General features: G+C 41.1%; 1 protein-coding gene and 2 pseudogenes across 8 annotated transcripts; 2 read left to right on the top strand and 1 right to left on the bottom strand.

Annotated features, from left to right (window-relative positions):
• Positions 1–52,960: 52,960 nt before the first annotated feature.
• Positions 52,961–104,839, top strand: CD47 (CD47 molecule). Of its 6 annotated transcripts, none has more exons than XM_082394767.1 (11): positions 52,961–53,145; positions 65,525–65,872; positions 76,061–76,150; positions 90,880–90,987; positions 92,173–92,265; positions 93,736–93,828; positions 95,184–95,276; positions 100,590–100,621; positions 101,994–102,018; positions 102,644–102,676; positions 104,592–104,839. In XM_082394767.1, the coding sequence occupies exons 1-11, from the start codon at positions 53,100–53,102 to the stop codon at positions 104,594–104,596; spliced, it is 966 nt and encodes a 321-aa protein (XP_082250893.1). In that variant the 5' UTR covers positions 52,961–53,099; the 3' UTR covers positions 104,597–104,839. The 6 variants fall into 6 exon arrangements, with proteins under 6 accessions (XP_082250893.1, XP_082250892.1, XP_082250894.1 ...); XM_082394766.1 differs by lacking the exon at positions 102,644–102,676 and adding an exon at positions 102,439–102,479; XM_082394768.1 differs by lacking the exon at positions 102,644–102,676.
• Positions 71,517–76,054, bottom strand: LOC309630043 (mitochondrial intermembrane space import and assembly protein 40 pseudogene; annotated as a pseudogene). Its single transcript has one exon. The product of its transcript is annotated as a mitochondrial intermembrane space import and assembly protein 40 pseudogene (transcript).
• On the top strand, positions 92,967–93,512 carry LOC309630046 (10 kDa heat shock protein, mitochondrial pseudogene; annotated as a pseudogene). Its single transcript has one exon. The product of its transcript is annotated as a 10 kDa heat shock protein, mitochondrial pseudogene (transcript).
• Positions 104,840–144,179: the final 39,340 nt, after the last annotated feature.

Below are 144,179 nucleotides of genomic sequence, written 5' to 3'. Positions count from 1 at the left end.
CAAATATTAAAAATACACATGCACTGCACTGAAAGTTCCTAGGTATCGTATTGGAGTTCGAGGCTTAAAGCAGTTGTCAAGGTACTCTATAATGAAAGATGGTCATGGTTGGAATGTGCTTCTTTATCTCACTAACTCTATAACCCAATTTTTATCAAGAACCTCAGGGCTGAAGACCTCAAACTGCATTTTGAAGCTTATTAATATTCACCACCACACCTTCAATGGGTGCAGGGCATGTATTATTATTTTCATGTTTCCGACGGAAACATGGCAGGGAACAGAAGCATAGCCACGTGTGTCTGGGTTAAGGATTCAGAGACTGTTTTCTTTTAGCACCATCATCCACGTCCAATTCGGCTCTGCCCTCCCCTGTAAGAAACAACACTGCGATAAACCAAGGGGGATGCTGTCATTGCAGCCTGATGCCCCCGGTGTCACAGTCTGACCAAAATAATAAGATCAAAGCCCCAAGGCTACGATGGAAGTAAGAGGCTATGATGAAGCGAGATCAGCAAAGAACCCTGGGTACGCAATTGTCCTTAGAAAAGAAGTAAAAACATAGATGTGTATTATGATACAGTGGCAAGTAAAACCTATACCTCACAGTGAAAACGGCCAGCTTAGCCATCCAAGCAGTGGCCACACAAGAGCTGGGATTTTCGATTCGATTCTGCAGTGATGTTTCAGCCTGATCTCGAGCATGCGTGTGTCAATTTCACTGCTTCCTATACTTCACTATTTCTCATTCTGCAAATCTCTCTGTTTTTTTTTAAGCAGGCCAAAGACACCTGGCATTAGCAATGACCACCGAAAAACACATAAGGAATGTCATGCAGGGCAGGGCAGTGGTCCATTTGATCAAGAATTCTGCCACCATTATCTGAGACATTTAAGGGAAGACATGACTTCTTAAAAACTGGTGTTGCACATCTGAAAACTTATCCTACAAATACAAGAATCACACAAGATTATTCATTGCACTGACATTTGTAAAAACAAGAACTTGGGAACTAACTAGGTGGTCGTTAATGAGATCGATTGAATAAATTAGGGCACTTCCATACAATCGACTATTACTCAGCTCTAAAAAAAGGACGAAGAAGGTCTTTATGCACAAATAAGGAAAGATCTCAAGGACATATTTTCAAATAAACAAAGCAATATGCAAAGAAGCAAGTATGTATAGGATGCTGCTATTTGTTTAACAATTATGGGGGTAAATATATTTGATCATTTAATATATATTTATTGAACACCTTCGATGTCCCAGGAACTCTTCTAGACTCTGAGGATATGACTGCAAACAAAACAGACTAAACTCCTTGCTTTCAAGGAATTTATTCTTATCTGCCTGTATATGCACTTTAAAAAGTATTTTAAAAGATACAGGAAATCCATAAGAGTGATTACTTGTTGGGAGAGGCAGAGACTGGGGAGATGTAGAACAGGGGCAAGAGAGCAAGTTTTCACGGTATGGCCTTTTATATTTACTAAATATTTAAATCAAATAAAATACACATGAAAAAATAAACAAGAAAATCTTAAACATCTTTCTTTATTAATCTGATATGGATTTGCACTCAGTAATTTATCCAAACCTGTCTTGAACCTCTTTATCAATTTAGCCTACCTATTACACCCTGTTAGCAGGGATTCTTCCATATATTTCCTTGTTGAATTAAATAAAATAGGATTCCTTTGGTTTATCCTATAAGCATTTCTTTCTTGGTTGAAAAACAAACACCTTTCATCTAATATGCTGAGATTAAATGAACACATTTATGTTTTTTGTCCTCAGACCATTCATTAATCTATAAGCCTTAATGAAATCTCCCCATTCTCTTTGCTTTTTCTCACCGAAGAGTTCTCATTCTTGCTAATAAAACCCTTATTTCCATTCTGTTAATTACATAAATCAGCTTCTCTGCTTGTAATTGAAGTGACTGGGACTTCATCTCTTCCCCCTACTGGAACCATCAGCCACCAGTCTCAACCCTCCCCTGACTACCTTTTACCTTCATTTTCATCCATGAGCTCTTTTCCCTGAGAAAACATCCAAAAATGATCATTATGGAACACAGACATTTTAAAAAACATCCTAGCACTAAATTCATCTCTTCCTGTCCCCCGTCATTCCTCTAACTCCCAGGTTTCTTATTCCCTTTACACCCTCGTCCATGGGGGACTTGTGCTGTCTACCCATTGTTGAGTTTCATGTCGTACCATTGTGTTTCTGCCCCTCTTCTTTCACCCATGCCTCTAATTGCCAAACTAAAAGACCTTTCCCCACTCTGATCATCCTCCGCCCTTCTGCAGTGTTTGAAACAGTTTGAAATCATTTATACCTGTCATAGGTCACAGGCTCTTATCATTGAGAGGGTCCTTGACTGCTAGCTGAAGTCCAGCATCCCTGGTCTCTTAGAGAGGTGCCTCTGGAGAGTCCTGTGAGCCCCACTATCTCCAGTTTAGAGATATTCATGCATCCACTATAGCAGATGCTGTCAGGCTCTGTCCGTGTCCCCCTGGGATCCCTTTCTAGGGTGACCAACTAATTGCTTGACTTGCCTGGAACTGAGCAAGTTCTCAAGATGTGGGACTTCCCATTTTAAATACAGTCCCTGGCAAACTGGGATGAACGGCTTACCCTCCCTTTTCTAATTTACATACCCTGCTTCTGTGAGCGTCTTCACTCCTGGCACCTGTGTCTCCTTGCTGAAGAGCTGCCCTCAGGCTGTTAACCTCCCCTAACCTCCTCCACACCCCGCCAAAGAGCCAGAAGTGACTGAGAGTTTATCTGTCCCTGGGCCAGCTCTTAACCAATGACTGAAGGTTAAAGGGGTTTAGATACACCAGTGTTTTTGACCCTGAGGGGGACAATACTGAGTTAGGACTTTCACTGTCTCCTGTGCTCCTGACAAGAGTAGGTCAAACTTACCCTCCATGGGACTCTGTTTGATGCCACATCCTTGCTTGGTTGTCTTCCCTTTGCTGTCCCACTTCCCCATTCACTTCTAGTATTCCTGGGAGTACCTCCTAATAAATCACTTCCTTATCTCAGAGTCTGCTTCTGAGGAATCCAAGTATTTTGGTTATCTCTTGCTGTGTAGTAAAACCATCCCAAAATGTAGTGGTTAAAACAACTGCTTTATTCTCTCTCACAATTCAGTGGGTGGGCTGCCTCTGGGGGGTGGTTCTTCTATCGCAGGTGATGACAGCTGGGGCTGCAGTCATCTGGGCTGGAATGTCCAAGATGCCCCATGCCATGGATCCTCGTGTATCTGATGCCCCTTGACAGTTCTGCTTGTCACACCTGGGGTCTCTCATGTGGTTGTGGTCAGATGACAGCTGGGGCTAGAGTCACCTGAAGAACCAACCAGAATGCTGTATAGCTGGTCTTCATTCCCTCTCCATGTAGTTCCAAGGCTGCTTCTCTTATATTCATTTCCTAAGGCTGCTGTGAAAAAAAGGTACCACAAACTGGTGGCTTAAAACAACAGATATGTATTGTCTCACAGTTCTGGTGGCTAAAAGTCCAAAATCAAGGTGTCAGCAGGGCCATGCTCCTTCTGCAGGCTCTAGGGAAGAATCCTTCTTCACCTCTTTCTAGCTTCTGGCAGTTGCTGTCAGTCCTTGAGGTTCCTCGACTTGCAGCTGCATCACTAAAATCTCTGCCTCTGTCATCACATGGCCTTTTCCCCTTGTGTATCTGTGTATTTACATGGCCTTCTTATGAGCATACCAGCCATTGGCTTTAGGTTCCATCTAATCCATATGACCTCATTTTAACTTGATTCCATTTGCAGAGACCCTATTTCCAAATAAGGTCTCACTCACAGGTTCTGGCTTGGCACATGGTCTGTCCACCTGGTGTCTCCATCAGAGTAGCCAGAGTTCTTATAGGCAGCTCAAGGTTCCCAGAAACACAGAAGTAGAAGCTAGCAGGGCTTCTTGAGACTTACCAATTACTCACAATGTGCCTGGCACTGTTTTAAACGCTGAGGTTACAGTGAAGAACAAGGCAGGCAAGGTGCTTGCAGTCATACTATCTCCACTGTAGTGGAGAGAACATCATTGACCATTTCCCTTGCCTAGAACTCTTTGAGTTACCATGTTGTGATAATGTGGGAAGAATAATAAACTACATCTGACACCTGGACTTTAGCTGTGCTTTGAGTTCCAGACAGAATAAAAGATAAAGTAGCCCATCCTTGGGCTCAATCACATAACGTCCCTAGGCCTCCATTTCCTTGTCTACGTAGTGGAAGTTTTGAAGCAGACAATCTAACAGTATCCAGCTGAGGTCTCCACCATTGACACAACTGCTTTCTTTTGTTCAAACAACGTTCCAACTTCTATCTCCTTCATAGGCTTTAGAAGTACCTAATGCTTTGGGAGACAAGTAAGGAGGGAATGAGAACTTATAATGAGGAAGAAAGAAAATGATCTTCCTGGACTGTTGAAAAGTGCCTCTCCCACTTCACAAGACAGCCCGTCTTCTTGTCCTCTTTCCTTTAAATTGTCACACTTCCCTAACTTATTAATACACATCTGCTCAAATTGTAGTTTCCATCTCAACTGACCCATTTGGCAGGAGTGACAGCCTGCAAATCGTGATCTGAGCCAACATCATCTGATTTTTTTACCATTGCTATCTCGAGCATACACCTGTCACAGAGAACGCCAGGTGTTAGGCAACAGATGTTCCTGGGATTCACAAAGAAAAACAGGTAACTGCTCCTCTGTGTTTCTTAGCATAAAAACACAATAATAGCCATTAATATATTTAATAGAAGGGACCAGAGGATCAGCCCATTGGTGGAATATATGTCTCTTGTTCCAAGCAAGTCAGTAGAGCTAAGAATATAGGGCTTTTTCTTTTTTTTTGAGAATAAGTGTTAACAGTGTTCTGAGTAAAATGTGACTCTATGCCACTGTTGTTTCAAAGTGCGGTACAGGGACCACATGCATCAAAATTACCTGGGCTGCATATTAAAGTGCAGATTTCTGGGCCAGTCTCAGAGACTCAGAGTTAGAAGACCTGGCACCTAATCATTTCCCCAAAGCCCACTGAAAATATTGAATCCTATTAGTATCTCATCCTTTCAGGAAATTCTCAACACTCCCTGTTCTTTCTTCTAGACTGTTTGGGTTCTAGGTCAGACCTTCACAAATTTCCCTCCTGCCAGGCCCCTGGAATGAGCCCAACCATCAGTATCCCCACTGCCATCCTCTCTTCCTTCCATCCCCAGCCTTGCACTCCCCACTTCTGCTGAAGCTGTAGGGACACAAAATCCAAGGGTGGAGCAAAAAATAGAGCCTAAGAATCACCCCAACCAAGGACCAGAAACAGGCTCTGACTTGAAGGCAGGGTAGCTGGGAAACCCAAACGGTTGAAGATGCAGGGAAGTATAGTGAGTGTGGTGGAAAAGGAGGCAGCCAAGCCAGTACCCCAAAGCAACACCCTGTGGCTGCCACACACTCCAGCGAGGCCAAGTTTCAAGACCCAAGGATGGAAAAGATTAGATCATACCCTTTTGTCATATGTCACTGAGAAAATTAAAAGGAGTATACAATTCAGAGTGTGGTAAGAGGCTTACAATAGAAGAGAGTTTTGAGTTCAAAAAATTTTAACTACCTTAAAATTTAATATACTCCCTATCACTCAACAGAGATTTAGTTCTTGCCATTTAATCTGTTGCATTTAAAATTAATTCTGTTGTGTTTTAAAAGTCAACTTGGATTCATTCAATGAATATTTATCAATGCCTGCAGGGGATACAATGTTCAGCAAAAACTGACTTGGTCCCTGCCCTTAGAGCCTTTATATTCCCACAGGGAAGAGAGTCGTTGAGTAAATAATCACATAAACAAAAGCATTATTGCAAACGGAGCTAAGTATTATGACAGTGAGGTTCAGGGTGTTATAAAGATATATTACAGGAGTACCTGTCCTAGTCTGGGAAGGTCGGGGGTGGTGCGGCAAGAAGGTGTCCCTGCAGAAGTGACATGTGATCTAAGAACTGAAGAATGAGCAAGTTAACCAGACTTGGTGCGGAGAGCATTTCAGACAGAGGAAACAGCATGTTTCCTCTGCAGTGGGTTGAAGATGCCCACATGAAAGCAAGCAAGTGGTCCTGAGTACAGAGAACAGAGAGAAGGGGATTCGCATGAGGCTGGAGCTACAGGCAGGGGTCAGACTTTGCAGGGCCTTGCTGGTCCTGCTAAGTAGACAGTTCTTTATCTAAGAACAACGAGAACCATGTGAAGCAGGGGATGATATGGTCAGTTTGCATTTTAAAAAGGCCTCTTATACTGCAGTGTCAAGAACAGATGAAGAGGGCCAAGGCTGGAAGTGAGAACACCACTCAGGGGTCTATGGCACCAGGTCAGATGAATGATAACCGTGGCTTGGGCAAAGCGGGTGGCAGTGGAGATGGGGAGAAGAAGACTGCTTTGAGACACATTTCAGAGGTATCAGTGACAGGACTTAATAATGGATTGGATACAGGATTAAAGGAGAGGAGAGGGATGAGTCAGGAATTATGCCTAGGTGCCTGGCTCGTACCACTAAATGGAGGACTCTTTCCTTCACTGATGGAGGGAACACTTATGAGGACTGGGTTTGGATGGGAGAATAATTATGTTAACTTTTGGGTATGCTTAGCTTGAAGTGTTGCTGAGACATCCAAATGGAGATCTGGAGGAGGGACCTGAAGCTCAGGAGTCGTCATGCTTTGATGGCAATTGCACTCGTAAGTGTGGATGAGATCACTTAGAGATCCCATATAACCCATGCAATACAGAGTGGTGATTGGGGGCGGGGTCCTGGAGTAAAACTGCCTGGATTTGCAGCCCAGCTCAGTTTCCTCCTAACTGTGTACCCACGAGGAAAAGACTCGAATACTCTAAACCAAATTTTCCTATCTATAAAACAGAGACAATACCAAATTTTCCTATCTATAAAACAGAGACAATAATATTTCCTATGTTATAACACTGTTGGGAATATGAAATGGCATGAGGAATTTAAAACTCTTAGCATGGTTCTCAGAATCTAGTAACTATTTTATAAACCAGTGTAGACTTTCCTTCTTCCACCCAGGGCTAAGCCTCGTGGAAATCCAATGTTTAATGACTGGATAAAGAAGGCTGAAGAACAACCGCGTTACAGTCTGAATCTGTGCTGTCCAAATCCACCCACCAGAGAAACTAGGTCAGCAGCTGTATCTGGAGTCTGCTGGGGTGGGTTATCCCTTTTCAAGCAGATAGAAAGAGAGGCAAGAGTCCTTGAAGGGAACCCAAAATCAAAGTCCTGGTTCAAGGAATAAAAGGAGATAGAGAGTAGGGGACAATAAAGCAGAGTCAGGAACAGGCTGGAAATAGCCCTGGAACAGGTCAGAAATGAAGGAGCGAGAGACTGGGAAATGCCTGCTAACTATGGGATGCCCAGAGCATCTTACTGAAGATAGAGGGACAAGATGGGAGAAGCCACAGGATTTCATACCATTCTTAGATAGATAGATGCCTGCTACTCAGAACCACTTACCCTAAAAATATTTAAAATTGTTCTATACAGAAACAATGAAATAATAGAATTTGGTAGCCCTTCTAGTTTAAGAGTGTCCTGTGTTATATAAGTTAAGCCATGACACATTATGAAATTTTGATACTTATATATTATGTTAATATGTTACTTTAAAAAACATTCTCTACAATTTTCAATTACTGTTATTGTTTTGGGATATATCGGACAGGAGGTATTTACTTTATCCAAAACGCAGTTCACAGTCACATTCAAAATGTTCTAAAAATGTTTATCAAGATGATGATAATAATGATGATAATAGTGATATCCTCCATGTCATTATTAATGTTGCCCAGAGACAATAGGATCTGGTCAAATGTGATACCTGTGCTATAAAATATATATATATATATATATATGAAGTTTGTGTGTGTGTGTGTGTGTGTGTGTGTGTGTGTGTGTGTGTGTAGAGAGAGAGAGGATCATGCAATGGCAAAAAACTTAATTAAAAGCAAATTTGTATTGAAACCAAATATATAGCAATCCAATTTGCATTATTAAAGTATTGATATTGGCTCCTGCTCCTAGAAGTCTATTCTCATTATTATGATAGCTTCTGTTTCTCCCATTAGATTGATGAATTGCTGAAGGAAGCAAAAAGTGAATTTGTTTCAGTAAGTGAAAATCATTTCAGTGAGCATGAATTTCTTTTGGTCCAGCCCCAATATTAAAATAGTCACAGGGTGAATATCAAATGGTGTCTAGCCCAGGCTATTTTCAGTCAAAGGCAAACATGCAATGAGGTTCAAAGGAAGGAACATTATTACCTGAAATTTAACAGAGATCTTGGGAAATATTTAAATAGACTAAATCTACCTTTATTTATTTATTTATTTTTTCCTGAGTAGAAATGTTGTTCTGAAAGTTCTTCAGGCTGACATGGTCTGTTTACTTATCGATTGCATGTTCCTCACTGTGCCAACAGCATTCTAGTTCCCTGGATCGTTTTTGAACATAGCTTTTTAGTTTTTTATATTAGGGCACTGTAATGTATTAAAGGCAGGCAGAAAGTGAAAAGTAGCTATCTCTCCACACACACCCATAGGCATACACATTCCTCCACGATATCCTCCCCACCCATCTCCTTGCTGCCCTGCCTCTCTTCAGGGATCCTCCCGTTCTATTGGAGTTTGGGGGCAGGGTAAAAATCACTCATCCAATCCTCACCTTCCAATTCCACTCAGTTAAGAGCTTGGCAAAAGGAGCAACTGGAGAACAAAGCACAGCATCAGCTTTACCAGCAGGAAAGCCGGATAGGATAACACTGCGACATCCAAGCACAGGATCAGTTTTCTGATAGGGCCAGAAAACCCAAGGCGCTTTGTTAACCTGCGCGGAAGTTCAGCCCGGACCTACTAGTTCTCTGCTCAGTATCTATACCTGGGGATCCACTGGACCATGACTTATTACCCACCTGCAAGTGGAGAAGCAAGAACAAGTCACTTAGCTGGACCCATCAGTGACAAGCTAACCTCTTGGAGACGTGAGATAGGCACGTGCAGCTCCTAGGAGCACTTGGGTCTAAGAAAGCAGGAGAAAAAGAACAGTGACCTATCAACACTTAACTTTGCCCAGTAAGGAAATGTGGCGAGTAGGTGGGGCGCTTTCCCTAGTCTCACCAATCAGAAGACCACCTTCCTCCAAGAGAAGAACTGAGGAAGGTGGGAAGGGCAGGGCTATAGAACGTTTCCCACCAGGGTCATTGACCATTCCGGAAGCATGTAAAGAAACTGTTATTTTTCATTATTTCTCCAATGGAAATAATACACCAAAATACTTTTTCCTTTCATATCAAGCACTGGTTATTGATGACCCAGAAATCCCAGGATGGAAAAGAGTTTATTGAGGTCAAGTTTAATTATTCATGTTCACCATTTTGGTGATTATTAACCCTCTTTTCAACTGGCAGCAAAGGATTTCTGGAGATCAGCTAATTCAGTGTCTCTGAAGAAGCTGGTACAGTTTGTTGTAAATGTGTTTTGCTTCACAGACAATAGTGCTGTGATGAAATGGTTTGTCCATGAGTCTGTGAATAAATGAATAAATCACACACCTGTTAAATTGTGTGCTGCACATAATGAAGGGGTTGTGATGTGAGGTTTTTTTTAAAACAAAATGTTGCTTCTCTCCATTTGCTGCTCCTAAACAATTTCTCAGTGTAATGTCTTGTGTATCTCCCCTTTTAGTGAAGCTCAAAGTGCTTCATGGTGTTCATATTTATGAATTCCAATTCTATTTATTCTCCCCATCAACTTTCAGAGTTGCAAATATAAACACTGCAATTTGGCATATGAGCAAATTAAAATATATCAACATTCTGATCCTGTACTAGGTCATACTGTCAGTCAAACAGGGAGAAGTAGAAGTGGTAGATCCTGAACCGGTGCCAGGGCATGCCACTCATCTGGGTGCCCTGTGGAAGGTGTACAGGACCCTGGAGGGATTCCCCTAAGCCTTGGAGCCTCAGGCACCAATTCAGGAACATCTACAATGGATGAGATCTCCATGCCAAGAACATGGCCATTTTGTCCACTGGCCCAGGCTAAAGGAAGAAGGAAACCATGAAGATGCTGTGTTTAAAAACTTGTGCATGGATAGCTTCTGAATCTTCAGTTGTATCTTGTAGCTTTAAAACAATTTCGTCTTCAAGAGTAGGGAAATGTACTCCCTATGAAGGAGGATATTACAACTTTATCTAAGCTAAGCAATAATTGCAACACTGATTCAGTCCTACTTTGTACATGTTATCTCCCAAGATAGGCAGGGAAAAGAATAAAGGCTTTGGAGCCAGACAAGCTGGCTTTGAATTCATGCCCCACGTTCTAGTTATTGACCGAGCTACTTACCTTACCTGATTTGTTTATTCATCTTAACATAGGCATTTTTTAGATTCCAAATGGAATAGATTCTAAAAAATACAACAAACTAGTGAATAAAACAATAAAAAGAGGCCGACTCACAGATATAGAGAACAAACTAGTGGTTACCAGTGGGGAGAGGGAACAGGAGAGGGGCAACATAGGAGTAGGAGATTAAGAGGTACAAACTATTAGGTATAAAATAAGCTATAAGAATATATTGTACAACATGAGGAATATAGCCAGTATCTTATAACTATAAATGCAATATAACTTTAAAATATTGTGAATCACTATATTGTACTCCTGTAACATATAATATTGTACATCAACTCTACTTCAATAAAAAATTTTTTTAAATAGGCATAAAATGATTATAGAGTACTGCTGTTGGGGGAATTAAATGAGATTGTGTGTGCGTGTATATAAACAAAACATGTAACACTCAGATTGAAATAGACATGTAGAAGTTAGATGCTTTTACTGCGCTTTGGCTGCTTTATATATTAACTTCTTTATTGGTCCACTTGGTCCACATATACTTATCTATCACAGCATCAGAGAGGCTCTTTAGCTTGAAATATCATAAATACAAAGGGAAGTGAAAGAGACAGAGAGAGAGAAAGGAAAAAGAAAAAGAAAGAATTGAAAATGACCAAAATGCCATATTACTGAGAGCTACATGCAGTTGACTTAGCCATAGTTGTACTAAAAAAGTGTATGTTCCATATAGTGGAGTTCTGATATAACTCACAATTCCTCCTCACTGAGAACTGAAGAAGACTCCCACAGGAAAGACAAATAGAGTAGTCTCTGGTCTAGGATAAACTTTCCTTTCCTCCTTTTTCAGCCAAGCCTTCCCCGCCTGCTTTGAGAGGCTGCGGTCTAGCTGGCCCCTGTTCTCAATATTTTCTCATTCACTTGCTCCACGTTTGCTTTACTTTGAGAAGAGCTCTTATCACTGTATTGCTAAGGAAGGTCTCATACTCTCCAGAGACTGAATCAAAATGCTAGCCACTATGTACTTGGGGTATCATTGGAATACTCCTCTTTTTATTTTTGTTTCCCTCAAAGCTTTTTTCTCTTTTTTTATCCGGCCAGAGGAGCCCCCTGCCCTTTTCCGCAGGTGATACGTTTCACGAGCTCCCAGTGGATGCCTGAAACCACAGATAGTACCAAACTCTGTGTATATTAAGTTTTTTTCCTATACATACATAACTATGATAAAGTTTAATTTATAAATTAGGCACAATAAGAGATTAACAACTACTCATAATAAAATAGAATAATTTTAATGATATACTGTAATAAAAGTTATGTAAATATGGTGTCTCTCTCTCTCTCAAAATATCTTATTTTACAGATTTAATACCTTTTCCATCTTAACTAAGCACTTATCACTTAATGTGGTGAATGTGAATTTCTTTTTCCCTCTTCCAGTTTTACAAAGAGAAGATTCATTCTTACCATAGATCTTAGCAACCACAGCACACGATTTTTTTTTTTTTTCTTACTAAGTTGAGGACTTTCACCTTTACATTAAATTTGGATAGCACTTTACGGCTTCTCTTTGGCATATCAGAATTGCCAGCATCACTACTTTGGTGCTTTGGGGCCATTATTAAGTAAAATAAGGGTAACTTGACAACAAGCAACGTGATACCGCAATAGTTATCTGATAACCTAGGTGACTACCTGGCGGAATACACTGGACAAAGTGATGATTCACGTCCCAGGAGGGATGGAGAGAGATTTCGTCATGCTACTCAGAACAGCGTGCAACTTAAAACGTATGAAATGTTTATTTCTGGAATTTTCCATTTAATCTTTTCTGACCAAGGTTGACTGTGGATAATTGAAATTTCGGAAAGCAAAACAGCAGATAAGGAGGGCCTACTGTATTCTAGGTCATACTGGGGAGATTTTACTTTCGTTTTTCTTCTCATTCTCTGCTCCTGTTGGTGGAGGGAGTAATTTTCATGTTGGTTTCATCCTGAACAATGAATTTCCTCATTGAGTAAAACGTGGATGCCATGACTTTTTCTTTATAATTTCTGTATATGAACAGTACCTCTGGCTGTAACAGATCAAGACTGCACCCCTTAACTAACCATTTACATCCAATGCTGAGTGGGCTTCTAAAGCACATAAAGTGATATTGAAATCTGTGTCTGTTATCTTCAAGTGCCATTTTCCGAGGTTTGTCAGCAGGGCCTTCTAGCCTCATAAAATAACTAAGTAGGAAGAATAAACAAAAACCATCTGGCCTCCAAAATGCTGCTCTCCTCTCCCTTCACTTTTCTATAGCTTCTGAAATTCTCAACACTTCATTCATTCTTCAGTCCACAAGTATTTATTGAGGTCCTCCAAGTATTTCTTCACAGAACTAGGTGGTGGGAACTCATAGAGCAGTATATGTATATGAATATATATGAGGCTGCAACGCACACAGAACTCACAGTGGGTCCAGAAGGGGGCCAGTTAAACGGTGATCACAGTAATTGGTGCTCAGTGCCATGGCAGGAAAAGTACACTTTGCTCGGGAGCCTTTCTAGAACATTTTAACCTGTGGGGATGGAGGGAGACAGGAGGTACTTCCTGGAGGAAATGAGATTTTAACAACCCTATGATGCCAGTCTTTTGAACTAAAGCATTTGTTTTTACCCTTGTTAAAATGCAAACTACGTACTCGGAAGAAAAATACTTTTACATCATAAGAACTATGGGTATTAGTACCAATTAATGTTCACAAACTGAGGCCCTGAAGAAATAAATATTTGACCTGTTAAATTTTGGATGGTGGCAAAAGAGAAATTAAGTCCAGGGCACTGTTAAAAAGAGCAGGGAGCCGCTTCTGTGGTGGATTTTGTGTCTGCAGGAATTCGAAGTGCTTGGGAGGGGATGAGGATAGAGCTTGGGCTCAAGACACTGAAACTAGGTGCAGCTACAGCAATAATTCCTCCTGCATTTAGCTTTGCCTAAAGCCCACTCCACTCTTGAGCTAGTCCTTACAAGTCCCCCTCATCAAGGAAAATGCCTCAACTTGGCTTCTAGATAGTGAAAGTGAAGTGTGAGAGGAAAAATATCTTTATAAAATCTAACAATATGTCTAAGGTAGTTGTGATCCAAGACAAGTTTGGCTGGAAAAATCCATCTTGTTTTCCTATAGGTTATCTCTATGACCCCCTCCCTCTATGTAAATTGTTTATAACTGTGTGATTCTATAACTTAACATAAAAATTGGTCGTTCATTATTTGATTACATTACATGAACATGAGCTGGCATCTCCACTTCCTCATTCCTATAGCATTTCAGAAATGCCAGTGAGTCTCCTCTTTATTATTTAGAGAAACTTTCAGTTAAACACAACTGCAACATAATTTATATTGGTGCTCTGGGATGTAATAAAAATCCTTCACCCTAATCTCAATCTGTGTCCTTTTTTAGTCCAATTCAAAACATTTATCAAATTATTTGCCTTCTTCCATTAAGTAAATAATAGGAACTGTTTCCTTGTGAAAATGAAGAGAGTTCGCAAGTTATCCGCAAATAGGAATTTTGTCTCTATTCCCCTTCCTGCTGTAGGGGATGAAAAGTCTGCAAACCAGGAACCCTACCTCTCCTGCTGATAGTGGTGTGTGTGTGTGTGTGTGTGTGTGTGTGTGTGTGTGTGTGTGTGTATTAAGCAACTTATCTAATTTGTTTATTCATCCAAAAACTGGGCATAAAATTATTATAGAGTTGTGCTGTTAGGAGAATTAAGTGAGACTGCATGTGTGTGCACGTGTGTGTGTAAATAAAACATGTACCACCCTCAGATTGAAATAGGCATGTAGAAGCTAGATATTTTTACTGGGTTTTAGCCACTTTATGTACTACTTTATTGGTCTACCTGGTCCACATATATTGATCTGTAACAGCATCAACAATGTTCTTTAACTTGAAATATCATAAAGACAAAAGAAGGTAAAAGAGACAGAGAGAGAGAAGAAAGAGAAAGAAAAAGAAAACAAAAAAGAGAATTGAAGATGACTGAACACATGCTCATATGTTTGAAATAAAGAGGGATTGAGCTTGGAGTTCCCACTTTTTGCTGTGGGACAAAGATCTGCCCCTGGTGTCCCAACATGGAAGTGCAGAAATGAGGCATGTTTCATGGAAATGATAACAAAGATCTGAATAACATTTCACAGTTTCACTTTCACTTTATTCCAACAACAAAACTGTGAAGAAAGTAGATTAGTTACAGTCACTCTTCTGCTTGCCTACTTTCAACCTATGGATGTGCACAGATAAAAACAAAACTCTCCCATGAGAACACACTGCATAGTACCAGCAGATGATGTTGGAATGTGGGCTGTTGCCTTTTGGACTCTAAAACTGCATTACTTGCCATCAGTGCATCTTGCTGTGTTTGTCTTTAAGACATTTTCCCTGAACATTATTAACCACATCAGTCCAGTAAGTCCAAGAGCACTGAGAGTGTTAAAAGTCTTTGTAAGATATACAATCACCATGGAAACAGAAGAGATTTAAAAATTTTTAAAGTAGTGAGAAAAGTAGGAATGTTTCATGTGAATATAGAATGAATTATTCAAGAGTAGAAATGATTCTGAAGGACAAAGAGCAAATCATGTAACATATAAAGATGCTGTGCTTGTTCCAATGGACAATATCATCAAGAGAAGGGAAGAGGGACACAGTGGAACTCTATTTGAGTGCGTGGCTACACACCGGGTGAGTAGGGGCCTTGGGTTAATTCTAGGCATTGGAGAAGTTTAAGGACTAGCTGATGGGGCCCTACTCCTGAAACTCTTGTCTCTAGCCAAAGAGAAAGTCTCTTCCAATCTGCCTTACATCCACCCAAGGGGGGAGGTGGTGAGATGGGCACTAGCTGCTAAGGGACAGCTCAGGACCCTGGTAGATTCCCAAGGAAAGCAGTTATCTGCCTGCATAGACTTCCAGTAGACACAAACAAGGATGATGTGGAGAAAATATATCATTCAATCATTCAAAAAATATTTACTCAGTGTCTTCTGTGTGCCAAGCTCTATTGTCTCAGCTAGACATTCACGGCATAGCACATGTATGAATAAGACCGCTAGCCTTAGTTAAAAGCTTACAAAACTGATTCATGCTCCTATTTCTGGAAATGCACTTGGGACTGCAAGTTTAGTCACTTTGGACTTTCCAACAAATGGATTCACTTGCAACTTGATTGTTGGTAGAGTTTCTGTATTCGTAGCTGGTCTACTGATGAGGAAAGTGGGCTTTAGAGAGGTTAAGAGACTTGCCTCAAGTAGTCAGAGGTGGAATGAAAATTCAAATCCTGGAGTTGGCTTCAAACCAGTTCTCTCTTCTACTGCGTCATGATTCTTTAAAATAGCGTTCAGTGTATTATCCAAAACTGGACCAAAAATGAATCCCCAAAATTTCCTTCCTCCAGTTCTTGGAAGTATATGACATGCATGACGTACAATGCCTTAGATTTTCTTTCTTACATATAATAAGAGCTTCTTTCTAATAACCAACAAATTATGTTACTAAGGATTACTAAGATATGGTATTGTGATCTAAAATAACACAGTATTAGAGTTTACCAAGGACTTAATTCTATATTCTACCAAGAAGATTGAATAGCACCAAAGGATTGTCAACTTTGGCATGTGACCTCCTTAAAGGCATGGAGATAGTTTGGAACTTCTGTAATTTTGAGTAAATATGCTCTACATTTTTAGTGCTGTTATCATGAGTGGGCGGGAGACTTCAAATTCTGTTGAAGTTATTGTTACCTTTAATTACAATTCATTGTTACTTTAATTTTAGAATTTTGTTTTAGTTTGCAGTGAGTTGTTGGGTTAATCCTACAGTGAATAGTGATGTATCCATAATATTTGGGATCAAAATTACCTAATGACTTGATTTTAAGACATAGGTTCTTTGAAGAGCAAAATAAGCATTTATTTTGCTAACGCACATATATGTAGAATCCACCCTCATCCAACAAATGTACTTGTACATGGACTTCATTTGGAAAATGGAAATGAGTAGAATAGTAAACAGTATTTTCCACCTGTGCTCAAGAATGTCTGAGAGTCACTTTAACCTGTAGAATTCAATTATTACTATCCTCTAGGTGTGTCATTCACAACTGGTTAGCTGTTTATGAGCTGCTCCCAATCCCTTGTCTCTTTCCACCTCCCACTATCGGGGCTGGAAAACCAAACATGTGCTTTCCCCATTTTTCTTGAAGCTAGAGACAGTCAGTGATCCTGTCTGGCCCATGAGATGTAAATGGAAGTCTTCTAGGGGAGGTTTCATAGAGAGCTCGTTCTTTCCAGGGCAACCCTACTTCCAAATTCTTCTGGCATTGAAAGCAACATCTGGAACAAAAACAACCATTCTGTAACTATGAGGAAAGTAGCAACAGAAACACAGGGATGCATTGTTAAAACCCTGAACTCATGCTGGCAGTTGCCTATGTACAAATTTCTTCCTATGGTAGAAAAAGAAAAGCCCTATTCGATAAGGTCAATGAGTGTTGAGTTTTTTGTTTGGATCCAAAAGCATCTCTATTAATACTTAATACTTATGTATGGGAAAGTAGGAATTTAGGTGCCGACTTTTGTGTATAATTCTTATTTATAACATTGCTTCTGGGGAGACAAAGTATTCTGGGTTCAGACTTTTTAAAAAGTGTTAAACGTGTTTTTAAACGAACACAACATTGTAAATTAATTATACTTTAATAAAAATGTTTTTTAAGAAGTATTTGAAACTTAAGTCCCTAACTAATAAACAGGTTCAAGTGTTCATTTTCGTTACATCTCCCTCAACTCTTTGCTCTCCCTAGCGCTCACACACACACATTTGTGCACACACACCTGCTCAAAGACCCATATTTGCCCCTATTACCTAGTGCTGGGTTGATAAATTGGTTTCATCTCAGATGCCAACATTGATAAACTGGTAGTGGCTGTCTGGATCACTATGTTGAGAAGAATTTTGAGGCAGACAACACAACTCATGAAGAAGAGTGTTGTGATCAATAGGCCAAGGACCCATGAATGTGAAAAATGGAGTGGCAGCACCTGTGTTTTTGTAACAGTTGACCTGACCCAGTGTATCAAATTTTAATTGCTCAACCTAGTGTAATCCCTTTTCTTCTCTTAACCCTGTAGGCAGGAATTTAGTATTTTCAAACTGAGACATTTACGTGGGCCATAGTTTACTAACTAGAAAGTCAAAGTATCCTAAATAAAACAATATCCAGCTAGCGTACTTAAAGTGTAATTGTAGAGAAAATGTCATATCTTAACTAACATTCAATATTTGCTGTACTGACCATGGGGGTGCCCCGCTTGCCTCTCCCCTTGAGAAAGAACTTGTCGCTCAGCTATAAGAAGAGCAGTTAGCTGATAACATCCAGCTGCAGTGCCTGCAGAATCCGCCTCAACCTTCAAGCCAAGGACACATGCTTCCTGGGCAGACCCAGACATTGATGAGCAAGGTGAGGGGTCAGAGCCTGGCCATTTCTATCCAACGTGGGGCTCCACTACGGGTAATCTTTGCTCAGGGATGCCCCTCATATTGGTTAAGACTTCATCAGATCTGTAACATGGTCGGAGGCACTCCCAGCTTGAGTCTGCTTCCTTCCACCTCTTCTCTCACAAGGAGGGATGCAAGATAAGCATCCCTGTCCCATCCCGCTCCCTCCTTCTTTATCTTTCACACGTGGTACTTCCTCCTCCTCCTCCCGCACTCCATCAGAGTGTCAGCTTCCTGCAGGACCCAAACTTATACACATACCTAGTATGGATATGGCTACTTACATTTACAAGGCTTTTACATTAAGTGTACAACATTCCAAAAGAGGCAAAGTGCTGTATTGGCTTTGGCATCGGAGAGTATGGATTAAAATCGCAGACACTTACCATCGAATGGCATTAAACTAGTGTCCTTATCTTTAAAATGAGGTTGCTAGTGGTGATAACTGATGGGACTGTGTGAGGATTGAATGAAATAATATCCATGAAATTGACTTCTAAACTATTAAGCACTGCATAAATTTTAGTTATCACTATTATTATTATTCCAAGTAATCTTAAATAGCAACTACCGGCTGATCAATTAACATTCCTTTACAAATATTGATTGTGCCTTTACCAGGACACTAGTGCTGATCTAGGAAATGCGGTGGACAAAGTCCACCTGCTCTGGTGAAGCTTACATTTTCTACGCTAACCAAGTAAATATGAGTTTCATTTTGAAAAAACTAATAAGTTAGCATTAGCTCACTAACAGGGGAGGCCATATCTCTGGCTTGGTTCAAGTGTAATCCCAGTTCGGTCTAGTCCCAGGATTTGTCTTTGTTGATCTTTCCTGCTGAACTGCCTTTTCTTTCTTTTAGTTTCACCATCCTTGATGCTGTGACTCCTGCAGGGGGCTAACAGACTAGAGCGATAGCTTTTTACTATGCTGTGGGTCAGCTGGCCCGCTCCTTGCCTTATACACTTGCTGTTTTTCTCTTTGCCTTTCTCTCCTTGATGACCCTACCCCCCTTTTCCTGAACATTTGCCACAGCTCACCTCTCTGCCCCCTATTTCTCTGTCTTCACTTTCACATTTCCTTTTTTGCTGTCACCCTCAGTGGGAGCCGCTCTCTCTGTGTCTTCAGATGGCTTTGGTGTTTTGGCAGGAAAGAACAAACTTCCTGGCAGAAATAACAGGAAGACACACTTCTCAGGAAATAATATAATACCTCTGCTTCTAACACATCTTGGTGCCTTGTAGCCACAGGAATCAACATGTGTCTCTGAGAGGTTTCATCATTTCAGATTAACTCAGGCCTCAACAAGGCAGAAAGAGATGTAGCCGTGCATTACAAGCCGTGGTCAGGGTCAGCTGGTGACCATCCACCAAGGGGTTGGATGTACAATGTCAAATGTCTGCATCCAAAATATGAATATTTTACCACATTCTGCACCCATAATTTTTAAATGGGATTTTTAAGTTTTTACCCTAATGTCTAGAAGCCAATAGATCAGTGGCTACCAATTTTTTTGGCCATACTCTACTGTTAGAAATAAATATGTATATGTATAAACACACACACGCACACATATATATACATATGTGTATTTGTACACACACCTATTTATGTATCTGAAACAAAAGTTTCACAAAATAATACTCATCCTTATCACATACGGAGCTCAAATTGTTCTTTTTCATTTTAATCTAGTCTATCATAATAACTTTTTTAAAATATTGATCTTGACCTTGGGATTTTTAACCTTTTTTTTTGGTGCCATTTCTACTCCGTGTGGTGAAGCTCATGGATCCCTTCTTGGGCTAATGTTTTTTAATGCATGAAACAAAACTCATAGGATTACAAAGGAAATCAATTATACTGAAATACAGTCTTATGCTTGTGCCTCTGGGGGGAGGGGGGACTGTGTCTATGGACCCAGGTTAAGAACCCCTGCATGACCAAATTGATCTCACAACCGTCTACAAGGCACAACTTGCGGTACGGAAACTAGGGCTGTAGATAAAGCCTCAGAACACTTTGTAGTAATTAAATATTTCAGATGCTTATTATCCTGTCATGGTTTTATAGCTCTCTTTTCCGTCCCTTTCCCCATGCTTCCCCTTCCAGTGACAGCCCCCTCCCCCGCGCATGCGCGCGCACACACACACACAAAGACACACACATACACACAAAGACACACACACACACAAACACACACACAAAGACACACACACACGCACACACACACGCAGATCTTAGGTCACGTATCTGAAGTGAGACCAGCCCCCAGGCTACTATGTCTGGCTCCCCCCTTATCTCCCCATTCCCACTCCCTGACTTCTCCTCCATCCCAGCCCCTCTGGCTCCCATCTCAGAACTATTTCAATGGCTCATTATCTCTGCAGGCCAGTGCCCACAGTTGTGGTTTTCTTGGTTTCCTTCATGGCACTGTGATCTGATAGGTGCATTCTAACCAGAGTAATGGTGGAGGCCAGAGCCCTGGACATTTATTTCTCAGGCTTCAGAGAACCCTCTGCGGCAGGTGTTTCCATTTGATAGGTTGCTCTGCCACCACCCACCCCACCGCAAGGCAGCCTCTCGCCTGTCACTCCCAGGCTGCAGCTGAAGCTCTAACTTGGCTCCCCATGGCCATGCAGGGCACATGGTGTCCCTAACCCCAAGCGGCTCAGCGAGGTCCTCTGGGAGGAACCGTAGTTACGGCCACACTGAATTGCTCAAGTGCTTTCTTGAATGGTTTGCTGCTGTGGCTTCCCACAAAAGTGTGCCCACTCCCCTGAGGAAAGAAGGAAACAGGAAAAAGGAGAGCCTGTGTTCACTTCCTCTTTGGCCTGAGAACAAGGCAGACTGCTCTAGAATCATTCTATCAGCAGAATTTCCTGGTCCAAAATATGAATGTTTCACCAGACCCAACACTCCGAATTTTAAAAATAGACTTTCTGGGTTTTACCCTAATGTCTGTAGCCTATAGACCAAGGACTACAAAATGGTTTTTTAGCCATGTTCTATGATGAGAAATGCAAACATGCAGAATAGGGCCTTGGAAGCATTCAATCCAATGACTTCATGCAGACAGGAGGGCACTGAAGCCCTGAGAGAGGATGGGACTTGCCCAAGGTCACACAGCAGGAAGGAGCAGATTGGGAACTTGAATTCTGCCCTATTCTCCAGGGGTCTTTCTACCAGGTTTCCACGGTATATCCTGCTAAGGAGCATTCTACTGTAAAATTTATACCATGAAAATTAATTTTTAAATTCATGCCTTACTACCTTTCCCTCAAATAGGCATTTAGATGTTGCAAGATCACAAGGGCCTCATAAAATTACCCAGAAGAATTCTAAAAAAGGCAACTGAAGACAGAAGTCTTTGTTTCAAAATCTCTGTTTTTCATGAACACGTTTTTTTTCCTCAGATAAAATTAAATTTCTCTTTTTTCCTTCCTCGTGTTTTTCTAATTGTGCTTAGGCTTTCCTTTTAAAAATTCTCTGAAATAGTTCTTTCTTTCTATATGTTAGTCACCTTACAATGCACCCTTTTTTAGCAAACAAAATTCTAAAACTTTTTTTAACTCTTAGTCCTTTTCCCTTATCCTAATTCGTTTTTCCTACCCTGTTCAATCAATTATATAATTATTTTCTCAGCTTCCAAATAGTTTGCTATTGTATGTGTTGTAGTTCTCTTCTGGATGAGAAAACTCTTATTTCACACAATAGTGTTATTGCTTTTATTATTCTTCCTGTCACTGAGGGGGGAAAAGATCAAGACCAAACAATAAGACTTTTATTTCCAGCCACTGGAGAGCTGTCTTGAAAGTTATTACAGGCCTCTCCTATTGTGTGCTTCCATCTTGGACATGCTATCCGAGATGCGTAGAATGGCAGCAGTCTTGGTCTCCTAGACCATGAAGTCTAATCCCTTCATTTCACAAAAGAAGAAACTGAGGCAACCAGGTCTTCCCAGGACCACACAGCTAGCTAGTGGCAGATACTGAACCCAACCTCAGGCCTCTGATTCTCAACACACTGTCTTTTCCACTGTCCAATATGTCTCAGGAATTCCTCCTGATCGCCTCAAGTTCATCCCAAACCAGGATTGTGATCCATTTGTGTTTCTCTCAGCAATATGGAGGAAAGAGGATGTCATGACTCCTGGCTTAACAATAAATTTAAATACTAATTTGCATAATTTGGTTGATTAGTTTCAAACTGCTCCAACTCCAACCTTCAATCTATCTTCAGAAGTTCCATCTATCAGAATCTAGAAGCTGTCATCAGGATCCTGCACATGACCTTGTGTTGTCCAGAGGATGGGCTCTGGCATCAAACCCAAGCAGGTTATTAACCTTCCTCTGCCTCAGTTTCCCCATTTGTTAGATAAGGATGCTGATAGCACCTGCTCATGCTGCTGTTTTTGAGGATTAAATGAGATAATGCATGGAAAGGGCTTAATATTCATAACAACTCAATAAATATTAACAGCTATTATTCTAGCTACCAATGAGGAAACTATTTGACAGTGTTTTAATAAAAATGTATAAACAAATGTAAAAGAAAAATTGAGTGCATCTGTAACAGTTGGGGTGCAGTAGAGATCATTGTGGGAATTGGGAAGTCACAGCACCAGATTCAGCTCTGCCTCTAACTAACTGTGTGGCCAGGGAAAAGCAGGTTCATCTCTCTGAATTTTTTAATCAACAATTCTAATTCTAATTCTAATTCTAATCTCTAAATGGGAGAAAAGGACTCCCTGAGAAGTATAATTTAATGGACTCAAAATCTGTCAGAGCAACACCATCTCAAGCCAGAAGAAGGTGAACCTCTGCCAACCAACATTGTCCTCTCCGCAGCAAGGAAGCTGGTTCCTTGGTCCACCTACATGACAGAAGCAATTGCTGGGGCATTGCTCTGAAGCACCCTGTCCCCAAAGCAACCCAGAAATAATTCCATCCTTGCCTTTGCGTAAGCCACCTGCCTGAGCTCAAGCCAGAGAAGAGAGCAGATGAACAATGAATGTCACAGCAATTAGTTTTGGCAATTAGGCAGGCAATTAGTTCTGCCGCATGGAGAATGGGAAGAGAAAGTAAATCAGTGCTGAGAGGTGACAGGGAAATATGATTAGGACATCAGGTTCCAGTGACACCCAGGTGGAAAGGCGTGCAGCAGGGGCCCAACCTCCCCTTTCCCATCGCTGCCATGACAAAGGAGGGTGCTTTCCAGAGGCCTTGGAAACAGCTCTGTGTGGAAGGGGCTTCCAGCCCACAGTTCTCTTCTGTTTCTCAGGGTCACCTCACACCTCCCAGTGTTCACTCCACACCACCAGTGTTCACTCCAAGCTAAAGCTCTTGCTGGTTTCTCACCAGGAATTCTGCCCACAATGTTAAATAAATGGAGCAGCAGATTCCTGGGGGTTGTCTTCTCTTAGTTGAAAATATGTTTGATTTTTGGTTTGTTATTTTTTTGTTTCATGTTTGCTTATTTGTTTTAATAGCTTTGATAGTTCTTCTCTAGAACTAATTCCACGTTTTGCTTGGAGTGGGTCAGCGGGAGATATTGCATAATTGTATCATATGATGAAGGGAAAAAAAACAGCTTTAAAACCAAAGACCTGGGCTTGGATTCCACCTCTGCTTCTTGCCAGACTCTGAACTTTAGTTTCCTCAACTACAAAAGGGGCATAATAATTAGGTTGCCAGTAAAACGTATGACATTTTGGTAGCAGTTCTCCAAGGACAAGTTAATTTCACATTTTGGGGGAAGGGGCATACTTATATTAAAAATTACTTGCTTTTATCTGAAATTTGAATTTAACTGGGCATTCTCTAGCTTATTTACTAAATCTAATAACCCTAGGTAATAATACCTAACTCAGAGAGTTACTGTGAAGATTAAGTCAACACTGTATTAAAACCCTTCCCAGTGAGCCTAGTAGGGAAGTTGAGGAAGCACTGAGTTACTTCCTTTTCCCTGCTCTCTGCCACTGTCATCTGAAAGGCTGGACTCGTTCTACTGAACCCATGAGAACAGAGCCATACCAGCAGCCACAGGGTTTGACACAAGGCGAGAAAAAAGCCTTAGTAGTGCGTTGCCTCTGGCACGGGCTTGAAGCTCAGGCTGGAATATGCCTTGAAGAGGAGGATGGAGCTGCAGAGCAGCGGCTGAAGTTGACCCTCAGGTAGGGCCCTTCCTACCCTGAGATTCTGAGCTGGTATTTCCAAGCTGCTTTTCCCATTAATAAGAACCGAAATCAGCTTAGGAGGAGACATAGTGGAATCAGAAGCGTGGTGACCCAAACACAACAGCACTTTGTAAACCGGTACTTAGGAAAAGTCAGGGATGGACTCTGGTGGCAGACTTCACACTTGGCGGTCCTCAGGTAACGTTCTGAGGACCCAGATAATCAAAGGCACCTTAAGGGTTTGTGAAGCATGAAGCTTATACAATTACAAGAGCCCTCTTTAAGGAAAAAAAAATGCAGATTTACAAATACAAAATTAGGCATGGAAGTGAATATTTACTTTGAATGAGAAAATAGATCATGAAAAATTTCAGGAGCACTGGAGAATTAAGTCCCTTTCTTCTGAGATCTCTTCAGGTAATTTACCAGAAATGCTGACATAGAAATTCTTCTGTCAGGCGGCTCTTCTCTCCACCTGGAACGCTCTTCAGAGCTCAGCAACTCAGGTTCTCACTGGGCCCAGGCAAGTGAGGGGAACTGCAGCTTACACTTTACTAGGTTCATGGTGTATCTTCTCCTGCACCCAACTGAATACTTTTATAACTGTACTTATTACACAAGCGATATTGTAAGAGTGCCAATGGAGAACTAAAAAAAACTAGGGGGAACTTTCATAATCCCACCATCTTAACCAACCGTCTTTTTCCTCTGTCCATATTCCTTTTTCAGTCCATGCTCATATATGCACAACGTGTGTATTTGAAATCATGGTACAGATACAATTTCATATTCTTTTTCCCTTAACATGCCATCATTTCCCTATGGTGCTCCATTGTCTTAATCAACGTGATACTTCCCGGATGTGGAATTATCCACTGTCCGCCATTGTTAGAAATTCATATTATACAAACAAGAATAATGAAGATGGGAATGGAATTTTACCCTATGAACAGGTCTAAACTCCAAAAAAAATATTTTAAAGGAAGACCCTTGCAACATTGTAATTCACAGAGGCATAAATAATCTGTCATTTTAAAGAGAAAAATCAGTCAAACCAATTATTAGGTGTGGGCAGATAAAGAAACTATCAGCATGTTGGATTTCCACTTTTCAACTAATTTCTTCAAGTAAGCAATTGAAAAGCCAGTGCAAATGACCCTTCTCGATGTGTTATTGAATAGAATAAACAGAGATTGCCAGGTGATTGGGTGCTACAGGGGACATTTTTTTCGTAAGGGGTATTTCCTAATGGAAAATGTTTCTACCAAAGTCACACCATGCCAATTCTAGGGAAATAATTTAATTATGCCATTTAGAATAGAAATTATTCCACGAAACACTGTGAGGACCCTCTCTCTGAGAAACTCTGAACAAAACATTTCCATAGGCTCAGTAGTTTTGCCTTCCTGGGTGGAAATTAGGAGCTGAACACAATGATTCATAACTTCATAGAACAGTTGCTGTGGGTGGACTAATGTCACTCACATCCCCCTTTACGCCCATGGCTACACCTTCTAACCTTTTACTTCTCAACTTCTCAGTGGGGTGCAGCAACCAAACCACCCTGTAGGGGTTTGACTTTTTAAAATTCCAATATAAAAAACTTGGGTAATAAAGACGTGGCAGAAGAATCAAAAGCTCCTATTCTAAATTCTCTGAGTGTCCCAACAGGTGGCAAGATCAGGTTTTGAAATTGTTGTTTCTGTGGTTTGGAACTGTCTCCACAGCCCATCCGATTCATAAGTAAAGTGATTACATCTCATCACAAGTCACTTACAGCATTATACCAAAGATGGGTCTAAGCTACTAAAATTATGCCTAAGTCATTTTTAGAATGAACCTTCACATTAACTGGCATGATTCACTTTATTTGGGGGCTCCTAATGTATCCAAGTTTGTTACGAAGGTCCCATATGAGAATTTAAATCTGTTATCTCTCATGTTCTCATGTGAAGGGCAGGATAGGGGTCTGAGAGCGTCTGAGGACATCTGAGCAGAGGCCAGGTCTCCATTTCAGCTGAAGGTGTCTTGGATGTTATAACAGTGTTGAGGCTTAGACCCTTCCCAAGCCTCAACCTATAACATCCCTTCAGACTTTATGGCTTTAGTGTCTTGTGATGAAAGGCGAGATTTGGGGGGTAACTACAAAGAAGTGATTTCACAGAGTCTCCTAGTGTATTAATCTCCCTTCTGCATCAGTGACTCACCTGGTGTCACAGGGATGGCGATGATCAAAGGGTTTCTGCCTGGCAAAGACAAAAATGTGTACATTTATTATTTGTTTTAATTTTATAAAAGCCAATGTCTATGTGAACCAAAAACAGGGACTGACATTCTGACCAGCCAATTTTCTCCCTGACGCTTTCGTAAAATGAAATTTTCTTTGCTTCCTATTTTTATGCGGTCTTCTAGTGTTGCTGGCACGGGTAACAATCACACTTGGCGCTTCTGTCGGGCTTTTCATCCAAAGATTTCAAAGTGCTCCACAACAGGATTTCATCCTCACTGCAGGGCAGGGAGGAAGGTCAGCTCCATTTTGCGTAGTGAGCAGATGGGATGCTGAGAGGTGACGTGACTTATATGCCTGCCCCTGCAAAGTTGCAGGGGCAGAACAAAGTTAGAGCCAGGCTTCCCAATGCCTAACTCCATCTGCTGTTCACTTGTCCAAACTGATGTAGCCTCTTTTTCGAAGGGTTGAACATTAGATCCAGCAAGACACATTATGAACAGCTTGTTAAGTGTTTTCCTGTAAAGCCACCATGCCAAGGTGACCGATGTCAAGGAGAAACTAGAAGCCCAAATCCAAAGAGGTTGGATTTGTTTTGAGAACTAGGTTTCAGACTTTAAGAACTTGGACAAATAAGCCTAAAAAGTGAGTGCAAATCTCCTGAGTGAAAAATGGCTACCAGATTTCAATACTTGAAAATATCAAAGTATTGGCAAGAAAGTCAAGCAACAAGAATCTTATACTCTGCAGTTGGGAATGTAATTAGTACAACCACACAGGAAAACAATTTAGCAATAGCTTATAAAATTGAATATGAACATACACTTCAACCCAGCCATTCGATTACTGTGTATATACCTGTATGTATAGGTATACGTATAATATATATAATTCATGAAATGAAATATTATCCAGGGATGAAGATGAATGAATCATATACTTGCATAAAAGATGGATAAATCTTATATATAGTACTTAATGGGGAAAAAAACAAGACTGAGAAGATAAGTTAAAAGATGAATCTATTTTTGTAAAGCTCAAAAATATGAAAACTAAACATATGGTTAGAGGTACAAACATATACAGGATCAAATGGTTTTTTAAAAAAAAAAAAACAAGGGGATGATAAAGGCAAAAGCAGGTGGTAGCTACATCTTGGGAAAGACAGTAATCTGAGATTGGGGAGCGTATTAGTCAGGGTTCTCCAGAGAAACAGAACCAATCATATACGTATAGGAAGAGATTTATTATAAGGAATTGGCTCAGGATATTATGGAAGCTGAGAAGTCCTGTGATCTGCCATCTGCCATCTGCCAGCTGGAGACCCAGGAAAGTCAGTGGTGTAGTTCCAGCCCAAAGGCCTGAGAACCAGGGGAGCCGATGCGGTAAATCCCAGTCCAAGGGGAGGAGAAGACCAATGTCCCAGCTCCACGGGCGGGCAGGAAGCAAAGGGGACAAATGTTTCCTTCCTCCATTTTTTTGTTTTATTCACGCCCTAAACAGATTGGATAATTCCCACCCACACAGAAGAAGGCAAGCTACTAAGTCCACCAATTCAAATGCTATCTCATCTAGAAACACCTTCACAGACATACTCGGGTATAATGCTTAACCTGGGGCACCCCATGGCACAGTCAAGTTGACACACAAAATTAGCCATCACAGGGAGGAACACTGAGTAGTTAGTATGTTTTAGTTCTTAGGTTGGGTGGTTAATTCATGTGATTTTGTTTTACCATTTTTCTTCAAAACTACATATATATTACACATATTCTTTTCAAATATTACAAAATAATTGAAGTCTGATGTGCTAAGAGTTAAAAAGAATAGACTTTTAAAGGAAAGCGTAAACCTCTCCCAAGTGTTGTATGTGTGCGCGTGCATGTGTGCAGAGTTTGATACACTGTCATTAACATCTAAGGTTTTAAGGGTATTTTTTAAAATAAATTTATTTATTTATTTTTGGCTGCATTGGGTCTTAATTGCTGCGCCCGGGCTTTCTCTAGTTGCGGCGAGTGGGGGCCTACTCTTTGTTGCGGTGCGCGGGCTTCTCATTGCGGTGGTGTCTCTTGTTGCGGAGCACGGGCTCTAGGCACGCGGGCTTCAGTAGTTGTGACACACAGGCTTAGTTGCTCCGCGGCACGTGGGATCTTCCCGGACCAGGGCTCAAACCCCTATCCCTTGCATTGGCAGGAGGATTCTTAACCACTGTGCCACCAGGGAAGTCCAGGTTTTAAGGGTATTTTAAAAATGTCTATCTAACGTTTAATCAAGAAAAGTATTTGAAACAAGTATGACATAAAAAGAGTTATTATAGTTAGACTGTAAAGAGTTCATATAAACTGAGAAGCAAAATGTGAAATACAAAATCTGAGAAAGTATATGAACAAACAATTTACAGAAAAGTTCAAATGAGAAAGATATGAAAGAGGTTTAAGCTTTATTAACAAACAAAGAAATGTAGATTGTTTAGGGTAACTGTTTTTAACCTGTAACATTGATGAAGATTGAAAACATCCTCAGTGCTGGCAGGAGTTGAGTGGAGCAGGTGTAAACACTGCTGATGTACAACCTTTTCTGGAAGCATTTTGGAGATAGGATTCAGTAACATTAACTAAGCCCATAACTTTTCACCCAGTTTGGTCCTGGAAACCTTTGCAAAAGAAATCCTTAGAAACCCAAAGATGTTCAATGCAACATTATCTTTAACAGAAAAAAAATTAGCCTAAATGCTGAACAATAGGAGAATGGTTAAATAAAGTATAGCACATCCTCAGTGGAAATTATACAACCATTAGCAATGACCTTTTCAAAAAGTATTTACTTATATGGTAGAATGCTCATGCTAAGTGAAAATCAGGATACAGAATTATTTGTACTGCACAATTTAGATTTGTAAAATATATGTATACACACACACACACACACACACACACACACACACAGAAAAATGCATGGAACGTGCCAAAAGGTTTAAGTAGTGATCTCTGCATTAGGGACTTGTGTGGTTTTTAGTTTCTCTTTTATTTCCTTCCATGGTTTCTAAATTTTCTAGTTTAATAATAAAATATAATATTTTTGAGATAATAGAAAGTATCTGCAATAGAGAAGCAGGCATTTCCTGTAGCATAACGGTGTTGGGTCATAAAGTGTCTATTGTGGTGTGACCAACTCACATGTTTCAGCAAAGAAAATATCACATCCTGGGAACCCTCTCAGCCCAGGCAAAAGCAGGACAGTTGGTCATCCTATTTTTGGCCTGAAAAAAATCACTGGAGTGGAAAGATTTCCCAACTGTGAACTGCAAAAGTAGTCTTGATAATTCCTTAAGTCTCCCTATAGATAGAAGTGGCTATTTTGACCTTGCATTATTTATGAAGATTTTTAAATAAGTCACATCTTAAAGAGCTTGTTGAAAGCAGAGCAGATTGCATAAATGCTAAATAGGCTGGTTAAGCTACATTATACAAGCTCTGAATGCGTACCCAAATAGGTCAGGTTAACTACCTCTTGTCTCTGGGAAGAGAAGCCTATTTATCTCTCTTTTCATTTTTTTGTGCTGTGCATATTCTTTCCTTTTGCAAGAGTCGGAGTGGCAGGTGTATCATGTCACCAGAGGAAAACTGAGCTCCAGGGAGTCAGCTCAGAGGGTGAAGTGTACTCCCAGTTAGTGCTAAAGCCCTCTGGAAGAACAAGGATTCTGGTTAGACTGCCTTTACCTGCCTTTCTTACATGATCAGGACAAATCCCCTCCCTTGCTAAATCTACAGGAAGTTTTTCTACATCTTTGCTTAGGAAGCATCTCGAAAATATGATAGAACTAGGATACTGTGTGTGCCAACAGCCATCTCTTGTTACAGAGGAGAGCCACTTGTGGCAGATCAGGGGGTGGCAGGGCTGTCAGGTGCCTGTGTGTGAGTCATGCCTTTGTACCTTTGGGTAATCAGTTAGCCACTCTCCGTGCCTCAGTGTTCTCACATATAAAATAGGGACGCTAATAGCACCTACCTCATAGTGTTTGAGGATTACATACATTCATAGCTAATAAGAGCTTGGAGCAGTGCCTGGAGATGGGCGAGCATGGGGTTTATTAGAGAATGCTCCTAAAATCCTCAACTGGTGTAACTAAAGGAAGGAAGCAGGATTGAGCAGAGTGAGACATTGAACTGTGATGAAATCTTGACAGAGCCTCAGTGGGGACCCTCCACATCTGTCCTGAGTTGGGGTGAGAGGGCATTTGCCTTGAGATCCCTGCAATCAATCAAATGAGGACCACCCCAAGAAGAGGGCATGACCCTGGTGTGGCAGCCTTGTGTCACCTCTCCGGTCTCCTCCCACAGACCCAGGGCTGGGATCTGAAATCCATCCTTGCTTTTGTGCTGTCAGGGATACTAAAGCAGGTCTCTTCCTGATCTGATGGCTGATTTTGTCTGGAGAAATCCCAATGGCTTTGCTGAAGCTTTCTTAAATTTCACAGGGTCTAGGATGCTTCCACCCAGCTTTCTGTCCCTCTCTCCTGTACTCAGGATCTGATTCCTTAAAATTTGTGGTGAATTCTGTGATATGCAACTCCAATCCCCCTTTAGGAACAAATTTTAAAGTAGCTTTAAAAAAAAATATTCTTTAATTTTATTTTTTAAATACATAAAACTATGTGATTTGAAAGCTAACACTTAAAATACTAAACAAACAAACACAAACAAGAAGCATACTTAGATAATTCAGATGTCCACCCCAAAAATGCAGAAAACAGGGTAGAGGAATTGTTCTAGACTAAAAGAGACTAAAGAAACATGGTGACCAGTTGGTTCAGGGGAAAGAAATCTAGCTATAACTAGATACAAAAAAAACAATGTGGCAAAATGCTAGCAACTATTGATCTAGGTAAAGAACATTGTATTAGCCTTTGAGTCTTTCTGTGGACTTTGATAGTTTTCAAAACTATAAATTCAGGGGAAAAGTAAGAAATCTCTCCGTGCTAAAGTGTCTGGCACTTGGGTTCGTATTTGTTGGGCTGGCCAAAAATTTCGTTTGGGTTTTTCTGTAACATCTAACTTTTTGGCCAACCCAATATCTGCAAAGATGTTAAAACAGAAGATGAACAACATGGCCTGAAGGGGAAGAAAAAAGTCAAACACTAAAAACACACCCTAATTTCTTATAAGTCAAGCAGGAATTAGTAGAGGGAGGTCTCTGGGGTTTAATATAAACACCCTTTAATTCTCAATGAAATGTTAGAGGAATAAAATGCATGACATGTGAGCACTTAGAAAGGACACGACCATTAGGAGACGACATATGTTATGAAGAATAAGTCATGCAAAATACACCTTTCCCAGTGGGGAATATCAAAGATACAATTTAATTGCAACAAAGTATTTGAAAAAGTCGATCATATTGGTATCATGATTAACATGGAAAAATATAAACTGGGTTATCAGCTGAGCTTTCCTTCCCATTCTTCATTCCTTCATCCCTTCACTCATTCATTCAGTATTAACCGTGTGTTCAGCACTGTGGTAGACAACCACCCTATTAGAATGAATGAACACATTACTGTCAACTCAGGCTTAAAGAAATTTCTAAATATGTTTCTAAAGTGTAGCCTAGGACCCAAAGCATCAGAATCACATGTGGTGCTTGTTAGAAATGCACATGTGAAGTCCCATCCCACACTTACTGAATCAAAATTTCCAGAAATGAGGCTTGGTAATCTGCATGTTTAACAAATGTCCCAGATAATTCTTTTGTACATTAAAATTTGAGAGCCACTCTAAAGTTCTCTGCCCTCTTTCCTGAAACCCTAAACATATTAATCAGTAAGTTAGATGAATTCCAACATAAATTTTGTCTATCAAATTAATAGATGACTGAAAGTGGGAGGAAAAACGGATAAACCATATTAAAGAATCAAACTTGAAAAAGACCTTGACAAAGGAGAAAGGTGGAATGGAATTAACGATATACAATTTAATAGGGTTAAATGTTAAGTTCTGCATCTAAGTTCAAAGAATCAACTACTTAAATACAAGGTAGAAAAGCTCTGCATTGACAGCAGTTCACTTGAAAAAGATTTAAAGTTCAATGAGAGTCAAAAATATGGTATTATTTTTAAAAAATGAATACAAATTTTAGGATACATTAATAGAAACTGAAATTAAGGAAGGGGGGGGAGGGTTGCACCCATCATATTTTGCACTGGCAGAGCACATCAATTTCAAAATATTTAAATACCTATTTTTTAAAAAGTCATTGTCAAACTAGAGTTTGTCCAAGGGAAGGTGACTAGGTAGTAAAGTGTCTTAAACCCACATCATATGAAGACTCAATTAAGAAATAGAATATGTTTCACATAGAAAAGGGAAAATTTACTTCTTCATGATAGTTGACTTTGTAGGGTTGAAAGGTTATCAGTTGAGGAAAGAATTGATTTTTTTTTGTATGGTTCTACAGGAAAAACCTGAGAACATTGGGGCAAACTTATAGGAAAGTTATTTCTGGTATAATGTAAGAAAGAATTATCTAAGAGTTGTAGGGCTCTATATATGGTATTAGCTGTTCCCTATAGAGATAGTGAGTTCCAGAAGTAGGTTAAAATGTCTGTCAGAGACATTGTGGAGAGGATTCCAATTAATCACTAAATCAACAAAGGGAGGCCTTGCTCGGACCAATAGTGATGGTGGGCTGGGAACTGAGTATGGTCAACTCAATGCTCTGTAACTGAGATACAAAAAAAAAAAAAAAAGTAACAAAAAGAAAAATAAATAAGAAAGAATACCTGCATTACCTAGGTGGTTCTTTCAAACAAAGTTTTTGTTCTTTAAATTTCTATATAATTTTATTCAGATTTCTGGTGTCAATGAAAGGGCTTTAGATCTTTATCTTGTTATATCAGCTGTTCCTCCTTCTAAAGGAATCCATTTCTGACATCTTTTAGAGGGGCTGTTTTGGAGAAGGCAAGAGTGAGGGTGCCCATGACACACTTCCACAGTCTACTGCAGAGGAAACCTGACCCAGGTGAATCCTGCAACTGATGTGATTTTAATCCTTAAGCTGTGGTACTCCTCTGACACAACAACAGCCAACCTCCCCAGAAGTGGGAACTGAACTCAAGGGCAAGCAACATGTAGGTTGGCTGGTGCTCTATGAGGCAGCTTGGCACAAAATCTATGTCAAAATAGGGATAATGGTGATTAAATGAAGGAACTACATTCCCTCTTTGGAGAGTTTTACGTGTAATACGCAAATTGTTTGAGCATTTGAAAGATGGAGCAGAACAAAAGATACCCAGAAAGAGAGTAGGCTGGAAAGGATATGAAAGACTACTGGATATACTAAAATTATTAGAAGGCAAATGCAATAAGAAAGAAGAAAGCAAAAGATACATAAAGGAATGGAGAGGGTGGTTGGCTGGTGGCAGTAAGAGCTGTCGAAGCAGTCATATAGACCCTAGACAGAGTTATCTTAAGTGCAGAGGATGAAGCATTCACCTGCTGAGGTGATGTCAATATAGTTCATTTGCTAGAGCCATCCTGGATTTTTTTTTTTTTTTTTAGCTCGCTCTGTTGTTTGAACAACATTCCAATCTCCAACATTTTGTTGTGCAGCTCTTGCTATTGTCCTTGTTTCTATGTGAATCCTATACAATACTTCTCTGACCTTTCCACTTAACTAAAGAAAAGAAAATCCTGTGTACTACTAGCAGTCTGGGACACAGCCCAAGCAGCTTATCACAAGTTCAACATTTCTTTGCAGTCTCTTGTTATTTTTATCTTTAAAATTTCATGAGAAATTTGCATTCTCCTCAAGAGATCTGTACTGGTTTTTATACAAAAATAATGTTTAATCCATTAATTTAAATTAACAACTTAAGGAGATGTGCCACATTTTTTTTCAGTTGCTTCCCATAAACTCCTGGCCAGTGACTCATGTAGTCCTTGGAGGTGTGGTGACCTCAGTTTGAGAAACATGGTTGTATGATAAACTAACATTACTTGTGGTTATCTGAGTGACTGTTCCCTGAAGATTCTAACAGATGCTTTTAGGGAGTTTTTTTCTTTTTTTTTTAGAGTTGACAGTGAAAGGTTACAATTTACTAATTGAGATGTCTTGCTAAGGACATTAGTTTGCATCTGGGTTTGGTTTGGTTTGGTTTTTGTTTTATTTATTTATTTATTTTATTGAAGTATAGTTGATTTACAAGGTTTCAGGTGTACAGCAAAGTGATTCAGTTATATATGTGTGTGTGTGTGTGTGTGTGTGTGTATGTGTGTGTATATATATATACACACACATACACACACACACACACACACACACACATATATATATTCTTTTTCAGATTTTTTCCATTATAGGTTATTAGAAGATATTGAATATAGTTCCCTGTGCTATAAAGTAGGTCCTTGTTGGTTATCTATTTTATATATAGTTGTGTGTATCTGTTAGTCAAATGCTTTTAGAGAGATATTAATGTGTGAATGTGTGTGTGTGTGTGTAACCCAAAACCCCAGAACCTCTTCTGAATCACAAAAGCCAGGACAGGCAGCATTGCAGATGTTTTAAATACTTGTTAATTTATAATAAAATTAACCACAGCCTATAGAAAAATGGAATTTTAAAGTTTAAACCCAAAAATGTTTATTTGTAGACATTTTTATATCTTCCTATATATTAAAAGTAACTATATTTTGTTGTCTTTCTTTAGTCAGTGTTGTTTCCCCCACATTACTGTAGCCCTGAAGAAAGTCCATCTTCTTTCACATAACCCTTACTGAAGAAATAATAGGAAGAAAAAAGGAGAGAAAGCTGTGGAATGAGAAACACAAAGAGAATCAAAGATAAGATTAGACCTAAAACTTGGTCAAGGTGTAGAGTTGCATGCAGAGTAATTTTTCTATTACATTTTCTTTAAAAATTAATTATGTTAAAAATTAAGTGTTTTATATGCTAAAATATCATTGGCAGTTATTACATGTTATTTATTAAAACCCTAATAAGAATTACATTTTTAAATTAAATATTGACTCCCAATAAACTAAACTTAATAAGTAAGCCTAATATTAATGGTGAAGGATTACAGGAGAGAAAGACAATCGTTAAAAGTTTCATACATAAATAATGCGTTCAAAGATTATGAATTTCCAAGCCACTTTTTTTTTTCCCCATTGCTAGTGTTTACATTCTCTAGAAACCGGTTTGTTCTTCCCAGGCACTATTATGTCCAGTGACATTTACTGAGAACCCACTAGGGACTGTACACACCAGTTTAGTTCAAAAGCCCTTACTGGACAGTAATATCTGCCCGACACAGTGAGGCAAGAACACTAAGACTGGCCCTGCCTCCAGAAGCTCACAGCCCGGAGAGAGGGAGGGATGTGTAAACACATCATTACAGTGAAGCGTGATGCGTGCAAGAGGGGAATGCGTACAGGGCATCAAGGCAGGAGGCTCAGAAGAATCTCCGCAGATATGAGGGTCCCTGGGTAGGATTTTGACAGAATACTAGGCAGGACTTTGACAGCTGAATATCAGAGAGGAGGATTCCGAGCAGAAGTACGCAGTGTGTGCAGAGGTGTAAAGCAGCATGGGGTGTTAGAGGGACAGCGATTATTTCAGTGTAACTGGGAGAGGTTAAAGGAAATGAATCGCAGCTTGAGTAAGAAAGGAAATGGGGTCAAGGCTAGATTTGTCATTTCTTCTCTCTGTGTGACCTTAGGCAAATTACCTGACCTCTATGAGCTTGTTTCCTCATTTACAAAATTTATTCTTAGAGTCATTGTGAAAATCAAATGAGATATAAGGCAATTTAAGATTACGGGCAAGGACTGGTCCTGAGCACTCCAAGAAGACGAGTTGCTCATGGCGTTTGTGGAGTTTGATACAATTAAACACAAGAAGGGGGATGCCAGGCCCATGACCATACAGGACCACCTCAAACTCCCTGCCATGCCAATGTCTGTAAACTGGCGGCAGCACAAAGACAGAACTCTGGTGTGCGTGTGTGTGTGTGTGTGTGTGTGTGTGTGCACGCATGTGTGTTGAGACAGAGAGAGAGAGAGAGAGAGAGACAGAGACAGAGATAGATAGAGATCGACCCTGGGAAGTAGGAATTCATTCCACCTGTGTCTTCTACTTTCTGACACCTACCAGATGATTATACTTCATCCACTTTCATAATAAAATAAGTGTGTTAGTACTGCCCCTTTTCTTCTCATCCTAACACCTGGCCTGGACAACTATGGAGCTTGTAGGAATTGTACATGTTCCTCCCCCACTCCTTCAGAAATCCACTAGAGTATGGCAAAAGGACACCCATATGTGTGATGCCCATTAGAGTGAAATACAATACACTTCTTTAAAAGCCACTTGATTGAGGTTTTTTTTTTTAATTATTATTATAATAATCTTTTTTAAAAATTTATTTATTTTTGGCTGTGCTGGTCTTCTCTGCTGAGAACTGGCGTTCTCTAGTTGTGGTGAGCAGGGGCTACTCTTCGTTGCGGTGCAAGGGCTTCTTATTGCAGTAGCTTCTCTTGTTGCAGAGCTCGGGCTCTAGGCGTGAGGGCTTCAGTAGTTGTGGCACGCAGGCTCAGTAGTTGTGGCATACGGACTTAGTTGCTCCACAGCACTTGGGATCTTCCCGGACCAGGGCTCCAACCTGTGTCCCCTGCATTGGCAGGCGGATTCTTAACCACTGCGCCACCAGGGAAGTCCTTGATTGAGGTTTGGTTGACATACAAAAAGCTGTAGGTAGTTTGTGTATACCACTTTATGAATTGGAGATACGTATATATCCATGAAACCATCACCACAATCTATGCCATAGATATATTCATCACCTCGAAAAGTTTCCTCCTGCCCTCTCGCTTATTATTTTTAATTTTTTGTAATAACATGTAGCAGCTACCGTGTTAGCAAATTTTTAAGTACATAATACAGTATTGTAAACTGTAAGCATTTTGTTGTACAGTGGATCTCTAGGACTTGTTTATCTTGTATAACTGAAACTTTGTACCCTTAGACGACACCTCCACATTTCTGCCTTCCCTCAGCACCAGCAACCACCATTTCACTCTCTGCTTCTATTCAGTTTGACCATTTTAGATTCCTCATATAAATGGTATCATGTATTATTTGTCCTTCTGTGTCTGGCTTATTTCACTTAGCATAATGTCCTCCTTGTTCATCCATATTGTCACAAATGGCAGGATTCTCTTCTTTTTAAAGGCTGAAAAATATTCCATTGTGTGTATATACCACATTTTCTTTATCTTTTTATCTGTTGATAGACATTTAGGTTGTACCCATCCCTTGGCTATTGTGAATAATGCTGCAATGACATGGGAGTGCAGGATTTCTTTGAGATCCTGATCTTAATTCCTTTGAGAATATACCCAGAAGGGGGATTGCTGGATCATATAATATTTTATTTTTAATTTTTTGAGGAAACTCCAAACCTTAATTTCCATAGTGGTTGCACAAATTTACATTCCCACCAACAGTGTACAGGGTTCTTTTTCTCCACAATATGCTCAATAAAAGTCCTCACATCAAAGCCCAACCAGACATCTTTCTAGTTTTTGATAGGATAGGTGCTGGGAATTCATTTATCTGAAAATCAATTTCCTTAAACATTGCCCCCAAGCTTGTATGCCCTCCTCTGCTCCCAATGCTGGTCAATAATAGCATCATTATACACCTAGAGCTCATGCTAGAAGCTTGCAGGTCATTCTTCATCCTTCCTGTCCTTTACCACCCACATTCAGTCAATCACCAAGTCCCAGTAAATCTAACTGCAAATCATCAAGCTTGTGTTCTTCCTTCCACTTCTGCTGTGGTTTCCTCAGGTCAGGTCCTTATTATTTCTATGTTCTCATGAGACTTAATTGCAAAAGCCTTCTCACTGGACTTCCTACATCCAGAAGGGCCATCCCACATGGTGGCAGAGATGTAACATTACACATTTCTGCTTAAAATCCTTTCAGGGCACATTATTGTCTACAAAAGGAAGTCAAAAGAGGGTGGCCATGATCCTCCCTGCTCTGACCCTGCCTCCCTCTTTAAGTTATCTCCCACCATACAACCCTTTGCATTTTGTGCTCTGATTATACCAGGCTCCTGGTAAAACTCTTCCAAGACTTCATACCTTCACACCTGCAATTTCCTCTCCTTTGCTACTCAGAGTGTGGTCCATGGGCCAGCAGCATCAGCCTCACCCAGGAGCTTATTCCTGAATCAGAATCCACATTTTAGCAAAATCTCCAGGCGATTCTTATTCACATTTTAGAGTACTGCCTGGAATGCTTTTTCCACCTACTTTGCCCATCTCACTGGTTCTCACCTTAGAAACCCAATGCCCCTTTTTTATATATTTTTTACAAGTGACCTGCTTTTTACTATCTTGCAACAAATGTCATGGGTAACATATCTACACTTATAATTTTAAAAGATCCAAAATAATACTTTAACTGTAATAGGAAAAAAATGCAAGTAGTACAGAATAAAATACGTGTTTCCGTATGTAAATGCTTGGGCACAACTACACTCAAAGACATAACAAATGTTTGCCTAGAACCACTGGGGATTGAGAGATACAAATGAACCAATTCAGGTGTATTGTATTGGCAAAACAAATACCATGATCAATGAGACAGTCAGTGATGTGACTTTTCAGGATGGTGATTGACTCTTGGCAAAATTCCAAAAAGAACAGAACACAATCTTTGACTCATAGAGAGTCGGATTCCTGGAAATGCAATTTTTATTAAAACCGTGCAAAGTGTACTTTGTGTTTATATATGATGCAAGTTGGATTTTAGGCTCAGATAATTATAACCAAATTTTCACCCAGATAAATGTCTGGCAGGACACACTCAAACATCATGTTGGATGCAGGATTGTTCTTTGCAATATAGGACTGAGACATGCATAGCAGGACATCTAGCATCTCTGGTCTTCATCCACTAAATGCCTCCCATCAGTGACCACTAGAAACACCCCCTAAGATTCTCAAACTCCTGGAAGGAGCAATACCTGGCCTGCTGAGAACTGTTGGTCAGCTTAATCCAGTCTAGACCTTCCTTCAAGCCTCGATCAGCCTCACCACCGTCCCCCTCTCCAACCCTGGTGCTCCCTGGCTCTTTCCTTCCATGGTCCCTAGCTCTCCTGAAGGTAGTTCTGGTTCAAGCCCTTGTAGTGCAGGAGGGCAGGTGTGTAGGGCAGGAATGTCTATCAGTCACCTTCGTACCTGCCCAAGGAATCACACAATCTGAAACTGAATAAATGACTTTAAAACAAACAAACAATCAAAAAATAAATAAATAAAAAGAACAACTCTAAGAGCATGTAGATTGGAGATTAGACAACTGAGTGTTTTCTAATTTATCGACTTTACCCTGACATGATAAAAATAATACACTTCTCAAACAGATGATTTGAAATTAATATCATGGGGGGTTTTTTCCCCACTAATGTATGGAGTATAGTACTTGGGCCCTAAGGAAATTTACCACCAAAAAATATACTCCTTTAGTTCAAACAGTAAATAGAATAGGTCTTGAATGTATTTGTACTTTTAGGGTGGGTTGTGGAGATGGTGGTAAAAAATTAAAACGAAAATACTTCTGACAGTTGTAATATTTAAGAATGACAACAACAACCTATACATCTGCCCGGCTCTCTGTCCCAGAGTATGCCACAGCTCCTGGCATGTCTAGGCAGGTAATAAGTGTTTGTCGAACGAATTAATGCACACATACATAAATGAAATGGTCTATATTTCCATTTGTTCTGAGCTTCGGAATTTTTATGAAAATTAGTAAGCTTTAGGGAAGTAAAATATGTTAAGGAAAACAACCAAGAAGGGTTTTCCTTCCCATGCTGGAGTGAATGCAGTCTTTGAGACACCGAGGACGAGCGGTCAGGGAATGCCGTGACCTCCGGAACCTAGCACAAAGGTGGCCTTTTTTGTTTTCCTCCTTCTCTTCACCGGTTTCGTGAGCTGGTGCCAGCTGAGTCTAGATGGCGCACGCTTTACACTTGAATGAAACACTCCCTGCCCTCCGTTCTAGGAGCTCCACTCTGCTGCCTCCATCTGCTGCTCTGATAAATGCTCGTATTTTAAATCTATTACTATCAGCTCACTCCCAAAGTGGTTTGCCAGCTCCCCACACAGTAAACAACCCCACTGGCACTGAGCCACTTCTGGGGTGGAAAGAATTTGGGCAGACAGAAGACATATCTCCCAGGGAGGAGAGATGAGAAAGAAGAGGAAGGAAATTGCCTGCAGAAGCTGATAGCAAAGACCATGTCTGTGTCCCATGGGTCCCCCCCGGGCCGTCAGGATCAGCGCCCAACTCTGGGGTATCTATGCAGAGGGTGAGTGGGTCTGAAGCGTGGCCGTTTTGAGTGGAGCGGAGGTGAAGTCGAAGAAGATGTTTTGCTTTTTCTCTGAAAACAAACTGAACATGCTTAGCCTGGTGGGCCGACAACCCTCCAGTATGAATAACCTCCAGGAAACTAAGATACACAGGAATTTGCCCGGGCACGTACACCATTCCTGCCACTCTTCCAAGTCCCCCCCGGTAGTTTCAGCTGGCATTTGCCTCCCTTTCAGCGCTTCTCCCTTCCAGCAACTGATCTCTAGCTTGCATAATCACCAATTGCATTTGGGAAAGATGGAGTAATGCAGCGTGGAAGGTCTCCCTGAAGAACACAATTACCGCAGAAGCCACTAAGGTAGATGTTCATTCTCTCACAGTTGTGGAATGATAGAGTATTAGGGCTGGATGGAGAGTTAGGGAACATATGATCCAATTCCTTTATCCTAAATGCATCTTACATTTTCATTTCCCAAACTGACTCCTGATACCCTCCCCTCAATCCCACACTGAACCTCCTCACTAGGTTTTCTCCATTTATTTCCGTAGTGGTGACCCCATTTCTCCAGTTGCTCAAGCCAAAAACCTTGGAGTCACCCTTGGCTTCTCTCCTCGGTTTCCTTGGTTTCTCTCACACCCCACATCTGGTCTGACAGCAAGCCCTGCTGGCTCTACCTTCAAAATGTAGCCAGTATCTGATCCAACTTCACTGCTACAACCCTGGCCCAAACCACCTTCATCTCTCCGGTGGGTTACTGCAGCAACTCAAGGATCAGCCCAGGCCAAATCTGGCCTGCCCCCTGTTCTTGTTAATAAAGTTTTGCTGAAACACGGCCACACTCATTAGTCTATCTTGTGCTATGACAGCATCGTCAAGGAGTTGCAACAGAGACCTCGTGACCTACTGAGGACATTTGCCATCTCTGGCCGACCCCAGCAGTAGCCTATTAATTGAAGGTTGTATAATGACACTGCCCCCCAAAACTCTCTCACTCAAAGTTAAGTCTTATAAGGTGCTGTGTGAACTGGACTCCCCATGGTCTTCTGACCTTATCCCCAACTATTCTCCCCTGTGCTCACTCTCGTCTGACCACACTGTCCACTGCCCTGCCCACAGATCCGCCTACCTCCCGCACCCCTGCTCTTCCTCAAACAAGCCAGCCAGACTCCTGATGCAGGACCTTGCATTTACTCTCCCCTCTGCTGGAAATGATCTCCTCGTGGACATCTGTGTGGCTTCCTTACTCCTTACTCACTTTTTACTCAAATGTCAGCTTCTAGTGAGCCTTCTCTGACCACCTTATTTAAAATGGCACTCCCTCCCCAGCCCCTCTCATTGCTTTCCTCTTCTCCAGAGCCTCTATCACATTTAAGTTACCACGCTTCCCTTACATACTGTGTCTGCTGTCGCTGCCCACCCCCTGCAACCCACACTAAAAGGCAAGCTCCTTGAGGGTTGGGTTCTGTCTGTTCTGTTGTTCTGATACACCCACAGTGCCTAGATATGTACTAGGTGTTCAATAAACATCTTTAAATAACTAACTAAATCCTTGGAAATAGTGATGCCGAAGCAAATGTGAAATTTAGCAGTGTCTCATCAAGGGTTTCTACAAACACTCCTGCCTAGGAAAAGAATTTCTAGGAGCTCCTGGCAGAAATGACCTGTGGACTCAAGGAGCCACCTTATTTCCCACTTTCCTATTTCCATCTTACGCCTTACCATGTAACTAGTGTCCTTGTGCTATTCCTTGAGCCTATGGCTATAGTTTCTGTAGTATTTCCGATCTCACTCTTTCTTTTCCACCTATCGTTATTAAAACATATCTCTCTGGCTTCTATTACCAAAAGACTCTGGCCCGTTCTCTTCTAAGCTGATAAACTCATTAAAACCCAAATATTAATGAATAATAATGTCTCTACCACCTAGAAAATAATTTGCATTTAAACAACTTTCAGTGCCTGAATCCAAAGAGGCCAGTGATGTGGGAATTCCCAACAGGCAAAGGGCCTGGGCCAGCGGGGGTAGTCACCGAGAGGACCCTAGAGCAAAATCAAATCCCAGCCCATGGGCAGCTGTCCACTTTGCCTCTACAGGGTGAATCCAGCCATGTATATCCCCATCAGAGTGTGTGTGTGCACAGATATGCAGGGCATCAATTAGAGGCACTGAGAATATCTTAACTTGCATGGAAATGAGCCTGTCACTTGTGATATATACACACACTTACATATATTACCATTGATTCCTTCCCTTAGTGCTTTGATACCTTTTCATCTAGCTTCTAGTTCCACTGGCACAAAGCCACTTCTTGGGGAGGGAAAGGAAGCTGGATAGGCATAGACTTAGCCCCCCAAAGAGAGGAGACAGGAAAAGGGGAGGTGACTATTGGAGCACAAATCACAAGCATGTTCAATTGGCCTTCTGGGACCATATTTACCATGCTCCAAAACACAGTGAGGGTTCTGAGAGTGGAAAGGAGGAAGAGCTTGAGAAATGCAACCTTTTCACCAAAAAAAGGTAAAAAATAAAATTCCTAGTTCACAAGATTTTGTGCTGTGCAAGGAAACCAGTGGACTTTCTTAGGCAATCCAGTACTGCTGACAAAATTAAGAGAATCATCTGAACAACTGAAGGAGAGGAATACATCCATTAGCAAATCTGACTGATTCGTCCATCAGGAGCCCTTCTCACATCTCCAGAGGAAGGAGCACTCATGCATTCCCCCTGACAAGAATGCCATGTACCTCCCAGCGATAGAGCAGGTTAAGACGAGCCCTTTACCTTAGTTTACCAGAGCCAGCTCCAGGTGGTCTAGCCCCTGTGACTGTTTAAAATGAACACATCATTTTCTTTTAAATTATGATAGAGTACGACTCGTTTCTCCCCTACTTTATGTGCTGCCTCGTGGGTGCCTCTGAATTTGTCATCTGGTGAAATGGGTACTGATCTGCCCTTTCTCCAGGGGATCCCCCAGTTTCATTTAGTTCATTCTCTAGACAAAGAAGCACAATTCCATAACCATATGGAAGATTTCTACATTTTATCAAAATGGCATCTTGTAAGTGGAAACTCAAGAGATTAGCACAGATTTCAGGTCCTAAGTACTCTGATGGACACACAAGAAAGGCCGTTTGTAAACTACTATAAAACCAGTTCTTAAACTACTGCTAAACTCACTAAAAATAGAACTGAAGAGATCCTCAAGCCTCTTTAAAGCACACATCTGTTTCTCTCAGAACGAGGCGGGATATTTGCTCCTTCACCATGAGACGTCAGAGAAGCCCTGCTCCCATGTGAGATGCTTCTCTTGTGGCCGTCATGATTCTGTCTCCAGGTCACCGCCACAGCAGCCCGGGTAGAACCTGTGACCTACAGCAAATACAAAATGCCCAGAGGGCCAGGAGATAACCGGGGTTCCAAGGAATTCTCCACTGTACTACATGTGGGTCTTTCCCAGCAAATCAAAGGGGACAGAGGAGCTGATGATATTTTTACCAAGATGGATGACCTCCTAGGCAGGCCACCTGACTTCTGAGATCAAACCCTAAGCTGGTGGCTCTCAAACTTTGGTATACACCAGAATCACCTGGAAGACTCCCTAAAACACAGATTGCTAGTCCCCACTCCGGGGTTTCTGGGGTAAGGTCCAAGTTCCCAGGTGCTGTGGATGTTAGTGATCCAGATACCATGCTTAGAGAACCATCCCTCTAAGCACAGTGTGGCAATAACTTTTTCTTTTCCTCCTACTATTGGGGTTCATGGGACCTATGGTTGGGAGAAACTGAGTAGAAGTTGCAGCTGCAGCAGCAGTGGCAGTTGGCATGTGGGAGACTTCAAGTCCAGGCTGCCATTCAGGACAGACAGATAAGTGAGGTTAAAGGCACATGGAATCAGGCAACCCTTCTCATGATTCCAAATATGTACATGTGTCTTGTCTGGCAGTTTGATCCTAGTTTATCCACTTCACTTTTAAAGCCCATCTGATGATAGTTTGAGTCTCTGGCCCACACCCATAGCAATTAGACCAGTAAGTATTAGAGAAAAGTAAGTTGACAGATGTACCCAGGGAACTCATGTAGCATCAATAAGCAAACCTCACGAGGCACAGTGTCTTGAGTAATTTTGTGCTGTGGCCATAGTAGGGGACGGGGGGAGGAGCACACGTAGGGAGCCCTGGTTTTGGCGGAGAACAAAGGTTCCTCAGCAGACATTCCCAGCTGCTGCAGGTGGGGAATTCTTCTGAAACTGGAGACGAGACTGTCAGCCTGAAATGTACACAGTTTCTCTGCAGCTAATTTCAAAGAACACCAATGTGCTCTAGCCTTCATTCTTTCTTTTCTAGAAAACGTGCCCACCTAAGGATACAAAAGGCTGTCTTTAAAATCCATTTCTTTCTACACCTTGGCCCCAAAGAGGAATGTTGCCAGTGGAGCTGGAGCTAAGAGGAACAGTGAGCTTGCAGAGTGGTTTTGGTTAACGCCTGTATTCAAGGGTGTTTTTGTATGTAAGGAAGGAAATGGGGAGCTGCATTAGCTGCTGGAAATATCTCTGAAGGGCTGGACTGTGGTCATTAAATACTTCAGATGCTATCCCTTCAGGAGAGATGACACACTTATTTCTATTCTTGTTGCATTTCCCTTGTAGATCAGCTGGGGCTCCGCTTTGCTCCATCTTCACTCCGGGACCCAGGCTGAGGGAGCAACCACTCTCTGGAGCACTGCTAATTGCCATGGGGGAGGGAAAGAGACAGTAGCAAACCCCATGCCCAGAACTAACACACTTTACTGGCTACAATGAGTTGAATAGTCTCCCCTCCAAATTCATGTCCGCTCCTGGTACCTCAGAATGTGACCTTATTTGGAAATAAGGCCTTTGCTGATGTATTTATTGATGGTTAAGGATCTGGAGATGATATCATACCAAATTTAGGTTGGACACCTAACCTAATGATTGGTGTCCTCGTAAGAAGAGAGGACATATGGACAGAGCAGAAGGTCATGTGGGGATGGAGGCAGAGCGTGAAGTGTTGCAGCTCACATCAAGGAATTCCAAGGATTGTCAGCATCTACCAGAAGCTAGGAAGAGGCAAGAAACGATTCTTCTCTAGAGCCATCAGAGGGAGCAGGGCTCTGTTGACACCTTGACTTCAGACTTCTAGAATAAACTTTTCTTGTTTTAAGCCCCCCTCATTTACGGTAATTTGTCAGGGCAGCCCTAGGAAACTAATACACTGGGCAAAGTCAGTCTTACACAGTTTCAAGGGGTTAGGGAGGGATAGTCCTGCTGTGCTGGATATTCTCCCTCAGGTCAACTCTCCACCCTTCCATACTCTCCTGAGCCTGGAAAGCTGAACTTCAAGAACTGCCTAAGCAGAGCTTTTCCCCCCTGGCTTCTAGCTGAGAATTGGCCACAGCAGGAATTCAGAAGGTGGGAGGGAGTGAAGGCTGACTACTTACTTTGACACCTTCCTCTCCAGCAGGCTGGTGGTGGCTGTGTTCCTCTATCAAAGGCCACAGCTCTTGCCTGGAAGCCCTCCTTCAGTTTCTCCTTTCTCTTTCTGGTGATCACTTCCTCCTCTTGCACCTCCAGACCTAGGCACCCGGGAGCAATAGCTATTGTTAGCTAACAGCTCTTGCCTTTCTTTGTCTGTTTCCTTTAACCCCACCCACATCCTTGTAAACAGTCCCTTAATCCAGGGGTCCCCAACCTTTTTGGCACCAGGGATCAGTTTTGTGGAAGACAATTTTTCCACGGATGGGGTTGGGGGGGACGGTTCAGGCCATAATGCGAGAGATGGGGGGCGATGGGGAGAGGCAGATGAAGCTTCACTCGCTCGCCCACCGCTCACCTCCTGCTGTGCTGCCCCGTTCCTAACCAGCCGGACCAATACTAGTCCACAGCTAGGGAGTTGGGGACCACCACCTTAATCCATCTCTTCTAAATCACTTCATTTGAGTGTGCCACCTGTTTTCTGCTGATGCCTAGTGGATACACTTATCTGGGACCTAGGAAGAGAACTGGAAATTTGGTGGACACAGTGGTGACTACCGCACTAAGCTGAGAAACAGCGCTAGTGAAACAATAGTGGGAACTGCAGCGAGAGCAACAGATCATGCAATTGCTTTGCTCGCACTATTCCTTCCCTCTGGCAGAGGAAGGAGTGTGAGCTCTGAAGCAAGATGCGAACTGCAGCTCCACTATCTCTTACCTGTGATATAAGCCTCTCTGAACCTCAGTTTCTACACATGCACAATGGGTATAATGAGGCTTCCCTTACTGGGCTGTGATGAGGATTGAGGGACATAAATATAAAAGAATCTAACTGTGATAGGCAGAATAATGCCTCCCAAAGATTTCCAAGCCCCTAATCGCTGGGAGTCTGAGAATACGTTACTTTACATGGCAAAGGAGACTTTGTGGATGTGATTGAGGTTACAGACCTTAAAATAGGGAGATTATCCTGGATTACCTGAGGGGCCCAATCTAATCACTTGAGCACTTAAAAGTAGAAGAGGAAGGCAGAGGAGTCAGTCATAGAAATGTGGCAGAATAAGGGGAGACAGAAGAAATATGACAACAAAAGAAGGATTTTGTGTACCATTGCTAGTTCTGACATGTTCTGAGACTACATGCAACTATACACAATGACCCAAAAGAGACCTCTAAGTGATCAGGAGCACCCCTAGATGGCAGCCAGCAAAGAAATGTGGACCTCAGCCCTATAGCTACTGAATTCTGCCAATCACCAGAGTGATCCTGGAAACGAATTCTCCCCTAGAACCTCCAGAAGGGAAAGGAGCCCAGTCGACACCTTGATTTTGGCCTTGTGAGACCAGAAGCAGAGAAACCAGCTGAGCCCACTGGACTTCTGACCTACAGAACTGTGAGATAATAAATGGGTGTTATTTTAAGTCCCTAAATTCGTGCTAATTAGTTCTGGCAGCCATAGAAAATGACACACTAGCATGGTGAGGTCTCGGTACATAGTGTGACCTGCTATATGTATGTTACCTGCCCTCAGAGAGGAGAGTTAGGCAAGATACAAGGGGCCTTTCCAGGACCCCAAATGTTATGTGCTCTTAAAGAAATAAGCCTTCTGCCATTTTACAACCTAAAGTAGAAGCTGCCTTTCTCTAGTGCTTTCCCGCGGTCTTGAGTACGGGCCCCCCACAGGGGTAGCTGCCAGCCGCAGCAGCAGGAGGGGCAGGACACGCTGTGCTTCTGCCTGACCCAGGCAACACAAGCCAGTGCGCATCTGACATCCACAAGGAAATTCACACCAGATCAGGTGGTCACCTCTCTGGTAGGATATCTCTTACCAGAAACCTTCAGTCCTACTTACCATCCTCCTACTGGGAGGCAGTTTCTATTTTGAGTATTTGCCCTTAATTGAAGCATGGGCGAGGAAGAAGATCATTTCCTGCTGCTGGGGCCTTCCTTACATTTCCCTAAGCCAAATGCATCTCCCCAGTCACACGTCGATATCTTCCAGCTGCCTAACCAACCAAACCCAGTCCTTGCCTGGAGAACACAGACCCTCATTGCCACACGGCTTTATTTAATGACTGGGACTCCTATGCTTTAGTAACTGGGTCAAGTTGAAATAACATCCTAGGACACTGGGCCCTGAGCCAGGCGACAGACACGTGGGTCCCTCAGCATTCAATCACGAACACAGTGTGCAGAAGGGCAAGAGGATTAAGGCCTACCCACTGGGCACAGACATGTGCCTCTAGCTTAAATCAAAACTGTAGATAGTTCACCAACCCACAGTAATTTTGCAGGGCTCCAGATCAGTAATTGGTGATCTTTCTGAAATACTCTTCACTGCCCATCTAGGAGCCCCATCTCACTGTAAGAAGATTGTAATCAAAAGAGCTGATATTGATTGTGGGATTACTGTGCACCAGGCACAGCTCTACGTAACTGTAAAAGTGTTAACACTAAATTCTCAAGGCAATTTGAAGAGTTAATTTCTATTATTTTTATCATTTTATCATCTAGTTTTTACAGTGAGGAAAGGAAACTAGGGCTCAGAAAGGTTACATAACATGTCCAAGGTTAACTGGTAGTATGTGGCTGTAACTCCAACCTAGGCTAAAGCGTTTCTGTATACGACATAGCACACTGATTTCTCTTGATTGATTTAACACACACACAGCCTTAGATCTCAACCAGGCACTGTGCCAGACCCTGGAGATACAAATATACTCAGAACCATTTCACTTTTTTTCTAGCTAACATGATAGAAGAGGAGACAGGTATGTAGAAAGAAATACATATTGACACATTTTATTAGCAGCATGAACAAAGTATAATATAACGGAAGAGGTCATTAGACCTGAAAAGTGGTGGAGAGTTACGTGAAAAAGGAAAAGTAGGGTTGAGAAAGGCTTCTTGGAGGAGGTAAAATTTGATCTTGGCCTTGAAGGATGAGCTGGAATTCTCTGGGTTGGAGAGAGAAGAAGAAAATGTGGGGCAGGACATGTGAAGCAGAGGGAACAGCATGATTGAAGCACAGAAGTCTAAAAGTAGAAAAGTCCCAGCATGGAAAAGTCCATTGTTACGAGTGTAAAGTGCCTGACCAGGGCACGGAAGTTAGCTAGTATCCCACTGGCCAGGAGTGTTAAAAATACAAGAATCTTCATTACAAAAAACAAACCCCCCCAAAAAAATCATATTCAGAGACGATAAGAAGAGAGATAATATTCATCATGTACTGCAACAAGCTTGATGATTGATAAACCAAAAACTTGGAACTTAGTGGTGATAAAAACCTCTGGTATACCAGATAAGCACCAGGGTTAGCTCAATAGTTCAGTTCACAGAAATTCAGAATGGAACATCCCCTTATGATGGGTAATTTGCCAGACAATCATAGAAGATGGAGTTCCTGGCCTTGAGAGGTTATTTATAATTCTTTCATTCACCCTTTTAACAACCACTTGTTGATTACCTATTATATGCCAGGCAATGGGACTAGCAATGAACAGGACTCACGTGGTCTCTCCCCTCATTGGGCTTACAGTCTAGGAAGGAGTCACTATTGAACTTGAAGACAGCAACACAAACAGGTACTTTCAATATAATAAGGTAACTCATATGCACCAAACATGACTAAAAATACAGAGAAGGGGGACTTAACTTACACTGGGGTTATCCTGGGCTTTGGTCTACTGTGGGATCCTTGGACGTGGGTCCACTTATGTAGAAAGGTTCATCTGGCTCTGCACAAAGCACAGGCTAGGCAGGTACAGTTCTGAGCTAACTCTCAGGAGTATCGGGGACAATGCATGGCACTGTATGGCACACCAACATGGGGCAGAAAAAAAGGTCTAGTTGAGTGAAAAATTACAGTAAGGATACAACTGTATCAATATAAAGTTTTAGACAATATCATATCAATATGAGCTATGTGGTAGCATGTAGGTTTGGGGAGGAAGATAAAAGTATATGTACTGTTAAGATAGAAAGTGAAAGAAAGGGGAGTTGACCATGAATTCAGAAGGGAAGCTTGTGAACGTTTTCATTGGCCTTGGAGTCAGACCAACCACCATCCCCTCCCTGAGCTTGTGAGCAAGCTTCACTTTCCTCATCTGTAAGGGTGTTAATAATGGTAAAGGGTAGCAATTATTTGGGGGTTGTTGGTTTATTCATCTACAAAGGGGAAACTATAACATCTTTGACATTACAGAGTGAAAAGAAAAAGTAGGAAAAAGAGGGCAAGGGAGTTAGACGCAAATGAGAGGTAAGTATCACACAGAACCACAGGCAATGTGCTCATCGTCCCTCTTTCCCTTTGTCATCGCTAAAGTGAAGATCATAATACCCATTCTAAGGCTGTTATGAAGATTAATTTAGGTAATATACCTAATGTGTATTACCTCTGTTCAAAACATTCTATGCACTACTCCCTTGTCTTCCATCCAAGAAAACCCGTCACATAAAGATAAGATGAGCTCAAAATCCAAATAAAAATGCTTGCAAATGTTACAAGGAAAACACAAATGTGAGGTGGTTAGATACTAGGGAAAGGAGCCCAAGGTTATCCCAGAGAGAAGATCATCAAACCTACATAGGTTGCTTTGGATTGTCTCTCCTGGAACAGGCCTCCTCCTGCCCCACCAGCAAAACCTATCCCTGCTAGATTCATAAGAGCAGAGGTGGTCACCCAGGTGGCCTCTCCTTTACCTGACTTAAGCCTATTCCATTTGCTGCGCAAAGCTACAGTAAGCACATAGCCTCAGCAGCTCCCAGGATAAAATAGAGCATCACTGATCTCTACCTCTGAAAGCTGGGGACAGTCCTTCCCAGTCACTCTTCAGCTTTAGGGGGGTTGGTTGATCTCAGGGACAGCAGACAACTTTATTTAGCCAACCAGCTGCTCTGTGATACACAATGTCCCGAATGCTCAAAGTCTGATGGATGATTCTTTTGTATCCACATAAGCAGCAGTGGGAGGAGAATCCATCAGTCTCTTTGGTAGCCTCAGGGTGTCAAGGCTGCCATTCAAATCATTACTACCATAATTATTAACCATTGTTTTAATAAGATATCTGCAAGGCAATTCTTTTTCTTTTTCTTTCTTTCTCTTTCTCTCTTTCTTTCTCTCTCTCTTTCTCTCTTTTTTTTCTTTAATCATTAAAAAACTATCAAATTTCACTGGAGCAACACTTGCCTCAAGTCACATCAACAAGTTTTATAAAACCCCTTCTGTCTGCCCAGTTCAACAGGAAGTCATGGAGAAGGGAATACTTAAAATACCCTCTTTGATTTTAAAGAATTGATAACGCTGTGGGGAAGAGGTCTACACAAAAAATAATCATAGGGAAGAGTTACACAGTATATTATACAGTACACTGCTACAGAGGGTCAGAGTGGTAATTTTATTTCCTGGATGTTATTACTATGGGGATGCAATGGAGGAAGTGCCATGGGTAGAGGATTTGGAGGAGTGGAATATTGCGGTGGGAAATTGCTTTGTTTTCCGGCGTAAGAGAAAAGCAACCAAGGGAGCGGACAGGATACGCATGCCATCAGAGTAGTCACCAGAGCGTGACTTTTTGACAAGAGTTTTCATCGTTTAGGGTAAATGTTAAAGGTAGTTCTAAAAGGGCTTTTGCTTTAGTATGAATGATGTGGCCTGTGTGATTCGGTGCGCTATTCAAAGGCCTTGTCCATATTGTGGCTTGGAGCCACACTTTGAACCCATTTTTCAAGCAAGCTAAACCCAAACTGCGCAGAGTGCACAGGGCGAGATCACTAACCAGGCCCAGTGACTCTGCAGGAAGGGACATCTTGGTTACTTCTGCTAACGTTTGCGACCATGCCTGATCGCCCCTAGGGTTCCAGAATTAACCACATCTCAAAGTGTTTACCACCGCGAGTGGAACTTGTTTGAGTAATCCCGTTCAAAGGTTGAAAACACTATAGAACAAGGCGAGAAAAAGCTGAGAACCGAGAGCCGCTAAGAAAACAAAAGCAGATGGGGACAGGTGGACCGAGGAGGGCGCCGGAGCCCACGACGGGCGAGCGGAACTTCCCTGCGGACAGGCGCCCGCCACCTGCCCGCCCTCGGCGCGGTGCCCCCGGCTCGCTGCCCGCGGGGGGAAGCGTAGGGACGCCCCCACGCGGTGTGAGCTCCTGCGGCAGGCGGCGGAGCTTCGGGGGAAACGGGCAGAAGTGAGAGGCGTGGAGGCGTCAAGGTCCAAGCGCGCAGGAGGACTTCGGACCCCGGGAGAGGCGAGTGATCATGGGCTCGAGAGGGGCCGGCGCGGTCCGGCTGAGCAGCGCCTGGGGGCGGTAGTTCCTGAAGCGTGAGGATGGGAGTGAAAGCAGGAGAGGACGAGTGGAGGGAGGACAGTGGGGCCCACGGCGGTGCGGGAGGCGAAAAGGGAACAGCAGACAGGCACAGGGGCAATGAGGCCCCGGTGAGCGTGGGAATACGCGCTCAGCCTCCAGTGGGGGGAGGGGACACTGACGGGGGTGCTGGGGACTGGGGCGGCAGGGCGTGACCCGGAAGCCCGGCGCGCGCCACCGCCCGGGAGCTGGCGGGAGTGGGAACTCGAAGCCGCGAGTCGGGAAGGCGCCGCGTCAACAGCACTCGCGGCGGGGAGGGGGCGAGGCCGAGCGCGCGTGCGCGGCCCGCGCGGGAGGGGGAGCGGGTGTGGGGCGGCGGGAGCGCGCCTGCGCGCGGCCAAGCCGCCTGGGCACCCGGTCCTGACTGTGACGGGAGGCGGCGGTCGGTCCTCCCTGTAACGGCGGCGGCGCCTGCTCCAGACACCTGCGGCGGCGGCGACCCCGCGTCGGGGGCGGAGATGTGGCCCCTGGTGGTGTTGCTGCTGCTGGGCTCGGCGCGCTGCGGTGAGTGGTCACTCGCTCTTGGCTCTGCGGCTAGTGTCTCGCCGCCCCCGCGGGTGTGTGGGCTGCGCCCCCTCTGGCCCGGCGGCTGCCTGGAGAGGGTGGCCAGGGCGCGGGGCACGCGGGCCCTGCACGAGCGGGGTGCGGACGTAGGAGGGCCCCGCGGGTAATCTGCGCCCACTTCTTTGCTTCCTTTCCCTCCTCTTCCTCTTCCCCTGGGTGAGAGCGGGGCTCATCTTCCCCTGTTTTCCACCTCCAGATGCACACACTGAGGAAGACTCCAAACCGTGCACCTCGCTCAAAAATTAGCTGTAGAGAGAAAGGGCGCGATCAGAGGCGAGGGGTTGGCAGCTGTTAGGGTCCCCCCTCTTTCGCACCCTCTGTCTCCTCAGTGCTTTAAACGCATTTGGGGTTGAAGGAGGGAGAGTGGGAGGGCCCGAGCCTCATGCGATGCAAGTGCGCATTTTGGCGAAGTCTGAAAGAAGGGGTTTCTCCTGTTTGCCCTCCCACCTGAACATAGGAGTTAAGGGGACGTAAAGGACACAGTTAAGTTTCATTTCCAACCCAGCGTTTAATCAGAAGATTCTTCTGGCTCCTTTTTTTTTTTTTTTTTTTTTTAATACCCTAGATATAAGCTTCCTGGATGGAAACTCTTTCTCGCTACTCCCACGCCCCATCATCCACTTTAATACAGTCCGAATTGCACGTTCAAGTTTTCCTACTTTTTTTAGGGGAACCGTTTTAAAAGTAATCCAGATTTCGCTTGAAGTATGAAGACAGTAACCTCTAGTCAAAGCATATTTGCGGCAGAGTGGGATTTGGTGTCTTTCGACGCCAAAGGCGTTTTGGCCCCCCAAGCTTTTGGAATCCATTTCGCTTTTTTAAAACGTGTGCTTCGTCTGTAACAACTGAGGAAGGAATGGGAATTTTCGTGGCTCTACAGTGCCTGTCACACTTCACGTCTATAGAGCCTCTTGTGAACTTTTTGTAAAATTCAGAATTGAGTTGGAGTAACAGTAACAAGCAGTTGTTACATTTTATTCTAGAATGCTAAGTTAATTAGATTTTAAACGGGTTATTAGGCTCACTGTGCCATTCATAAAGGCTTGTGACTTCAAGCTATTTCCAAAATGCCCTTAAGTCCCGGCTTAGCTCTTTCCTCACTCTGAAGCCGCCTGGGATGTTGGAGCTGCTAATAATCAATCTCTGTTATCTGAAGGGTTGATATTAGGTAAGGTAGTGTTTTCTGTTATCCTTAACGGCTTATTGCCCATTACTATCATTATAGCTCAAATAATACTGCTTTCAGAAACCTGTTGTATGATCAGAAAGCCTTATATTGAACCCGATTATGAATTTGTAATAAAATATTACTAATTCAGACCGTTGGTCTCAAAGCTAGTTTGAAGCGTAAAAAGTGTAAATCATGTACTGTTTTAAAAACGGGGTCCTATTTTCAAGTAGATTAGAAAGAAGCGCTAGAATCGTACTTTTGGGGATAGAAATGGTTAGGCCTCTTTTAGTAATAGGTATGATCACATATAATTAGCACTCATTTACGTACAACAGTAGTGTGCTCAAGTCCCTACAGAGTCTTGGAATTCAGAATTTATGGTATTTCATTGTACTTAGTTAATAATAACCTGAAAAAAACCAGAGGCATTATGCATTTAAGTGTTGAATGTAAAACAGGAAGGGATAGTGTTTGTCATAGATATAATGGATTTTTGTGCATGTGTGTTTAATATGTAGTTTTAAAAGAACATGTATGAAGAGATGTTAACAGTCTCAGAACACAAGTAGTTATAAACCAAAGTATTTGGGAGACTGAATTTAGATTCTATAATGAGTAAGGAAGTCATGGATTTGTATGTTTATTTGTACTCAGGTTTGATTTGCTTTCAGCTTCATTTATAAATGATCGTTAATCAAAGGGTCCTTCCTGGTAACCACTACAGTTTCTTTCCATTGATCTTTGTAGTAAAGGAAGTTGTCTAAAATGCCCATTCCTTCTAATTACAGGCAAAATACAACATCCTTTATTGGTTTACAAGATGTAGAATGAGTTACTATTCTCCTTTCCTCCCCCCTCCCCCATATGTCCAATTATACATTGTTTAAAAGCGCATCAGCAGTTTCAGTGGTATTCACTAACTGGTAAATAAAACACTACTCAAATAAGGACAGAGATATGAACTGTCTTATCAGTGGTTGAATGATTTTTCTTTGTTCAAAGTGAGTTTTTAAAATCAAAGGTACACATGATTTAAAAAACATTTTTATTGTGTAAGTCTATTAGTCATTTGGCTTGCTCATACAAAAATGTTTTCTTTTCTCCTAAAGAATATATTACTTTTAACCACAATTTGCCATTTTAAGGAAGTAAATGCCTATTTAAAAGTACTTATTTCCGGGGCTGCCCAGGAGTCTAGAGACAGTATGCTAAAGCATTACACTAAATGCCTACCATTAGGACATTTGCTCATGCTGTCATCTGTATTTCGGCAGAAGTTTTATCTTTGCCACTGAATTGTTAATGGAGATTTGAAAGGCCAGGTTCTAAAGATGAAAAATAGGTGGTTTTCCCAAAATTGATAAACATTCTAAATCCAAAATGCATTATTAAAACTAAGTTTGCATTCCTTGATGTTAATTCAACTCTAGCTACTATAGGCATTGTTTTTTAATACATTTATGCTCTTTTTGTGACGTAATTTTCATATAACCATTTTACCCATCTTTTAGGTTTTTGCTGTCATACCTTCTTATACAAGAGAAAAATTTCTATATTTTTATATCTTGTGCCTCAGCCTAATACAATGCACTCTTGGGTTGTGATAAAGCAACTTTCACTTTGTGTACTAGTGCTGATATTTCTTCTATGATAAAAGAACAAGAATGATAGTGTAGCATCAATTTTGCTAAACTCATTGTAGTAATAAAGTAAAAAAAATGTAGAGCACCCAGGAAATTTGATTCTGATATACCTAGACTAAGACAATAGAACCTGAATTTTCCCTCTTTGTGGTTACATGGAGTTGCAACAGGAATTAGAAGTTACACCCTGCTCTGAATATTTTATTCCATCTCCATGGAGCAGTTGTATAAGACTCAGAATCTGGTCAATCCCAGGGTTTAAGATTTAGATTAGGAGAATAAGTGCATATTTGAAAACATGTCACACTTATAGGTTAAAAAGCAAGGCAAGGGATTTGGCAAGTGCAGGGTCTATCAAAATTGCTTTTCCTGTTTCAAGCAAGTATGAGCCCATGTTATGCTCTAAGCATTTTGCAAGGCCCTCTTGGACATACAGACAAATTTCGGACTGTATGCCTCTTAATAACTTAAAGTGTAGTTTATGAAGAGAAGGGATTTTTTGTTTTTATACTGCAGTAGTACTTAATATATTTTAAGTGCTTGATAAGGCTGTAATTCTGGATGTTACTGACTTTAAACTGCCCTGGGCCTTATAATTCTAGGTTGACCATTTCTGTTCTCATGAGGCCACTTTAAAACCCAGTGGGAGATTAGTTTGAGTCAGAACTAAACAGGTGTGGACATCTCCATTTTACCCCAGACTTTAGTTTCTGTTGAGGAGAGATCTGACTAAATCCTCCTTTTGACCCTAATTCTAACCCAATTCAGTTTGAGACTCCAGTTCTTCATACCAGAGACCAAGCCTGATGGCAAATGTTAGTAGGATTCATTTCTCGCAGGTGTCTTTACTCAACGAGCTTTGCCTCATTCACCTTAGTGACTGCTGGGGCTTCTTACCCCAATCCTGAACATCCATTCCAAGCAAATAATTAACTTCCTGCTCTACTGCAAAAAATAGTGATGTGTGGTGTGGACTCTCTCAACTTCCCGCCCACCATTACTAAACTTGTTTATAATATCTTAGGCAATGTTCATCTCATTCTCCTCCTTCACTCAGTGTCAGAAGTGTTCCTATTCACTTTCCAAGGAAAGGATCCCCTGTCTACAGCTCTTTCACTTCCACCATCTTGGAGACCTGCCTAATCACCTTAATCCTTAAGCCTTGTACCTTAGATCTTTCCTTCTTCATTGATTCCTTCATCTTAGCTAGCAGACATGCTCAAGTTTCACCCCATATTAAAAACAAACAAGAAGAACAACCAAAAAAACCTTGGCCTTGTCCCGGCCTCCACGCTCTTTCCATCACTGCCTTCTTTCTCTGCTTTCTTATACTGCCGAGTCCCTAGTCTGCTGACATTGCTGCAGGTAAAGAAGCTAATGGTGAAATTTTAAATCTCTAGAGGCTGTTTTTACTCATCCTGCTTGACATCTGTTTTGTCCATATTAAGACCTTTCCTTGGTGTCTGCAGTGGCATTCTTTGCTGCCTCACCTACTTCTATCACTTCTTTTTCTCACATCCTTGGTTTGTTCCTCTTTAACTATTTGCTCCACAAATATTGATATTCCCCAACACTTTATTCTCTGGTACCTGCTCTGTTTGCTTTGCAAGGACTCTCTGGGTGATCTTGTTTATGCTCACAGTTTCAATTACCGCCTATATTCTTGGTAATTCCCAAGTCTTTGTAGCTCAGACTTTTCTTCTTAAATCCAGATTGATATATCCTGGGATCTACTGGACATCTCCATTTCATTGCACCACAGGTACTTTTAATACTCAGCTTATTAAATATTGAAAGAATATTCACCCCTATATCTCTTAAATCTCTTTTCTCTATAGTTAATCCACAGTCTAACTAGTTATGCATATTATTGCTATTTTAGCTAACAACTTTATTTTTATTTTATTTTATTTTTTAATTTTTTTAACAACTATATTGGAGTATAATTGCTTTACAGTGGTGTGTTAGTTTCCACTGTATAACAAAGTGAATCAACTATACATATACATATATCCGCATATCCCCTCCCTCTTGCGTCTCCCTCCCACCCTCCCTATCACACCCCTCTAGGTGGTCACAAAGCACCGAGCTGATCTCCTTGTGCTATGCGGCTGCTTCCTACTAGCTAGCTATTTTACGTTTGGTAGTGTATATATGTCCATGCCACTCTCTCACTTCGTCTCAGCTTACCCTTCCCCCTCCCCGTGTCCTCAAGTCCATTCTCTACGTCTGCGTCTTTATTCCTGTCCTGCCCCTAGGTTCTTCAGAACCATTTTTTTTTTTTTTAGAGTCCCTATATATGTGTTAGCATACAGTATTTTTTTTTCCCTTTCTGACTTACTTCACTCTGTATGACAGACTCTAGGTCCATCCACCTCACTACAAATAACTCCATTTCGTTTCTTTTTATGGCTGAGTAATATTCCATTGTATATATGTGCCACATCTTCTTTATCCATTCATCTGTCAGTGGACACTTAGGTTGCTTCCATGTCCTGGCTATTGTAAATACAGATGCAATGAACATTTTGGTACATGACTCTTTTTGAATTATGGTTTTCTCAGGGTATATGCCCAGTAGTGGGATTGCTGGGTCATATGCTAGTTTTTTTAGTTTTTTAAGGAACCTCCACACTGTTCTCCATAGTGGCTGTATCAATTTACATTCCCACCAACAGTGCAAGAGGGTTCCCTTTTCTCCACACCCTCTCCAGCATTTATTGTTTGTAGATTTTTTGATGATGGCCATTCTGACTGGTGTGAGGTAATACCTCATTGTAGTTTTGATTTGCATTTCTCTAATGATTAGTGATGTTGAGCATCCATTCATGTGTTTGTTGGCAATCTGTATATCTTCTTTGGAGAAATGTCTATTTAGGTCTTCTGCCCATTTTTGGATTGGGTTGTTTGTTTTTTAGTTAACAACTTTACAGTTCTTCTTTCTTCTTCTCCTTTACCTCCCACATCTGACTTACGTCGATTTTACTTTTTTGTTTTTTTACTGTAATTTTTGGCCTTCTCTTCAGTTGTCATTTGCCTGGATTACTGCAGTGATCTCTTAATGTATCTCCTTTCCCATCTCCTTTCCTGCCCACAATTCACCCTTCATACTGCTGTATTATTTTTTTTAATGTAAGTAAGTCTGAGTGGTTTGCTACTGCTTATGTTTTCAACTCCAAACTCCTCAGAATGACATTCAAAGAAGCCTTTACAATACTTCTTAACCATCTTTTCCAGCCCCCTTTCCTAGAGCTCACCTGAATAATCATCAGCCTTCGTTTATTCTCTTTCTTCATTCCTCTGTACTCATTATGTACTCTGCCTAGAAAGCTCTTCCTTTTCTATGACATTCCTACTTATCCTTCCAGACCCAGTTTAAACACCACCTGGTAGGAAGAGCATTCTTAGACACGACAAGTAATTTTAAAGGAACTGTTCCATCCAATCTGCAACTGACTTGATTTAGATTTTTCATTAAAATATGTAGCTTCACGATACTGTAATCAGGTCTATAGAAGTAAGAAACAGTGGAGGATTCTTTTGAAATATGGAAGAAGAGTGACTCTTCCCTGATACGATGTTTAGATTTTCCTTTCTTGGGATTCATACTTTAAATTTTTACATTCAGAAGAAATGTATTAAGTCCTACTTGCTGGACCCTGGGTTACATCCATAGGATACCAAATGAAGACATTGTCCTTGCATTACTATCTTTTGATCCTAAAGGAGAGATCAGTAAAGTAAAACAGTAGTTACAAGATTTGATAGTAAATGCAGTGACAGCACTTGAAGAAGGGGCAGTGGGAGCAATAAGGAGGGATGAATACAGTTGAGTAGTAGCAACGAAGGGGACAGGATTGAACGTCTCAACTGCGCTTTCAGGAAGAGCCAAAGTTAGTGAACTATAGCTGCCATTTATTGAACATTTGCTATGTATATGAAAGGCACTGAAAGAAGAACTCCATGTTCTTTATCTGATTAAATCTTAACAAAATCTCTATGAGGTGTACACTATCACCATGCACATTTTATAGATGAGGAAACTGAGATACAGAAATTAAGTAACTTGCCTAAGGTTATACACTTAGGAAGTGCTAAATCTCCATCCAAGGTCTGATTCCAAAGTTTGTGCTCTTACCTGAACACCCAGTGAAAGGTACAGGCCTCCTTAGGCTGGGGAACAGCTTGTGTGTGGGGGGAAAGGCATGGAGAAGAGAGTTCATTTGCATATCCATGGAATTGCAAGAAGGTCATTATGATTGGAGCTTAGTTTGGAAATGAAGGAGTACAGGAAGTGGAGCTGGACAGGATCTTGAAGGACCTAGTTTGTATTCCATGCTAATACCCTTAGAATTTAGCCTGAAAGTCAGGGGGCGGCGGGTGCTGTTAAAGTGTATTAGGCAAAAGAGTGTATATTTGCATTTGGAACAGTTATTTTGGGAACTGTGGAAAATACATGGCTGGGATGGGGAAACATTGAGGCTGAAGGCAGGGAGCTAGTTAAGAGGGTATGGCAATAGTTCAAGGCAGAAATGATGAATGTCTAATTAATTCATACAACAGACATTGGATTTAGGAACTGTTAAATAGGCTGAGCCTAACAAGAACTCTCCATGGCTTAGGAGAGAGCAGAATCCAGCGTGATTCGTAGGTCCAGGTCTGGTTGACTGGTAGATAATAGAAAATACTTTAGGGAAGTGAGGATTTGGAATGAAGGTAGGCAGAGGGTAAGTAGATTTTTGGACATGTTGACTCTGAAGTAACTGTAGTGCATCCAAGTGGAAACACATAGCAACCAGTTGGCTTTCCAAGGTCTGCAGTTAAGGAGAAAGGTGAGGCCTAGTTAAATAAAATGTGTGGGTAGTTAAAACCTGGAGTAAGGGAGAATACTGGGACGGGGAGGGGTGGGGAGGCAGTGTTGGATAGGAAGTCCTTAGGAACCTAATATTTATTGTGAGTCAAGGAATAGATTTCAATAAAGAAAAAATGCTGCAACGAGATGGAGAAGGCTCTAGGAGGAAATCCAGAGACATAGAAGCCAAGAGACAAGAGCAAGAAAGGAGCTAGCTGCCCACTGGCTCAAGAACTGTAGAGAAGTCAAGATAAAGAGTGAACCATGTGCATTCCGTTTTCACAGGGGATGATTGGTGACTTTGGCAAGAGCTGTTGTAGTGAAAAAAGGCAAGGTGCAGGCCAGGTGGCAGAGATTTAAAAAGTGAGTAAGAGGTGAAGAAATGCATGTAGATTATCTTTCTAGGATGCTAGGAAACAGAGACAAGTACAAGGGATTTTTTTTTTCAGTTGGCTAATATTCAAGCATTTAAAAAAGTTTTTTTAAACCTATTGTAAATGAACTTGAGGGATGTCGGAGGATGATAGTCAACGAGGGAAAGTCCTCGAGGAGATTGATGAGTGTGGGGCAGAAATGTAAACTAGCTCTCATGTGACAGGGTTCATTTCTGAAGAGGAGGAAGTGAGGGGAAGAGAGGTGTGGATAGTTGGGGTAGCAAGAAAATTTATAGGTGGAAGTATTGGAAGCTTCTGGTTTCTTATCTGGAGGACTCAACTTGAAATAGGAAGAGAGGGCTCCTTCGGAGAGTATAAGAAAAGCTCTTGCAAAAGGAGAGTGATTTCAGAGTTGTTACAGTGGAGAGAACTTTTATGTGGAACATGTGAAATGATAAAAGATTGAAGGCCTAAATGGTCAGGGTCCATGGCAATCTTCTGTTGTTCTCTTAGTAGCAACAAACATTTTCTTTTTTTTTTTAATAAATTTATTTATTTTATTTTATTTTTGGCTGCGTTGGGTCTTCGCTGCTGTGCGCGGGCTTTCTCTAGTTGTGGTGAGCAGGGGCTACTTTTTGTTGCAGTGCGCGGGCTTCTCATTGTGGTGGCTTCTCTTGTTGCGGAGCACGGGTTCTAGGCACGTGGGCTTCAGTAGTTGTGGCACGCGGGCTCAGTAGTTGTGGCTCAAGGGCCCTAGAGCGCAGGCTCAGTAGTTGTGGCGCATGGGCTTAGTTGCTCCGTGGCATGTGGGATCCTCCCCGACCAGGGCTCGAACTCGTGTCGCCTGCATTGGCAGGCAGATTGTTAACCACTGTGCCACCAGGGAAGACCCAACAAACATTTTCTTTGAAATCCGTAAGACTGATTACTTTCCTGCCCATCTATAGCACTTCATACAGGTAGGACAGCCCTTATGACCTTGGGTTATAAAAAGTATGTATCAGTCCCCCAAGTGAGAATTCTAAGCTTCTTAAAGATAATTCCTACATTTTTTTCCATTATTGTATCCCCACATCCTGTCACAGTGTTTCAGATCAGGTAATTCTCAATAAACATTTGTTGCATGTTAGCATTTCTGACCTAGGCCTGTGTACTGTGAGTATCATGTATTAAGCCTTTTCTGCAAGTGTATAGCAGCTGTTTTGAGGACTGTGGTATGAGATGGTTTGAGTTGGTGGTCTGTAGTCACAGAGGTTGTAAGGTCCAGTATTTGTGGCATTTGATATGTTAGTTTTCTCATTTCATTTGTTAATTTATCTGTAACTGGCATGGCTGATGGTTATACTTATCAATTTCTCTCTGATTTAGACTGCTGTAGCATTTCTTGATTATTCAGAACTTACTTATTCATGATAATTATCTATATGATCCTTTATTTGCTCTGTATATTTTAGATCATTTCTTCACTTTGCTGTTTCATCAGAAGGCAGTAGGCAAAATAGAGAAAAACCAAATCAGATAATTTTACTACTTAATAGCTTTTTAACAAATGTTTATAGAGGATGAAGTTGTAGTTAACAGCTGATGGAGCAACATTTTTGGACTATCTTTATTTATTAATTATTAGTGCAAGGAGTATTCAAATTATAGTTTATCCAGGTCAATTTCACTTTGAAGTTTATTGACAGCGTTTATTCTACTTAAATTGCTTCAGCTATAAAAATGTTTGCATTAATATTACAACAAATAACACAGTATAATCAGTGCTTTCTGTATTCTTTAGAAAATTCATTTTCTAAACATAAGTTATGAAATCGTGGAGTGCTTGCTGACTGCTTCTTACTTAGAAGCGGTCTTACCACTTCTACAAAAGATCGCTGGGATAACTTAGCTCTTCACTTGTATCTCTTTAATTAAAGGATAATTTTTAGAAGGTAAAATCTTGACTCAAACAAACATAAAATGAACATGTGTCAGAGTTTTTATTTCACATTAATAAGCAAACCAGCAAGATGGTATAACCATCTTGGTTTTAAAAGAGAATTGGAAGAATAGACACATGTACATATGGGAAATCAGGAATGGTGAAATGAATTTGTGAGTAAATGCAAAATTGGTCAGTGTCCTCAGCGCAGTAAAATGTAATTTTTTTTTTTTTGGCCACGCTGCAAGGCATGCAGGATCTTAGTTCCCCAACCAGGGATCAAACCCGTGCCCCCTGCAGTGGAAGCACTGAGCCTTAAGCACTAGACCGCCAGGGAAGTCCCTAAAATGTAATTGTTTAAATTCCTCTCTTCCACCAGGTGGAAATCAATGGCAGAACAAAACTTATTTGTATCTCTATGGATATGAATCATTCGCATTACCATCAGTTTTCTACAACTTACAAAATTGTAAAAGCAGCCCAGTCTTAGCAAAAGGCACAGGCCCTATAGAATCAGATACTCAAAAAGGATCTGTCAGACAATGCCCAGCACTCCGTTGAAAGGACTCCCAGTAATCTTTTTGTCCATTTCAAAATCGTTGACCATATTTTCTGACACTTTCCTTCCTTTCTAATTCCAACATCATAGCCACTTTCTTCTCTCCTTGTACACTATAGTCTCCCCCTAATGCTTATTTCTCAGGGGAAATAATTTACAACTCCAAGGTTTTGAAGAATGCAGTTGGAAGTCCAGGTTTTGCCTGGGGCTTCCTGATATTTGGGTGGCTGGAAATATAAAGAACTAGGGAGAGGTGAGCTATGGATGCCCACAGGATTGATTCAGACTGCAGATTCCCAGCAATGTAACAATTTAGACCTGCCAGTCAGAGAAGGTCTGGAGCATTACATTAAAATGCTGTATAGTGCTTAGTTTTTATAGTATCACCCTACATATTTATAGCACAGTATTGTTTAGAGAGTACTTGCCAATATATTTTCTCCTGTCATGCTGACCACAATTCTGTGAAGCAGCCCGGTGTTCGTTTTTGATCCTCTTACTAACAGAGAGTAAACCAAGGCATAGAGAAGTTAAGTGACTTGCTTAAGGGCGCATACTGAAAAATGACAGAGATGGGATTTGTTCTCAGGCTTCTTGAACATTGTTCAGTTCATATTCCACTCTGCATCCTAGCATTCAATTCAGTGGGCATTTATTGAAGAGTAATTATGTTCCTAGAGTAATAACATCCTATGCCCCGATGAAGGAAAAAAATCTTAAAGATGAATGATTAAACTTGAGGTTTTATTTATATTTGTTAGTGCTTTTTTTGAGAGAAACACCAAGGAACTACTTAGATGAAAGAGTTGATAAATGGCTGAAGAATATGGAAGACAACTACAATTTCTCCACATTTTTGCACATTTTAGATGAAAGATGATGCATTTCTCAATCCCTCTTTTATAAGGCAACAACCAGTAGTTTATCCTGTTGAAAAGAGTTGATGGAATATATGCTACTTATTAGCAGTATCTGCTCTTGGTTTCAACTTGCGTCTTAGCTTTATTTTGGGTGGTTTATGATTTCTAGAAGGAAGAGATACCTGTGATATACCTTTGGAAGTTGTTCCTTAGTTTCAATGAAATGTGGGAGTGGGAAAATACCATTCAATTGTGTATAATCTTTTATAATACTCGCATACAAAATGTCTGTTGCTGTCTGTATTTTGCAATGGGAAAATAACCATAGAGAATTTTTTTTCTCCTTAGCATTCTAAGACTTTCCATCCTAGTGGAAAGATGTGATGTGATTCATGTGATTTACTTTTTATATTTAAGTACAGTAGAGCCTGACACCTTTTTCGGAAATGCAACATAGGGATAGAGATAAACTTCATATCAGTTTAGCAAGTTCTATCTGGAGGAGTGTATAGAAGTTAAGACTGAATATAATATTTGGTTTTATTTTCTGTTTAAAATGTTCTCATAGTAAGGATAGTATTTTTCTACATATATCAGAAGACAGTAATGATTACGTCAAAGCTTCCAAAGCCAGATACTACACCTGCATGTTCTAACACAGTTGCTGAATTTATTCCCAAGATGTGTGAGAATGTATATTTTGTTTTACTGGGAATGAATAAGGAAGAGGTGTACAGTGTTGTCTATCAGCTGTGCATGTTAATATTAAAATAATTTGTTTCTTTTTTTAACCTTGCCCATCTTCTCTATAGCTGCTTGCTTGCTTAAGTGAACAATAGAAGCATTTCTCTTTATCTTAAGGATTTGTAACATATGTAAAATCTCATAGTATAGAATTCTGTAATGAAATGAAACAATTTTATTTCTCTTTTCCAGGTTCAGCTCAGCTAATATTTAATACAACCAGATCTGTAGAATACACCGTTTGCAATCAAACTGTTGTCATCCCATGTTTTGTTAATAACATGGAGGCGAAGAGCATTGCTGAATTGTATGTCAAGTGGAAATTTAAAGGAAAAGACATTCTCATCTTTGATGGAGGTCAGCAAAAGTCCAAGCCCAGCGATAACTTTACTAGTGCAAAAATCTCACCATCAGAATTACTAAATGGCATTGCCTCTTTGACGATGGATAAACGTGATGCCGTCTTAGGAAACTACACTTGTGAAGTAACAGAATTAAGCAGAGAAGGCGAAACCATCGTAGAACTAAAATATCGTGTTGGTAAGACTTCTATAAAGTTTCCCTTTTATTTCTCCTGAAGCAACATGATCGTGTTAGAAAGGGGGGTAAAATGGGGCCACCGACTTGTTTGAATCAAAAAGCATACTATTAATAATAAATGTTGATGGAATGTTTAGCAGCTTTAAGATCATGAGTTTTATCTTATATGCTCTTCTGCTTTTCACAGTAAATCTCCTTTGTTGTTTGTTAATTTGTACATTGTGTGGTTCTCAAACTTTTTGTCTGAGGAGTGTTATATTGCGGTGAGCAGTCCGGGGGTCATCTACTCTGCATTTCTGTTTGCTGCCATCAAAAGTACTTTCTTTCATGTGATTAATTTTCAAGGCTTTTTCCAATTATTTTGCCTTTTTTTTAACCTTACACTTTGATCAAGGGTTGACAAGTCCCAGCCATGCTTCCTCTGGAAAGAACAGATTAGGAGGAGGATCAGAATATTTAAAATCAGATTATCATAGATGATTCCTTGAGGTTTCCTGTGCTTAGCCTTGCTTTGTTATTTTTTTCCCTTGGCCAAGATGTGGGAGAGCTAGGGATCCAATTTAATTTATTTATTCATAATTATTTAAATTATAGCACCATGATTCTGCCCTTTCTTCGCAATCTTGAGTTGGTGAGTTGCATAAAGCAGTAAAGTTACCTGAAGTAAATTTAAAGTCTCCTTTCTTTCTATTCTTTGCTGTGCCAGCTGAGTTCTTCAACCACATAGAAGTACATTTCAACCTCCTATTTTGAAAGCTCTATTTAGAATCACTAGACATATTACCGATCTCAGGATGAGACCATACTTTAAGAACCTCTGCTTTCAGTGGGATCAGATCAGTTCAGTTGGATCCGCTATTTGCCTCTGTTCTTCTCGCATTTACTGTTACTAAATGTCTGTTACCACATTGGGAATGGGGTGCTTAGGTTGATAGAATATTTTGACATTGCTTAGGATTAGGAATCAACAGATCTGAGTTATATCCCCTATTCTGCAACGTAACTGTTCACCTTTATGGTATGGAGAAGTTACTTTGCCAAGTCAAGTTACCTCATCTCTAAAATAGGGATGAAAATAGATACTTGCTTTTATGTATTCTACAGTCTAATGAGCACCAAATGAGATCCCTTGTGTACAAGTGCTTTGTGAACCAAAGTGCTTTGCAGATGTAAATTGTGTTCTTGGGGTGTTTGTTTTATGAAGGAAGGTATCAGGTTGCTGAAGCTGGCCTGGGGTGTTGTGAGAGGGAGGGCAGGAGATGGCTTAGAGTAGGCTAGCAGAATCTGGAAGGCTTTTCTGCTCAGAAATCTCTCTTACACTGTAACTTTTATTAATTTGGTATTAATTTGGGCTGAAGAGCTTTTTTTCTTTATTTTAAAGTATACCTTTCATCAGGGGTCTAATCTGGAATTGGATAACCTAATATCTAGTTGAAATTTCTGAAGGAATGTACAGCTTCATTGGAATGAAGAAACAAGGCATAGGGACCAGTAATTTTTGAGCGTAGTGTAGGTCACTGGGCAGTAAATTCAAGATATGAGACTTGAAAGGCCAGAAGATGGAATGAAGATGGCTGAGAAAGGAATACCAACATCTGAGATGAAGAGAAAGTTTATAATTTTGTGTGTGATTGTTTCATCTTTCTTTGTTTTCAGAGTACCCTATAAAAATATGGACTGTGTTTACTCTGGGACCATTCAAATGAGGAGGTACTGTTTCACTGTAGAGAATGTAGAAAATTCTACCAGAGTTCTCAGACATTTGGCTTTGCATTCATTTTTATTTGTTGAAATACTTATAGATTCACAGGAAGTTGCAAAGATAGAACAGAGGGGTGCTGGGGGTCCTGGGTACTCTTCACTCAGTTACCCCAATGGTTGGTTACCTCTTATATAGCGATACTAAAATATCAAAACTTGGAAGTTGACAATGGTACAATGTATGTGTATTCTTTGTCATTTTATGATATGTATATTTATGTAACTACCACCACAATCAGCATATAAAACTATTTCATTTGCACAAAGCTGTCCCTCATGCTAACCTGCCAAGCACTAATTTGTTCTCCATGTCTATACTTTGGTCATTTCAACAGTGTAATGTAACTGGAATCATATAGTATGTAGTCTTTTGAGATTGGCTTTTTACACTCAGCACAGTACCCCTGAGATCTGTCCAAGTTGTTGCCTGTATCAATAGTTTGTTCTCTTTCTCTCTCTTTTTTGGCTGAGTAGTATCCCATGGTATGGGTATATCGCAGCTTGTTTAACTGTTCACCTATTGTAGGACATTTTGGGTGTTTCCAGTTTTTGGCTGTTACAAATGGAGTTGCTGTGAACTACCATATAGAGGTTTTTAGGTGCACAAAATCTTCATTCCTCTGAATAAATGCCCAGAAGTACGATTACTCAGCTGTATGCAAGTGTATGCTTAGTTGTTTGTTTTAACATCTTTATCGGAGTATAATTGCTTTACAATGGTGTGTTAGTTTCTGCTGTATAACAAAGTGAAGGAAACTGCCAAACTGTTTTCCAGAGTGGTTGTACCATTTTACATTCCCATCAGCAACATATGAGTGATCTAGTTTCTTCACATCCTTGCCAGCATCTACTGTTGTCATGTCATTATTTTGTACCCATTTTTTACTGGGAAAAAACAAAAAACAAAAAACCTTCTCTCTGCACAAAAAGTTAATTGGAGCAGGACTCTTATAGTGGAATACAAATGTATTGTGATAATGAGACTTACCCATCATGTGGACTTTGGGGATTTAGGCAATAGAAACCATTTTTACAATGTGGTACTTTTTCACAAATATAGGCATAAGTGAGGAATAGAAATTGCGTAATAGAGAATTCCACTTAGTAGAATGTGCATTAAGGGTGGCCATTCTTTGTGCCCTTTTTTTGGAGCACAGTATTTTAGAAATACTACCTATGAGATATGTATACCTCTCTATGAGATTTTATATACCTCTGGTGCCTACGTATAGTATAGTACCATGGACGGAGCACAGGACTTGAATTCAGAAAGCTTTTTCTATACATTACCATTTTCTAGTTTAAGAAAATTTGGATAAAAAGCTCAACCTGTCTGGCCCTCTGTTTTTTATCTGTAAGATGGGAATACCATTTCCATCACAGTCTTGTTCAAAATATCTTGCTTACTTAACAGAGATTTATTGAGCACCTACTATGTGTCAGGCACTGTGCTAGCCACTATGGATTCATTGATGATGAAGACATAATCCCTGCTTTCAAGGAAGTGATAGTACAAAAGAACAGTAAAATAATCTTACATTTATTAGGGCACAGATAGTTTATGTATATGTGCCAGATAGTTTATGTGTATTGTGTCCTAAACTCAAGAACTCTAGGAGATAGGTAAAGGTCTTACCATTTAACAGATGAGGAAGCATGAGAGATTTAGGGTAGTTGTTCAAGACCAGAGTCATAGCCATGATTTTAACCTAGATCTGTCTGTCTTTAAAACCAGTATGTTTACCACCACTGTATACAGTTTCTGTGGAAACACCTTGTAAACAACCAGATTACTAAATGTAAATAATAATAGTTATAAAATGTGTTATTAATATTTATATTTATAGTATTAATGATACAAAAACTTGGAGGCTTAAAATTTTACTTTTTTCTGAGTAAGCTATTAGGGTTTTGTTTTAAAAGGTCTGTTCAAGTTTAGCAAAGTTGCCATTTCTATTATCATCATCATGAGACGTTATGTTCATAATGTTGACATGAAGGCATTTTGAGATCCTCTTGTTAGTTTTCAAGTGCATGTACAAACAACCACAAATGTAGCAGCTTTAAACAGCACCCATTTATTAGCTCACCACTTTGTAGATCACAGTTCTGGTCATGGTATGACTGGGTTCTCCAATCTTACGAGGCTAAAATCAAGGTGTTAGCAGGCTGTGTTCTCATCAGGAGCTCAGGGTCTTGTTCCAAGCACACATGGTTTTGGCAGAATTCAATTCCTTGTGATTGTAGGACTGAGGTCCCTGTTTCTCTGCTGGATGTCTGTTGGGGGCTTCTCTTAGCTCCTAGAGGTTGCTCCCATTCCTTGCCACACAGCCTCTTCCATATTTAAAGCCAGCTAAGGAGAATCCTCTTGTTGAATCCCTCTCACATGTTGAATTTCTTTCGCTAGAACAATCCCAAACCCTTTTAAGTTCTTATTTGGTCTGCCCCCTCTCCCTCAAGAATAATCACTCTTTCAAAGTCAACTGATTGGGGGCCTTAATTATATTTAGCAAAATCTCTTTGCCATATGAAATAATATAATCATAGGAATGAAATCCATCATATTCACAGTCCCATCCCTCCCTCCAGGGGAGGGAATTTAAAAAGGCTGCTTGCAGGGGGCAGGGTGTTTGGGGGCTACCTTAGAATTCTGACTTTGATTAAATAACGGGACTATATCCTAGCCAAGTCAATACATTAAAAAAAAACAAAAACAAAAACCATCACAGTCCTGAAGCATCAAGTAAAAATTTGGCTTGAATTTTAGTGTCAGAAATTTTATTGTGATCCTTCTCTGTGGAAACGTGTTCTCTGTGCATGGAGGTGTACCTTGTATATATTTGAAGGAGAGGCACACTTAATTGATTAGAGTGATTTCTTGGCTCTTTCAGGTCATCCCATTTTGTACACAATGATAAGAGAAATGAGGTCCTGGGTTTTTATAATGTTTAAACTTGGAAGCAGAATTTAAGCACTTATCCATAGACCACATCCTCTTAGTATCATTTCGTTGCCTTTCCACTAGTAAGTTTATTTTCCTGCGAGCCGCTCTACCTGACCAGGAATTGGAGAATAATGGGCATAGTTGTCAGACGTAGCTTGGGTAGAATAAGAGTTTGAATGACTTTGGATCATCTTTCTTTTTTTTTTTTTGGATCATCTTTCTTAATCCTGGGGTGGAAAAATATCTAATATTGTTCTTAGTCCATTTTAAGCTTAATTTGTTTTCTTAGTGCCATAGAAACTCAGAACTGAAAGGGACCTTAGAGAAGTATCTTGTCTCCCTCTCCCCTTGGGAAACAAAGAGTTAGTCGTCTGACAGTACTAATTACTCTTAACAAATCAGTAGCTTAATGGGCATATACATAGTTTTATATAAAACATTGGGTTTTTCCCTAGCATCTCATTTGATACTCAAAGATCCAATTCAGTGATCCTCAGACTTTTCCCACCTTAACAAATTAGAGAGCGGTAACATGTTCATGTCAGTGAGAGAAGACAAATTACAGCAGGGAGATGCAGCAGTGATTTTAAATTGAGAGGCTCGTGGGCCACCCCACCCCTGCCACACACACACACACACACACACATAAACACACACACACACACACACACACACACACACACAGTTATTGGGGTAGAAGCTGAAAGGGGAGAGTATGTGACGTTTGGATAAACTCCAGGTAATTCTGATAAGCTCCAGTTAAGAATCACTTAGACAACAATATTTTTTGTTCTATAATCCCACCCTCTGTCTTTGAAATAGCTTTTATTATTATTTCTGCATAGAGGTATAGAGTCGGCTATTAGTCATCTAGTCTATCTGCCCATGTAATTCCTGAATTACTTCTATCACACCCCAGGTAGTTGGTCATTCAAAAAATTTTTCTTTCAGGTAAAAATCATGCTTTCCTTTTAATTGACACCGTTTCCTCTCTCGGGTGCTACTCTGGTAATGATTAGGTCCCCGCCTCTCAAGAACATTGCATCTGAACAGGCTGAAACAGAGCCAGTGTGAACACAGACCCCAAACCAGGGCTTTCGGAATAACAAGAACAGAAAAAAACAGCCTTTCTCTTCACTTACAAAGGGAGTCAGTCACTCAGAGGGTACAAAGCTCTGTTTTCCAAATGTAGAAAACCTGGAGCTCAATGCAAACTGGAAACCAAAATATATCAGAAATGAAGCATAGTGCTTCGTCAAATACTCAAGGTCTGATCATCCCGCCTCTTCTACAAGGAATGGCCCCGCTCCAGCATTTTTAAAGGAAGATGTCTTGTTTCTATTTCGCTTTCCAACTAGGTATAAAATCTACTAAAAGGGATACAAGGAATCAGAATAAATCAGCTCATTCACAAGAGACACTCCCAGATAATGATTTTGGGTTGCTGAGATTATTCAGCACGTTATTTCAAAGTGGCAAAATTCAGGACAATCTGAGAAGAGAATTCAAAAGTGGGAGCTACATTCGCTGATAGGTTATGTGAGACACACATACATACAACCCATTTTTCAGTGTCTATGTCAAGGGGCCAAGACCCCTGATCAGCACGGTAAGTTATTTTGTACAGTACAGTGCACAGAAAACAGAGGGAGAGACACTTTCTTGGAGAGGTTCATCCTCTCTGAAGGAGGCTGGAGCCCAGCGCGCCCCGGGCCTTCATTAGCTGGACCCCCTCCTCTTTTTTGGTTGTGGTGGCCTCAGAGGCAGCCGTTTCCTCTAATCGATCCGCTGGCTTCTCCTCCTCCTCCTCCTCCTGGGGATAGAGGTCCGGGTACTTCTGCATGCACTCCTGCATGGCCTGGAACTGGTCTACACAGTCCGACCCCTTGACATCCTCTGTGCTGCAGTGGAAGCAGGAAAAGGCCGCCTTGAACAGTTCCCCACACGCGCCGCTGGCCACGCCCCCAAGGCAAGGGCGGTTCCAGCTGATGTCTCCGTGGGGCAGGATCAGTCCGTGCTCCTCGTACCGATCACTGGGGTCGTCGGCCACCAGCGCCGCGTTGCTTGGAGTTTCATGGTCTTCTTTGGTCACAAATATGATTCGATCCTTCCCTTCCTGCCGGCAGTGGGCCACGGTGCAGCCCGGCGCTCGGACCTCCATCGATTGTGGCACTGGGGGGCGGCCTCTCGCTGCGACCTCTCCACTGCGGGGCGGGCGGCTTGGAGGCTCGCGCGGACCCGCCCCCTCCCATTCAAGTGTTTACGTAAGCGCATGACAGAATGAGACTGTTACTGCCCAGAGGATTTTAGTCTATTATCAGGCAGTTCCAGTTCTTCCTGAAGTCAAGCTAAAACTTGCAACCCTGCAATTTCTCACTCACTAGGAGGTATGGTATTTCTCTTCCAAGTTTATTCTTCTCTAAGGTAAAACTCCCCAGCTCCTTCAGCCATTGCTCATGGTTTCAGCACCCCTATTCTAGTCACTTTCCTTTGGGACGATTCCCTGTTATGTCTTTAAATTTGATGAGTAAAACCGAACTCAGGACTGCATTTGTGGGCCGTGTCCTCCCTTCCTGCTACTGCCTGACGGCTGCATTAACTTTCTGGTAGGTCCTGCTTCTCTATAATCCATTCCCTTCGAGGCTGCCAAAGAAGATTTTAAATAAATCAGGTCACTTTTCTTCCCTACTTGAAGGTTTCCGATCGCTTTTCATTGCTTATAGAATAAAATCCAAACTTTCTTAACAAGCTGAGCAGACTTTTCCCACCTTAACAAATTAGAGAGAGGTAACAGGTAATTAGAGAGTTCTTAATCCCAGCAATCTCTTTCCGTCTCATCTTGTATCATTAAATTCTAGTTACACTGGCCATCATTCAGTTGCTCCAACTTGCTGTTCCTTTGGCATATCTTCTCCACTGTCCTCACATGGCAGGCTCTTTCCAGTCCAAGGCTCAGAGCCAGTTCCTCTCCCCATGAGGCCTTACTACCCACAAGAGTCTGTTCTTCAGCCCCTCCCCCTCCTCAAGCCCATAGCCCCACCTGGCTTATTCACTGCTAGATCTCAGGTACCTAGAAGAGTACCCTACCCATGGTGGGCTTTTAATAAATGTTTGTGTAATAAGTGAAAAATGAGTGGTCAGACCAGGTCAAACACACTTCTTATTTTCACTGGTAGATTTCTATTAATGTATGCTAAGACGGTTGAAGATTGTTCTGTTGTGTAAGGAGGGAGGCCAGTGAAGAAAGAACATTTCATTGTCAGCCCGTCCTGAACACGAGATCAGATTCTGGCTGTATCTTGAAGGTAGCAACCACAGGATTTAGTGTCAGGCCAGAAGTGAGGTGTGAGAGAAGTCAAGGAGTCAAGGATGACTCCAAGGTTTTTAGCTTGAGCAACTGGAGAAATGGGGTCACCACTACTGAAATGGGGAAAACTGAGAGGGTAGGTTTGCTGAAGGAGTGGGGGGAGGAGTGTCAGCAGTCAGTTTGGGACATGAAGATTTAAGATACTTAAGACCCTTAATTCTCTAGGCCTCAGTTTCCTCAATGATAAGGAGGCATGTAATAGTTGTGAGGATTTGAGGAGTTAACGTACACAACTCAAAAAAAGTCATAAAGCAAGTAGAGAAAAATAGGTTAAGAATAGTCATTAGATCATTGAGCTTTTACCAAATCCTTTGGGCATTAGATATGAAAAACTAAAGATGATTCATGAAGGTTTTTCCTGGTAGGATTTTAGACTGAATTGAAATGGGTTTTCTTTGGTATAGGAAGATGCTCAGTAATTCAGTTGGAAATTAAGGTATTAATTCAGAGTATCTGAAAACATCTGGCTCTTAGTAGAGATCTGCAACCATGAGAGCATCCACACCCCCACCCCAAAAAACTGTCTTTCATTCACTCACTATTTTTTTTTTTAATTAACTTATTTATTTATTTTATTTTTGGCTGTGTTGGGTCTTCGTTTCTGTGCGAGGGCTTCCTCCAGTTGCGGCAAGCGGGGGCCACTCTTCATCGCGGTGCGCGGGCCTCTCACTATCGGGCCTCTCTTGTTGCGGAGCACAGGCTCCAGACGCGCAGGCTCAGTAGTTGTGGCTCACGGGCTTAGTTGCTCCGCGGCATGTGGGATCCTCCCAGACCAGGGCTCGAACCCGTGTCCCCTGCATTGGCAGGCAGATTCTTAACCACTGTGCCACCAGGGAAGCCCACTCACTATTTTTTGACTATTGGAACCTTCAGCAACAAACCAATTGAGTCTCTACTATGTGTAGCGCAAAATGCTAGATGATGGAAAGTTAATATCTGTGAGATAGAATTCATAATGTTATATTCTGTGGATTGTTGTGAGCATTTACCAGAGCTTAACATTATAAGCTAACACAAGAAATGCATGGATAGTATTACTGTGTGAAAGCCCACAAGTTTTCTTGCATGCTGATACAGAGGCAGAGCAGTGGAAGATTTGAAAATGCGCACAGCACATTCCCTCTTTACAGGCAAACTTTGAAATGCTTTCAGTGCATTTACTTGGCTTTGTTGTTAGAGAGGAAATTTCACAGGTAAAATTATCATCTTAAGAGTTGATAAGATGCAATTAAACTTAATTTTTCAAAAGTTCTCAACAAATCTTTTTGAAGACTTAAAATCACAATTTCCTTTATATAGAACATATCATTTCATATTATCATTCTCTAGGTAACTTGTAAACCGCTTAATACCTAAAGCCCCTCATGTTACTTTAAATGTAAACAATCATTTGAAGCCGAATTATTCATAAATACGTCTTCTATTCCAGAGTAAGTCTGAGAAAAGCTAGGGCTCACATCTGTCTTGGTTTTAGTCAGAGTAAGGTGAAGGTACTCAGTTGTACAACTACCTCACTTTGATACCCTGAATAAGTCTTTACAGAAAGACTTCATTGTTGGTTTAAGGTAAATTCTTGGCATGTTACACCTACAGGTGTTCACTGTAGGAGCACATAATAATAATTGTAGTTAATGTTTACTGAGCACTTGGTAAGTGCCAAGATTTGTTTTAGGCCCTTTTCATGTATGAACTTCGTTAACAATCACAACAGTCCAGTTGTCCCAGTGTAACAATGAGGACACTGAAGAACAGAGAGGTGTTAAGACTTTGTCCAAGATCACAGAGATTGTAAGTTAGGGTTGTATTTCAAAGCCAGGCGCTGTAGCTGCAGAACCTTGTTCTCAGCTCCTGTACCATATTACCTTCTTCCAGAAGTCATAGGTTAGGGAAAATGTGGTGAAAAGCACTTAAAGAACTAGTTTCTTGTTTCATAAGTAAAATTTGCTGTATAAGCTAAATTATATGTATAATTTGTTACTTATTTTAAGGCCAAAGTTTTAATTAATTGTTTTTATTTTCCATCTCCACAATAAAATATATTGTTCACTATTCATGGCCAGGAGTTACAGTGATTATAGTAAATGTTAATTGTGATTTTTGTTTTCTCTTTTCCCAGTTTCATGGTTTTCTCCAAATGAAAATATCCTCACTGTTATTTTCCCAATTTTGGCTATACTTCTATTCTGGGGACAGTTTGGTGTTGTGAGTAAGTACTTATTTCTATTTTTCATTTATGTTTTAGTGGTTAAATTGTTATTTCTGGCAGGCAATGCTGGTGAAATATTTTATTTAACCAAATTATATTAACAAGCATGATAACGTGGTAAATAAGAATATACAGTCAATATTAATATTCTCCTTGAAGTCTATATTGTCCTTCATACTTTGCTTCATTTCACTTTTTTTTTTTTTTAAGGAACTCCTTTTTTTAATTTACTTATTTATTTATTTATTTATTTATTTTTGGCTGTGTTGGGTCTTAGTTTCTGTGCGAGGGCTTTCTCTAGTTGCGGCAAGTGGGGGCCACTCTTCATCGCGGTGCACGGGCCTCTCACTATCGCGGCCTTTCTTGTTGCGGAGCACAGGCTCCAGACGTGCAGGCTCAGTAATTGTGGCTCACGGGCCTAGTTGCTCCGCGGCATGTGGGATCTTCCCAGACCAGGGCTCGAACCCATGTCCCCTGCATTGGCAGGCAGATTCTCAACCACTGTGCCACCAGGGAAGCCCTCATTTCACTTTTAATTCCTAAGAAGGTTTTTTTTTCCCTTAACTTCTTAAGAATGAACATTGGGAATCCTGATAATAACAATACCTTTGACTCAACTGGTTTTAATGTTTACATAGCATTTACACGTACAGTATTTTCTTTGGTAAAGAGATGGTTACAGCCTACGCTGGTGTTGACAAGATAGGATGACGTAGAAGGAGTGATCAAGATGGCGGAGTAGGAAGCCCCTGAGCTTACCTGCTCCCACAGTACACCAAAGTTACAACTACTTACAGAGAAACTGTCTCTGAGAATGACCTAAAGACTAACAGAGAAGGTACTCTACAATTAAAGATATAAAGAAGAAACCACAACAAGATGAGTAGGAGGGGAAGAGGTGTGGTCTTGTCAGGACCCACACTTAAGGGTCCTTAAGTAGGAGGAAAATCAACAATGGAGATCCTCCCCAAGGACTGAGGGGTCAAGCCCCACATCCAGCTCCCCATCCTGGGGGTCCTAAACCATGAATACAAGTGCCCAAAACGTCTGACTTTGAATACCTGTGGGACTTATGTTTGGGAGAGCCAGAGGGCTGTAGGGTACCAAGACTTTGCTCTTAAAGGGTGTGCACAGAAACTTACTTGCTCCAAGTCCCAGCACAGAGGCAGCAGTTTGACAGGTGTCTGAGTCAGACCCACTTGCTTATCTTGGAGAGCCTCACTGAGAGACAGGAGGCAGCTGGGATTCCCCCCAGAAGTGAGATGCTAGTGGCAGCCATTTTTGTGATCTCGTTCTACCACTCTGACACCTGCACTGGTGGGCACCATATTGGAATCCTCCCTCTAGCATATTAGCTCTGGGGGCTGGCACAGCCTACCAGCAATCATGTGACTTGTAGCAGTTGCATGCTGACAGGTTGCACAGCCAACAGTGCTGGGGAGCCTATCCTGCCCACCAGTGTGCCCACAGGAGTTGACCTCACACACAATAAAAGGGCACAAACAGCCCTTTTATCCACATAGAGGATACCCCTGGAGCGTCTGGCTCTGGTAGCCATAGGGAAGCTTGCTGCTGGGCCCCATAGGACATCTACATAAGGCCACTTTTCTAAGATTGGGAGATGTAATGGACCTACCTAATACATAGAAATAAACAGAGAATTAGGCAGTATGAGGAGACAGAGGAATATGTTTCAAATGAAAGAACAAGAGAAACTCTCAGAAAAAGAGCTAAATGAAACAGAGATAAGCAATCTACCTGATAAAGAGTTTAAGGTAATGATCATAAAGATGCTTACTGAACTCTGGAGAAGAGTGGATGAACACAGTGAGAACTTCAACAAAGAGTTAGAAAATAGAAAAAAGAATCCGTCAGAACTGAAGAATACAATAACTGAAGTGAAAAATACATTAGAGAGGATCAACAGTAGATTAGATGATACAGAAGGACAGATCAGTGATCTGGAATACAGAGTACTAGAAATCACTCAAACTGAACAGAAAAAAAGAAAAAAAGAATTTTTAAAATGAGGATAGTTTGAGGGACTTTTGAGACAACATCATGCATACTAACGTTCACATTATAGGGGTCCCAGAAGGAGGAGAGAGAGAGAAAGGGGCAGAAAATGTATTTGAAGAAATAATGGCTAAAACTTCCATGATCTGGGGGATGAAAGAGATATTCAGGTCCAGGAAGCATAAAGAGTCCCAAGAAAGATGAACCCAAAGAGATCCACACCAAGACATATCATGATTAAAATGACAAAAGTTAAAGATAAGAGATAGTTTTAAAGGCAGCAAAAGAAAAGCAACACTAGTCACAATCGTGGGAATTCCCATAATGTTATCAGCCAATTTTTCAGCAGGAATTTTACAGGCCAGAAGGGAATGACATGCTGTATTTAAAATGCTGAAAGGAAAAATCTTACCACCAAAAATATTCTACCTGGCAAGGTTGTCATTCAGAAATGAAGGAGAGAGAAAGAATTTCCCAGACAAGCAAAAACTAAGAGTTCATCACCACCTTACAAGCTGGTTCATAAACCAGCCTTACAATAAATGTTAAAGGGTCTTCTTTAAGTGGAGAAGACAAGGTCATAACTAGAGATAAGAAAGTATATGAAAGGAAAACTCTCACTGCTAAGGCAAATATATAGTAAAGGCAGTGGATTGTCACTTAAAAAGTGAATGTTAAATGATAAAAGTTGTAAAATCAAGTATAACTACAGTAAGTGTTATTTGCGTATACAAAATAGAAAGATGTAAATATGACATCAAAAACATAAAACATGGTTGGGGGGAGTAAAAATGTAGTTTTCAGAATGTGTTTGAACTTGTGACTATCAGCTTAAAGCAATCTGCTGTGTATATAGGTTCATGTATATAAACCTCATGGTAACCACAAACCAAAAACCTATAATAGCTACAGAAAAAGTAAAGGGGAAGGAACTGAAACACAAAGCTAAAGAAAATCATCAAACCACGAGGGAAGAAACTAAAAGACGAAAGGAACAGACAAGAACTACAAAAACAACCAGAAAACAATTAACAAAATGACAATAAATGTGCATACCTATCAATAACCACTTTCAATGTAAATGGACTAAATGCTCCAATCAAAAGACACAGGGTGGCTGAATGGACACAAGAACAAGACGCATCTACATGCTGCCTACAAAAGATTCACTTCAAACCTAAAGACATACATGCACTGAAAGTGAAAGGATGGAAAAGTATGTTCCTTACAAATGGAAACAAAAAGAAAGCTGAGGTAGCAGTTCTCATATCAAGGAAAATAGACTTTAAAACAAAGACTTTAAGAGAAGACAAAAAAAAAAAAAAAAAGGTGTTACGTAAGGATAAAGGGACCAATCCAAGAAGAGAATATAACATTCATAAGTATTTATGCACTCAACAAAGGAGCACCTAAATATATAAAGCAAGTAGTATAGGGAAATTGACAGTAATACAATAGCTGGGGACTTTGATACTCCACTTACATCAGTGGATAGATCATCTACACAGAAAATTAATAAGAAAATATTGGCCTTAAATGACACATCGGACTTGATGGAATTAATAGACATATATAGAACATTCCATTCAAAACCAACATAATACATACTCTTTTCAAGTGCACGTGAAATACTCTCCAAGATAGATCACATGCTAAGCCACAAAACCAGTCTTCAGTAAATTTAAAAAGATTGAAATCATATCAAGCATCTTTTCCTATCACAAAAGTATTAAACTAGAAATCAGTTACAAGAAGAAAAATGGAAAAAACCCAAACAAGTGGAGGCTAAACAACATGCTACTAAACAACCATTGGGTCACTGAAGAAATCAAAGAGGAAATTAAAAAATACCTGGGACAAATGAAAATGGAAACACAATGATCCAAAATCTTTGCATTGCAGCAAAAGCAGTTCTAAGAGGGAAGTTTATGGTGATATAGGCCTACATCAAGAAATAAGAAAAATCTCAAATAAACAATATAACCTTATACCTAAAGGAACTAGAAAAGAGGAACCATCAAAGCCCAAAAGTAGTAGAAAGAAGGAAATAGTAAAGATCAGAGCAAAAATAAATGAAAAAAAGGACTTAAAAAAAAACAGTAAAAAAAGATCAGTGAAACTAAGAGCTGGCTTTTTGAAAAGATAAAATTTATGAACCTTTAAGCCAGACTCTTCAAGAAAAAAAGAAAAAGGGCCCAAATAAATAGAATAAGAAATGAAAGAGAAGTTACAATTGACACCACAAAAATACAAAGGATCATAAGAGATTATTACTAACAGTTATACACCAGCAAATTAGACAACCTTAGAAGTGATACATAAATTCTTAAAAACACTCAATCTTCCAAGACTGAATCAGGAAGAGAGAGAAAATCTGAGCAGTCCAATTACTGGAAGTGAAGTTGAATTAGTAATCAAAAAACTCTGAACAGACAAAAGTCTGGGAGCAGATAGTTTCACAGGTAAATCTACTAAACATTTAAAGAAGAGTTATTACCTATCCTTCTCAAGCTATTCCAAAAAAATAGAAGGAGGAATACCCTCAAATTTGTTCTGTGAGGCCAGATTCACCCTGATACTAAAACCAGTCAAAGACACTAGAAAAAAAAAAAAAAAATACAGGACAATATCCCTGATGAACATAGATGTAAAAATCCTTGACAAAATACCAGCAAAATGAATTCAGCAGTACATGAAAAGGATCATAGGCCACAATCACCTGGGATTTATCCCAGGAACGCAAGGATGGTTCAATATCCACAAATTAATTTAACATGATACACCACATTAGCAAGACAAAAGAAAAATATCATTTGATTATCTCAATTGATGCAGAAAGAGCAGTTGACAAAATCCAACATCCATTTATGATAAACACTCAACAAAGTGGGTGTACCCAAGATAATAAAGGCCACATATAACAAACCCAGAGCTAACATCATAGTCAATGGAGAAAAACTGAAGGCTTTTCCTCTAAGGTCAGAAACAAGACAGGATGCCCACTCTCACCACTTTTATTCAACATTGTATAGGAAGTCCTAGCCACAGCAATCAGACAAGAAAAGAGATAAAAGGCATCCAAATTGGAAAGGAAAAAGTAAAACTGTCATATTTACATATAACATGATGCTAAATATAGAAAAGCCTAAAGACTCCATGGAAAAAATGTTAGAACTGGTAAATGAATTCAGTAAGTGGTAGCATACAAAATCAATATACAGAAATCTGTTGTATATCTATATATTAAGAATGAACTATCAGAAAGAGAAATTAAGAAAGCAATCCCATTTACAATTGCATCAAAAAAGAATAAATTTAACCAAGGAGGTGAAAGACCTATACTCTGAAAACTATAAGGCACTGATGAAAGAAATTGAAGACAACACAGACAAATGGAAAGATATTCTGTGCTCATAGATTGAAAGAATTAATATCGTTAAAATGTCCATACTACCCAAAGCAATCTACAGATTTAATGAATCCCTATCAAAATACCAATGGCATTTTTTAAAGAACTGGAACACATAATCCTAAAATTTTCATGGAAACACAAAAGACCCTGTATAAGCAATCTTAAGAAAGAAGAACAAAGCTGCAGGTTATCACTCTCTTTGATTTCAAACTCTACCACAAAGCTTTAGTAATCAAAACTGTATGTTACTGGCACAAAAACAGACACACAGATCAATGGAACAGAATAGAGAGCCCAGAAAGAAACCCACACACTTATGGTCAACTAATTTACAATAAAGGAGTCAAGACTATACAGTGGGGGAAAGACAGTCTCTCTTCAATAAATGGTGTTGGTAAAACTGGACAGGTATATGGAAGAGAATGAAACTGGACTACTTTCAGTAGTCTAAACTTTTAAACTTTATTTATTTATTTGTTTGTTTGTTTATTGGCTGTGTTGGGTCTTCGTTGCTGCGTGCAGGCTTTCTCTAGTTGCGGTGAGTGGGGGCTACTCTTTGTTGCAGTGCACAGGCTTCTCATTGCGGTGGCTTCTCTTGTTGTGGAGCACAGGCTCTAGGTGCACAGGCTTCAGTAGTTGTGGCACATGGGCTCAATAGTTGTGGCTCACGGGCTCTAAAGCACAGGCTCAGTAGTTGTGGCGCACAGGCTTAGTTGCTCCTCGGCACGTGGGATCTTCCCGGACCAGGGCTCAAACCCGTGTCCCCTGCATTGGCAGGCAGATTCTTAACCACAGTGCCAGGGAAGTCCCAAAACTTTTAAACTTTTAAAATGTAAGATTTATTTCTCATCTCCCTATAGCACACTGAAATAGTCATTGAAGGCCAGTAAACATTTATATAAGGCAAGGAGTAATTAATGGCTGATTTCATTTATTTATTTTATTCACTAGTGCAACCTTTATAAAATGAAAGCTAGTGAAATATTGTAATGGATTGACCTATTATATATTTCATGAATTTTACTCAGAAGTTTAAGTCATGTGTATCTAAAGTGATACATAAAAATGGAAGGGAGATGACTGATTATGTATTCTAAGGACTCTTTTCAATGTATGGCACTCTGGAAATGCTTTGTGATTTCAAATCTGTTCTCAGCTTTTGTCTAAAAGGGCAGAAAAGAGGAAGAAAGGGCTAAGGGAGACAACTGTCAAGATATTTCACAACTCTTACTTTCAAAACAGTGTCTAAAATTCTTGTGGAAATTTTCTTAGAATTTCAGTAAGTCTTTTATATCAAGAAAAAGACTGGTATAGCACCAAGACCTCATCTACTGATGTTAAGGAAAGCCTTTAACCCTATTGGCAGACTCAGGCCTTAAGGCCTATGTCGTATGATTTAAATAGGCAATAGCCTTTTTCTAAGATCATGAAATCATTTCACTGAAGTGTGATTTGTTGCATTTGGATTGATTGAACTGTGCTGATCATGACATTACCATTAGTAACATATTATTTTTAGTGGACTGACCCAAGAGTGTATTTACTATCAGCCATATTCTTACAAAATAAGCTTTACCATTGTTTTTCTGACTTAAAAAAGTAATACATATCACTTTAGGATACCTATACAACATAGGAAGTCTAGAGAAAAAACAAAAATCATCTAGAGTCTCACAGCCTGGAAATAAACTATTGAGGTATTCTAGTGAATTTCCTGCTCCCCTTTCTGTCTTTTTTCTTGAAAAAGGAAAAACTATAAATGAACTCATCTAGCTTACATACTTGTAAATGCTGATTTGCCTCCCGTATTTTCAGAAATCTTTTTGTAGTTGTCTGTGCTCTACTTTTATGGATGTACTATAATTTACTTAACTCTCATCTTGATGGATATTAAGGATATTTCCAAGTTTTCTTGATACTATGAAAGTATCTAGTATTACATACCTTTAGTACATACTAAAGGTATGTAACACTAGAAATGGCAGAGAAGGTATTTTAAGGCTCATGATACACATTGCCAACATGTTTTCCAGCACCATTGTATCAGTTACTACTGCAGGTGAGAATACCTGTCTTTCACCTCACAAGCTTGACATCATTATAATTCTAAAATCTTTGGTAATTCGATGGTTAAAAAAAATCATCTTAATTTTCATTTTTGTGTTAGTAAGGGTAAATGTTCTCTTTTATATTTATTCTATTGGTCATATTTTTTGGGGGGGCCGTGCCTTGTGGGATCTTAGTTCCCTGACCTGGGATCAAACCCATGCCCCCTGCAGTGGAAGCACGGAGTCCTAAATGCTGGACCAGCAGGGAATTCCCTTCTATTGATCATATTTTAAGGAATGTGATCATAAACCTAAAAAAATATTTTAGTGGCAATTTTTTTTTTGTAAATAATTTTTTTAACCTCTTTATTGGAGTATAATTGCTTTACAATGGTGTGAGAGTTTCTGCTGTATAACAAAGTGAATCAGCTATACCTAAACATATATCCCCTTATCCCCTCCCTCTTGCGTCTCCCTCCCATCCTCCCTATCCCACACCTCTAGGTGGTCACAAAGCACGGAGCTGATCTCCCTGTGCTATGTGGCTGCTTCCCACTAGCCATCTATTTTACATTTGGTAGTGTATATATGTCCACATAGTGGCAATTTTTTAATTAGGCTCATCTTAGAACAAGTAAATGTAGTGTGTGTGTGTGTGTGTGTGTAGGAGGTACCTATATACTTGAGTAAATGTGTGTGTGTGTGTGTGTGTGTGTGTGTGTGTGTGTAGGAGGTACCTATATACTTGATTCACCCAGCCTGCGCTCACATTTAAAGGTGTTTTTGATAATAGTACCTAAATATTTGTAGAGCTCTTGCTTTGTGTGATAGGCACTATGCAAAGTACTCTACATCTGAAATCACATTTACTTCTTTCAGGAACTCTATGGGGATAGATACTGTTGTTATCATTCCCATTTTATAGACAAGAAGCAGAGGCACAGATTGGTGAGGCAATTTGCCCACCATCCCCCAACTGTTTCTTGGTAGTACTGGGATTTGAAACAGTGCTATTTACCACTACATTATAGTGCCTCCCTGTCTTGAAATTATTTCGAATGTGTTTTTTTTTTTCTTTTCCCAAGAAGGGTGAACCTATATCTGGATATACACACTGAGTAAAAGAAACTGTTATTTATAGAGTAGAATGTGGACCCACTTTATTTATTCAATAAATGTCTTTTGACAGGGTACCTACTGATTACTAGGCCCTGGGTGGCATGCTAGAGATGTAGAAGTGAAATGTAAATTGCCCCTGGCTTTGTAGCACTGCTCTGTGCCTTCTGTCACATCTTCAGGAGAGACATGAATCTAAATCTACTTCTCCCTTGGTACTCTTTGTAGGAGGCCTCCTGTTTATGGCCTGGGGATTCCACCAACAGGAAAGCCCCCTTTTTCCCCGCTTGCTGCTTGGTTTTGCATTTTTTAGAGTGCAGAATATTACACGCTCTAAAGTATTAATAGTAACTCAGACCCATGACTTTCTAAATTTCTAGTTCCTTTTAACTTTTTCTGTACTTGACCACAGGGGGTTTCCTCTCTGGTTTTTCTAGCTCTGAGCGTCATTCTTTTTGGTGATCCAAGATAAAACCTAAACCTTCTGTCAGCTAAACATCCAGTAAAGACAGCAGATTATGCTTTCACTTTTAGGAGAAAGAGTTTCTTTATACCAGAACTGTATCTTGAACTGTATCTCAGGATGCCATCGATCCTACTGAGAAAGAAGCCTTGAGAAGACTTCTAAACTCTGGAAGCCAAGCCAAGGGCTCCCAAATGTGGTGAGCCTTAGACCACATTTTGAAGACAAAGGTCTCTCACAGGAAAATGTTCCTAAATACCTTTGCCTTTAGCTTTAACTTACAAGCTTTTAAGCAGAATCTTATGCTTAGCAAACAGCTCAGAGAATCCTAGAATCAAACACTGAGCCTTAACCAAAATAACAATTTTCTTAATAGTATTGCATTTCAAGTATTTTGTTTTTGTTCTGTAAACTGTACCAACTCAGTTTTCCACTGCACTGACAATTATGTTCCTGGCTGATTTTCAGGGTTATCCTTCCTTACTCTTTGACAATATAACAGGTATTTTCTATCATTTAGATGTTTGATGAATGATTTCAATTGCTGCCCATCAAGACCTGTAGTTTTTATAGGATTAAGTTTCAACTCCATATCAAGAACTGGATAACATCGGGGAAGGGGAAGGGTAAGCTGGGACAAAGTGAGAGAGTGGCATGGACATATATACACTACCAAATATAAGATTGATAGCTAGTGGGAAGCAGCTGCATAGCACAGGGAGATCAGCTCGGTGCTTTGAGACCACCTAGAGGGGCGGAATAGGGAGGATGGGAGGGAGACGCAAGAGGGAGGGGATATGGGGATATATGTATACATATAGCTGATTCACTTTGTTATACAGCAGAAACTAACACAACATTGTAAAGCAATTATACTCCAATAAAGATGTTAAAAAAAAAAACTGGATAACATGTTGAAATTCTTTGAGATAGGAGTATCTATTCTTATTTTTTCTTCTTTAGAACTGTTATATTATTCAGCGAATCCCCGCTTTACACAGAACTGCGGGACTATAAACATGACCGTATAAGCTGAAACTCTGCAAAGCAATCTAATAATAAATGCCAAAATTTACTATAGTTCCGTGACCTTTAAATTTTTTGTCAAAACATTAAAACCTCTCTTACTGTCAGTAATAAATGTATTAGGAAATGAAAAAAATAGTAAAACTATTATTTAGTACCTGATAAATTAAAACATAAAAAACATTGAGAATTGAAGAATTTTATCAAGAGTAGTTTGAAAAATGCTTGCCTCTTCTTCTCATATAACTGAATACAGAGCAAGCATCTTGTCTATGCCCTGGTGAATTGTCATACTCCTTTCTAAGATCGAATCAGCTTCCATCACTTTTAATGTCATGAACTATCCATCTCAAAGAATTCCTTTCATGTGAAGTTTTTCTGTCAGAGTCACGTCCTCTGGGACATCTTCATTCTTTGTCACAGCCGCCTCATTGTCCTCATGTATGCCAATAAGTTCACTTTTACTAAGTTCTTCTGGCTGCATGTCTAGACTCTCTTTGAATGGCAGTAGTGTTGACATTCCACAGTCAGCTATTCTGTAACTCCAGTTACCTTCTATTCGAATTTCGCTTCCAGCATTATCACATCTCGTTTCTTTGCTCCCTCACCTTTATTGCCCAGTGTCCTCTTTTGATTATCCATTGTAAAATGTTGCAGTGGCTTATAACTGGGAGACAGGAGGTAACACAACATATGCTTTGCTGTCTGTGCGTGAATTGAATGACAGACGTGCAGTGACCAGTCACCAGCAGTCTTCGAAAAGGGTAACATGATTGGTCACTGATCCTGATGCACATCTGTTACTTATGTAGTGATTTGTGAATTGAAGAGATATCAGAGAAGTTTACACTTTACGCAGTTACTCAGTTAATATATTGTGGTAGCTGAAATTTGAACTCTGGTTTGGGGGGACTTGTGTTATTTAACTAAATGATGGTAACTGAAATTCATGCATGTCGGAACCGAGCAAGGAGAGGACAGCTGTAATTTATTTCAAATTTGTGCATTCTAGGCATCTTTCATTTCGTTTGCTAACTTTCTAGTCCCCACTCAAGATTATTCCTTCCACAAGGATTTTGGTTACTGCTCAGGGGTCTCTATAGCAATCGGTTAGGGGTCTCTATAGAAATCATTGTTGGAAAATTCAAGGAAAAAAATTCTCCATCACAACAGCCTGAGATCCTACTAAGTCCTTGAGTGCAATCTTGAGGACTAGCTTAATATTGAAAGTGATTAGGCCACGAAAGCACATTTAAAAGAAGTAATGGAACATGATTTCTTTGTAGAATAGAAAAATCATTCTGACCGAAGTAAAGACATATATTAACTGCACCAGGAAATTTCTATCCACAAAGGTAAAATATCATCATGATAGATATTATTACAAAGAATTCTATTAAATAATCTTGGACTCCCATTGCTTTCCCTTGGTCCTGTCCACATAATTATCAAATTCTGTTATTAAATCGTGTTTTTATACACTGATTTTATTGTGGAAGGAACTGAACAAAACTATAGCTTAGCAATATACTCTTTTGTAGAAATACAGTTGCTATTTCTTTGACCCTTTCCAAATTCAAACGTCCCAACTTCCTGCATATATTCTGAAGGTGTGGCACCATCCACAAGACCAGGAATGTTTGGAACCAAGGAAAGGAAGGTAGTGTGTTAGACATCCTCTTCTTTTATCTTTTATATTCAAAGTACTTCAAAGCCCAGGCTTCATAAAGCTTGGGCTCTTTTATTTCTGGGTCCTGTAGACTGGGAATGTGATTTCTAGTCAGTCTTCATTTTGGCAAAATTGTTTCATCGAAACAAGTTGGATAGTGTATGGAGTTCATTATAAAATTATTTTACTCGCCTTCTGGCAAGTTATCAGTTTATTATTGGCATTAATATTCATTTTTATCCAGCACCAGTTTCACAAAGCCTTCATTTCATTGTTTTTTTAATGTGTGTTAAATATTTTTAAAATAGTAATTTTAATTTAATTTAATAAAAAATTTGAAATTGTAATTTTATTTTAAAACTTATGAGTTGTGCTTTATCCTGCATTGGAGGCAATATTGATGTGCAGCTCAACAGAAGCCAAAAACATTCTAAAATTACTTTCCGAGAGTTATCAGAAAATAGCCTGTAATAATAAAATCAAACGTGTCTCCCTTTATGATTTTTTCCTTACTTGATGTGCATTTTACCTCACTGTTTAACCTTCCTGTTTGCCACTAACTCACTAGTCACTTACTAAGGGATCATTTAAATGTCATGCATTATAACAGACATTGAGTTCATGGATTTTAGGGTTTTGTTAGGTGGACTTCAGCCTGTGTGGATCTATGTGGGCTTATTGAATACCATCTTTGGGTGTCATGAAAACTAAGATGATAGTTTTATTTGATCTCCAAGTTGAGCCTGGTAATTTCACTAGACTTCTTCTACCACAGCCTGCATTCTGTCTCCTATGTGCTTTATGTCAGTGACAAGGAGACAAGAAAGCCTTAATGGAGTATCTATTCATAGTATTAGCCACATTTCTTCGGGTGGCTAGAGGGACATGTCATTTCTCTGTTTGCATGAATTTGAAAGATTAAATACATAATAGGGCTTTCTTAGGCTAGGATAGACCCACACCTTTTATTTAACTGGAGGAGAAGATCTGGGAGTAACACTTCCCATGACACATTCCCCACCAACACACACACTCATTCACATATTAGAATGTCAGGAGCACTGAGGCAGAAGTACTTGTCTTTGTTCACTGTCAGCACTTAGAATAGTGATTGTCACATAGTAGGTGCTCGATCAACTGTTATTGAATAAAGTAACCTCTACTCCTACCTCAATTTGGTTGATATGACTTGGGCTAATAAACGGGCCCAGTACATGATAGGCACACAGTAAATATTTATAGAGCAAATGAATGAACAACCTATCTCATCTCTGAGAAGTAGCTGGCTAGATTTCATTACTTTATAGACGGTATAAAAGGGAAACTTTTAGAATTCCTAATTTGTTGAAAAAACTTGACATTATCTCCCCATATATTTGGTATTCCCGTGTCAGGCAGCACTAAGTTTATAAGTATCTGTTAAAACTGTAAGTACCAACCACACCCAATGTTGGTAAGAATGTGGAGCAACAGGAACTCTCATACACTGCTGGTGGGAATGCAAAATGGTACAGCCACTTTGGAATACAGTTTGGTGGTTTCATGTAAAACTAAATGTACTCTTCCCGTATGATCCAGTAATCGTGCTCCTTGGTATTTACCCAAAGGGAGTTGAAAACTTAAGCCCACACAGAAACCTACACATGGATGTTTATAGCTGCTTTCTTCATCATTGCCAAAACTTGGAAGCAACCAAGATATTCTTCAGTAGGATAATGGATACACTGTGTGGTACATCCCGACAATGGAATATTATTCATCACTGAAAACAAATGAGCTGTCAATCATGAAAAGACATGGAGGAACCTTAAATACATATTCCTAAGTAAAAGAAGCCAATCTGAAAAGGCTACATACTATATGATTCCATCTATAAAACATTATGGAAAAGGCAAAACTATGCAGACAATTAAAAGGTCAGTGGTTGCTAGGAGTGGGTGGTGGGGAGGAGAGATGCACAGGCAGAGCACAAAGGGTTTTTAGGCAGTGAAGATACTCTGTATAATATATAGTATTGCATATATGGCATTATAAATTTGTCCAAACCCATAGAATGTACAGCACCAAGAGTGAACGCTAATGTAAACTACGGACTTTGGGTGATTATGATGGGTCAATGCAGGTTCATCCTTAGTAAAAAAAAAAAACGTATCATTCTTGTGAGTGATGTTGATAATTAGGAAGGCTATGCATATGTGGGGGAAGGGAGTATATGGTAATTCTCTGTACCTCCCTCTCAATTTTGTTGTAAACCTGAAACTGCGCTTAAAAAAAAGTCTTTAAAAAATGTAAATACTGTATTTCCCCTATTTTATTTTGTGCATTGATTTCAGTACTTTTAGCTAAGGTCTGTCGTTGAAAGCATGAGGATTTTTGCCAGAAAATCATACCAGGAAGTTTGATAAGAGCCTGCAGTTAAGAACACATTAAATTATTTTAACAGAAGAAAGTTCCGTTTTTGTCGCTATTACTAATTAGCCAGTGATTTCTCATCAGCAGTGTGTATATTAGTTGTAAGCCTGAGGCAGTTCTGCTTCTCAGAGGACTTTTGACAATATCAGGAGATATTTTTGATTGACGCAGCTTGGAGGCTGTTACTGGCATGTAGTGTGCAGAGGCCAGGGATGGTACTAAACATTCTGTAATGCACAGAACAGTCCCTAACAACAACAACTTATCTGACCCAAAATATTAATAACGTCACGATTAAGAAAGCCTGATATATATAACTTCATTCTAGGGGAATAAAGTGTCACCTATAAATTCATCATCCATGTTTATACTGCCATGACACCGTTTAGCCACTGACATATTGTGAAAAAGATTTGACATGGCTTGACATGATGTGAAGGACTTGTTCCTCAAAGGTTATTCAATTGTAGTAAGTTATCAGTTTAATCTTTGCACCTTGTAAGTTACAGAAATGGCTTTACTTCTTGTGATTGAGTTCATGTAATTCTTTGTGTGTTTTTTTTTAAGCGCTTAAATATAAATCCAGTTATACGAAGGAGAAAACCATTTTTCTGTTAGTTACTGGACTAGTGCTCACTATCGTTGTGATTGTTGGAGCCATTCTTTTCATCCCAGGTAAGATATAAAGTTATTATGAGGGAAAGCAGGATTGATAAGGTTGAGGGCATTTCTGGGGAGGTGCATATTAGTTTCCTAGGACTGCTGTAACAAATTATCACAAACTGGGTATTTTAAAACAATAGAAACTCTCTCACAGTTCTGGAGGCCATAAATCTGAAATAAAGATGTTATCGGGGCCATACACCCTCGGACACTCTAGGGGAGAATCCATTCCTTGCCTCTTCTACCTTCTGGTGTATCTGGCAGTCTGTGCAGCTCCTTGGCTTGTGGCAGCATAACTCCGATTTGCTCCGTGGTCACATTGTCTCCTCCTCCCCTCCATGTCTCCACTTAATTTCCCTCTGTCTCTCTGTTACAAAAATACCTGTCATTGGATTCAGGACCCACCTGGATAATCCGGGGTAAGCTCCTTCTTTCAGATCCTTAGCTTAATCATATCTTTTACTATATAAGTTAATATTCACAGATTCGGGGGATTTGGAGGTGAACATATCTTTAGGGCCACCATTCAACGCACTCCAGAGGCACACTTCATTGGCCAAGACCTGGAAGTGGGAACAAATGTGAGAGGCAAATCTATCTGAAATTGCAGTTGCCTGTGAAGGATGGCAGTGTGAGTGGGAAATAAGGGTCTGCAGCACATGGAAAGAACAGCAGAGACAGGCTGGGACTCACAAGTGTAAACTGTAGAAAGCCTTTGTTGTTTTTTGAGCAGAATACGGTATAGCTGTAATGTTTAGGAACATAAATTTGGCAGCTCTGTTTGCAACTGGAGTTAGTAAAGACATGGGGAGGAAGGAGATGAATCAGAAGACAACTTGAAAGAACAACTGCTTTGACTTTGGGACAGGTTGAATATAGCAAATGAAGGGAATGGTAAGAGATTCCAGAGTTTCTCACTGGAATTATGTAAGGTAGGTAAGAAGGGGGTAGAGCCAATTCAAGGTTTGACGTGTTGAGACTTAGATGTTGACATTTAAATGTCTTAAGTTTGGTCTTGAATAATCAAAAAAAAGTCATTTATTTTATGTGAAGTTTTTGGGGAAATATATACTTTTAAACCTTTTGTAGTTTATAAGAGTAGTATTGAAATTAATACATTTAATAAATTAAATACTTTAACATCCCATAAGAATAGGATGTAGGAAAATATTAATTCATATTTTTAATTTTTAACAGGTGAATATTCAACAAAGAGTGCTTGTGGACTTGGTTTAATTGTAATTCCTACGGCAATATTAATATTACTTCACTACTATGTGTTTATGATAAGTGAGTATTTGTTATAGCATGATTTTACCCACCTTTTTCATTTAAAAAGCAGCATTTTTGGTTAAAATATTCTTGTATGATTTTTTTTAACAACTCAATAGAAGTTGGTTTATTAAAAGACTTCCCAGGCTATTCTTAGTGATATTTTCCCATATGGATTAATTTTAAGGTTAACTTCGGTTTTCAAGGCATTCAGTTATCTTGTAAAAAATGATTTTCATATACACTTGATATCAGTGGTTTTTAAAATTATGCTACGTAATTTCTTAATGATTATCTTCATATTTTTATTTCAGTTTTTTGAAGCTATAAGTAGGTATTAAACATGCCCTTTCTCTTCTTTTGCTAAGCCTCTCTGTTTAAAATTCTACAAAACAGGATTATAAATAACAAATAATAGCTTTATTTTTTTGTTGTTGTTACTGGCAAATCTTTACATTGTAGTTTTTAAAAATGATGTAAATATCCAACTATAATTGATGTCATTTTCACTGCATTTTGGGAGTAAATCATTAACGTATTTTTGATATCATTAGAGTCTATTTTTTTCCATTTACATGTTTAACTCTCAGCCTTAGAGCCTATCTCTGGCTTGCTGTACCCTGGAGGGGTATTGATTTGTTATAAATCACAGATCTAGGCACATGGATGGAGGTTCGGATGTTTACAGTGGCGTGTTTGTGTAATGGTTCTCTCCACCAGAGCAATTCTGTGTGCATGTGGCAAACCCAGGCATAATAGCCATTCACGTGGTAAAATGCACAAGGGTGGTAAAAGCAGCACTGTTTTAAGATTCGGGGTAAAAACTGCCAGTCCCAACCCGAGTCATGGCAAGACAGGCATTTAGAAAGTTTCTTCCCCTCTTTGACCGAGTATTAGTTGAAAGAAGTGCAACCGAAACTGTAACCAAAGGAGGCATTATGCTTCCAGAAAAATCACAAGGAAAAGTATTGCAAGCAACGGTAGTAGCTGTTGGATCAGGCTCTAAAGGAAAGGGTGGAGAGATTCAACCAGTTAGTGTGAAAGTTGGAGATAAAGTTCTTCTCCCAGAATATGGAGGCACCAAAGTAGTTCTAGATGACAAGGATTATTTCTTATTTAGAGATGGTGACATTCTTGGAAAATATGTCGACTAAAATGAGTCACTATTGAAATGGCATCACGTGAAGCTGCCCGTTGCCCCAATGGCATCACATGAAGCTGCCACTGAAGTTCTGAAATCTTTCATTCTGTAAATAATTTGCCATTCCACCTCAGCTCACTGTGAAAATTAAAGATTGCTGAATGTGTGTATCTGGAGCTGACCACTTGTATGGAAAGGCAAGGTTTAGATCACTGGAAACGAATCTACCATCTGACAAGGAGCTCCAGAGGCAGTTTTTGGTCATAGGATATTATTCTTGATTGCACAAAATACAAGTAGGAGTGATTGCTTTTTAAACACTCTCAACCCACCTCTCCTCTCTGCAGCTATGGGGATGTCCTTCTTCACCATTGCCATATTGATCCTTCAAGTACTGGGCCATGTGCTCTCTGTGGTTGGATTCAGCCTCTGTGTCTCAGGTAAAAGTCTCATCCTTCTCTAGTCTCACTTTGTCTTACCAGGGATTTCTCTTAGAGTTCTTCTTTCTGTTTCTTTTTCTTTCTTCCTTTTTTTTTTTTAATATATAGACTTTATTTTTTAGAGCAGTTTTAGGCTCCCAGCAAAATTGAGTGGAAAGTACAGAGAATTCCCGTATACCCCACATAACAGCATCCTCCGCTATCCCCCAGCAGAGTGGTAAATGTGTTATAGTTGTTGAACCAGCATTGACACATTACCACCCAGAATCCATAGTTTACGTAAGGGTTCATTCTTAGTGTTGTACATGCTATGATTTTGATAAATGTATAATGACATGGATCATAGTCATAGATACAATATCATACAATAAAGTTTCACTGCCCTAAAAATCCTCTGTGCTCTGCCTATTCCTCCTCCCTCCCCCTAAACCCCTAGCAACCACTGATCTTTTTACTGTCTTCATAGTTTTGCGTTTTCCAGAATGTCTTATAGTTGGAATCATGCAGTATTTTGCCTTTTCAGATTGGCTTCTTTTACTTAGTAACCGTGTCTTTTTGTGGCTTGATAGCTCTTTTCCTTTTAGCACTGAATGACATTCCATTGTATGTATGTATGTACCACAGTTTGTTTATCCATTCACCTATTGAGGGACAGCTTGGTTGCTTCCGGTTTGGGGCAATTAAGAATAAGTTGCTCTAGACATCCATGTGCATTTTTTTGTGTGGACGTAAGTTTCAGCTCCATTTGGGTCAATACCAAGGAGTGCGTTTGCTGGGTTGTACGTTAAGAATATATTTAGTTTTTTAACAAATTGCCGGAGTGTCTTCCAAGGTGGCTGTACCATTTTGCATTACCACCAGCAGTGGATGAAAATTCCTGTCGCTCCACATCCTTGCCAGCCATTTGGTGCTGTGAGCTTTTCTTTTAGTACTCTCATTTTCACCCCACTGAGAATAGTGCTTTCCACATTGCCATAAGAATATTGGCTGTATATGGCTTGTGGGCTGATTGTTCCAGCAGTCAAACTGCTATGCCTATATCTGTGGGAGAGCTTTTAAAATAACCAGGCTCCATCCAGTTGGTTGGAGCCTTAGCTTTACACACTATTTTCCATTAGTCTTGATGTGATAAGGTACATATTATACAGACAAAGGCTTTTTTCTTTTAGTAATTGGGAGTCATTTCACTGACTGACTTAATAGTGATGAACATATATAGCTAATTTTTGTTTCTTGATAATTAGAAAAAGAATCTCCTTAAAACTCAATATTATTACTGTTATTGCTAGTTCTTTTTTAAAAGTTCAATTATTTCATGTGAATTTCTAATATAGAATTTCATTTGTTTTTTACAGAGTGTACCCCAGTACATGGTCCTCTTCTGATTTCAGGTTTGGGTATTATAGCTCTAGCAGAATTACTTGGATTAGTTTATATGAAATGTGTTGGTAAGTCAACCTTATTTTTGTTAGCCTACGCCAGGAAAATGCTTTTGGTTAATTCTTACTGTTTAGGACCAAAGAAATGCATTGGTAACTCCAAAAATGAGAAAATACAGTGAATGCTGCTGTATTTTTTAAATAAATTTGGAATTATTTGGGGTGCAATAAAAGGGGGTAGAAATCATATGAACTAATGAAAAGTTTAGATTATTAACTAGTTTAAAAGAAAACAGCTGTATGTTTTAGAATGTATAAACTTTTTTCTACTAAACAAAAGGAGAGATTTTTGAGGATTCTTTTTTTTAAATTAATTTATTAATTGTTTGTTTTGTTTTGGTATTTTTTTGGCTGTGTTGGGTCTTCGTTGCCGTGCGCGGGCTTTCTCTAGCTGCGGTGAGCAGGGGCTACTCTTCATTGCGGTGCTCGGGCTTCTCATTGTCGTGGCTTCTCTTGTTGCCGAACACGGGCTTTAGGTGCGCGGGCTTCAGTAGTTGTGGCTTGCGGGCTCTAGAGCGCAGGCTCTGTAGTTGTAGCGCATGGGCTTAGTTGCTACACGGCATGTGGGATCTTCCCGGGCCAGGGCTCGAGCCCGTGTCCCCTGCGTTGGCAGACGGATTCTTAGCCACTGCGCCACCAGGGAAGCCCTGAGGGTTCATTTTAATTAATAAAAAAGGATTTTTAATTCACCCATTGTTTCTATGATAGAGTCCTTTCACAGAGACCTATTTGTCAGTTGCTCTTCTTGCAGACTATTTACAGACCTTGACTCCCCTAGTAGACAGAATTGAAATTCAAAATCTGTCACTTTTGTTAATTAAAGAGCAGTGTCCTCTGACACTTGACTTTAAAATATTTTTAGTTAAAACCAGTATAATCAGAACATTGAGTTTTAAATTTTAAGCTTTTACTACTCTTAAAATCAGTTGTGAGTAAGTGTGGACTTAGCTTATTGTTTCTAAACTTTGTATTTAGTCTTCCAATTTTCAAATAACAGATCTCTGTGTAAATTCTTATTTTTAATATGTTTATGGAGGTAGATGCCTTTAATATTAAATACCTAAAACTAGTGTGATGTCTTACTTAAGCTAAAGATATTCCCTACAATCTGGTTATATTAGTCTCCCTTAAGTAAAAGATTTCTGTCTTTTATTTATGAAGTAAAGCAAACTCTTAACCATTTGTCAAAATAATCAAAAGTTACAAATTAATGGAGTAAAAAAGTCAGTCTTTCTGCTTTGCTTTAGGTAAACTTCATATGTTTCTAAAAATTAACATAAACTTTGAATTGTTACAGTCAGATAATTCCCCACTTGACTTGTATAGTACTTTCAAAGAAATCTTACCTTTATTTATGAACTTCAGCTTTCGCTGACTAATCATTGAGTTCAATTCTTTTATATATTTTTGCCCCCCTTTAATTAATGCTTATTAGATAAACAAGTAAAATACTTAACTAAAATTTACTTATCTTTAGTTTATGTGTTCATAAGCCAGAGTTGTCTCCTCAATGAAATTTTCTTAGTTCAAGCCGTAAAGCGCTATTAAGACTTCTAAAGCAGAATGGCATTCATTTGTAGCCATTGTGAGCATCGCATTATGAATGCTGATGCAGATTCTATTTCTGTTGAGTCTTCTAGTCACCATTTGTCTGGGTCTTGAAGATGACACTGCTGCTGCTGTAGCTCCCTAGGAATACTTGAGAACAGTACGTGACCTGCAGTATCCCTACGGCGTGATGCTGTATTAGGTGTCTTTGACTGATGGTCAGCTCTTTGTTCTTTTTTTTTCCCCTCATTATCTGGATCACGCTCCCTTTTATTCCCATGCTCCCACATGCCTTCCGTGTCTCACGAAGACCAGCAGGTCTGGAGATGCTGATTCAGTGGAAATAAGCATTGTCTAGCTGTTACCCCCTTGACCTCGCTCTCCCCCCTTCTCCACTGCTACATCCCTAAGAAGCCTGTGAAACCAGTATAATTACAAACATATTACTCTCACATCAGATTCAAAGTGAAACTGAAATCCTGGAAAGTTCCCCAGATTATTTTTTCTTTATGATAGTTTGACATATAAATATACCATGTGTAAGTTAAGAATTTAGTCCAGTTTTATTTACATTTTGAGACTATTCTAAATTAACTTTTCAAATCAACTTGTCTGATACCAGAGTTCAGAGAAATACCTTCGGTCAGTTGAAGGGCAAGAAGAGAAAAGGTACAGGAAAGTAGCTCTTTAGATAACGTGGTAGACTAGAAAAGTTGATGTGTTTTTCATATATAATCTGAATGTGTAAATCTGAGTATATATAACATTAAGGTTGCAAATTTGAGCATTTGTATCAGGAAGTAAAAATTGTAAATGCTTCCAGTGTAACTTTTACTTGTTGCAGAGGCTCTATTTTGGAAAAGTCTAAAGAATGTGTCTTGATTTCAAAGTAATAAAATCCTCAGATAGTTTTTTTTTTTTTTTTAAATCCAAGCTATCTTGGAGTAAGTTATGTCTCTATGAGAGATTTAACTTTTATCGTTTTCATTATTTCCCAGTTTAAATTTGTAGCCTTAATTATTACTTTAAATAGTAGGATTTTAAGTTTAATTTTCTCTGTTGCTCTTTTTTTAACTGTGTTAGGGTTTTTTGTTTGTTTATTTACTAAAACATTTAAATTTCATAAAATGAAATCAAGGGCTGAGAACAATAAGAATGTGAGACAATATAGAAGATTACAAAGAACTAGCTAAACTCATTGAAGTTGGGTGTGTTACCTATGTAGGATGCTTATGTCCATTCTTCATAAGGGTCAGTACTTTTTAATTTTCCTAAGCTGTTGCTATTTAGTTCAGTATAAGGGAATATAGTCATGTTTTGATATGAATCAACATACTAGCAGTCAGAAACCATATTTACCAGATCTCAGATATTTTAGAATGACATGAAATAGATATGTAAAACTCAGTGATATTTTCTTCCCCATTGTTGAGGAGAGGTGAATCTGGAATCAATAGAAAAAGTTGTCCCTGAAAATTCAAAACCTGGAAATATATTTATAGCATGGGTCAAGTGTTCCTGGGAGAGGAGAACAAATCCAGATGAAGCATTGCAAGTGAGCTCATATGGAATGCTTAAGGCTTGTGATTTAAAAATATATATATACATGGCTGTCAATGCCTTAGGCCCATGGTAACAGCAGATAAATCGCAGTCATTCTTTAGTCACGTAGGTCATATGCCTATTGAAGAGGATTAACGCAAGCAAAATTCACTTCTACACTGTTTGGTTTTATAATATTTGAGGGATCACAGCTGACTGGTGCCCTTTGAATCCCTGTTCTTTATAGATATCTTTGTTTCAGAATGGGCTAGCCAAATGTGATGTTCCTTGGACCTGAGAATCAGAACTCAGAAACTCTTCTTTACACATTATTAGGGTTATTAAAGCAGTTGCTTGGCAGTTCTTAATACTAATTCTGATAAATAATTTATGAGCTCGAAAATATAGCTCTAAAATCTTACCTCTGACCCTTCACATTGCCAATCAGAAATTTACATAGCTGTTCAGATCTCTTTTCCTTGATAGAACATAGACACAGGACATGGTTTAGTTAAAGTAAGTTGTATATACATGTAACCATCATGATCGTCCCTAATAAAGTTCTGTAATTCTGCTTGGTTTATTTGGGAGGTTGCTAAATGTGATTTACCCATGTTCCCAACACATTTCACTCCATAGTACTTTGAAAAGAGGTTTCCTTCTTGTTTGGTTGCAAGGACCAAACCACTCCCCAGGTGCCTCCAGTAAAGGAGATTTACTTTCAAGCCACACATGACACTAACAGAGATGGGAATCTCATGAGAGCAGATCTATAACTGGGCCTCACAGCATAAGTATAGTAAGTAGTTTAGGAATTGGAAGAATCCAGTACATCTCTAAAGACTGAGTCATCATTTGCCCTCTCAGTAACAAGAGTTAGCTGATGCCCTCCTGCCAGTGTAGTTACTTAGTTCCTCTCTCTTTGGTTCTTTACCTGCTAGCCAACTAGCTCATCCTCTCCTTAATGTTTTTATATTTTGATCCTATTCATGTCTTCTCACTGGTATATTTTCTTACCTTTGGCTCTAAGCTTTGAGCTTCTCTTTGCTTACTTTCTGTCTCCTTTTCACCTTTCTTTCCCTTCACCAGCTTTCTAGTCTTCTTTCTGTGTCTCCTCTCCAGGTTCCAATGGGAGAGAGAAACTTTTCCGGCCAGTCAGTTGCCATTTCCCCCGTTGGAGTGAGCCTTACCTGCTTCTGACTCCTCTATAGATTGGCTTGGGTCAGGTGTCACCCCCATTTTCCATCAGTTTTAGAAGCTTGGTAGAGTGGACATGGAGGAGTGGTAGGACATAATTAGCACAGAAGACCAGAGCAGTTCTGGGGGCCTGCCTCAATCTGCTCATAAGTAAATCCAGTGCCGTCATCCAATCCATAGACCAGTGGAACTGACTATCCAGTAGCATTCTTCCTACAGAGTCACTCACAGGATGTTGCCCCTTGATGCTTATCTCTGTAGGACTCTGATTCTGTATTTAGGACTGGTTTTAGCTGCTCCGGGACCTTCTCACTTGGTTTTTGTAAGGAAGTTCTCTTTTCTTCCCTATGCAACTAGAGCGGTTCTTTTCCCTTTTGTCACTTTCTTCGTGCCCTGTATTCCTTCATCTTCATTAACCAATCCATTGAGCAGCAGTGAAGGGTAACTTGAAAAGCTAAGAAGGGATACAGAGAAGGGCTTGACTGTAGCTAAAACTAGCTGCCTAGAATAATTCTCTACACTCAGAGGGATCTGATATTTTCTTTAGTTTGTTAGCTATGTGGAGCTTTGAAAACTGGAAAGATGGAAGAAGAAAAAAAGAAGACTGGGCTACAGGGAACAAGAGCAGTGAGCTAAGGGTGGGCGATGGAGTGGTCATTGCCCTATTCTTTCCACATTCCAGCTGGGTCAAGTAGGGAGGGGTGTAGAGCCTACAGAAGGGCTGAGTCGATGCCAAAGTTTTTCCACCACAAAGTGTAACAAGTGGCTGATTTGGGGGGAGATACGGCATGCACAAATGAGAGAGTGTGTTTATTATTTGATTGGGGTGGATTATTTGCATCATTTTATTCTGTCAATGTATATAATTAAGAGTGTTCTGTATTTTTTAATAGTCTATCAAAGCCAGAAATCTTTCAGTGGAGTTACTGGAACCTTTGGTTTTAGCCGTGAACATTTTATCTTAAAATTAAACATAATATTGCCTTAATTTCTTTCATTAATTAAATTCATTTTCTTATATTTTAATTTCATCAGCTTCCAATCACAAGACTATACAACCTCCTAGGGTAAGTTAAAATTTCTTAAATGAATTGGGTATGATCACTTGATGGTTTAGTCTGAGGAATGGTAATTGAGATATTGAACCCCATTGCTCTCTGTTTGGTGTGACATCAAATTAAGAGAACACTGAAGTCATTTCATGACCTTTGCATGGATAGATCCAATCTATTTTAAAACTTCTGTTTGGTCATTTACTAGCAATGGGATAGAATAAATGATACCTTAAGATTGTGCTGTCTTCTCACACCCAGAACTGAAAAGTTTATGTGTAAGAATAATGGTCGTTATCTGCTGAAGGAAGCCGATTCCAATATATTGCCTCACCTGTTGGATCCATTTGATGTGCATATACAGAATGATATTTCAGGCTTAAAAATGAGGGAGAGAAGTTTATATTAAATTGATTTCATTAAAAATGATAATCTATAAAGTAAATGGAAATATGGCTGAAAAATAGCTGTTCTGAATTGATTCATTTCCCTCCTTCCCCCATTTTATAAGCATTTTTCTTCCTGCAAACTGTACTGTAGTTTTTACTATATCTTGGCTACCTTAATAAGCTACCTGAGAAAATTCCAAGAAAAGGAGCAAATTTAGGAGATAAACCGAGAGGGATAAATGAGGGGGGGTGAAAAAAACATTTGTAGATAGAGACTCATCCTGGTGACAAGCACAAGAGCTACTTTATGGAAATAAGATCTTGAAAGGGCTGTATTGTACTCACCTTCCTATAAAGGATTAATAAAAGCTCTGTCTGGAATGCCAAAAGCAAGACTCCTGTCTGTGGCAGGAAGCGGAGATTACATATGCCCCTAAAGCTGATAAGCCTCAACAGATGTGCTTGAGAGGCGAGGGAAGTGGGGTTGCATCTTACCCCAGGTGTTCACTCTAAAAACATTGGTGCCGTAGCTACACTGGTCACAAACAGCCAGAAGTTTTAAAAGTGCCTCTGTTAGACATAATCCAGCCATTAGACCATTAAATCATAACACTTTTTCTTTCCCTGTTACCGAGTTCAATTTGCGCGACTTGAAAATGATTGTTTTGTTCTCATCTCTGGCTTAACTGTATTATTTATTATGTTGCTATCTGTGTTTGTGCTTCTCAGTTAGGATTTCTTGAACGGAGAGAGGCAGGGTGGGGTGGGAAATTCTGCATAAAAAAAGAATATTAAGAGAATAATTCAGTTATTATAAAACTAATAGCTAGACTTGGCAAGCTTTGCTTTTCTAACTAACTTTTATTGCTTTACTTTGGTTTTTGACTATATATATTCACTGTTTGTCTATAGTTTAAATGTTAGCATATATAAATTTTAGTAGAAAAGGACATGAAATAAATTCTATTTTATGTAAATATATTTTAAATATTTTCCAGAAAGCTGTAGAGGAACCCCTTAATGGTATGTGGTTATTACAAATTTATAAATTCTTCTTGATCCATTACCAGTTCATAATAATTTGAACTGGTCCCCAAAGCAGTTAGAATGCTGTCTATGCCTTGGGAAGAATCTAGGTTTTTTTATTGCCTTAACCTCTCTTTTCTTGATTATTCATCAAGAATTAAGAGTATTGCTTTTGTAACATTTTCACCTCTGAGAAAAATGCACTGTTCTGTGTCTCTCCAGTAGTTGCTTGTGCTAGCCAGGTGATATTTGGGTGAGGGGACTATTGCCTTTTTAATTGGCCAAGATGAAATGTAACACCCCTAGTAGAGAAGAATCTCAGTTAATTTCAATTTCTAATTATAAATTTCAGGAAGACACAGGTTGTCATCTTGGAGTGAGACCAAAACATCTCACTTTCTTTCTCTCTAAATCTAGATCTGTATTCCCAACTTTGTGTCCCTTTGTGGAGCCTGTGGGTATGATCCGCAGAAAGGCTTTTGTAATCAAATAATAACCTTAAAATTAATTTGGCTTTATAGCTGTGGAATAGTTGGCATGATATTACTGCATATTTGTTTGTCTAGAAATGATTTCTAATTGTGGAATCTTACTAACTGCTTGGCTTGTTACTAATTCTTAGCATTTAAAGAATCAAAAGGAATGATGAATGATGGTAAGTATAAAATGCACCCACAATTATAGGTGGGTTAAAATATGGACATTGAAAAGAAATAAAATTGCTTCTTGAAAGTATGGCTTTTTTTAAATAAAAGGGACACTGTCAAATCATAAAGGCCTACATTTCTTGGTTTCTAAAACTTCAATCTACTCTGTTAAAAGTTGCAAAACTAGTAATATAAAAGCTGTAGGGTGTCACTAATCAGACTCTTCAGTCTCATTGCTCACAACAAAGAGGAATTACTTCTTTTTTAAAAAAGGTATTTTTCAGATGCAATGTCTGGTGACTGTAACTTTAAAATGCTTTTTATACGACACTTAGATAATTTGGCACAAATCTTTATAATCTTGACAGAGTTTCTTTTGTGCTTGTGTTAGTGATTTTGTTGCATTTAACCCATGGAGACTTAATATCTCTGCTTTTCCAAGCAGGAACTGGGTTCTAACCTTTTGGGAAAGGATTTAAAAAAGAGGGAGAGAAATGTTTAGTCACTTCAGCTCTTGGGAGGGGGGACTCTGGGCTAATAACTTCTAATTTTTATTGACTTTCAAAGACCTATATTTATTAGTTCTTAAAGATAAGTAAGTCTGAGATATTGAGTGCTGCAAGCATTCATTTTGATTTTACCTTAACATGTTCTGATACTTTAGTTCTGTTAACATTTTAAAAACTATGTTTTCATTTTATCAAAACTTTCTTCATACCTTTGCTATTTACAATCATTCCCTGATCATGTGGATAGTCTGCTTCGTATTTTACTGTTTAAAGTCTGTGACCTGCCTGCTAACCTCTACAGCAAAGTGCAGCATTTATCTCAAGAGGCTATATTCCCCTGAGTGTAATTAATTTTTGCGTAAGATTAAAAACACGCTGACTGTGCCTAGTGGACTAAGTTTAAAACAATGCTTAGACTGTGTTCAGTAAGCAGTCACAGAATGATCCCACTTTAGTAATTTTGCGTCACAGCCTTTATTACAAAAAATGCATGCTCTGCTAACCACTGCCCTCCTAAAAAAAACCATGATTAGCAGGAATACATTAAATGGCATTTAAAAAAGAACTGGTACCTGAAAGTGTGGCATGGTTTGTCCGTGTTTGCATTCTGGTGTTCTATTTTTTGATTTCGTTGTTTTTTTTTTTCCTTTTCCTACTGTGGCGTCATTCCTCTGTAGTTGTATAAAAAAACTAAACACTTCTTCATTTTCAGAAAACCAGTAGAAGAACCTTGAGTGCCTCTTCCTTTGTTAATTTCCTTTAAGATGTGACTTTTTTTGCACCATTGTATCAGGAGTTAAGACAGCAGTTTTTGTGTGTTCATAGCGCATGAAATCTACAATGACCTTTGAAATTCCCTTAATTTTGCTAATTTTTAGCTGTTCAGAATTTGTGGGTTTTTTCCAAATGTCTGTGGTGGGTTCTTCCTACTAACAGTGCACGATGCCCATAGTGTAACTGCCTTGTTGGTGAGTGAGGTTCCAGGTACCCTCTTAGGACCACAGTCCCATTTCCTCTTTCACTTACACCTAATCACATGTTTAATTCTCTTACCTTAAATGAATGGTGTCGATCTAAAGTGAAAGTGATAGAATATTGTTCTAGGATAAATATCTTTTGCTTTGGAAGAATCAATGTCTCTCGGCTTCTCCGCCAACCCAGCAAACGGAGGTTATCAGATTTTGTTGATTTTTATTTCCATTTGGCATTGGCCTTTTACTTACTGCAACTAAAAAGGCTAATGATTTGCCCGGTTTATGTCTGTGACCTTTGCAAATCTAAGATTAAATAATTTTTCTTTATTTTTTGATACCATATATCTGAAACGATTTTCAAATTTTAAAATACATCAACTTGTTAAAGGCATAGAAAATAGACATCATAGCAATTATATGTTCATTTTTCAATTTTCCAGAGTAACTGAAGTAAAATGATGGACTCTGATTTGGAGAGTAGTACGACATGAAAGAAATACACTTGTGTTTAAGCACCGTGGCCTTGATTCACTGTTTTGGAGAAGAAAACAAGAAAAGTAACTGGTTTCCATCTATGGGAGAAAGTAAATAATTGACCTTTCAATGATTGTTACAATTAAGTTTTTATTCAAAGCATTTTTAATTTAGTTAATAAAAGAATTATGATCTGTGTTGTGTGCCCAATTGATATCCAGTTTTCTGTTGTTACTTTTATTCAATTAGGGGCAAAGGAGAGTGGGCAACTTCCAAGAATGATGCCTTTCAGATCCTGGGGCCTCTTGACTCTAGGTCACCAGTTTAAATTGGTACAAGGTGAAAATTTCCTGACACTAACCTGGTTACCCAGAGCTATCTATGAAAACAGTGGCTTCCGTCAAGCCTTAGAAAACTCAGGTTCACAGCCACTTTGGCAATTAATGGTGTTAGCTGAATAATGGGTCTGCCACTTCCAGGTCAAGGGAATAACATTAAGCACAGACAGGAATTCAGTCGGGAACATCTGTCTTGTAGGCTGCCTCCGTGGGATGTGATACTGACGGAGATCATGGTCTTCATTCTTGGGGGTTGCCACTCACACATTGTTCCTTCAACGTACAGTGTACCAGACCCTTTCCGGATTGAGGGTGATTTTACTGATGGATGTTTCCTTCTTTTCTTCACGCCACCCTTTACATCCTGTCTTGTCCTTCTGTTATTTGCTTCTGCCGCTGTATGAGATGTAGCACTTTTTCTCCTCTTTGAACATGGTCCAGTGACACGGTAACATCACTGCAGAAAGGAGCCAGACTTATTCTCAGAGAACCTTGTTCACACTTTTCAGCAGAAATAGCGATGGTTGTAACATACGTATTCCCTTCCTCGGATTTGAAGGCACAATCTACAGTGTTTCTTCGCTTCTTTTCTGATCTGGGGCATGAAAAACCAAGATTGAGATTTGAACTATGAGTCTTCTGCATGGCAACATAATGTGTGTCACCGTCAGGCCAATAGGCCAACCCTGAACGGGTGATTTTATTACTGTTGTATCTGTGTTGCATGATAAACACCCGTCATCTTCCTCCTGTCGTCCTGCCTCATATTCACCTTACTCTAAGGTTGAAAAGTAAAACAAAACCCACGTTTCCTACCCCCATTAGAAGAAAATTAACATTCTGACAGTTGTGATCGCCTGGAGTACTTTTAGATTATTAGATTTTCTTCCCTTGTGGGTGTGTGTGTGTGTATGCGCTCATGTGTAAGATAGGCACATGTATCTTCTGTATGGACAACAGTGGGGTACCTACAGGAGAGCAAATGTTAATTTCATGCTTTTAGTGAAAACAGTTAAAAACAAAGATCTTTATTGGGTGGACTTATATTTGATGTGAATATTTGATCACTTAAAACTTTTAAAAATTCTAGGTAATTTGCCAAGCTTTTTGACTGCTCACCAATGCCCTCTAAAAATACTAGTTATTCTTCCTGTTTGTGTAATAAGACATTCATATTTGTAGTTGCATTATTAATAGTTATCTCTTAGTCCACTGAATGTTCCCGCGTGCCTCTTTTATGCCAAATTGCTTGTCATATTTTACGTTGGGACCAACTGGTTTGCTCATGGCAAACCAAAATTTATAACCTGCTGATGCCTCAGAAAAGTGAACACACTATGAAGACAGCTCTTCTTGAAAAAAAAAAAAGGAAAAAAAAAGTTCTTCCCTAATTGTGTTCCTGTCCAAAATATTATCATATGTAGAGGGAGCTGTATTCCTTTACACAAATTTGATGGCTCCCTCTACTCTTTTTCCTTCTGAAAATATTTATATTTCACTAGTATTGTTTGTTACTTTAGAAATCAATTTTGATGAAAGGAGGGGAAAAGCAGTTGGACTTGAAAAAGATCCAAATTCCTATTCTCTATTAAGAAAAAGTCAGGTATGAAATCTTTATAGTAAACTTTTTTATGAACCAGAGTTGTACCTTTAATATGTAGTCAGCTCTCATTTATTTGGAGTTCAGTCTTGGGACTTATCCATCCTTTGTGTTCTCTTTAACACTGCCTGTCTTTTGAGGCATTCACTGCCCTAGACAACACACAGAGGTAGCAGGAGAAACGCCAGATGAAGTCAACCCTTGCTCTTCCTCGTCAGCTTCTCTGGAAAAGGGACCACAGCAGCAGGAGCCCTCTTACTTGGGCATCATTGGGCCAGTTCATTCTCTTTAAATTAGACTTACAATGGCAGTAAGTTTTCTGTCACACCAAATTAAAGTTGCTAACAATGTTTTGAACATCATATATCTGTTCCCCCCATAATCTGCTTTTTCACTTAGAGATCCCAATTTTTGCCATCAACTCTTCCATCCAGTTTTATTTACTGTATGTTCTCAGAGTGACACCATTTGTCATTTTGGCAACAAACCTTTCCAACCTTTTCTGCCAAATCAAATTTCTTTCTCCTTCAAAACACCCTCCCACCCTTCCTCCCTGACTGGCTCTCCTTTGCGATCTGTGCCTATCTGTCCACCTGCCTCTTTCATCTCTTACTTACCTTTCCTAGTACTTCACGTGTCTCTGCCTAGCTTTGTTGGGTTTTTGTCTTGCCTCTTGTTCAATTTAAAAATTCCTCCGTACATAGCAAGAGGCTTTTTTTTTTTCCTTCCTTTCTCTTCCTGCAGCGTTTTACATACAATAGACGCTCATTCCGTAAGTTTGATGACTGAGAGCAGGCTGTATTTAGACTTCCCCGTGTTTGTAAGAGGGTGAGCTAGAGAGTTTTCTTTTTAGACAAATTTCACATGCTCTGAAAACCTTAAAAGGTGATGATTTTTTTTCACCTGGAAACCCCAGGTCCAATCTGTTAAAATTTCTGAGAATGTCAGAATGAAAATAATGGGGCTATCCCATAGTTGGGAGTATTGCTCTTTTCAGGATGCTGTAGTCAGTTTAGTAAGTGACCAACCAAATTGTGGTTTGAGTTATAATAAAGCTTAAAAAGTGGTGAGTTTGTTCCTCCTTCTCATGAATACGAATTAAGCTCTATATCACCTAGATTTCTCTTGTCCTAACATGGGTATTCAAAAACAGACATCTGTGGTGTGTGCATGGAATGGCATACCCCTTTATTTACCCATTGGTGGAAACTAGAGAAATGATTGTTGGGCAACCCTTTATCTTTTTATTGTGTGTCATTTGGTGGAGAGTTTGTTTTAAAACATTAGTTTTACATGTGTCATATTTTCAAAATCACTAACTGCCATCACCCACTGGGGTCCTTTGTTAGGTCATTTTCTGTGGCTAATAAGGATAATCCAGGTAACTTTTAAGAGATGAGCAGTGAACAGGAAGTTTTCCTGCCTTTGGCTTTTGACAGCTCTTACTTAACATTTAAGACCAGCTTTCCCATAAATTTAGCCTTTTGAAAAAAGAGCATTTGTAATAAACTTCTCTGTAGGGCAACATCAGTGGAATGTTAAAAGTGTTGTTGTCAGGGTTGGTGAGAGAGGGAAGCATTTTTGTTTTTTATTAAACGGAGCATTACTTACAAAAAGCCATTGCTGAGAATTAGATCCCACACCGTATAAATATCCATTAACCATTCTAAAGAAAACTCCAGTGTTGCTATGTGCAAGATCCTCTCTTGGGGGCTTTCTTCCATAGCAATTAAAGGTGTGCTATTTGTCAGCCATTTTTTGCAGTGATTTAAAGACCAAAGTTGTTTTACAGCTGTGTTACCGTTAAAGGTTTTTTTTATATGTATTAAATCAATTTATCACTGTTTGAAGCTTTGAATATCTGCAATCTTTGCCAAGATACTTTTTTATTTAAAAAACATAACTTTGTAAATATTACCCTGTAATATTATATATACTTAATAAAACATTTTAAGCTATTTTCGTTGGGCTTATTTCTATTGCTGCTTCAGCAGACCACAGGCGCATTACTGAGAAATTTAGTTTATCAATGTATTTTCGAGTCCATATCCTAGGTAACAATGCAAAGGATGACTTAAAATATTAATTTATAAATTCTTTTTTAAAGTATAACAATATCCAATAAGTAAACTTTTGATCAGAGCAAAGTTTTAATTAAAAGTTCTAAGCAAGTCCAATGCATTAACTCTCCCCCTGGTAGAGTGAAAACATCACTTTTCTAGTCCTGGCTGTACTGCTGACTAGCAGAGGACCTCAGCAAGGCACTTACCTGCCTCTCAGTGTGCCTCCTTACCTGTAGAATGAGATAAGCCTCTTCAAGCCTGAAATGTAAATTGAAATGGTTCTCCACTTTAATTGGTTACCAGTTAGGACTATTTTGATTGCAAATGAAAGTAAACCTAAATCGAAGAAAAGTGAGATTTATTGGCTAATATAACTGAAAATTCAGACGTACAGCCGGCTAGTGGGTCTCCAAGCAGTGCCCTCAGGATCAGCGTCTCTCCAGCTTTCAGCTTTAGTCTCTCCTTCCTGTTGCCTTCCTTCAGAGATTGCGTGTGACGGCAGAACGACTGACCGCAATCCCAGACCCACCTTCTCCTGAGTTCAGGGAGGGGAGAGGGGAGAAAGAAAGAGTGCCTCCCCCTTTCTGAATAGTCCCATCCACCCCAGATTGCAGCTCGGTTCTCTGCCTGGGCCACGGGCCTCTCGCTCAGCCACTGAGGCTAAGCATCTCTGACGCCCTGACTGGGCCAGCCTGAGCCGCATGTCTGTCTGGCCTGGAATGGAGTTGTGGGCTCCATCTGGGGCGGGGTTGGGGGGACAGAGTGGGAGTTAACTGAAGCAAAATCGGGGGATTGTAACCAGATCGAGATGGCATTAGATTTTAGGCACCTTCCTTGCAGGTATGTACTCGGATTCTGCATTGTATGTGTGATTGTAAACCATCTGAACGGAAAATAATGTTTGGCAGCAAAGTACCACCTCATTCCTTACCTCATAGGCAATTCAATTTTTATGCATTTATGCGGACTTTTTTTCACTCTCAGCAGGAGTAACTAATGGAGTTCAGAAAGCATTTAATATCCTACCTCCTGCACGGAAAGCTGTTCTGTGTAGCACAGAACTGCACTCAACCTGATTCGAACTCCCACGGAGGTGTAGGCTTCCAGATGCAACTGGATTTCATTTTTGTGCAGCAACCTTTCCCGCTCAAGGGTTCAAGTTTGACAGCTTTAGAAAATAATGGATTATGGTAACACCATCCACGTAGGACATGATTTCACCAGTAGCTCAGAGATTTCAGCACAATTTATAGTGTCTGGTGTTAGAAGCGAGACTGTGCCGGAACTCTACCCCCAGTGTTTAGTTTGAGTATTTAAGCTTCATGCTCAAGTACCCATCCATCAGATCAGAGGGAAATGAAGAGTATTTAACCCTAAGTTATGGATAATTGGATTGATTATTTAATGCCGAAGACAGCACTGCAGACTGCATAGAAGTGATCATGGATTTAATCACTAGAACTCCACTTATTCAGCAGTCATTTATTGATTTTAGTCATTTGGCCGTAAGACAGCAGCTTTTCAGCTCTTTTAATAGTCACTTGTGGAAGACCAGGTATCTTTTCCCAATTTGGATGATGAGGAATGCTTGGTAAAGGGTCCAATTTGGGGCCTCCCTTGTGGCGCAGTGGTTGAGAATCTGCCTGCCAATGCAGGGGACACGGGTTCGAGCCCTGGTCTGGGAGGATCCCACATGCCGCGGAGCAACTAGGCCCGTGAGCCACAACTACTGAGCCTGCGCGTCTGAAGCCTGTGCTCCGCAACAAGAGAGGCCGCGATAGTGAGAGGCCCGCGCACCGCGATGAAGAGTGGCCCCCGCTTGCCACAACTAGAGAAAGCCCTCGCACAGAAACGAAGACCCAACACAGCCAAAAATATAAATAAATTTAAAAAAATAAAAATTTTTTAAAAAAAGTCCAATTTGGAGAGAAAATGATTTATAGTTCTGAAAACTGCCATCTGATGTCAATCTGGAGGTCAGATAGCAGGTGAGCTTGGCAGATTTACAAACCTGCAGCTGTTGTTCTCTTACAGATGTTGCAACACCATGGCATGGTACCAGGTGCTGGGATCCTCCTCTTAAAATACTCTTATTGGGACTTCCCTGGTGGTGCAGTGGTTAAGAATCTGCCTGCCAGGGCAGGGGACAAGGGTTCGAGCCCTGGTCTGGGAGGATCCCACATGCCGCGGAGCAACTAGGCCCGTGAGCCACAACTCCTGAGCCTGCACTCTAGATCCCGCGAGCCACAACTACTGAGCCCGTGCGCCACCACTACTGAAGCCCACACCCCCTAGAGCCTGTGCTCCGCAACAAAAGATGCCACCGGAATGAGAAGCCCACGCACTGCAACAAAGCGTAGCTCCCCTCACCACAACTAGAGAAAGCCTGCGTGCAGCAACAAAGACCCAACACAGCCAAAAATAAATAAATTTATTTAAAAGAAATGCTCTTATTTAATCATAGACCTGCCTTCCAAAAAAGACAACTATCATATGCTTCCTGATTTTCTTTGCATTGCCTGCAAAATTCCTCAAGGTTAAACTGACAACATAAAATCTGGTGGACTTCCATTCTAAACAAACGGATTGTTTGCAAAGTTTAAGCATATTTGTTTAAAACATGGATTATATCTTCCAAGGAATCGCTCTACATATTAATTTTTAAAATAAATGGTAATTAACTCTTCAGGTCAGTCCATGAAGACTTTCTGAGTCATTTTTATTAAAATCGTTGTTTGTTTGGGGGGTACTGTGGTTAGGCTGCATTATGGGTAAAGTGAACTTTTGTGTGCATACCAATCATTGTGTAAATTCTGTGGGGAAATTTTTCTCTCATGCTCTCATGTTGAGGGCAGGTGGAAAGTATTGGAACCTCTGCTTTCCCCACTGCTACGCCTCTTTCCCAGCAGTTGTAGGAATAGCTGCCGCACCGCCTCAGGCGTGAGCCCTGGGCTGGAACACCTCCGACTCCACCTCCCAGGTAGCTTATTCTAGGAATGCTGCTCGCCTTCCGGGGAGTTTCCACCCCCAGCTCAACCAGACATTTTTTTAATGTAATGTTTGTAAGTCTCCTTGTAAGTCAGAGGATGCATATATTTGGTTAGCTCAAGAAACCTTTCTTTATTGCAATGTTACCAGTTGTTCATTTCTCAGAGTTGAATTGGTAAGCATATATGTTGGATTTTTAAAACTTTAGCCTGAATTCAATAGAACCCATGTCTTTAGCTATATGCCTAGCTATAAACAGGGAGTGATTCAGGTAACAACTATTACTAAGTGGAACAGAAAATATTTCCCTGGGTCCTATGCAGGAATATGTTTGAAAGCATCAACAACTATCAGTTCTCACTCCCATTCAGAGAAAGTTGTTAGAAAATTATAGAATCTTTCTTTATGCTTTAAGCTGATGGACGGATTGTGGGGCATTTAGTAATTGCCTTAAAATAATTGTGCTCGAAATTATACAAAACATTTTTTCAATTTTTTCAAAAGCTCACGTTTAGTAAAATTAAATGCTTTTTTTTTTCCACTGTTGAATAGAAATATTTATTTATTTATTTATTTTTAACATCTTTATTGGAGTATAATTGCTTTACAATGGTGTGTTAGTTTCTGCTTTATAATAAAGTGAATCAGTTATACATATACGTATGTTCCCATATCTCTTCCCTCTTGCGTCTCCCTCCCTCCCACCCTCCCTATCCCACCCCTCTAGGTGATCACAAAGCACCGAGCTGATCTCCCTGTGCTATGCGGCTGCTTCCCACTAGCTATCTATTTTACGTTTGGTAGTGTATATATGTCCATGCCACTCTCTCACTTTGTCACAGCTTACCCTTCCCCCTCCCCATATCCTCAAGTCCATTCTCTAGTAGGTCTGTGTCTTTATTCCCGTCTTGCCACTAGGTTCTTCATGACCTTTTTCTTTTTTTTCTTAGATTCCATATATATGTGTTAGCATACGGTATTTGTTTTTCTCTTTCTGACTTACTTCACTCTGTATGACAGACTCTAGGTCCATCCACCTCACTACAAATAACTGAATTTCGTTTCTTTTTGTGGCTGAGTAATATTCCATTGTATATATGTGCCACATCTTCTTTATCCATTCATCTGTTGATGGACACTTAGGTTGCTTCCATGTCCTGGCTATTGTAAATAGAGCTACAATGAACATTGTGGTACATGACTCTTTTTGAATTATGGTTTTCTCAGGGTATATGCCCAGTAGTGGGATTGCTGGGTCGTATGGTAGTTCTATTTTTAGTTTTTTAAGGAACCTCCATACTGTTTTCCATAGTGGCTGTATCAATTTACACCAACAGTGCAAGAGTGTTCCCTTTTCTCCAGACCCTCTCCAGCATTTATTGTTTCTAGATTTTTTGATGATGGCCATTCTGACCGGTGTGAGATGATGGAACAGGATAGAAAGCCCAGAGATAAACCCATGCACATATGGTCACCTTATCTTTGATAAAGGAGGCAAGCATATACAGTGGAGAAAAGACAGCCTCTTCAATAAGTGGTGCTGGGAAAACTGGACAGCTACATGTAAAAGTATGAAATTAGAACACTCCTTAACACCATACACAAAAATAAACTCAAAATGGATTAAAGACCTAAATGTAAGGCCAGACACTATCAAACTCTTAGAGGAAAACATAGGCAGGACACTCTATGACATAAATCACAGCAAGATCCTTTTTGACCCACCTCCTAGAGAAATGGAAATAAAAACAAAAATAAACAAATGGGACCTAATGAAACTTAAAAGCTTTTGCACAGCAAAGGAAACCATAAACAAGACCAAAAGACAACCCTCAGAGTGAGAGAAAATATTTGCAAATGAAGCAACTGACAAAGGATTAACCTCCAAAATTTACAAGCAGCTCATGCAGCTCAATATCAAAAAAACAAACAACCCAATCCAAAAATGGGCAGAAAATTTAAATAGACATTTCTCCAAAGAAGATATACAGATGGCCAACAAACACATGAAAGAATGCTCAACATCATTAATCATTAGAGAAATGCAAATCAAAACTAAAATTAAATGCTCTTGTATTAATTTTATGTCTCTGAAAAAGGATTCAGTACAGTCTCCCTGAAAATATTTGGCTAAAATGTTTGGCTGGAATAGTTACCCAATATCATTTTGGGGCCTTCTGGCTAGAATCATTTTCTTTACTGTGTGAATAGACTAGGCTTAGTAGAGATCAGTCAGCTTTTTGCCTCCCTCCTCAAAGGAACTGGGACTCTCCAAAGAGTCATAATATGAAGTGAAAGGAAGGTCTCAGAACAGATTCTTCCTGAGCGACTGGGTCCCCTGAGAGGCCACTCAATTTCTTTAACACATGCTAATGAGGCCAGCGATCCCCACCTGAGCCAGTTACTTATTTATGTGACTCCTCTAGCTCCTCAAAGGATTTAAAGTGCCCCATTTGGGTCAGGTATGCTTACACAGAGAAAAGCTGCTTTTCATGATCACAGCCACTTGAGCGCCTGTCACAAATAGGCGTGGGAGTGGAGGAGAGCAGGGCACCGGTGGGTAGACAGCAACACCTTGCCTCTAAACGTCTTGCTCAAAGCGACCTCACGCGGAGGCCAAGAGATGAACCTATTCATATAAAGCCCAGTTTTATATTTTTCCCCTGAGAAGCAAAGCCACCACCATAATTTTCACTGTATGTAGAAAACGAATTTATATTAAAAACAAAAACAAAAATACCCAAGTCAATAACATTCTAAGAGCCTGGATGCTGTCCAAGTGAACCTGGCAATGACACAGCTGCTGATGGAAACAACATTTTAGGAGCCTACCTTCTCTGGTCCTCCTGGGGATCTTTAGTCTTCAAATTGGAGGTAAAAATAAGGTTTGATCTCTCAAGATGAGGAGAGAGACAGCAGCATGTATTCTTCAAAAGACTCAAATAGATAATAGATTTTTTTTAAAGCTGTGGCTGAGTGTAACTTATAGTTTCAAAGGGCTTTTTTTAAATGAAATCTTTGCAAGCAATAGTAAAGAAATCTAGAACCCCCTGGGGTGACGGTTAGAGCTCTGTCAGGGATTTCGATCTAATTATTAGCCTGAAAGTAAAGAAGAGAAAGAACCGGCCAAGTGTCAGCCTGGAAAATAATAATAGCTGGTGGTGTTCAGCGGCCTAGTCATTACTGCCCTAAAGGATAGTTCAGCAAATTTATTCTTTCCCTGGAAAGAAGGCCACAGAGGTTTCAGTGTTTTCTGACAATAGTGCCTTTTTCTGTGGAGTAGAGATGCTGCCTATGCGTCTAGATTTCATCTCTCCTGAGCTCCTGGTAAACTTGGAGCTGGTTCCCATTGCAGGAACTTAGAGGAGCGGCAACAGGCACAGAGTCAGAGCGCCCACACCCTGCGCTTCACCAGCTGTGTGACCCTGTGCAAGTCACCTAACTTCTCTGGGCCTCTGTGTCTTTGTTTTACAAATGAAGATGAAGAAAGATAAGGCATGTGAAGTATTTAGCACAGTACCTGGCCCAAGGTAAGCACTCAGGAACTGTCAACTATTTCTCTTTTTCCTCTTCTTATTAAACTTTTGCCCAGAAGGAAAAAACTTAGCATGATTGATAGTCTAGAGATGAGCATAACATATACTGGAATTTGGATTTACCTATGTTGGGTTATTACCATAGAAGCAAATCAACCATAAACTGAATTGGCGTATAAACTGATACGACAATTGCCGCTACACTGCAGACCTGATTCCTCCAAGCACAGTGTTCTGTTAGGACACCCTCTGGTTCCCTCAGTGAAACAAGAGGGCTGGAGGTGACATTAGAGAAAGGCATCGGATGAGTGGATTTGCCCTTTCCTGGAATGGAAGACAGGAGCTTGTCCTCATAGCACATGGAGGGTCTTTGGAAACCGCTTCTCCTGCCAGCAATACTCAACTCACCCATTTATTCATTCATGTCAGGGTCTGATGCTCAAGACGCTAAAAATGGGTTAAGAGCAGGGCCTCTAATCACTGTAGATAGAATTTGATGGAGAATGTAGCGCTGCCTTTAGGCTAATAACTAGCAGAGACTAAATCCAAGTACACAGGAGTGAAAGTGGATGTTGAAAATACTGAGTCCTGGTAAATATTCTTTCACCAATGCAAGTATTTCAGTCGGGAGTTTTGATAAGGCTTAGGTTATATGTAATCAGCTCACTCTCTTCTCTAAAATGATTAGAGTCTCTGCTCCACCAGTGCTCCTGGGTGTCTATAGAAAGCAAAACAGGCAGCTGGAGACATGCTGTGAGTTGGAAGCGGCTTTTATTTATTCCTTCTCCACCTACTCATGTGGCCACGGACGATGCCCAGTTCAAGGGGGAATCAAAAGCCAAGAGGGGCTGCTTGGCTGAAGTCCTTTGAGTGGAGTGCAGAACTTGCTTCAGAGAGTGCTTGATTAAAGGCCCCCGATTCATTTGAAGGATTAGTTTTCTATTAAGCCTTGGATGCTTAGACTAATATATACTTTCCACAGAGAGGGAATCTGAACTATCCTCATATGTCATGTTTCGACTCCTGACTCTTAACTTGGCCAGAGGTGTGGAGTGAATCAATGTGTCACAGTCCGTTAAGGTATTTTGCTGTTTATGTTTGTTGGGGGTTTAGAGATGCAATAACTATGCAGGAGTCTTTTCTTAGTCTGTCATCTGTCTCCGAGGGAACAAAAAGTAATGCAGAAAGCCAATCACAGAACCATAATTATATCAAAAAGGGGGCACTTGTGTCCTTCGTTAGGAACATTTCCATTCCATGTTTCCCAATGAAGAGTCTTTTATAGACACCTCCCTCTCATTTCTGCTTCCAAACCAATTCCTCAATTCCTTCCACCCAAAATAACAGTATACTGTGAGTCATGGCATTATTGATGAGTGTTCAGTGGGAAGGATGTTCTGAGCAGTGAAAAATATAAAAATAATTGGTTCTACACTGGAATTAATGGTGAAACCAGGAAGATAAACACAGAATAATTAACTGCATCCAAGCAAGATTAACAAGAGTATTGTTCTATGGAAAGAAAAAAAAAAAGTCAACAGCATTAATGAAAATTAAGCAGTATCTTAGTGGAACTAGTAAATAAATAAATATATCTATATGTTTAATTAAAAGCAAGACTCAATTATGTCTCATTTCTTACTGAGCTGCTGAAATCAAGAAAGTCTAATGTTAAATGAGAAAATCAACTCAGGATACCTTTTCATCTGCATTTAATTAAGACTTCTGTGCCTCAGACAAGCTTTTGAGACAGGTAGTAATAAGCGTGTACTTAGGAGTCTCATGTGAACTCCTCTCAGCTTCCAGTTTACAGGTCTCTAGATTTCCAGTTTGGGTACAGAAATCTCCTAAGTATTGTGACTGTAAAGCTACTTCCTCTATAACCTTCGTTTTGTGATTCTGATGAAAAGACACCATATCAGACTAATATAATAAGCAAAGCTTGTACTATAGCTAAAATTATTGGTATGTTATTTTTTCTAGTAGCAAAAGCAACACAGAAATGGTCAGCAAAATATTTACTTGAGGTTTTGCTTCAATTCAACTCAATTTCCTGGAATGTTCTAGGTATCTCAGCAAGCATTAAAGATCAGATTTGGGGAGGAAGACAGATTTGGGGGGTTGTCCCCATCTGCGTTGTCTAAACACTTCTCCATATTCTTCTAAGTTGTTTTCTCTCCACCTGCTAAGAACCCAAGGTGAATTTGAGTTATTCCTCTTTGCTGAGTTTAGTGACTGTCTGCTCCTAGGTGATGGGGATGGGGTAGGGGCAGAAGGTCCTTTCCCCAGAGGTGCCTGAAGAGGGAGTGCCCTGAAGATTCCAGTGGGGCCGGTCGGCGTGCACATGGAGGAGGACGTAACTGAGTCTGGCCCTTGGGCTGCGTGTGTGATCCTTTCTAAATCATTCCGTGCTTCGTGTCCCCTCACTTGGCAGGAATATTGCCAGGACTGGTGAAAAGGCAAGTGAGATAACTGTCAAATACCTCAAAATCCTTGTAAGAAAGATGCTGTGGTATAAATCAAAGTCATTTCTTATTTCACTATTAATTATGCAAATCTCTTCCTTTTCTTCATCTTACAAAGTCTTTTTTCATCTTTCATGAATGCCATCACTCACTGGCTTCCACCCTGGGAAATAACATTATCGACAACTATTTATCGAGCACTTGTTCCGTGCCAGGCACTGTGCAAAAGCCTAAGAAGGCAGCCAGGATTAGATAGACAGTCCCTCCAAGGTGGGGTATATGTTTAGTAAGTTTCTCACTTTCTCTGACCCTTGATCCCCTCATTCGTAACATAGGAAAAAACTTTTTAAAAATAGATATCACACCTTCCAGAAATATTTTGAGAACTACATGAGATGAGGTACGTAAGTGTCTAGTGTCATATAACTAGGAGTTTAATAATGTTACTTCCCCCACCCCCATCATAAGCAGGAAAAGAAAAAAAAACTAAATTCACACATTTCCCCATTTCTTAACAATTTTTTTAATAGGTTGTTGTTGAAAAGAAAGTTGAAGCTCTTGATTTAAAAGAATGCATCATTTAGGATGAAATAGCAGATCACAGGTTAGAAATCACAGGACCAGCAATCTTCAAGTCACTCTTTCCCTCCCAGGATACATTCCATCAGGGGAAGCAAATCCTTCGGCCGAGTGAGAAGTGTGTGGATTTGAATCTCAAGCAAGTGGAGCCCTCTGAGCCGGGGTCAGAGCGAGAGGCCTTGGGAGGCAGAGCCCGAGTCTCCACAGAGCCCAAGCTCGCCTCCCTTGTGGGCCTGGGGGAGCAGCTCTGTGAACTAGTGAGACCAGTGGGTGAAACACCTCTGCCAGGGCTGCCTGCGGGTCGAATTTGCCTGGCAAGACCTAACAGGCTCCACGGGCATGGGTGCCCACAGACCCTGGCGACAAAATAAACAAGAATCTTTTTTTGGATGGATCTCAGGTGAATTCTGCTCACTTTCAGGAGAGAGTATTCCAAATTTTCCCCCTCCTCAGTTTTCCTCTGGCCTTCCCCACTTTTCCCAGCCTCAGCTCTGAAGTTCACCATTTATGCAGTGCCAATGCCCAACTTTGGTCCAGCCCTTCCTCCTCCAGAGGTATGCAAGGTCAAGGTGGGGTGGGCTTGGCACCTAACCTTGGCAGGAGTCCTGTTATCTTTAGCCCTTGCTTCGTCATCTGCAGCAAACAACAGATCTCATCCATCAGGCTTTGGGCAGGTAGGAATTTGGGAAATTAACTTTTATTTCGTTTGCCTGGTATTGGCAACCTGGCTTTCTATTACGATTTTCTCTGTCTTTGACCCAGATGAGGAAATTCAGGCTCAGGCAGGTAAGTTACATACCCCAAGGACAGAATCCCATTGTCAGCTGGTCTAGAAAGGGGATTGGGAAGGGAACCTTTCCTTGCTCTTTCCCTGGGGACAGCGAGGTGCCCTTCCAACACAACCCTTCCTTGTTCTCCCAGCTCAAATTCAACACGGGCGCACACATATTGTTAGGTTGTGAGCCGGCCAGCTCCTCCCGGCCTCTCCTGGTGTCACCCTCGTCTAGCAGATGGGGCGGTGCCGGGAGAGGAGCCAGCTGGTGCCTGCACGCTGTGGACCTGCTGCCCGTGGGATGGTCCCTGCCAGCCAGCGCCGCCTGAGGCTGACGGCGAAGAGCCAGGTGCTGGAGACTTCCGCAGGCATGGACAAGGACGGGCCACAGGCTGTCTCAGTTTCTACATAGGACTGCTCAGTGCTTCCCGGATCCCAGCCAGGAGAGCATTGGGAAGGGGGTAAAAGCTCTTCCCAGCTCTGAGATGGAACTGAGACCAGAAGCAAGATCAGTACCGTCCTGACGCATGGAGGGTATATAAACATCCTAGCAAAAGAGCAACCCGGCAGCATTGGTGTTGACGGGGCAAAATTACAGCCCCGGCTGTGGATTCCCGGGTGGCATCACTTCAGTTACAATCACCCACTCAATCCCCGTCTGGTGAGTGCCTACTCCGTGCTAGGTACCCAGACAATACACAGTTCCCCCAGTAACCCTGGATAAGGCCACACGAGCCCCAGAGGAGCTTGTTTGCTGACCGTGGATCGGATCTGGAGAAAGTGCTGAAGCGTCTGTGTCTGAAGTTCCGAGTCAGTGTGGAAGCAGCCGATTCACCGCCTCTGGCCTGAACGTGTCTCCCCAGAATTTGTATGTTGAAGCCTTGATCCCACTGTAACGGCATTTGGAGGTGGGACCTTTGGGAGGTGACTAGGGTTAGATTAGGTAATGAGGGTGGGGTCCTCATGATGGGATTAATGCCCTCATAAAAAGAGGAAGGTGAGGGCCTCGGCAAACCAGGAAACGGGTTCTGACTAGGCATCAAATCTAGGAAATCTGGCGGTGCCCTGATCTTGGACTTCCCAGGGTATCCAGAATTGTGAGAAATAGATGTTTGTTATTTAAGCCACCCAGTCTGTGCTATTTTGTTATGGCAGCCCGAGCTGACTAAAATATCCCCCAAATTCAATTCTTTGGCAGTGAATCCACCAAATGATCGCTTTGCAGAATGACCAGTTAACTGTGGATACCAGTCAGAAGGTTGGGCTAAAATCTTCCATCCAGAGTATGTAGGAGCCTGTCCTGAGCTCCAGGACAATGGTAAGAACTTGAGTTTCTATGTTCTAATACTGCAATAGGTGCTTTTCTGTGTGTTGTTATTCTATGGAAATCTCAGAACACTCAACAGTAGTTTCTTCAGACATATTTTATTCCTGAGGCATGTGAGACTCAGAGAGGGTAAGAAACACATCCAAGGTCGCTCAGCTGGTAACTGATACAGCCAGGATTCAACCCAGTTCCTTCTGGCTCAAAGCCCCGGTTCTGTTCTCTGCAGCTGTGCCCGGGAAGGCGGTGCTGCAGAAACATTTTTGGTCTCAGACTGCTGAATTCACCTTGAATCCTTGGAAGTGTTTTAAACCAGCTGCAAACACACGTTTTTAAAGAGTATACCCATAGTTACTTCTTGTGTCAATATCTTCTTCCAGATGACTGAGACACGTCTGATAAGACCAGATTAATCTATTTCAACTTGCTGGCTGGATTCTGACACACTGGGGAAAAAAAAGTGTATAAAGGACCAAAACCACAGTTACACCGAACACAATAATATTTTCTCCTAGGAAACCTTCAGGTTGTACAACCAAATATTGACTATAGAACCAAAAGAAAATAAGAATCCTCATCCTTCCTTGATTCTAAGATATGTCATTTGGATAGTCTGAAATCAGGGCATCTCAAAATCAATGTGTAATTTAATGTGGCTGTCATTTCTCCTCCCCTACCCCAAGTAGGCTTTGACCTTAAGTCAGGAGACATCAAAAGGTGCAATGAAAACAACTGTGTGTCTTAAAACCAATGTCATCTTAGAAACAGGAAATGTGAAGTGATGTAAGAAGTCTAGCCCAGAGAACATTAATTTGTTTCTATATCCCCAATACGTAGTGAGCAGTATGATTTCAATATGTTTGTTAAAAGGACAAATACCTCAATAAAATAGGCACTGATTTTTTTTTTTTTTTTTAGAAAAAATTTCAGACATATACAAAAGTATAGAGTGTATTGTAGTGAACTCTCATCACCCAGTATCAGTATTTTCAACTCAGGTCGATCTTGTTTCCTCCTCCACTCCCTCCCCGCCCCAGATCATTATGAAGCGAATCTCAGATGCCAGGGCATTTCATCAGTAAATGTGTCTGTATATATTTGTAAACGACCAAGACTATCCTTTTAAAAAACAATGATGACAACATCATCACACTTCCTTAAAATCAGTACTAAAAATTCCTGAGTATCATCTAATATCCATTTAGTGTCTACTTTTCCCTGATTATCCTATAAATAGTGTCTCTCTCCCTTTCTCTTTTGTGGTAGTTTATTTGCCTTCGGATCCAGACAAGGTACATACTTCTTTTTCTGTTGGTTGTGTTGTTGAAGCATCCAGGTCTTTTGTCTGGTTGAGTTCCCTGCACTTTGGCTCTGTGGATGGCATCCCCATGACGTCTAATATGCTTCCTTTTCTCCACTATTTCCTATAAAGTGGTACTCAGAGTTGGAGGTTTGTGCAGACTTAGTTTGGGGTTTGTGGCACTTCCATCATGAAGTTCACCATGTCTGGGTGTCTCTGTCTTTGGATGCCATGAGCTATATCATGATGATTGCTTAGGCCATAACCAGCACTTTTGCAATGACTGTCCCATTTACTAAAACTATCCCCAAAAATATACATTAAAACATCAAGAATCCGAGACATTGGATATTCTACTGATCAGTCATGGGTCCTGTTGGTTACTAGGCAGAGAGATTCCGATTCCCTTGGCTTGGCCCAAATAACAGGAGGCTCCAGGACAGCCATCTACAGGGATATGAGAGTTGCAACCTCACCTTGACAAGAACAGCATCATACAAACTTGTGTTTTCATTTTAAAAAGAGAGAGGAAATGGGGACTGTAGGAATTGCTGTAAAATAATCATTACTATAGATTTACGTGTACTTCTGGAACACTTAAATCTACACATTAAAATGCAGCATGAGATTCCCTCTAGCTCTTGCTCAAAGATCACGTGTTAGGCCCTCACAGGTGCAGAATTTCTTATGTGTTTCCATTACCTTGAGCAGCACAAATGGTTGTGACCTCAAGCAGCAAGTCTTTCCCTCTGCCCGAGCAAGCTACTTCTATATTGGTCATAAGAGTCCGCACATGGCCCCTAGTTAATCAATCATATTATGTCCCATTTGCCGTGTGAAAAACTCACTCTGTGTACACACAGAGCAATACGGGAAATGGAGATCTCACAGGCACTCTGGGAAACAGCCTGGTGGACGAGCAGAACTTCTGGAGACCTTGACAGGGTCCAAAGCAGCTGCAGGGACCAGAGTAGCCACTATCAACGTGCCTCTGTGTCATCAGTCCTTTTTGGCTCTGTCCACTTCTCTTCTCCAGTATAGGCTAGCTTCATTATGCTTTACCCTGCAGATGTCTGTGGGTAAAACAGGCATTCGAATGCCCAACACATCCAGCAAACACTTTCAAACATTTTTGGTCACGGTCTAATAAATTTTCATCATAACCAAGTACACACAAACATGCAGATGCTGAGGTGAATGTATATGCTGTAATATAGATATAAAGATACACACACACATAATCATTCAAACTAAACTTTCACCCACTGGCATCCTTACTTTGTGTGATATATTCTGATATTTTCTTTTCTATTCTATTCTTTTATTTTTAAAAATGCTGGTTATAACCCACTAAATGTATTTCAAAACCCGTTGATGGGTCATAACTTTCATCTTAAAAACCATCCCTGGGACTTCCCTGGTGGCGCAGTGGTTAAGAATCCGCCTGCCAACGCAGGGGACACAGGTTCAAGCCCTGGTCCGGGAAGATCCCACATGCCACAGAGCAACTAAGCCCGTGAGCCACAACTACTGAGCCCACGTGCCACAACTACTGAATCCCACGCACCTAGAGCCTGTGCTCCGCAACAAGAGAAGCCACTGCAATGAGAAGCCCACGCACCACAACTAGAGAAGGCCCACGCACAGCAACGAAGACTCAACGCAGCCAAAAATAAATAAATAAATAATAAAATTAAAAAAAAAAAAAACATCCCCTACAGTAAAGGTAGAGATCAAAGACATCAGAGTAAAGTTCTTGGAAGGTGGACAGATTCCAAATGCATGAATTAAGACTCTTCAGAGATAGGAGTATCATCACCCTGTGAATTAGCTCCGAAATTGGAGCCTGTTTATATTTTCACATAATAGGACATTACGAGTTCCACCTTAGGTGACCAGACAGCCCTTTGGCTGTAATTTGTGATCAGGTTAATCTGGGGAGTAAATCTGTCTGGAAGAGCAAAGTCCAGCAGCCCTGAGAGCCGCCTGGAAGCCCTGCATCTCTAATTGTTGCTGTGATGGGTCTGCACTTCCAAACAGTAGTCATCCATCACATGAACCCACCTCTATTCTTCTAGCTCAACAGGGCTCACTGTGCCCTCTGAAGCCAAAAAGGGAGAAAATATTCCCTCCAATCTTTCTGCATGATGAATTCTTCCACCTCTACATAAAGCCCTGCGTACAGGCCTTGTCTTTTTGGCTTTTTGAATGTCCCAGCTATGACAAAAGAACTGGGGTGAAGAACAGGAATGCTGTTGCTGCAGCCAACACGTATTGCCTTACATTTTTCCTCTTTCCTTGTAAGAGCTCCCAGTGCTAAGGGGAAAAAAAGGATAAGAGGAAAGGAAAACCCACAAGTATCAATAAATTTACCCTTGAGATTAAGTCACTTTCTCAGTTAGTGTTTTCACAACATAAATGTCTTATGCATTTCTGCTTAGATTTTAAGATATTTGGGCAGAAATCAAATTTCCCTCCAGATTTTATTCAGCACCACCTCCTGACACACAAACGTGAGCGCACACACGCACACACACGCGTGTGGAAAGTGATTTCTATGTCAGCGTTCATTTCCCATTTACCAGGAGCATGGAGCTGTTTTTTCAGAATATGATCAACTTAGAGGTGTTGGTGTATGAGTTTAATAATATTTTTGGTAACTGAAAGGAGGACATAACCCATGAGTCATGAAAAACCAGAAAAGATTACTCTGAGGTTTGTTTATCTTGAACTAAATTTGCAGGGAAATAAAATCACTCTGGCAGCTAAAACTGCACACTCACATTCTTTGGTATGAACTAATTATACTTAACTGCTCTGTAATGTCCTGATTAATTATTTCCTGTTCCAGCCTGTTGACTGTGCATTTTTGATGCGAAACTAGCATCATGATGAGAATCTTGGACCTATTTCTCATCTTGCTTGGGGCTCCCGTAGAGCTGATCTAAACAACTAGCTTCAGAGGAAGGTGTCATCTTCATCAGCGCCCTAGGAGGGCTGTGTCACAGCACAGACAGTGACAGTGCAACTGTATTTTGGGCCCAGGGCATGGAATCAACACTTATGTGTGGGCAGCAAAGAGCTGGAGCTTTGAACGCAGCACTATTTTTGAGAAGCGTAACCCTTGCCCTGCACCGGCACTGGGTGACTTGTCTCCCACCAGCAGGCTCTCTGGAGTGATGGGGCTCTAGACAGGAGGGCGGATGTGATCAGGAAGGTCCTGGAGAAGCTGGGTGTTTCAGTTTCTTATCGCGGCTATGACAAATGACTACAAACCTAGTGGTGTAATAGCACACAGACTTATCATCGAAGAGTTCTATATTTCAGAAATCCTAAAATCAAGATGTCAGCAGGGCTGTGTTTCTTCTACGTGCTCTAGGGCGCAAGCCGTTGCCTGGCCTTCTCCGGCTTCTAGAGGCTGCCACATGCCTTGGCTTGTGTCTACTTCATCCCTTCTAAGCCAACAGAGTAGCATCTTCCAATCTCTCTCCTTCTCTGACCTCTTGCTTCTGTCATTGCAGCTCTTTCTCTCACTTTCCTACTTCCCTGTTTTTCTTGTAAGAACCCTTGTGACTATATTGGGTTCAGATGATCCACAACAATCTCCCCGTCTCAAGATTCTTAACCATGTCAGTCCCTTGGTACATCTATTCACAGGTTCCAGAGATTAGGATGTGGGCATCTTTGGGGGGGCCATTATTCTGCCTTTCACACGAAGGATCCAGACTGAGAAAAAGCCAGTGTAGGCCAGGCCCAGGCTGCCCCAGTGGCAGGGCAGTGTTTAGCTAGGCCTGCACCAGGCACCAGGGAGAGGGTAGAGCAGAAGTCAGGAGGTGTGAGTTCTAATCTTGGCTTAAATTATCTTCCAAGGCCAATCTTGCTTTTTACCTGGTTAAAGGTTGATTTGATTCAGCTTGCCTTAAAACTGTTCATGTAGCTATGACTACAAGGACCCAAGGTACCAAATTAGCTTGTACACATGGAATAAGAACAGCAGAAAAGTGACACTGAGGACATGAACGCTGCACGTGCTCCTGGAGTGAATGACTAACATCAACAGCACGGTTGATTGTATAAAGGGCTGCAGTAAGCGGGGTAATCCCAAGCTACAGTTAGCATTCACACATTTAAAGGAAGACTGAGACTCGGGAAGGTTAACAAGCTTTGGAGCAGAGAGGCGCAAAGAGGTCAGGATGGACCAAGCACTCACCTCTCCTCTTTCCCCTGACAAACCCACTGAGCCTGTCCCCGACAAGAGATGGACACATCAGATACGGAGCCCAAGGTCCTGAAGTCCTCAGGTCGTGTAACTAACTGCTCTTTCCTCTGATTCCAGGCTTGCCAAGAAACCCTGGGGTAATCGGGCTTCCCAGGGGGCCTCCACGCAGGGAGAGGATGAACTGTCAATCTCGACAGATTCACTCTGCTTCTCATAGAAAATGAACACACCGGCGTGCGGGCTTGCATATATTAATGCCTTGGGAATTTAGTTAGCGTGAGTCAACATCTCAAAGCTGTCAATCTCTGGTCTGCGTGACAGATGTATACTCTAATTTCTCATGAAAATTAGCAAACGGCTCTGCTGGTTTATATTTATTAATGCCTCATGAGTTTCTTTAGGATGAGTCAGTATCTAAACGCTGACCAGATCAGGGGTCCCTCCCCGCCCCCTGCTCCACCTCCCCGACCATATGCCCTGACCCTCACTCTGGGCCACGTCCTTGCGCATCTCCATGCACACGGAGCACACCGTGCAAGGTGCCCTTGGAGCTGGGCAACCCTGCAGCACTGCCCTGAGTCGCTCGCCAGCATCCTTCAGGGCATCACTTAAATGCTGCTTCTTCTAAAGCCTTCTGGAACCCCTCAGGGTTCTTCAGGCCTCCCTGTTCTATGTTCTAAGAATCCTGCACTTTCCTTTCTTGCACTCTTCACCCTTGTTCGGCATCTTTCCCACCACGAAGGGAACCAGGGGTGTTTTACTCACTCTTAGACGCCCAGTGCCTAGCACAGGCCCTGGCACAAAGTAGGTACTCAATAAATATTTATTTTAAAATTTATTTATTTATTTATTTATTTATTGGCTGTGTTGGGTCTTCTTTTCTGTGCGAGGGCTTTCTCCAGTTGCGGCAAGCGGGGGCCACTCTTCATCGCGGTGCGCGGGCCTCTCACTCTCGCGGCCTCTCTTGTTGCGGAGCACAGGCTCCACACGCGCAGGCTCAGTAGCTGTGGCTCACGGGCCCAGTTGCTCCGCGGCATGTGGGATCTTCCCAGACCAGGGCTCGAACCCGTGTCCCCTGCATTGGCAGGCAGATTCTCAACCACTGCGCCACCAGGGAAGCCCCCTCAATAAATATTTATTGAAAAATAAATAAATAGATGATGTCCTGATGACCCCTCATGCCTCTTTTTGAACCACTAGAGAGTGGAAAATGGATGCTAACACACCAAAAGGTTCAAGAGAAGATATTATAAATTAAGGGAAAAGTCACATTCAAGATAAGGCAGAGAATGCCTTTGTCGAGCTAACAGGAGGCTGTCTTCCCAGGAGCAATGGGGAGACAGCCCATTAGGACGGAATGTGACAGGACAATGCTGCCGCAGTGACAGGGCAGCAATGAGGCGTCTCTAACAAACAGCCAGACGTTTCTATTTGAATGTCCTGACATTACCACAACTCATCGGGTCCCAGAGCAAGCTCGCAGTCTTTTTAATCTCAACGACTTCCAAGTATTCTTATTTCTGGGTGTTCCCCAGAATCTTAACTTTGGAGTTAAGATTTCTCTCTCTTTAAAGTTCACACCCATTGATAAAGCAACAACTTACATGGGTTTCTCATAATAGTGCTGCCTGAATTCCAAGTCCCATCGTGTCCCCCACCTGGGCAACTGCAAAAGCATCTTGAGCTGCCTTCCAGTTTCTGGTCTCTCACCTTTTCATACCCATACTGTGTCTCAAACACTTTTCTTCAAAACAAATGCCACTTTTTTTTTTTTGGACGCGCCAACACGGCACACGGGATCCTAGTTCCCCGACCCGGGATCGAACCTGTGACCCCTGCAGTGGAAGCTCGGAGTTTTAACCACTGGCCGCCAGGGAAGTCCCAATACCACTTTTATAATCTCAACTCTTCCCTTTTCTGAAACTCCTCCAGAGGCTCTATGACTCCACACTGTCAGCGGACAGGTCTTGGAGGCCTCACACCTCTGCCCTGTTTTATCCACCCTTATCTCCTGCTGCTTCATGTCTGATCCGTGACCCTCTTCATTATTCCCAAGCCATTTCTCCTCCTCCTACAGAACAGGCAAATCCTACCCCTCTCCCTCTACATGCCCAGGGCCCTCCTGCCTCCTGTTCAGGCTGGACTGTCTCCCCTTCTCTTTCTCCCATTTGACCCTGTCTATCCTTCGCAGCCCAGCTTAAATCCCAAGGCTTTCATAAAAATTCCCTTAATTATTTCACCCCACGTAAGGAGACTCACCGAAGCAGACCGAGTGTTGAAAGGACTTGGACTTCAGAGTGCAGCCCCACTTTGCAGCTCAGGAAATTGAGGCGGACAGAGCCTGACCCGGCTCCCTTTCTGAAGCTGTCACTTTTCCTTACAGTTCACCGTGGCGCTTAGTCATCGGCCCGCCTGTGTTCTCACTGCTTCCCATCTTCCCGACCAGGCAGGCTGGCTCCAGGAGGACAAGGGAAGCTATTAGGCTTCTTCTGTCGCAGCCTCAGCATCTCGCTCCCTGACGGGTTTAAACGGTTCTCAATAAATACTCGTGTTGACAGAAACCCAGGGAAAGTGGGTCGTAGGGGGTATAAGGAAATGAAAGGACAGGAGAAAGAACTTCGCTGTGGGTATTTTCCAATCGTTGCCATGTGACAAGGTGGCTTAACTCCAGCGAGCCATCCTAACTTTCATCTGTCAGGTAGCCTGGCCTAACATGGCTCTCCTACAAGCTGACCCTCCAGCCCCTGGAGGAGCTGACGGCTGGGGGCTGTTTGCTGAGCGCACCCCTCACAGCTGGACAGCACAATGGGCTGAATAATGGCCCCGCAAAGAAAGGACGTCCACCTCCTAAACCCATGGCTATGACCTTTTTCGGAAGAAAGGGCCTTTGCAGATGTAATTACGTTGAGGATCATGATATGAAATCATTCTAGATTCTGCAGGTAGGCCCTAAATCCAACGACAAGTGTCCACACAAGGCACAGAAGAGCAGACAAGCCAGAGATGAGAAGGCCATGTGAAGACAGAAGCACAGATTTGTGAGTTATGCAGACAAAAGCCTGGAGCCACCAGCAGCTGGAAGAGGCATGGACGGATTCCCCCTAGAGCCTTCAGAGAGAGAACCTTGATTTCGGACTTCTGGCCCGCAGAACTGTGAGAGAGTACATTTCTATTGTTTTAAGCCAACCAGTTCCTGCGAATTTGTTTCAGCAGCCTTAGGACGCTAATACAGACAGCAAGTTCTTCCTTGAAGAAGGACCTGGGAAGCACATCTGTCTCTTCCACACTGTCCACTAAAACATTTGTGGAGCAGTCAAGCATTAACAGCTCCGGGTAACTTGATAGGATGGATGTTGGGAGAGTATTCCCGGGGTGCAGGGTGCAACCAGAGAAGCTCTTGTACAGTCGGTGCTGGAATGGGGGTGGAGGCAAGAGGCAAACAGAAACAAGGTAAAGGAAGGTATTCAAGGAAGCCTTCTGGAAGGAGGAGACCCTGAAGTGAGCCTTGAAGAACGAGGAGTTAGCCGAGTGAGGAGTCGGAAGAGCTGTCACGCAGGTGGCAGAGCACAGCAGTCACTGGTAACAGAGAACCACGTGTGCAGTAAGGAGGCCGGAAGTCTAGGTAGGGGTCAGGTCTCCGAGGGCTTTGCAGACCGTAGTAAGAAGTATGGACTTTTCTCTTAGAGGTGATTGGCAGCTGGGACTGTACCAGTGCATGTCTGAGAATGTGTGTGTACATTTCTTGGTTGTCACTGTAGGGGAGGAAAACTCTTCCTTTCTAGGTTCTCTGGCTGTTCTGATAATTAAATTGATGTAAGACAGATTAACAGGAGGAAAAACAAATTTAATTGCATGTGTATGTACAGGAGCTCATAAAAATATGAGACTCAACGAAGTGACCAAAGCAGGCAGCTTTTATATCTTTTAGATAAAGAAACAATAAATTTGTGAAGAATTGATCAGACAAAGGGGTTTGGGTTTGGGGTAGTTAATTAGTAAAGAATTAACAAGTTTTGTTTATATAGCCGTCTCTGCCCTATATTTCCTATCTCTGGTGATAAAGATGACTTTCTTCCTCCTGGTCCAGGGAGAGTACCTTTCACATGGGTGATTCATTTCCTGCTTTCAGGCGGATAAAAGAGGGTCAGAGTGTCTTTCCTATACTGGTTGTTTCCTAAGTAAATTTAATTCAGTTAATCAATACGCCAAAATGGCGTATTTTGTGGTGGTGTATTCTGCTCCCCCTGAAATGGAGCAGGACCCTGTGGGGCCCTCCCAGGTACAGATCCTCTCTGTGTCCCCCATCTCTTGGTTGTAAGAAATAGGCTTCATTCAGCCTCCTTGACCTTCCCTGAGCTCCAAAGGGCAGATGCAAACAGTTGCTTATCAGAGAAGGGAGAGAATGTAGACACTAAGGAGGAACAGTCAAGAAACAATAGTGCAGCTCTGGGATAGGGTCCTGGTTCCTCCTCAAGGAATATATATAAAACAGAATATCTTTGAGTTCTTCTGAAGGAACTAAGACCTCCCCACCCAGATGGAGGATGGTAACTCCAGGCTGGGCACAAGATTCCTGGAACACCACCCTGTTACCTCACCACCAACCAATCAGAAGGAAGTCTGCACACAGTGGAAGATAATGAAGACTCTGACCACTTCCCCAAATGATCCTCCCTTTAAAAACTCGTGGACGAACAGAATCTTCAGAGTTGCCTTTTGGAATCAAGTCCGCCATCCCCCCAGGTTGCTGGCCTTCTGAATATAGTGCCTTTCCATTCCTACCAGCACTTGTCTCTCAAGTACTGGCTTTCAAGACTCAAACAGCTGAACCTGAGTTCGGTAATACTCCTCATCACAACGAGATTTTCTATTAGCATTTAGTAGCCTGCATACAGGGATGCTTAATGTCTTGCAGTGTGAATGGATAGTCCAGCACAATGAAGACCTTCTTGCCCCTCCCAAACTTGCAAAAGAGCCCCACCATCTTGAGAAAAACTGCTGGTGATAGTAGGATACCACTGAAGGGGTTTAAACAAGGAAGTGACAAAATTGGGAATTGCAGACAGATGGTTGTGGTGCAATGGGAGTGTAAGATTCAGAAAGACAGAAGTAAAGTCCTGAGAAAAATTAGGAGGCCACAGTTCAAGTACCGTGAAGATGTAAAAAAGATGAAGACCTGAGCCAGCAGGGGAGGGAGGGATGGCAGGAGGAGAAAGAGTTGGGGAGGGGATTGGGAGGCAAATTCAGGAGACATTTAGGTAAGAAATGCAGGAGTTTGTATTTGAATAAGAGACTGCATCTCAGATTTCTAGTACAGAGGTGTCACTCACAGATGTTAAGAATGGAAAAGGAGTTACCAGATCATAATTCAATTTGGGACTTGTTGATATTGAGTTGCCTACGAGATAGCTAAGCAGAAATGCACATTAGGCAATTGAAATCTACTAGCAGTCAAAGGGTGGTGTGAACGTTGTAATCTCTAAGGAGAGTATTTTCAAACAGACTAACAGAAGGTGTTTTCCATAAATGGACAATTTGAAGCCTGGAAAATTACTAGTCTCACCCTAAATGGATTGGGTGCTTATAATTTAGTGCCATTTCACAAGAATGTGGTTTCTTTAAATAAAGGGCAAAAGAAACTCTTGACCTTCAAATGAAGTGCTTTGTTTGCACTCAGATTAGTTTACAAAGGAAGATAACTGCTCAGGTGCTCAGGGTTCTGCCTCTTGGATAACAAGGAACTAGATTGTTCTTGTGAAACAAACAGTCAGAAAAACAGAAAGCATTAGAGTGTTTGGACATCTAAGACCAGAGTCAGTTGACTCTTCGCCTTTAAGAGAAGAATCTAGCCCAAAGAAGGTGGTATCTCATTTTCAAAATAGTCTTCTTCATTGTGCTACCTGGAGTACTTGAGATATTTCTCTTATCTTATGTTTGATTGTAAAAATAGCTTCAGAATTTTGCTTCAGTTTAGTGGGGCTAAAATTTCCAGTATTGTTGATTTTCTTTAACTATTTCCCATCCATGAGAGCTCCCAAAAGTTCTAAGAACTCGTTCTGACATCTCAATTTGATAACTTTATGTAAAACCCATGAAGGCAGTGATCAAATCTGCCTGGTTCACCACTGAATCCCCAATAACCAGCACACTACCATGCACATAGTAGGCATGAAACTGAGCAGGACCCTGTGGGATCCTCCCGGGTGCAAAAGTCTTTCTGTGTCCCCCATTTCTTGTTTGTAGGAAAAAGGCTTCAGTCTCCCAGACCTCCCCTGAATTAAACAGTTACTAATTAGTGAAGTGAGGGAATGCTGAAACAAAGGAAAAGCAGTCAAGAAACAATAGGACAGCAAGAAAAACTCCTAGTTCCTCCTCAAGGGATATACATAACAATCTGATACATATCTCTGAGTTCTACAGGAACTGAGGTCCCTACCCAAGTGGGGGATGGTAACTTCGGGCTGAGGACAATCACATAGACCCCAGACTGGTTGGAACCAGAAGGCTGATGGTTGAGATTCCTGGAATTCCACCCTGTTAACTCATCACTAACCAATCAGAAGAAAATCACACACTCTGCAGCCCTGCCCCCAAATTTTGCCTTTAAAAACTCTTCCCTGAAGATTATGAGGGAATATGGGTCCTTGGGGCACAAGCCACCCATTCTCCTTGCTTGGCCTTCACAATAAATCTTTCTCTCTCCAAACTCCTATGTTTTGGTTTGTTTGGCCTCTGCGTTGGGCACTGGAACTTGAGTTTGACAACAGGCACCCAGTATGTAATTGATTTCTAAAAAACACTTTCATTCCAGTAAGTGAGGGAGATGGGTGTTAAACAGCTAACTACAGCAGTAAATCCTGACTTGCTTTTTGATGACGTCTTCCAAGGGAAAGAACAGGTTGCTATCAGAAGGGACAGCCTGTAGGATTTATCTATTCTGGAGAGAGGAAGGCTGAGGAAGAATCCTTTGAACTAAGATCTAAAGGCCAAAGTGAGTACTTGTTAAGACAAGAAGCAGGAGAGACAGAGGCAGTGGATGGTTAAGAGCTATGATGGTTGGTACAGATGAGTGATGTAAATAGGAGATTAAGAAAGAGAAAGAGGCCAGGATCTGTCAGCCTCAATTTCCTGAGCTGTAAAGAGGAGCTGCACTCTGAGGTCTAAGCCCTTTCCCTATGTGGGTTTAAATAATCAAGAAAAGTTGCATGAAGGCCTTTGGACTGAATCTGGGTTGTGAAGATAGGTCAGGCTTAAAAAGGGGGGCGAATGGGGAGAGAAGGGAAGACACACTTACGTGGTGGAAACACTCTAAGCAAAAGCACAGGAGCAGGAAGGGGCATGGACCTTCTGGATAGAGAGGGATATGATTTGCCTGTCCAAGAAAGGGAGGAGGAGAAATTTATGAAAAAAGGAAGAGAAAGATATATGGTAGAAACTATTAGGCCAAATTATTTACTGAGGCAGGAATAAATGATCTCGTATAATCTCACAGAACTCTCTGAGATCAGGACTGTACTCTTATTGTCCTAATTTTACAACTGAGAACATTGAGGCACAGAGAAGTAAAAGAACATGTCCAAAGACATATGACAATTGCGTGGTGAGACCAGGAATGCCACATGGGCAATTCCACTCCCCAGTGACCCCTGGGAGGACAGGGGCAGGGGCACAGATAACCTGTGCAGTGCATTTCTTATCACAGTTCTCAAAGGTGCCTCCTAGCATGACTTAGCTTTTTGTCTCATTTCTCCCCAGTAAGTGTATAAGCCCTGTGAGCACAAGAAGAAAGACTCTATCAAGTTTTTTATAGTTTGTTATAGTTCTAGAGCCTGAACAAGGACTCAACCCTACATTTTTGACTGGAGAGAAATCTATAATACACTTGTGCCTTCCCTACGAAGTGAAACGGGGCAGGACCCTGTGGGGCTCCTGGACACAGAGGCCTTTCTGTGCCCCCCCCCCACCCTGCTTTAAAGTTCATAGGGAATAGCCTTCAGCCTCCATGACCTCCCCTGAGTTCTAAAGGGCAGGTTCAAACAATTGTTACTCAGGGAAGGGAGGGGATGCAGAGACAAGGGACGAGCAGTCAAGAAACAATAATGCAGCCTTGGGACAGGATCCTGGTTCCGCCTCAAGGGATACATATACATAACAACATCTTTGAGCCCTTCTGCAGAACGAAAACCCCCAACAAATGGATGATGTTAATTGCTTGATGGAGCATTCTTCATTCCAGAGAGAAGGTCACGGTTTGATGACCTCGAAAACCAGAAAAGCTCTTCAGGAGACCCGCCTGAGGCCAGATTAAAGGAATGCAGGTCTTGCACACACCCTGATCCTTATAAGGACCCTGATCCTTATCGGCAACCCTGCGTTTGAACCATTGCTCCAAAACTCCTCACCAAATCCCCCTGGGTTGGGGATACACAGTTTTGAGGGCATGAGCCTGCTATGTCCCCCTTTGCCTGGCAAAGCAATAAGACTGTTCTTTTCTACTTCACCCAAAACTCTGTGTCTGAGATGCAATTAGGCATGGGTGCACAGAGGCCACATCAGAAGGACCCCCTTCTGTCCATGTGCACCTGCCAGCCTGGCCAGGAGTGGACACCTGAGTCAAGGTCAGCCTATGACCTTGAGATTAATTATTGATGGGGCTCTTCCCAACAAAAAATGATCTCTGCTAGAGATCTGTGTAGTATCCATTTCGACCTATCAGACTCTGTCTTGTGTAGGGTCTGAAAATGAGATATTCAGAGAAACTCATCAGTCAGCAGCAAGGCAGAGGCCAAATGCCATACAGTAAGCAGAAACTATAAATCAGAAAAAGCAGAGTAGAGTCAATAAAAAGTCAAAGAAAGAGACATTGAAACAGGGAGTAGCTGAGTTGCCTGGTAGAACATACTAGGATAGAGAGGGTGTGGCTTCTGGCAGGGCAGGCTTGGGGGGTGTGAGCTGTGCAGTCTCTCAGTCCCATGCTCAGAAAACCCCCCACGGACTATCATCATCTTAAACTTCTTGATAACTTAAAAAAAAAAAAAGAGGCGCTCCACACTTTTATTTTGTACTGGGCCCTGCAAATCATGATAATGAAGGTGATTACAATGACAACAATGATTACTATTAAAAAAAAAGAAAAAGAAACAGAGCTGGGGACTTGGGCAGACTTGAAATTGAGGGGTACTAGTATCGTCGCCTCCACCCCCTCTCAGTTCTCCAGACCCACCAATCATGGCTCGCTTAGGATTCCATCCACTGCCTCCAGGGTAGTCTGCTTAGAACACAAGCCACACCCCTCCATTTAAAACCCTCCAGTGACTCCCAACGTCCTTAGGTCAATGCCGCCTGCGATCATGAACTTGACACTCTCCAATTCACATGTCTTTTTCTCAGAGACAAGTTAAGGACAAGCTTGGAGCAGTTCCATTGGAGCAATCTCTGTGAGAGACACCAAAATATAACCAGGCACCAAAGTGTTACCAGAGAATTATCTCTGCTTAGGGATTACTGCATGTTTGGGGGAAGCTTAAGACCTTTGGGAGTGGGGGCAGGGGAATCATGACCCTCAAGAATGGTTGATGGGGAGAGGATGAGACCCCCAAAGGGTACGTTGGAGGAAAAAGGGCTGATGGCTAGAGTGAGATCTGAGGTCGGTTGAGAGGCACAATACGAAGTAGGAAGATCCTAGCTACCATAGAACCTCTGCTTGGCTGAGTTGTCTGTGATGGCTGAGGTCAGAGCTAAATTAGGATGGTGAAATAAATGAGCACAGATTCCTCTTCTGCCCTTTTCCCAGGCAACGCTCAGCCCCTCATGTAAGCAAATGTCGAGTAAATATTTAAAGAAAAAAGCTTTAAAGGGTGCCAAGTTATTGGACTGCAAGACTGGACATGATTCAGCCCAGCTGTGCACACCCCTTGCTCCACTTTCTCTGTCAGCTGGAGCTCTCTCTCTTTCTCTCCATACGACCCTTTTCTCAGTTCCTGGAAAAAGTTACCTCAGGGACTTCTCAGAGACTGTTTTTTCTGCCTAGAAAGTGCTTTCCTTGGGCATTTGTGGTCCAATCAGCTGTGGGCACGATGGCAGGTTTAGATGGACAGAAAGGGTTATAGAGATGGCAGGTACAAGACAAAATAAACTTCTCTCCAATTCCAAAAGGAAGCCTCCAAAACCACAAAGAAGTATAAGAAATATGATGGAATCTGGGTTCTTGCTCTGAGGCATCTATATGGACCCTGAGCTTCTCAGTGATGGAGACTGTATCTCCAGGTTCTATCTCTGCCCTTCCGTTCCCAGCAGTGGCTAAGCACAAAGACTGAAGAAGTAGATCCCAGTGTTGGACTCCTGGCCTCACCACTTGATGTTTATGTGTCCCTGGGCATGGTTTTGTGTTTTTTTTGTTTCTTTTTTTTTTCTTTATTTTCTTTATTTTTTTAGGCTGCTCCATGTGACATGTGGAATAGTTTCCCAACCAGGGATTGAACCCGTACCCCCTGCATTGGGAGCATGGAATCTTAACCACTGGACCGGCAGGGGAGTCTCTCTTTTCTTTTTTAAATATTCATCTCTGTGCCTGGTTCCTCATCTGTAAAGTTAGGATAATAGTGGTACCATATTAACTTAAGATTCAATAGTATTAAATCAGATAATTCATCACCCGGCACCATACTTGCATAAAACATTTCAGTTATTAACACAGTGTCTAACACCTGGTATTCTTTTGAACCACTCAACTCAATAAGTACTTCATAGCTGTTCCTTGCATTGAATTGAATGCTGTCCCAATAGCTCCTATCACTGTATCCTCACCTCTCTGTAACCTCATTCCCTCCCTTGTCAGAACTATCTGAAGTCAAGATAAGAATGAAAGGAATAATCCAGCTTCTCCATTCTTAGATCCCATAAAATATTTTGAATTGCCAACAGAAGCAGAATGTTTTCTGATGGAATATTCTATTTTCCTGAAAGCCTCTAAAAATATTCATCCACTATACTTAGTAAAAGAAGTCCAGTTTGCAAAGCAGGTGAAAGATGTTATGAAGCTCTCTGTTGAGCAGAAGAGTGTCAGTTCATGGGAATTTATTGTGTGCAGTTCATGAGGCCCCAGAGTCGTGATGTTGGCGTTCAAACGTTCGCAAGAATAGCGCTGAGAGCAAAGTTGACATCTGTGAGAATGAGTGGGCCCCGGTGCTGCCTTTTTGTTCTTCCAGAAAGATCATAACATATTAATCAGAGCTACTCCTAATTCTCCCTCAGCTGTTGCCCCATCAGTCTGAACATACCATCCTTCAGTGCTCTAGATGGTCTATATGGTGATAATGGAGTGAATTTTAACAGGGTCCTCCCTCCCTCCCTCCCTTCTTTCCCTCCTCCCTTTTCCCCTCCCTTCCTCCCTTTCCTTTATTAATTCATTCTAGAATATGTAAGTCCATTGACCAAGGGCCAGGCTGTAAACCATATTGATCTGATACTTACCCTCATGGATCTTACAGTCTAGCAAGGAATGTAGACATTGAATGTTAGTAAACTAGAAGTGGCTGTGACAGTGAGAATATATTGGATCCAACCTGGTCTGGAAGCCGAGAGAAAGCCTCCTGGAAGAAATAATTGTCCTCTGAGATCTGAAAGATGACCAGTCAAGAGAAGCAACTAGGAAGAGAAGGGTGTGGGGTTCAGTAGGGCGGTGGGAGAGGGCCATGAGGCCCTGCTGAGCTAGGGAGCACGAGGTCCCCACGGCCTAAACTGTAGTTGCTCCGGGAACATTCACAGACCCTCACTCTTATGTGTCTGTACTGGGAAAGATTTTGCTTTCAGGTGAAATCAGAGGCCACTTCCTGGTATGATGTGAGGGGATGATACGCTCCTCCCTGGCTTGGAAAGGATCAGTGATCACCTCCAGCTTGCACAAGTGGAGGTCTTGTCTCCAAGAAGTGGAGAAGCTTGTCCCAGACTCAATGCTCCAAGAGGCCGAGCTGGAGTTGAAGACCAGGACTTGGTGTCTCTAAAATATGTGCCCATCCCACAACAGTAAGGTAACTCCCAGAGGCCTTTTTGGTCAATCTTCCCCCCCTCTCACCCCCCCAAAAATACTATCTTCATATTGATACCTGAAATTCCTCCAGCAGGGAGAGGTTAATACCTTAGAACATGGTGTAGTTCTTTCTTCATGGCCCTCTTTCACAAAAAAACACTGAGCAAACTTTGGAATGTTGAAAAATGCTCATGATAAAGAAAAGGGGACCAGACACCTCTTAAAGTTTTGTCCTTACTACTTAAATCATGAATAATTCCATATCTTGAGTTCTTTTATACCTTAAACAAATATATAATAAAAATTTTTTAAAATTTTTAAAAAAGCAAATACTCCTTGGGAGAGGTAACCTATTAAGTCAGTAACACTTAAGAGTGTATATGTTTATCGGGAAACTTTCATCCTAACAAGAGAAATGAGGGCAGCACATAAATTATGGGCTCCCACCAAAGTTTGAGACACAGAGGCAGATGTTATGGTGCTAAATATAACTGTCATGTTCTTCAGGATTTTACCTTGTGCCAACTCTTCTAAGTTATTATAAAATATTCTGCACTCCCCAAGCCTAGCTCACATTTCCACTGGACATTAGCTCCAAGTCTTCTCTCTGGGTGGAATATCTTCTAACCCCTTGATATAGATTTCACCTTCTCCAGGAAACCTTTGCAGATCTCCTTAGTCCGAAATCATCTGTGTCCCTTGTTTTTCCCATACCGTGTAGTGATATATCTGCTATTAAGCCCTTATTGCATTAGTACTTACCCTAAAGTTAATTAGGCATTCACCTGTTTCCCCTTCTAAGTTGGGAATACTCAGGAATCACAGTTCATTAATCTGTACATCTCCCACAGGGTCCAGTTAAATGCTGTGTACATAGTAGGGGCTTAATACATGTTTAAAGACTTGAAAGGAAAATATGTTCTTTCTAGCTTGAGTAAATCTTTAGCAGGAATTTCTCCATAATTGTCCATAATGAAGAGTTTTTCAGCTTAAGCCATTTGCAGGATTGCTTTGGTCTGATGAATTTTGTTTGATAGAAAAAAAAGAGTAACCCAAATGCTCTTTCCTGTGATAAGAGTCATAATTTCAAGAGACAGAGCTGCTCATGGGCAAACACTTTGAATTCTGTACTATGTTCTGAGCCAATTAGAAGCAACTGGATTTATGAATTTTTTATTTTCCTGATTGATTTTCTATTTAGTTTCCCCTGAATAAGTACTTGAAAATCTTTCCATAACATTCACCCTTTTCGTTGATTTCTAGCCTTAGAGAACTCACCTTTCAGCAGTTATACAGGCCCTTGGCATTTCTTTTGTTTTTTTTGCATTCCACTTCTCTTAAAGTAGTTTATTGAAATCCTCTCCAGATAAAAACCTTGAAATCATTAAGCAGATCCCTGTTCAGAGTCACATTAATTCTTCTATTTTTCTCCTTAAAGTAGATGACTGGTGGACAGCTCAGAATAGCAATGAGGTATGGTATTTATCTCTAATACCGCTTCCATGATGAATAACTAATTTATTCAAAATCCCATTACTTGGAACATTTCAATCACTGTAGAATGAGGTCTCTTATTTGGGTCCTGGTTAGTTTAGCAATGGCCTCCTTCCCTGGGGACACTGAGAGCTGCTAAGGCCAGCTGGTGATGGGACCTGAATGTGAACACTGCATGCTGGGAATGTAGGCAAGAGCTTCTTATTTCCTGGCTCAAAATAGCCTGCAAGGTCTGTGCCCACCTCCATTTTCTCCAGGGATTTCAGCCCTTGTCCCAAGGATCCTCTCCCTACCCTAAACACTGCCACAGCTGTCCTGATGGCTTTGGTATCTACACGGAATTGGACTTCGTCAGCACTCAGAGCTATTTAAGTATGAAGCTCTCAGTCTCTAGGAAACCCCTCCTGGACCACTACCTTGAAGCTCCAAGGAGCCGTGTTCTTAAACCTCATCACAGTGTCCCCCATTGCTTCCTAACTCACAGAGGAAGAGCTATGGGTCCTAGTGCTGGCTGGGCCCTTGGAGAGCTCTGTGCTCAGGGATTTCAGCCCAGGAATCCTTTCCTCAAATGAAATCATACATGGATGCCCCATGAGAAAGAACAGAAGGAACAGAGCTGCTCAGACCGAAACAGGTGTATAGACCCCAACCACTCGTCACGTCTTGTGCCATGGTTTTATAGATCGCAGAATGGACGTCTAAATTAGGTTTGTAGCCCCAGGCTTTAATTCTTATCTGTGACACAGAGCCTCAGCCCGCAGCAAACTCCTCCTTCACAGGCACCTCTTTCCTGAATATTCTTGGAAGGTTCCAGAGAGTTTCTCTGAGTTGCTCATGAATGAAATCATTCAGCTCCCCACATGGGTCTGCTGTGCTGTCTCCACTCTGTTCCCCTCTCTCCCTGCCCTTGCTGCCCTCCTGGGCTCCAGGCAGGATGCTCCTGAATCCCACTGCTGCCGCCTTTGCTGGGCGCTGCGGCCACCCTCCGCAGGCACCGCTCAGCTAGTGCAGCGGACGTGGGGAGACCCTGAGGCTGACCGGCCTCCTTTATGCATCCCTTCTGCTAAAAGGGTACCAACGCAAGCTCATTTCTTAGAGAATCATTCATGAAAATAGCCTTCTCATGTTTGCTCACGGACTTCTTTCTCCAGGACCTGAATATTGAGTCAGTAGAAGGCTGGGATGAAGACCCATCTGTGTTACTGAGAACTAAAGCTTTGGTCTCGGATCTGGTGAATTGGCTGGGTTCTGCCCTCTATGATGAGTTCCCATCTGCAGGCTCTTCAATTTCTCAGTCAAATCATTTCTTCTGGCAATCCACTGGGTGTGTAGACTCCCAGCAGTGGCTAAGGCTTAGACATAAGCAGGGCCATCTCCTCTGGCCCCCTGTCTGGACTCCTCTCCAGTCACCCTTGCCTTTAAACACACAGTAGAAAAAAAGTTGTAAGTAACTCAATTTAAACTGATTGATTTTTACCGAAATGAGAGATCAGGGTATTTTGAGAGAAGACGAGTTTCTATAGGTAAAAATTTGAAAATTGTATTCATGGTTATGCATCAATGAGAACATTTAAAATTTTGATCAAGCAAACGAATAATCATGCAGGATCTGAAGACAGCACAAGGATAAAGCTAGTCACTAGGAAATGTGGGGAGAAACCACACACACACACACACACACGCTTCCCTAAACGAGAGAGAAAAGGAGGGACCTTTCTTATTCCCATTTGCTCACTTTAGGATTGCTTTAAGGCTTTGCAACTTGTGAAATAATAAGAAATATATATATTGGTCTCCCCTGTCCCCCACCCCCGTTCCTGACACAGAGCTCCTGAAACTCTTATAAATGCTTAAGTATAAGAGAATTAGGAACATCTTTTTTTCCAGTGAGGAGACTGGGTGGGCTCCCAGATGGACACTGGTCACCAGAAAGACGCAGCCGTGATTAGAAGCTTGGAATCTTCAGCCCCACCCCCTAATCTCCAGAGAGGGGAGAGGAGCTGGAAATGGAGCTAATAACTGATTATGCCGACGTGATGAAGCCTCCATAAGAAGCCCCAAAATATGGGGTTCAGGCTTCTAGGCTGGTGAACACATCCACATACCAGGAGGGTGATGTACCCAACTCCATGGGGACAGAAGGTCCTATGCTCTGCACCCTCCCACATATCTTGTCCTATGTATCTCTGCATCTGGCTGTTCATCCATATCCTTTAGTAAACTGATAAGCATAGTAAGTGTTTCCCTGAGTTCTGTGAGCTATTTGTGAAAATATTGAATCCAAGGGGGAGGAGGTCATGGGAACCTTCAATTGGTAGCCAAGTTGGACAGAAGTTGTGGGTAACCTGGAGACCTACTACTTGTGATCTGACTCTGAAGTTGGGGCTGGAGAGTAGTCTTATGGAACTGGGCTCTTAACCAGGGGGATCTGATGCTATCTCCAGGTAGACAGTGTCAGAATTGAGTTAAATTGGAGGACACCCAGCTGGCGTCGCAGAATTGCTTGGTGTGGGGCAAACCCACACATCTGGTGTCAGAAGTGTTGTGAGTGTGGTAGTAGTGTGAGGGTAAAGGAGAAACACAGGAGGAGGACTGGAGGTATTTTCAACCCACGGTTCAAAATGTGGTCCACAGACCAGCCACACCAGCATCACCTGGGAGCTTATTAGAAATGCAGAGTCTCAGCCCTCACTCCGAGGCTGCTGAACCAGAATCTGCATCTTAGCACTGCCGGAGGTGCATAACACTTGAAAGCTGTGAAGCACTGTTCTAGATACTAACAACCACTTATACACATGGAAAATATGTCTCAGATCCTTCCAGACCTCACATGTGGCTGCAGTACAGGAAGAGAGAAGTCTTGGGGAACTCAAAGAGGACTAAAGAGAAAAGTGTTTAAGAGGAATACTGGGAACGTTCGAGGGGGAAAATAAAGCTTCATACTTCTCTGTTTTGCCAAAGATTGGCTCTGGGCACCAGCCTTTATAGTCAAAGCCAAGAGAAACATCATCCAAGTGTATAATTTCTAATAGGAACTGCGGGGTTTTCTCCAACTCCAGGGCTAGGCTGAGATCAGGAGCAGCTCGGGACCCCAGTTTTCCCATTCCTGACAGATTTCAGTCCCAGAAGAATTGCTTAAGAAATAGATAACTGGCTTGGCAAGAATAAGACATATTCACTGTTGCTTTCCCCTTGAATGGAATCAGTGAATGCTCTGCCTCAAGATTAATTTCCAACCCCTGACAGCAATGTTCAAGACATGAAGGTGGGGAGAGAAAATCCTCACTTTAGTAGGTAACAGTGATACAACGCAAGCTTCTTTCTGCTTAAAGCTCCTCATGCTAAGGCACTTGGAGAGCTGCAGAATAGGAGGCAAGTGCGTGGCTTCCAAAACAATGATTTCATATTTGCAGAGGATGGATGAAGGTCAGCAGAACGTCTGAAAGTGAGACACGTCTTTCTTCTCGGCGCTTCCATTCCTAGGCGTGTTGTCCTGATGATGAATTTCTCCCTGGGAAAGCACCAGATAACAGCATTGCAGGAAGGGGGGTGATACTTGCACAGGTGGGTCTTTGCTCGCCTGTCTGGCTCACACTGTCCCGTCAGAGAGAGAAGTGCAGTCACGCACGCGCCCTGTGATCACACCCTGCTCTGGATATGTACCACTGCCCTGGATGCTTTTCTTTTCCACTCAGAGAACCAGTTTTCGTGACCCAGGAGATCCAGGGCTTGCAGCCAGACACTGTGCTGTGGACACAGGGCCTCCGCTTGGCCAAACTATCGTGTGTGACAACAGAGAATTAGAAGTGGAGTTGGGGCAATGTGTCACTTGCCATTCTCAGAGCTCTGGAGACAGGCTGTTATTAATCAAGCCGGCCACATCCATCAGGCTCTTCCCATTTGGCCACGGCTCATAGTCACAGAGGCACAGTCAGGGTCTCCTGATAAATCAAATGCAACAGTTCTATGATGAGGATGACACAGGTGAATGGAGGACAAAAGTGTACAGTCTTAGCCATGTGTCCACAAAATTAAAAAAGTGGAGGAAGGAAATGTCTGCTTACTGCCAACCAAGTGCCAGAGACTTTCTTTCTTTCTTCCCTTCTTCCCTCCTTTCTTCCTTCCTTCCTTCTTTCCTTCCTTTCTCTCTATCTTTCTCTCTCTCTCATCTCTTTCTCTCCCTCTCGCTCTCTCTGTATAAATAATCTTACTAAACCTCCACCATAGCCCTGTGTGGAAGGAAGTCAGTATTATCGCTGTGCTCAGCCGAGGAGACTGAAGCTCTGAGTAAGAAATGTGCCCAAAGTCACACAGTTTGTAGTAGTGAAACTAGTATAGAAATTCAGGTCTAGGATACTGGCAGAAATAATTAGAATAGAGAGGAAGATAAACAGTAAGGAACTGAGTCAGGGACATAGAGAAGAGGAAAAGAGAAAGAAGAAAAAAGATAGGGAAAAAAGAATAAGAGGAAACAAGGCCAGGAGCAGAAAGCAATCTGCCTTCACAGCCAAGTTCCTGCGCTGGGCTCCCAGCTTTGCCACATGCAGGCTGGTGACTTAGGACAAGTCCTATCACCACAGACTCTTCATCTGTGCAATGAGGTCAGGGCCAGGCAGCCAGCTGTGTCACTGGTTTGTTTTCAGGATCGAATAAGACTCTGCGGGAAGTTCTGCCTAACTGGACGTTTTGTACGAACGGAAGCTCTTCAGATGGCATTTAGAGGATGGATGAGGCTTGGAAGGCCAGGCCCCCAGGATAAAGGGAATGAGAACCTCCACCAATGGTGAACAGAGCTGTGGGGGACACCGGCCTCAGATGTGGAGTCAACTTGGACGACAAGCTGCACGT

Source organism: Balaenoptera borealis, assembly GCF_965194805.1.
Source record: "Balaenoptera borealis genome assembly, chromosome: 5".
Taxonomy (NCBI): domain Eukaryota; kingdom Metazoa; phylum Chordata; class Mammalia; order Artiodactyla; family Balaenopteridae; genus Balaenoptera; species Balaenoptera borealis.
This window is presented reverse-complemented; position numbering and strand designations above follow the sequence as displayed.

What these genes read in the sequence shown, in the direction of transcription:
- CD47 (XM_082394766.1), top strand. Translation starts at nt 53,100, where the DNA reads ATGTGGCCCCTGGTGGTGTTGCTGCTGCTGGGCTCGGCGCGCTGCG. An exon ending in AGACTATACAACCTCCTAGG is followed by an intron (nt 100,622 to 101,993) that starts GTAAGTTAAAAT and finishes AATATTTTCCAG; the next exon opens with AAAGCTGTAGAGGAACCCCT. An exon ending in TGTAGAGGAACCCCTTAATG is followed by an intron (nt 102,019 to 102,438) that starts GTATGTGGTTAT and finishes CTCTAAATCTAG; the next exon opens with ATCTGTATTCCCAACTTTGT.